A 121,896-nucleotide genomic window follows, 5' to 3' on the forward strand; every position below is an offset into this window, starting at 1 on the left:
GTTAGGAGATTGAATTGGAATAATAGGGTGGTTTTCCAACTATGTCCTGTAAAGCCTCAAATCAGACAACCTAGTGTTTTCAAAACTTCATTCATATCCCATGTTCCCAGCCTTCAGACACCTGTACACCATCTCTACTATTTGCTTAATCTTGTCCTTTAAAAATATCAACTTTTAAAATGGAAAAACATGTATTCAAGAAGGAAACTTTATATCACTACCATAAACAGGAAGTACCTATCACTTACCCTAGAATGGTAAAAAATAAATACAACAAAATCAAAACGATGGTATTCAATTCTCGCTTGCGATGGTTATAGGCCAAAGCTCTGAGCTCAAGGCCTGGACTTTGTTTAAAAAAGAGATTATCTCAGTCATAAAAGGCCACTTATGGCTGTATATGAAATGTCCAGAATAGGCAAGTCTACAGAGACAGAAAGTAGATTAGTGATAGTCTAGGGCTGGAGGAGAATGGGGATGACTGCTAATGGGTATGGTTTGAGGGTGATGAAAATGTTCTAAAGTTGACTGTGGTGATAGCTGCACAACTCTTTGAATATACTTAAAGAACCACTAGATTGTACACTTTGAATGGGTGAATTGTATGGTATATGAATGATCTCTCAATAAAAGTTGTTAGTAAAAAGAGAAAACGGTTAAATCTTATTTTTTTTCTCCTTGAGGTAAATGAAAGGATGCAAAGATACCTGAACCAGGACCACTATTATTTAACTTAACCAGGTCGGTGAGCATCCCTCACTCCCCATCATCTCCCTGTGGCAAGCTTTTGCCCCCTTATGAAAGGATTCAGTCATAAGCACTCAATGTTAGCTAATATTCCCCCAAACAGATCTGCCAGTCAAGTCGCACAAACCTGGTTTATAACCCTCGCTACTCACCCACTGTCCTGCATCATGACTGTGGAGAAAATCGCCCTGAACCTCACTTTTCTTACTTGCAAAATGTGGACATCTCCCGAGGTATGTATGCACCGCTCCTGACACAGAGTAAGCTCTCAATAGTGGCTCTCATCATAAACGTCCTTAAACTCTTGGAGCAGCAGTGCTAGGAATCAAGGGATGTGGTTTTGAACTATGCCTCTGCCCGGACTAGATACACTGGTGGGAAAGCTTGTCTTTGCCATTCCAAAGTCACATTCTCTTACTGGGCCTCGGTTTCCTGGACTGTATAATGGGGAGACAGTGGATTCCCAGGGGCAAGTAAATAAAAGAAACCGACTGTGATCGGCTAGTCCCGGGATCCTCACGCCGGCATTACAGCCGGGGAGACAAAGGCCCAGAGGGTCCAGATGCTGCCCACGGTCAAAAATGCTGGTCAGGAACTCGGGGGAAGGGGCACGTCCGCAGGTCCCGGCCTAGGTGACCCTGATCTGCTGCTGTAGAGCAGACACAACCTCGGCGGCACAGTCCCCCGCCCGCGCCCCGCAGCCCTGGGAAAAATCGTGTCCGGAGCGCCCGCACCGGAAGTCCGCCGCGGCCTCTCTAGGACCCGAGCTGGGCGCTCGGTGCCCTTAACACTTGATTCGCCGCGGGGCGCCCTCCCCGCGCTCGGCCGTTTCCGAGGCATACTGCCCTCCTTTGTTTCCAGGAACCTTCACCAAAGGCAGGAAGGGGAGCCGGATCTGTGGGTCCAATTTTACAGACAAGGTGACTGAAGTCACACGGCAGCTGTACCAGAGCCCTGGCGCCCCATTTAGGGCTGTTTTCATTGATCCCAATCGACTCTCTCTGGCTCCTTCACAATATCTTACAATAGATACAGTAAAACCTCAGCTGGGGTTATAATCGATTACAACAGACTTTTACTTTCGTTTCTTTAGCACTGCATTTCCCAGAGTGCCTGTAGTCCTACCGGTGATTTTAAAAATTAAAGATTGGAAATATTATTCGCTTCACAAAAATTTGGTTTACATACAGCTTCTCCGTGCGTGGTCTGCACTTGGTTCACTCTGCTCCCGACACGGGTCAAAGATAGATGAGGAAAAGATTAAAAATATATATATATATTATATAAGTCCCCTAAATACAAACCAGTTCCATTCCGAGAGCATGTTCCTAAGTCCAATTTGTTCCCATGTCCAACAAAGCTAGCCTAGGTACCCCAACTAACACAATTGGCTATATAGTACTGTACTGTAATAGGTTAATAATACTTTTCACACAAATAATACATAACAAACAAACACAAAAAATAAAACAATTTTACAGTACAGTACCTTGAAAAGTACAGCAGTGCACTACAACAGCTGGCATACGGGGGCTGGTATCAAGTGAACAGGCAAGAAGAGTTACTGACTGGAAGAGGGAGAAGAGGTGGGAGATGGTAGAGCTGAAGGATCGTCAGCAATAGGAGACGGAGGGCAAGCTTCAATTTCACTCAGGCCTAACGTTGATGGCACAGGTTCTGGTTCCTTGCTGGATTCAATTATATCAACCCTCCTGAAAAAACGATCCAGTGATGTCTGGGTAGTAGTTCTTTTTTCCTTGTTGTAGATGACATGGTAGCACTGGATTGCATGCTGAACGGCTGCTGCAACCTTCGTGTACTGTTCTACGTTCAGGTCCTGTGCCTCAAAAACTAACAGTGCCTCCTCAAATAAAGAAAATCCCCTTGCCATTTCCTGCATCGTGAATCTCTTCGGTTCTTCAGTTATCTCTTCTTCCTCTTGTCTCTCTTTGTCCTTCCTCTGGGCCTCCAATTCCATCAGGTCTTCATTAGTACAGTACGTGCCTTCATCAATGATTGCTTGAAGTGTTTCAGGAAACTCCCGGGCAGCTACCGTATCTGCACTCGCTGCCTCACCACTTCCTTTTACGTTTTGAAGGTTGGCTCTAGCCTGGAACCGATGAAACCAGCCGGCATTAAACAATGCACCCTCTGATTCTTCGCTGTGTTTCTTCTTTGAGTCTTCATAAAGGGTTTTAGCTTTCTCTTGAATCAGCATTAAGCTGAGCGGGACTCGACGCTGATGCTGATTCTGCACCCACACTCTGAGAAGTTTCTCCATCTCCTCCATCACTTTTCCACGCTTCTTCGATACTATTGTCAACATCTTCGGCACAGCAGACTTCACATGTTCCATGATCTTGTCCTTGTTCTTTAGAATTGTGCTGATGGTTGAACGATTCATGCTATAAGAACGAGTGACATCTACCATCTTTTCACCTCGCTCCACTCTCTCAATTATTATTATTTTTTTTATTTTTATTTTTTTGCAGTACGCGGGCCTCTCACTGCTGTGGCCTCTCCCGTTGCGGAGCACAGGCTCCGGACGAGCAGGCTCAGCGGCCATGGCTCACGGGCCTGGCCGCTCCGCGGCATGTGGGATCTTCCCAGACCAGGGCACGAACCCATGTCCCCTGCATCGGCAGGCGGACTCTCAACCACTGCGCCACCAGGGAAGCCCTATTTTCACTTTTGTTTCCATCATTATAGCTTGGCGCTTCTTAGCAGTACCAGCTACAACACCACTGCTTTTACACTTGCTTCCAGACATCCTGGGCTTGAAATAAAGATACTGTACTACTGTACCCTATACAATACTGTAAAGTACACAAAAACACAACCACTTGTAGAGGATGCACACAGGTGACAATGTACGCCAGACACGTGAACTAATTTACGTGACTGGACGTGCGAACGCAATTCGCATCTTTGAAAGTTCACAACTTGAAGGTTCGTATGTAGGAGACTTACTGTATATGGAAAAGATAATATTGGTTTCATGTTTCAGATGAGGCAACTAAGGTCTAGACAGGGAAATGACTTTCCCAAGATCACACAGTTAGTACAAATCAATTGAATCTGGAATACCTCCATTCCTATTCTGCATCCTGACCCTTCACTACACCACAGTTGCATCCCAGAGCTGACTGGAGGAACAAAGGAGGGGACAGGCAGAAGAGCCATTGCCAACAGACGAATATAAGGGAATGGAAAGTAAGTTATTGTGCTCTGCCCTTCCACTTGCCCTGTGTGGGGACCTGGGGGTCACCAACCAGTCACAGCCCTGCCTTCAACGGATGTGGGGAGTCTACCCGTTGCTGAGTATGCCTATTCCAGATACACCTTCTGAAACTGGGCAAACACCACAGGATGGGTTTGGGGACCCACTCAGCCCACTGTGAGAAGGACCTGAGCTAAAACTCAGTGGATCACCTGACCTCAGTGAGGTTTTGGGTCTCCAGGAGAACAGAGAGCTGAATGCTATAGTAGAAATGTAACAGGAAAAGGAGTAGGATTTGCCAGTGGAGAAAGGGAGGTGGTCTTTCATTCATTTATCACTAACAAACACCTACTACTTACCAGTCACTACAGGAGGCCCTGCAACAGAGATGAACAACGTGGCCTTACTCTAGCAGGGGAAAGTGACACGTCAAGTGAAAGAGGAAGTACGGTGACTAACCCAGAACGTGACCTAGTTTGAGGATCATGGGACCTTGCTGAAGGAGGTGAGATCCAAGCCAAGGCCTGAAAGATGAGTAGGCATCAGCCAGGAAGAAAGAGGAAGGGAGGAAGGGAAGGGTTTCCCAGGCAGACAGAGCAGCAAGGGCTAAGATGGGAACTAGCTTTGGCCAGCTTTGGTGTGTTTGAAGTTCCGTGGGTTAGATGGTAGAGAGCTCAGGGGGGAGGAGGGAGAGAGGAGGGCAGAGGCCAAACTGAGCAACTGAGCAGGGCCTGGTCTGCCATGATAAGGAGTTTGGCGCAAGAACTGCATGGGCAAAGGCAGGTGGGAAAGGGCACCATGAGGCCCATGTGGCAGGAAGGCAGGAAGCGAGGTGAGCATCCTGGAAGAAGAGGCTGAGGAGGTGAGCGGGGACCAGGCTGGAGAGCTCAGACATTAGCCTGCAGGCCATGCAAATGAACATGAACGAGAAGAGCAAGACGTGGAGGGGTGGTGGGGACTCTAGGGACTGGAGAGCACATGCTCCATCGCCAAGGGCAGCCAGCGCCCACACCCCTAGGTAATGACCATGCTTCGAAGCAGACTCAATGTCTCAGAGCTTCTGCTTTGTCAAACGTAGCCGGGAGGCCAGATTTTTGTATGAAATCACTTAATTTTAAGTATTGGCAACACATTCAACACCAGGTAAGCCAATCAAATCATACCCATAGGCCAGTGAGTCCCAAACTTTGCAGGATATGAGCGTCACCTGTGGAGCCAATGCCCCAGTCGCATCCTATACCAATGAAAATGTCTGGGGGTAGAAGCCAGACATCAAAATTTCCCAGGTGGTTCCAATATGCAGCAAAGTTTGAGAACCACTGACATAGGCTGAGTATATCCTTTGGGTTGCCAGGCAAAGCCATGGGGAGCCATGGGAAGTTTTAGAGCAAGGGAGCAGCAGACCAGTTTGGAGTTTAAGGAAAATCAATTCTTAGAAGGAAGGAAGTGTAGTCTGGAGTGAGAAAGGGCCTGGGAGCCTAGGGGCAGTGGTGGGATCCCAGTTTGCCGAGAACTGAGGGATTCCCGGGAATGGAACTTGAAGGGCTAACATGGGGAAAGTCCTGGGCAAACCAGAATGCTTGGTCACCCTAGATCCTACCTCTGATATCGTTCTGTCTCCCCAGATTTCTGGGGGACTGATGCGAGGAGAGGAGAGAAGACCACAACAGGAAGCTGAGGTTTGAAAGGTCCCTGAGAAAAGGCTATCCATCTCCCTGGGATGTACTCATCCAGGGCTCTGAGCCCTAGGCCTGACAGGCTTGTGTGGGGAAACAGAAACAGGCAGAGAACTTGGACCCATCTGCTCTCCACCCAGCAGAGCAATCCTAGTCAAAGACAAGTCTATGGCATCTAACCCAGCGATAGAAAGGAACAAACTACTGATCCAAGCAACAGAGTGGGTAACTCTCAGAAACATTATGCTGAGTGAAAGGACATGGATGCAAAGGAGCACATGCATTCCATGCATGCGAAGTTCAGCAACAGGTTGACCTAATCAAAACCAAAATCAGAACAGCGCTGTCTCTAGGGAGCTGGGGACAGGGAAGGGGCAACAGGAGACTTTCCGGGGGGGGGGGGGTGGGGATAGTGATATAGTTGATAAGGGCTTGCATCATGCAAATTATATATTTGTTGAAACTCACTGGATCACAGTTAACACCTGTGCATTTTGCTATATGAATAGTTTTGCTATATGAATACTGTATGAAGTTTTTCTTTTTACAGGAAAAGAAAAACCTATAAATAAATACTGGACTCTAGTGAAAAATGTGCATGCCGAAGTGTAGGGAGGGAAGTATACCACCGTTTGCAACTTATTTTGAAGTGTATCAAGAAAATAAGAAAGGTTGTTCGATGGATGGATAGGGCTATGTGGTAAAGCAAACAGTAAAATGTTATATAGAATATAGGTGGTAGGTACATCAGTGTTACCTGTACAATTCTTCCAATTTTGCTGTAAACTTTAAAACTATAATAAAATATTAAGGGAAAAAGCCCTCTAAGTCTGATCATGTTACTCCTCTGCTCAGACCCCTTCAATAGCTCTTCATCTCACCCAGAACAAAAGCCAAAGTCCTGACAATGGCCTCCAAGCAGGATAACCTTACATCCTGGTTATCCCGTTTCACCTGTTATCTGGGGATAATTACTAATACATCCTTTTTTATCCTCAAGGTTTGAATGACAGGTTATGTGCCTGTCCTGCCGCTGAGGCCCTTGCTGACCTGACCTCACTTCCCACCACTCTCTCCCTCCTCCCTCTGCTCCAGAGGCACTGATCTCATTTCCAGGCATGTGCCCCCTCAGGGCCTTTGCACTGGCTGTTCCCTCTTCCTGGAATGCATTTCCCCCAGATATGTGCAAGGCTTTCTCCCTCACTTCCTTCAACCTTTTCCTCAAATGTCTCCTCAGTCAGGCCTCCCCTGACCTCCCTATGTAAAATTGCAATCTGCTTTTTTCCCACTTCCCTTACTCTATTTTTTCCACAGTACTTATAACTTTCTACATATAATCTGATTTACTGAAGCTAAGTTCCGTGAAGGCAAGGATATTTTTCCATCTTGTCTATGCTGTATCCCCAGGGCCTAGAACAGTACCCAGCAAACAGTAAGTGCACAATAAATACACGTTGCTATGAATAAAGGAATTCCCCTGCCTTCGTGGAGCTTGCAGTCTGGTGCTGGAGACCGAAGGCAACATCGACCATCACAAGAGAATTCCTGATGCTCTGGAAACGGCAGAAGAGGGGACAGGGGGCACGAGGAGAGGAGAGAAGACCACACCAGGAAGCTGAGGTTTGAAACACAAGAAGCCATCTCCCAGATGAAGAGGGACGAGAAGGGCACTCCTGGCCGAGCAAACAGCATGAGCAAGGCCGCAGAGGTGAGTAAAAAAGCAAAGTGTCTGGGGGTGATTATAGGCAGTTCCAAGGGTAGCTGTGCAGGGATGGGAGGAAGAGGCGGAGTGTGGTACCATCCTGCAGGTAATGAGGGGACTGGAGGGTTCTAATCCCGGGCAGCATCATGGGCAGATTCGGGCTTCCGAGACCGCCCAGCTGCTGGGTGGACAATGAATTGCTGATGGGCCAGAGCGAAGCAGGGAAACTCACTGGTGCCTACCAGCAAAACAGTGGGGCCCTAAAGAAAGGGGCAAGTGGGAGGGTTATTTAGGACAAGGACTTAACGGGACAGGGTGACTCATGGGATGTTGACTCTGACTTCTGGGTGCTCCCATCTTAGCCAACTCCTGGGATTGTGGGCCATTTCTGGGGAATCCCAGAGGCGATGCTGGGAACAGGTGGGGAGAAGGGCTAGGCTGAGGATATGTGGGACGTCTCGGTGGAGATGTCGTGAGGCATTTGGCTCTCTGAGCCTGGAGGTAGGGGGCAGAACTGGGAAGCAAAGACTTGGGAACCATTAATTCAAGGAGTAGGTGGGACCTAGCAGGGAAAGTGTTCATGAAAAGAGCTAGGCCAGAGCGAGAGATATTTAAGGGATCGGGAAAAGGAGAGAGTGACATAGGGGAAGAGAGCACTGGAGGCTAGGGCCTGAGAGCCAAGGGTGAAGAATTTCCAAAAAGAGAGTGTGGATGTGGGGAGCAGAAGGGGATGGCATGGCAAGGTGATGGTCAGGGATATGGCTATGGAAGAGGTGGCTTTTAAACCAGGTTACAGAGTAGGCTACAGAAAAGGTGAGGGCAGGCTTGGGCTAAGGGACGGCTGCCTGGCGACTGGGGCCTTGGGCTAGGAGAGGGATAGGAATGGGGAAGACTCATACTTCAGCCTTTCAAGCCTACTCAGAAATGACTCTTCCTCCCCAGTCTCACTGGCAGGTGAGTCTCTGGCCTCTACCCCTACCCCCTAATATCCTCATCTGTAAAATGGGGTAATAGGAAAAACGGCTGCCATTTGTTGAGCACTTACTATGTACCAAGCCAAGGACTCTCTCTCCATGTATTGCCTCATTTAATCCTCACAATAATCTCACCAGGCTGATGTTACTATTATCCCCATTGTACAGATGAGAAAACTGAGGCACAGAGAGGTTAAGTCACTTGCTCAAGGTCACACAGTGAATGAATGGTGACGCTGAGATTCTAACCCAGAGCCTGAATTCTGGGCCTTAACACTGTACTACTAATCCGTACAAAGCACTTTACATTTTACAGAGCACTCTCATCACCACATGAGGTGATTCAGGGGAATAACGAGATGACCCACACACCCTAGAAATGGCTGAGATTTTTACCACATGTGCTGAGGCTGAATAATGGCCCTCCAAAGATGTCCAGGCCTTATCCCCAGAACCTGTGAATATGTTACTTTACATGGCAAAGAAGATTCTGCCGATGTGATGAAATTAACAATCTTGAGCTGGGAAGATTAGCCTAGATTATGCAGGTGGGTCCAATGTAATCACAAGAGTCTTTAATAGAGGGAGGCAGGAGAGTCAGAGAAGCAGATGTGACAATGGAAGCAGAGACAGAAAGGGAGTTTGGACGATGCTATGCTGCTGGATCTGAAGATGGAGGGAGGGGCCATAAGGGATGCAGGTGGTCTGCAGAAGCCGGAAAAAGCAGGCAAACAGATGCTTCCCTACAGTCTCTGGAAGGAACCAGCCCTGTCGACATTTTTACTTTAACCGACTGAGAGTAATTTTGGACTTCTAACCCCCAGAATGCTAAGATAATACATTTGCATTGTTTTAAGCCACTAAAATTGTGGTAATTTGTTAGGCAGCAACAAGAAATGAATGTACCACATCACTGCACACCTGGCTCCCCTGGCCAGCCTGGCTCAAATATTACTACTGAAGCTGCTGGAAACACCCTGAATATTTTAAAAAGTTCTTTAAAGCTTCAATTTGGTCTTCTCTGAACCTCAGTCTCTTCCTTTGTTAAAAATAAAAATAGGAAAAAAAAATAAAAATAAAAATAGGGCTAATACACCTGACTCTGACTCTCTTGCAGGCACAGAGTGAAGGTACCCTTATATTATTTGAAGTTTCCCACAACCCACTGCAGCAGATCAGGCCTAGTTATTGTCCCCATTGCTCAGATGAACAAACTAAGGCTCAGAGAGTGGAAACAGCCAGCATAGAGCCACACAGCTAGTGAGTAACAGAGCCAGGACTTTAACCAGGACTTCTGACTTCAGATATACCACACTGAGGTACATGTCTCAGAGTCATGCTTGTGTGCCACCTACTCAGAGAAGCCTTCCTGGACAGCCTCAGCCCATTCATTAATTCATTCATTCACCCAACAATTGCTATGACTGCTCTATGCCTAGTGTGCTGCTAGGCAAGGCTGGGACCAAGCTCTGCTCTCAGGAGCCTACAGCCTAGTGGATGAGATAGACACACAAACCAACCATCCCCAAACAGCCTGATAAATGCTGAGACAAAGGGAAAGGAGCACACGGGGTTGTAGGAGCCCGAAGGGGAGAAACTCACTGAGCCTGGGGAAGGCTTCCTGGAGAAGGTAGTGACTGAGCCGAAGACAAGCAAGATTCAACCAGAAGTGTGGGCAGGGGCTCCAGTGGAGGAATGGCTAAGCAGAGGCAGGGAGGAACGATGCTGTAGCTTCCTGAGGGCAGGGAATGGGTTGGGTCTTCCCAGGCCCCAAAGTCCCTCTGGGCTTCTGTGTTCCTGTGTGTGAATGGGAATCACGGGCCTAGTTGCCCAGAGCTTTGGTAATTGCTGGGCCCAGGGGAGGGCTGAGCAGGAAGAAAAGGGGTCCTGGGATTCCCAGAGCAGGAGGGCTGAAGGAAGGGTCAAAGGTAAGGGGGACAGGACAGGGTGGAGGGAGTGCTGGGGAGGCAGGGTCCTGGCTCAAACCCCTCTTCCATGTCTGACTCAGGGTGTGACTACAGGTAGGTCCTCTCAGAGCCTCAGTGACCCCATCTGAGAAATGGAGCGTGAGACAAAACTGTCTCCAAAGACCCTCCCCAGCCCTGACGGGGAAATGACATGACACGAAATTACAAAAGGGTCTTTATTTGTAAAAAGCCAAAGGGACCCCTGGGGCGACAGGACAGGCAGGCCGGCTTCTCAGGGGTCAGGGGCATTTGGGCAGATGCGCTTGAGTGGGGGGGCGCCCTCCGAGTCCTCTGTATCACCCTGGGCTGCCTCGGGGACAGGTGGCACTGGCTCAAAGACGGGGTAAGCTTCAGGGGCCTGGAGAGGAAGGGTGGACAGGCATGAGCTCCACCCAAACCCAGGAGTGCAGCCTCCTAGCCTATGCCTTCTCGCAAGCCTCCACTCCACTCCCCTCCCGGACCCGGGAGTCTAGCCCAGGGCCAGGGCCCCAGGACGCAGATTAAGTAGGGCGCCGGAAACAACAACAACACCATTTAGGGGAAAGAAGTTGATATTTGATATTTCTCGAAAACGTATCACGGTAGTCCTTGTGGGAAAAGTCAGAAGTTTGTGGGGGACTTTCTTAAGCTAATTACATTCTTAGGATTAAAAAAAAAAAAAATACTTGGAGGTGCACCATGATCTTTTCAGGCTTTTAATGGTCTCAAATCAGCCCCAATCCAGCCCGCAGGATTTTGTTTCTAAAACACCCTTTTCTTTTCAGTCCCAAGAACCCAGCCTTATAGCCTTTAGCTGTGTCCAAGGTCTACATTTCCCACCTGGACCTCAAGAGTGCAGCCCCCAAGGCTTTGGCTACCCCAGAGCCCCCATTCCCTCCAAGACCTGGGAGTCCAGCCTCCTGGACACTCTCACCTCAGCCTCCAGCAATTCCGGAACAGGCTCCTCCTTGGTCAGCATTGGAGGTTCATCGGTGCCTCCCGCAGTTATGCCCCCAGGATCTGGAACATGAAATTAACAGGTGTTCCCTGAACAGCTGCTCTGTACCACAGCACAGACCAAGAGGGAAACACACCAATCACATAAGCCCGCGGGCTGTGGGAGCACTGAGTGGGGAGCCAGTCACCTGGCTGCAACCCAGGAAGAAAACACAGGAAGGACATTTAGGTGGGATCTTGACGGGTGAGTAGATTTGATCAGATAGACAAATGGGGAGCTGGAGTACATTTCAGGCAGAGGGAACAGAAGCTTGGCAAGCCCAGATTCTGGGGTTGGACTGCCTGGGTTCGAATCCTGACCCTGGGCAAGTGACTTAATTGCTCTAAGCCTGTTTTCCCCACCTGTAAAATGGAGATGATTACAGTAATTACCACATGAGACTGTTTTAAGAATTAAATGAGATAACACAGGAAAAGTACAGTGCCCTGCACACAGGAAGTGTTCGATAAATGCCAATTATTGTTTTTATATTAGTAAAGGTACACAAGCGTGTGGTATGATCTAGACAACACGGAACACAGGCCCAAGCCATGGTGTTCTTGGAAGGGAACAATGAGGTCAGCAGGGGACAGTTTACGAAGGGCCCGGAGTGCCAGGCTGAGAAGTCAAAGGTCACAGGCAGCCATTGAAGGCTTCGAAGCAGGAAAATGACCTCGTCAACCTTGTGCTCTGGTAGCTGTGTGGGTCCAACTGGAAGACAGGAGACCCAGGAGGCTGGAGCTGGGTGCGGGTGAGAGAGATGACGGAGCCTGGGAAGGCAGACACATTGGGGAGGTGAATCTGACCAGATAGGGGATTGACTCTATGGGAAGAAAGAGGAGCTGAGGAGGACTCATACCCCAGATCCTGGCTCACTGGCTGTGTGAGCTTGGGCAACTTACTGAACCTCTCTGGGTTTCGGTTTCTCATCTATAAATGGAGATCATAACCCTCACAGAGTTGTTGTAAGGATTAAATGAGATAAAACATGGAAAGTGCTTAGAAGGGTGCCCGGCACACAGTAAGAGCTCAATAAGTATTAGCTGTTATTATCTCTTATTATTAATCACTCTTACGATTATCACGATTACTTATTCCTTAGCAAATATTTATTAAGCACCTACTATGTGTTCCATGGTGTTCTGAGGATACAGCAGTGAACAAGATTGATATGGGCCCAACATTCAGGAAGTGACATGAGGTGGGAGTGGCAGAGAAAGATACTTAACTAGTAAAATGCTAAATTTACATGAAAACCTCAGACAGTGCTAAGTTATCCACAGATGCCAAGAAGCCAGGGGAAGGAGACAGATAGTCGCTAGAGGAAGGGCGGTGACTTTCCACAGGACTCAGGGAAGGCCTGCCAAGGAGGCAACACAGGAGGGGGAGCAGGTCGAGGGGTAAGCTGGTGGCTTCGACCTTGGAGAGAACAAGATTCAGAAGAGAGAGCTCCTGGGAGGCACCTGGTCCTACCTCTCTCCTGGCCCAGCTGTGGGGGCTGAGCATCCTCCGGGACCCCTTCTGGTGGTCCAGCAGGTGACACAGGGCGGCTGGGCTGGGGGGTGCCCCCAGGGCTGGGATCGGTGCCCTTTTGCAGGGAGCCTTCCGAATGGAAACTCTGGTTACTGTTCTCATCTGTGGGAGCAAAAGCCAAAAGGGTTGGGCCTGAGGCCTCCAGCCCCCTCCCTCAATCCCCACAGCCCCCCACATCTCAGCATCCCTACATACCATTGAGATCGAGCAGGATGAGAGGGCCACCCGCTCGGGGACTGGCGCCCCTGCCCCTCCGCTCCCGGCCTCGGGATCTCTCTGCCCCGCCACCTGCCCTCCGTCGCTCCTGGGGGTTAGAGGGCTAAGGGTCAGAGTCAGCTTTCTAGTTAGCACTTGCAAAGCCCCCACCGTACAAATAAGCAAACTGAGGCACAGAGAAGCAGAAGGCCCTGCATGAGGGGACAGGTTGTGCACACTGGGTTAGGTTTTGAACTGGGGTGGGGTGAGCGGGGTCTGGTGTGGGGGGAGGGGGAAGAGGCGGAGTTGCTACTAATTGTTAACATCTGTCCGGGCTCCTGCATTTGAGGTCTGAGTGGGGACTGGAGGTGGAGGCCAGGGTGGGGAGGGGCTTGCCTGAGGCTGCACAGAGGAAGGGCCTGGTGTGGGAGAACTTGCTCACCTCCTCCTGGGGGTCCACCACTGGCACCCACTTGAAGATACGAAGGGAAGTGTCGCCCACAGTCACCCAGCGCTTCTCCCTGTGGGACGGTGGGGGGACTGGGTCAGAGAGGCCTGAGGAGAGAGCCACCCCAGGAGCTGGACACATCTGGGGATACCTGTAGAGGTGGTGGTGGTGCCGGAGGGAAGGGGCAGTTTTGCTAATGGGACATAGTTAGAGGGAGAAACCCTGCAGACCCGAGAGTATAGATGGGGGGGTGCCTCTAGAGAGAGAGTGTGACTTGGGGTCATGGCTCTGCAGACCCCTGGGGTATATACGTGGAGAGCGCGACTATGGGCCGGGCTGGGGACCAAAGCAATGAAGATCACTCTGCATACTTGCGAAAGGAGTGTCAAAGCTTCAGGGGGCGGGGCATAAATGGGAGCTCCAGCCTCGGGAGGGCAGGGCTGGGGAACACGCTTTGTAGACCCCAGGGTGTAGCCAGGAGAAGGAAGATAGAGCCCTGCAGATCCAGGGCGCAGCTGGGAGGCACACCTAACACCTGGGGGCCACAGCTGGCGAAGGGGGGTAGACGTATTTGGGGGAGGAGTGGTCCATCGTGTCCCGTCCCTGGCCCCGGGGCAGCGCTCACCATCTCCGGACCTTCTCGATGGTCGCCATCACCTTCTTGATGTCATCCTTGGCCCGGCTCCGGGTCTCGGCCCGCACGGTCCGGCCGGCCATGCTGGCGGGGCTGGGGCCGAGGCCGAGCCCGCGGTTGGGCCGCCTCCCGTCCGGCTGGCTCAGGCTCGGCGCCAGGCCGGGGCGCCGCTCTCTCGGCCTGTCTTCTCTCCGGGAGTTGGCCGCGCCCTCCCTCGCTCCCCAAGGCTTCCGCGAGTCCCCGCCCCGCTTCCTGCCGCCGCGCCCCGCCCCGGCCCGTCCCCGGAGCGGCCGGGCGGCGCGGGAGGCCAGAGCCCAGGCCTGGAAGCCGGCCGACCCCGCCCCGACCGGGCCCGCCCCCTCGGGGCACCCGGACGAGCAGCGCCTCCTGCCCGCCGCCGAGAGGCAGGTTGGGGGCCGCTGGGCGACTGGACGCGCGCGGTGGGGCTGCGGCCTTGCATTCAGACCACGTGGGCGCCAGGGGGCGCGAGAGGGTGTGTGTCCTGTGTGCTACCGCTGCGCGTGGGGGCGTCCCTGGAACGGGGTGTGTGTGTGTGCGCGTGTGCGTGTGCGTGGGTGTGTGTCCCCCTCGCCAGGCTCTCTGGTTCTACAGTGTTCAACTACCCATTCATTCAACAGTCTACTGACTGAGTGCCAGTTACGTGCCAGACACTGCAAATATGACTGACTCTCCACCCACCAGAATGGCTAAAGTGAGAATGACGGACCTTACCAAGTGGAGGCGAAGAAGTAGAGCAACTGGATTCCTCATATTTCTGGGGGAGTGTAAATTGGTAGAGGCACTTTGGAAAGCTGGCGGTTTTCGAGTGAAACTCTATGATCCAGCAGTTCCACTCCTAGGTCGTTAACACCCAACAGAAATGCGTGGGTATCAGAACCAAGGGGCCTGTACTGGAATGTTCATAGCTCTATTCATAATAGCCTCAGACTGGAAACAACCCATCGACAGGGGAGTGCAAAATGATTGTAGTCTGTTCAAACCATGGAGGACACAGCAAGGAGAGTGATGTCCTGCTACCCCCAACAACTGGGACAAGTCTCATGAAAGAAATCAGATACAGCACTACACACTGTATGATTCCATTTATATAAAGTTCAAAGCAGGAGAAACTGGGCTTCCCTGGTGGCGCAGTGGTTAAGAATCCGCCTGTCAATTCAGGGGACACGGGTTCGAGCCCTGGTCGGGGAAGGTCCCACATGCTGCGGAGCAACTGAGCCTGTGTGCCACAACTGCTGAGCCTGCGCTATAGAGCCCAAGAGACACAACTACTCAAGCCTGTGCCCCTGGAGCCGGTGCTTCGAAACGGGAGAGGCCACAGCAATGAGAAGCCTGCACACCGCAACAAAGAGTAGCCCCTGCTCATCGCAACTAAAGAAAGCCCGCGGCGCAGCAATGAAGACCAAACGCAGCCAAAAATAAAAAAATAAATTAAAAAATTTAAAAAAAACAGACAAAACCGATTAATGTTGTGAGAAATCAGAATAGTGGTCAGCCTTGGGACTGGGAGGGGCTAAGAGGGGGCTCTGGGAACTGGTCATGTTCTGTTTCTTAATCTGGTGCTGGTTCCCAGGGCATATTTACTCTTGGAAAATTCGTCAGGCTGTACCCTTATGATGTGTGTACTTTTCCCTGTGTATATTTTACTTCAATGGAAAGTTTACTTAAAATGAGTGTGTCTTGGTTGATTTTGTTTGAGGCTGTGTTTGTCAGCAGATGCCACCTTCTAAATTTCTGTTGTTACGTGTGCATGTGTTTCAAGGGTGTGGCTATTGTGTCTGTGTGTTTTGGTGTTACTATGTTCAGAGGGGTTAAGGTATAGGAAGGTGGTTATGACAGCATTTCTGGATCCAAACTGCTGAGGTAAAATCCCAGCTGTTCTTGTCCAGTGACCTTAGACAAGTCACTTATTTCTAATTCCTCAGCTATAACATGGGAGTGAGTTAATACCTGTATAACTTAGAACAGTGCCTTGCACATAGTAAATACCCAACAACAGTTTCTGTTAAAAAAATGTGTGATGGTGACTTCCCTGGTGGCGGAGTGGTTAAGAATCTGCCTGCCAATGCAGGGGACACGGGTTCGAGCCCTGGTCTGGGAAGCTCCCACATGCAGCAGAGCAACTAATACCATGCGCCACAACTATTGAGCCTACGTTCTAGAGCCCACGTGCTGCAACTACTGAAGCCCGTGCGCCTAGAGCCTGTGCTCCGCAGCAAGAGACGCCACCGCAATGAGAAGCCCGCGCACCGCAACGAAGAGTAGCCCCTGCTCACTGCAACTAGAGAAAGCCCGCGCACAGTGTGTGATGCCCCACCTGCTGTGCCCTCTGCCAGTTCATCTCTTTCTTCCTTTATTCTGACAGTTGTCTGCACATGGCAATGTACTCACAGACACACAGGTCTCCTTCCCAGTTTCTTCATTCACAAACCCCATAACAAGCTGTTGTCTATGGTTTCCCCATCAGACTGTGAGCTCCTCAGGGGGCTAGAGACCAAGAATGGATCATCTCTGGGTCCCAGAGCTCAGGAGAGTGTGGGTGCCTGGGAACCATTTGTGGGGATAAGTAAGTGTGTACAGACCGTTCAGCATTTGTCTGCATCAGGTTAGTGGTTTGACGTGTGGGTATGACTCCCTGTACCTGTCTCTTAAGTTTGTTCCTGTGTGAAAACCCTTCAGTAGATGCGGGTGTGTCAGAAGAATTCTCTTACTGGGTCTGGTAAGGTGAGGTGAGGTGGCCGCCTAGTAGGAGTGACTGTGAAAGCAAGGGCAGGAGACATCTGAGATAGGCCGGGAGGTGTATGTCCGGGCAGGTGTGGCCTAAGCCTGAGGGCCCCCACCTTGGCCTCTCACGCACCCCGCTCTCCCCTCCCCCAGCCAAGAGGAAGGGCAGCACATTCCTGTCCTGCCAGCTGCTCCCTCTCCACCTCCCACCCCTCCCCAGCTTTCTCCGAAAAGCAGCCCGGGCGCCAAGCCTTCCCTCAGGTCGGAGCCTGAGCCTTCTCCTCCCATCTGACTCAGGGCTGTCTCCCAGGCCCCGGCAACCCAAGCCTGCAGGTCCCGAGTCCACTCTGCAGACAACCTGCCGCCCCCTTCCCGACTAGGCCGTGCATGCAGGGAGCTGAGCTCAGGGCCAAGGAATCCTGCCTGGGGCGGCGGAGGTGGGGTGGGAGGGGGTGTAGATTGTTGGGGTCTGAGCCCTGATTGGCTACGGCCGGGCCACGCCCCCACCCTTTTCCCCCTTCTCCCCTCCTCGGTAGGGGGGCGTGGAGGCAACCGGGATCAGCCTGGGGCCAGCATGAGCCGGAGGGAGGGAAATCTGGGTAAGGGGCTGAAGGGCCGGATCTCGAGCGCCGAGGGGAGCAGGGGTCAGAAGGGCTGGAAGCTGGGGTCTGGGTCCCCGCCACCCCTAGGTCCGGGAAGGGAGCGGCCTGGGCGGGGGAGAGCAGGGCCCCGGTGTCAGGTAACGAGCGGGTGAGTTGTGCGTCAGCTGTGGGAAGGGGCAAGCGCCAGAGTTTAGAGGAGGCCTGGGGCTGTGACTTCAGGGACTTGGGCTCAGGAGGTAGATTACCGGTTCGAGTACACCCTGGGGGAGAATTGGGGTCGTGGCTGGGGCAGGACGCCGGGACCCTATCTGAGTACCGGGAAAGAAGCAGAGCTGGGAGCCAGAAGGAGGGGTAAAGTTAGGGGCGGAAGTCTTTGGGCCACAGGGGTGGTAAGTGACAACAGGAGACGAAAGTCGAGGCTGTTAAGGATAGGGACCCGCGGGGCAAACTCTAGCGAGGGGCGGGTCGGGAGTTGCCGGGCTAGGACTACAGTCCCCAGCATGCCCTGGGCACGCGCGCTAGGCGTCTCGGGAAATGTACTCTTCTTCCCGGGGCGCCACCCTCTAACTTGTGCTGGTTAAGGCCGGTTGCTGATTCATTGAAACTGTACGGTGCCCAGCCCACGGTTTTGCATAGAAGGACCATCAGGGAAGAAATGGCACTTCAGTATCCCAATCTGTAAAATGGGCTTAAAGGCTTGTTTCAGTTTTAAGTTCTGTGCTTCGATGATGCTGAATTCCACCAACAATCACTGAGGTACAGAGATACGTGAGCCCTGCCCTCAAAGGGCTCCCATGCTGAGGCAGATTCTCACAGATAAAAGAAATATTAAAAGAACCGCCTTGGAAGTATGAACAAATGGCCTTAAGTAGAAGGAAGAAGTTAATTTAAAGGAGGAGTGAATCTGGAGGCTGCACTGAGGAGGCAGTATTTGAATTTGGCTTTAATAGGATTTTAACCATGATTTTGGGACAGGGAACACATTTCAGGAGAACAACCGTTTGGCAAATGTCTGGTGCCCTATTTTCCCTCAGTTGGAATGGGACAGAACCTGCCTGGCTTAAAAGGTGGAGAATTCAGAGTGGAGCTTCCGGGTTCAGGAAGAGCCAGCCTGGAAGAAGTGGTCAAGAAGCAAGGGGTTGGGGTGCCCTCATTCCTCCCCCCCTTTTCCCACCAGAGGACCCCCAGGCTGACTCCTCAATCTCACCCCTTCCCCACTTGGAGTCCAAGATCCAACAGACACACAGCCTTGCCCGCCTCCTCACCAAATATGCTGAGCAGCTGCTCCAGGAATATGTGAGTGGGGTTCGGGTGTGGGTACCAGGGGCCTGGGGAATGGGGAAGTACATACAGATCAAGGGGTCCTTGACCACCCATTTTCTCAATCTCACTTCACAGCTGCAGAAATTGGGGCTCCCAAGAGGGGTTAGTAACTGGCCCCTGGCCACACAGCAAATTGGAGGAGGACCCTGTCTGTGCCCCAAATGCCCCTCCACTAGCCTCAGCATGGAGGCTCCCTCCTTGGTACTTTAAGACAGAAGGAACCTGAGAGAGTGAAGAGAACTCTGGTCTGGGAGTCAGGAAACCTATGTTCTTAGGCTCTGTGTGATCTTGTCATCTCACCTCCATGAGCTTGGGACTCCCCAGTTGTAAAAGGAGGCAGTTAAGGGAATTCCCTGGAGGTCCAGTGATTAGGATTTGGGCGCTTTCACTGCCAGAGCCTGCGTTCAATCCCTGGTCGGGGAACTAAGATCCCGGCAGGACCAAAAAAAATAAAAAAGGAGGCAGTTGAATAAGATGAGCTGTGAACTCTTCTACCTGTGTTATGCAGAGAAGCTAAGAAAGGGTTTCAATCTAGGGGTAAAAATGCCATCCCAAGAGGACACTTTTACAGAGGAGAAGGATCTGCCAAAATCTTTGGTTGGCCAGAGGACACTGACAAAGGAAACTAGATAGTTCCCCAAAATACTCTGATGTAGTGGAGGGAGGGTATAGTTTTGAATCAGATAGACTGTAGCCCTGCCAACTTGTTGTGACCATGGGCAGTACTAATAACATTAAACATAATAATTTAATAATTATGACAGCAATAGTAAGATAATAAAGCTAGCTTTGTAGTCCTACCAACTTTGGTTCAAATTCCAGCTTCTGCCCCTTCCTAGATGGATGACCTAGGATAAGTCAGTCCCAATATCCTCATTTACAAGACCATGATCATCATCATCACACCTATTATTGGGAAGATTAGGAATAGTGTGTTTAAAGCAGCACAGTGCCTGAACCAGAAGCAAAATGTTAGGAAAGGATAAATGGTATTGTTATAGCATCTTTACAAATTACAAATCACCTTTATCTTTTCATTTGTTCATTCAATTCACATGACAGTTATTCATTGAGCCCCTGGCTGTGTGTCAAGCAGGTGCAGAAGTGGGGAAGAATGGGGGGAGGGAGTGAAACAAACTCGGTCCCTGCACTATCTTCTGTGATTCTCAAGAGGTCCGTGGTAGGCAGGCAGGACAGGGAACTGTTCCCCCATCTTACAGAGGAGACCACTGAGGCTCAGAGAAGGAAACGGTTTTGCACTGAATGGCACAGCTAGTAAGTGGTGGAGACAGGATTTGAAGCTGGGTCTGTCGGATAGCATTAATAAAAGAGCTAACGTTTTTTGTGCCCTTCCAATGAGTCAGGACCTGCCTTAAGCATTTTAACAGACTCATAACTACCTTATGAAGTTGATATGGTTATTATCTCCATTGAGGAGATGAGGAAACAAAGCAGTGGTGTAAAGCGCACGGTGGTTTTTGTTGTTTTGTATTATCTCAAACACAGCCTCTCTGTTGGCCGGAGTGTGTCATTTACGAGATGGGGACACTGAGGACCCAGGAGAGGGGTGGAGGGCTGAGTTCCGGGCGGAGGAGCCGCCCTGACTGCCGCGTCTCCGCAGGTGCAGCACCAGGGAGACCCCTTCGGGCTGCCTGGCTTCTCGCCCCCGCGGCTGCCGGTGGCCGATCTGAGCGCCCCGGCCCCGGGCCACGCGGGCCTGCCGGTGCCCGAGCGCCTGCGGCTGGACGAGGCGGCGCTAGCCGCGCTGCCACCGCTGCTGGACGTCGTGCGCCGCCGCCAGGCCGAGCTGAACCCGCGCGCGCTGCGCCTGCTGCGGCGCCTGGAGGACGCGGCGCGCCAGGCGCGGGCCCTGGGCGCCGCCGTGGAGGCCGTGCTGGCCGCTCTGGGCGCCGAGACCCGCGGGCCCCGACCGGAGCCCGCCGCCGCCGCCATTGCCGCGGCCACTGTCACTGCGGGCGTCTTCCCGGCCAAGGTGCTGGGGCTCCGCGTGTGCGGCCTCTACCGCGAGTGGGTGAGCCGCACCGAGGCCGACCTAGGCCAGCTGGCGCCCGGGGGCCCGGCCTAAGAGCGGGGCACGCGCCGCAGCTCGCGGTCCCCTCCTGGGCCGTCTCCCCCTCTCCATCCCTCTCCATCTCCAGCAGCGTCTCTGTGTTCTCCGACTGTCTCCATCTCTCTATTTGCTTTGTACACTCTCGATCTCTTTTTCTCCCTGGGGCCTCCTTGTCTCCGTCTGTGACTTCCCATGTCTATCACTTCCTTGCTTTCCCCCTCTTCTTCTCCATCGCTTGGGCCTGCCTCGCTGAGGATCTCTGTCTCCCCTTCTCCCCATCTCTTGCCTCCTCTTGGCCCCATGTGAGCATGTGTACATCTGCGCCTCATCTCAAGGGGACACCTGGCACTCTGTTTCCCTCTGTCCTTCTCTCCGTCCTTTCCTGGCCAGGGACATGTCTGCTGACCCTGTGGTGGGTGGGCTCCTCCAGACAAATTTCAGCCACCTTCCCCCAGGGTCACTCCACCTGCTGCTCTCCCCCTCCCACATCCCACCCTTTGCGGCCCTGCCTCCTCTGCCTTTGATGTCCTTTCCCTTCTTCCCCTCCCTCTGCCCTATCCCTCCCTGTACCTTCCCTTCCCCCCAAGTTAGGTCTACTGGAGAGAAAAAAAAAATCACCCCTTAAAAAGAGTTTTATTTACGAGAATAAGTTAATTTTTTGTAAATAAAATGTTTAAAAATAAAAAGAACACTAAAGTTACCAGTATATATAGTTGTTGAAAATGGGGAGACACCTTTAAGGAGAATAAGGTCCTTGGGTTACAAACTGGTTCCCCCAGACATCCCCAAAAGCCACAGTATAAATAGGAGATTCATGAGAGCCCCAGGCCAGGGATGCCATCTCTCAGCCCAGAACAGGAAGTGGATGTGTCCTGAGCAGGAAACAGATGTGACACAAACCCTTAGTTTTTCAAGAATCAGACGTCCATTGAATAAGAAGTGAAGCCCCTTAAGATGGGAAGTTGGAACAGTGGCCGTAGTCGGAGAGGTAGACTAGGGGAGGAAATGAGCGCCAGCAAGAAGGGAGGCCTAGTTGCTCAGAAAGTCCATATCTTCATACAGGAAGTGAGGTAGACAGAGACAAGAAGGCAGCCCCTGGACCTCCCCGAAATTACAGGAGGGAGAAGGTCTCAGGGAGAGCCCAGGAAGGAGACCAACTGTACTGCCCCGTGGAGTGGGAAGTGAAGCCACTTCAAAGAGATACTTTTTTCCACCCAGGAGGTGAGCAACCAGTACCACTGGACTGGTAATCCATAAAATGATATCCATAGAGTCCCACCCAGATCTGGAAGGGAGGCCATAGGACCTAGGCAGGAAGGCCCAGGCAGTGGCGACTTGAGGCCTGGTTACCAGGAAATTTTCCCAAATACATGGTACACAAGCCCTGTCTCCTAGACAAGATGTGTCTCCTTTCTAGCCAAGAAGCAAGGCAGAAAATAGTCCGTTGTGAAAGGGGAAGTGTTGCAGCCTCTGACGGGAAGTTCCACCTCCTCTACCCAGGGTATTTGGCCTTGAGCAGAGCCAAGTCCCTCACAGCTCGGTCAGTCCAATGGCCATATTCCTGGGTTACTACATAACCTCGACATTTCCTCTCGAAGGCCCAGGCCCCTAAGGGGACAAGCCCGAGAGTGTCCTCTTCTGGGGGGATAGGCAGGCCCAGGGCAGTCATGATGGCAGCCATGTTGCCCAGTAGGCCTTGGGCCCTGAGTGTTGCAGCCCCTAGCTGAGCCAGAAGGATGGGACTGCCAGGGTTCAGGTCACTCTGGTCATCCCCCACGAGCTGGAGGTGCTGGGTCAAGGCCAGGAAGGCCCCCTGGGCACAGCTCAGACGCTCCCTATCATTCAGCACATGCCAGGTCTTGAAGGAGACGGCGGCAGGAGGCAGGCTGCTGAGCTGGAGCTCTGGCGCTGAGAAGCCAGGATCACTAAAGGGGCTGCCTTGGCACTGGAGCTGCATGAGGGACAGAGACGGGAGTGAGGAGGCCAAAAGGCTGCCCTGGGTCTCCCCTGACTTCACATCTGCCTTCCATGAGACTGGCATCTTCCCAGGGGGAGTTGACATTCCCTGCCTCTCAGGGAGTTGGTGAAATGTTCTAGCACAGAGCCCAGGCTCTGTTAGGTTCCAGTTTGGCCTCCTTCACGTACAAGTTGTGCAACTTTGAATCACAGCTTCAGTAATTCCCATGTGTCACTATTATGGTGAAGATAAGTAATATATTGGGCTGGCCAGAAAGTTAGTTCGGTTAATGAATACATTGTTCAATAAAGTTCTTGGTGAAAATGAAAGATGTGTCTTTTCTTTTTTTTTCTTTTTTTTTTTTTTGCGGTACGCGGGCCTCTCACTGTTGTGGCCCAAAAGATGTGTCTTTTATTTTTACTCAAAACTGAACAAACTATGGGGCTTCCCTGGTGGCGCAGTGGTTGAGAGTCCGCCTGCTGATGCAGGGAACATGGGTTCGTGCCCCAGTCCAGGAAGATCCCACATGCCGCGGAGCGGCTGGGCCTGTGAGCCATGGCCGTTGAGCCTGTGCGTCCGGAGCCTGTGCTCCGCAACGGGAGAGGCCACAACAGTGAGAGGCCCACGTACCGCAAAAAAAAAAAAAAAAAAAAAACCTGAACGAACTAGTTGGCCAATGCAACGTATAAAGCACTTAGCACAGCATCTGGCATACAATAAGGGCATTAATATTGTTCACGAACTACATATTAGAATCATGAACACTATGACTATGCTACTTATTGCAATATTTTCAATATAAATATATTATTGACAACGTATAATAGTTACAGCCCTATTTCCTTTTTATTCACAGCATTTAGTGGTTTATGTTTGTTCATTTTATTATAATCATTAATAAATAATTATTAATATTATTAAATTTAGCTGAGTGACTTCTCCATTAAAGTTCTCGCCTCCACAAACCTAGGCCCACAGAATTTTAATGCACACTGATAAATCCCCTAATTGAGAGATCATCTGGTCCTACATCCCCATCTTACACGTGGGGAAACTGAGGCTCAGGGTACCCAAAGCTACCCAGGGTTTGGTGGATATGAGACTAGAAACTAGATTAAGTAACTTCATGTGGACCTAGATTATAACACAGCAGAAGAGTCACAAACCCCAGGGCCTCCAGGGACCAGGCAGATCATGTCACTTGGGGAAGAGGGCAGGACTAAGAGGGGGGTGGGGGTGGCAGGAGGCCAATAGGATCCCTGTGCCTGTTTTTGACAGGTACTCATACACAGAATCTGAACAAGCATTGCATGGCCTAAACAAAACATCTGTGGGTCAGACCCAATCAGGAGGCTGCCAGTTTGAACTTCTAGACCTGAGGTTTTGTGACCTCAGGCAAATTATTCCCCTTCTCTAAAACTCAGTATTCCTTATCTGTAAAATGGGTTATAAATCCACCTCTCAGAACTATTTGAGGAGTCAATAAGATAATGAAGCTAAGGACTTCCCCAGTGGTGCAGTGGTTGAGAATCCGCCTGCCAGTGCTGGGAACATGGGTTCAAGCCCTGGTCCGGGAAGACCCCACATGCCGTGGAGCAACTAAGCCCATGTGCCACAACTACTGAAGCCCATGCGTCTAGAGCCCATGCTCTGCAGCAAGAGGAGCCACCACGATGAGAAGCCTATGCACTGCAACGAAGAGTAGCCCCCGCTCGCTGCAACTAGAGAAAGCCTGCGTGCAGCAACGAAGACCCAACGCAGCCAAAAATAAATAAATAAATAAATATTTTAAAAAGATAATAAGGCTAGACTTCCCAGCATGGCTTAGGCTCAAGCAAGCACGGGGCAGGCTTCCCTGGTGATGTAGTGGTTAAGAATCCACCTGCCAATGCAGGGGACACGGGCTCGAGCCCTGGTCCAGGAAGATCTCACATGCTGTGGAGCAACTAAGCCCGTGAGCCACAACTACTGAACCTGAGCTCTAGAGCCTGTGCTCTGCAACAAGAGAAGCCACCGCAATGAGAAGCCCGCGCACCGCAACAAAGAGCAGCCCCCAATTGCCACAACTAGAGAAAGCCCGTGCACAGCAACGAAGACCCAATGCAGCCAAAAATAAATAAATAAATTTATCAAAAAAAAAGAAAAAGAGAAAGCACGGGGCATGAGGTAGTTGTGGAAAGAATCATGATTCCCCCTAAAGCCTTTCCCTCTATGTGCTTCCTTTGAATCTTCTAACAGTCCTGAGAGGTCAGCCAAGGCAGGATCACCAGCCCATTTGGTGGATGAGGAAGCTAAGACTGGGAGAGAAGGAATGACTTGCCCAAGGTCAGCCAGCCATCAGTGACAACGTTCCTGGGAGTATGTCTCTAGATGGCAGAGTCCCTATACCCTTGGACCCGCGGAGGAGCCTTCCTCTGCCCTTGCTCTGCTTCCCCTACCCAGAGCTGGGCCGGGAGGGTGGCGCCCTTCTCCCCTCATTCCCTGCTCGTGCCGTATCACTCACATAAGTCTGCAGCAGTGTTGAAGTATTCTTCTGCATGTAGAGTGCCAGGCTGTAGGCTTGACTGATGGGCTCAGCTGGGGAGATGGGGGCTCCCAGACTGAGGGGTGGCAGCAGCAGGGTCAGCAGGCAGAGGGCGGCTGGCAGGAGAAATCAGAGGTCAGCACCTCGCCTGCCAATTCATTCATTCATCATAACAGTTCCTTAAGTGGGTACAGCCCTTGTGGCCTACAATGATCTTGTGTATCCAAGTCAGGGCAGAACCATCCTTTAAGCCCATTATTTCCAGCCCAGAATATCCCCCTGAACTCCAGACTCATGTATTCAACTTCCCACTTGACATTTTCCCTTGGATATTAATAAGCTTCTCAAAGTCAAAATATCCAATGCTCAAAAGAAAAAAAAAAATCCAATGCTCAGCTCAAGATGCCCTCTTCCCCTTCCTCTCCCAGCCTTCCCCACTCAGGGAAGAGCACGTCCATTCTCCCAGGTGCTCAGGTCAAAACCATGGGGTCCTTTTAGACGCCTCATTCTCTCCTCTTATGTTCAACCCACAGTAAATCCTGTTGGCTCTGTCCTTAAAAGGTGGCCAAGAGGTCTGTTGTTTTTTTTTTCCGTCCACACTGTGCAGCCTGCGGGATCTCAGTTTCCCAACCAGGGATTGAACCTGGGCTCCGGAGTGAAAGCCTGAAATCCTAACCACTAGGCCACCAGGGAACTCCCTCGGTCTGTCTGTGTTTCTTGATCTGAGCACTTATGACAAGGATACCTTGACTTTGTGAAAATTCATTGAGCTGTATACTTAGGACTTGTGCACACTTCCCTGCACGTATTCGTTATTTTCAATAAAAAATTTTAAAAGATGAAAAGAAGTATCTAGAAGCGAACTACCTCTCTCTCTGCTAGTGTCTCTGTCTCCACCCTTGCCTCCCTCCGCCACCCCGCAACTCTCCAACTCCAGCTAGATCCCTCCTCTGCCCAAACCTTCCTGTGGCTCCCACCTAACACAGTGAAAGCCAGAGTCCTCCGTGTGGGCTACAGGCCTGGCCCCTCTTTTCTGCAGCGCCCCATGCAGGCTTTGCCTTGCTGGGTCCTGCCGTGAGCACCCCACAACCCTACCCAAGGCTGCTCCTTCTCGTCCTTCAGGCCTCAACTCAAAAGCCCCTCCGTCTCCCTGATGTGTAGTCTTCAGAGACTTCTGCTGTTTACAGATCCCTCATTGATTTATTTGTCTACTTGCTTGTTGCTGTCTCTCCCCCTGGAATGTTGGCTCCAGGAAAGAAGAAACCTCACCTGCTTCATTCACTGCTGGTTCCCCAGCACCTAGTGCAGAGCTTGATAAATATATAGTTTTTTAAATAAATTTATTCATTTTATTTATTTATCTTTGGCTGTGTTGGATCTTCATTGCTACGCGTGGGCTTTTTCTCTAGTTGCGGCGAGTGGGGGGCTACTCTTCTTTGCAGTGTGCAGGTTTCTCATCGAGGTGGCTTCTCTTGTTGGGCAGCATGGGCTCTAGGCATGTGGGCTTCAGTAGTTGTGGCACGCGGACTCAGTAGTTGTGGCTCGCGGGCTCTAGAGTGCAGGCTCAGTAGTTGTGGCACACGGGCTCAGTTGCTCCGCGGCATGTGGGATCTTCCCGGACCAGGGCTCGAACCCGTGTCCCCTGCATTGGCAGGCGGACTCTCAACCACTGCACCACCAAGGAAGCCCCCATAAATATTTTTTGAATGAATGGATGCTGCCGTGAACATCCTTATCCCAGCCTCTTGGGGAACTGCTGAAAGTGGAAATATCTGGATTGGAGGGTGTATTTATTTTAAATTTGAGTAAATCCTGCCAAATTGGCTTCTCAAGGGTTGGGCCCAGTTGTCCCCACCAACAGTGTGAGGATCAGAGAGGAGGGCAATTCCCTAAGGTCACCAGCTATGATGGAGACGAGAGACAAACCAGGGTGGCCTCCTTGGCTTCCCTGTCTACATTCCTGAATTCCCAGAAATTCAGAACTTAAGGGAAGGCCTGAAGGTGAAGGCCCATTCATTCATTCAACAAACTTTTTGCCTGTTTCTTTACTGCCATGTCCCCAAATGCTTAGAATACTACCTAGCGCCTAACAGGCACTTGGTAAATATTTCTTGAATGAATGAATGACGAATGAAGTCCTCTGTGTTTAAGGATTTGGAGGTTCGCAACAGATGTAAAATAGCCAGGCACCTGAGTCAGACGGGCCAGAGGGCCGGGTGGTACCCGCTCCCGTCCTGGCCTCGGGACCTTGGCGCCCTCCCTCACTCACGCGGCAGGTGATAGCTCATGTTCTCTCCTTGGCTCCTTCGTCTCTGCAGTCTCCGGGTGGTTCTGGGGCATCTTTCCTCCCACCCTTCGGGTGGCTTTATACCTGGGGTTGAGCCCTAGGGCCGCCCATGAGGGAGGGAAGGAGTCAGAAGCCCTGGGCACAGGGAATATGTAGGGAAGGGAACACTGAGGTGACACCCTCGTCCCCTACAGCCCCCAAACTCGACCTTAAACCCCGGTTGCTGGGAGAAAGGGGGCCAGGCGGGGAAGGGATTATCGGGGGACAAAGGGGCTGCCCTGCTCCCTGCTGCTTTGCACGTCCAGGGATCCAGTTTCCTGTGAGGAGGAGGCCCCTGTTCCGCCCCACGGGGACCCAGGCATTGGGCCCTGGCTGCTGAGGAGTTTGGAAAAGGGACAGGAGGTTGACATGTCAGCAACATCACCCACACCCAGGTGTACCTTTAGACACAGGAGCATGTGCACGTCTACACACGGGTTAGCAAGTGGGCACACACCAGACATGTGCACACACCTTCATACGTTTATTCAGTCAAGGATGTATTGACCGCAACTGTGTGCTTGTCCCTGTTCCAGATGCTGGGATAGAGCAGGGAGCAAGCCAGACACAAATCCCTTCCCTCTGGAGCTGACACTCTAGAGGACATGCCTACACCCGTGTTAGACCACATACCCCGCCAGGGAGAGCCAGACACAGGACTGCGCACGCGTCCACACAGACGCCTATGAACACACAACCGTACCCAGACACCCCACCAGAGGCGCATGCTCGGAGCAGACACATATACATATGGCGTGTACACACACCATGGCCACGCGTATGCACACACACACACGTGTGCAGCTGGAGGTCAGGAGTCCTGAGATTTAGCCGTGTCTCAGCCTCTGCTATCCTGGGAGATCTTGGGTCAGTGGCTGCCCTCTGCCCAGGTAAAGCACACAGGGACACACAGACATATACCTGAGGCCCTCCCCTCCCCCACCCCACCCCCGCCCGGGGAAGCCTTGTGGCAGAGAGGGAGGGCAGAGAGACAGGTCCGGGGTCCTGGTCCTTCTCCAGAGCTTTCCCAGTCTCTCCATAAAGGAGATTCACTTCTCAGCCTCTGTCTACCCGCCGAGTCAGAAAATGGTGGGTCAGACGCCCACCCTGCTTCCACCCAGTTTCAGGGCTGAAATACTGCTCTACCTTTCTCCCCCATTGGGGCTGGTGTGGAGGGAGAAGGTCCATATGCTTCCTGCTAAGGCAGGAGCTACATCTGTTCATTCATTCACCCATGTACACATTCAGTCAGCAGTTATCGATGGAGCCCCTGCTGTGTGCGGGCACCGGGGTGAATAATAAGGGGCACACAGTCCAGTGGTCCCCTGACAACAAACATGTGAACTCATAAACAAACAAAATTTCCTAAAGCTACAAGGTGCTGAGAGGAAGCCAAAACAGGTTGACGTGATTAGCTGGGGGTAGAGGAGACTTAGATAAGGAGACTGAGGCCCAGAGAGGGGCAGCTACTTACCTGGAGTCACACAGCAAGGCCAGGACAGATTCTAGACACCTGCCCCCCAGCTTGGGACTGGATCTGGGGTATCCCCAATCGGAACTGTGAGCTGAAGGAGGGAAGAGGTTGAGGGAAAGATGGGTTCTGAGGTGGGGGATCCTAAATTGTGTCTCTGAGCCTGGGGGCTGCCAAGGCCGCCAGGCAGGGCCTGTGCTGGGCAGGTGGTGATGTCAAGGGATTAGACTAGGCCCATTGAGTGGGTGCAGTGAGGCATGGGCCAGGCCAGGTAGTGGAGGAGGGAGGAGGGGAAGAGGGAGGCAGACACCCGATCTGATGCTATGCACAGGTGGGCAGTGTACGTGGGGCCGAATCTCACCCCAGAGGGCAGGCTCACCCTCACCCCCCCCTCCTATTCCTCTTGGGGACTTCACTTTCTCTCTCTCTGGACACCCAGGGCACCCAGGTGCCCTTCACAGCTGGAGGAATGGGCCCCCATCCCAGGCCCAGCTCCATTTGTCCAAGGCGTTTGATCAGATGTCATTAGCTCTGCCACCTGTCCTGCCCCACCTCCCAGCCCACGTGTCTCCATCTCTGTTTTGGTCTCACCAGAAGCTGATGCCTGGGAAATACTAGCAAATTAAGAGTCAGCAGACTTGGGTGCAAATCCTCCCTTTGTCCATCACTAGCTTGGGCGAGTTACTTAAACTCACTGAGCTTCAGTTTGTTTCCTCATCTGGAAACTGGAAAAATCATTCCCACCTCCCAGGCTCTCACTGACTCAAGTGCCTTGACCCCTGCTATGAGGCCCCTCCCAGTCCCCTCAAGGGTTGCCCCAATGGTACATAATGCCTCCAACCAATGACAAAAGCCTCCATGCCCCACCATCCCATGCTTAGAGCCCAGTCCCCACCAGCCACACTAATGCTCCCAAGAGATCTGTCCCTTCCATCTGCCGGGACACTCAAGCATGACCCCAAAGTCATCCAGCAGGTCCCATAGTGAGGTCCATTCAGAACACACGAACATGAACTCCAAGCCAGATCCTCACCCAGACCCCAATATTAGGCCCAACCCCATTCCCACCCCTAACTGCAAATCTTCACCCCCTACATCTCCAGGCAAAGAGGGAAGCAAGTGCAAAGGCCCTGAGGTTGGGAATATGCTTGGCAGGTTTCAGAAACAAACATGGCTAGTAGACAGAGCGAAGAGATTGGTTGTTGTTGAGACATGAAACAATGGGGAAGAGCAAGGGTCGCCTTGTCCCGCCTTGCCACCCCCATACCTTTCCTTGACTCTCCAGTGCTCTCAGGATATAGTCCCAGCTCTGTAGCCTGGCCTTCAAGGCCGTTAATCCCCCAGTCCCTGTGCAGCCTTGCACCTCACTTCCTGCTTTTTCCCACTTTCTATGCCAGCCGCGTACCCTGCTTCTCACACCTGCTCAGCAGCAGCCCCTCCTGTCATTCTCCCTGTGTAGCAAGTACTCCTCCTTCACCTGACACAATCCTTCTCATATTTCAACCTTCAACTTGGGTTTCACCTCCTCTGGCAAGCTTTTGCTGTCTCCTCTGCCCCTTCAGAGCTCCCACTGCCCCCAAGCTCCACCCCCTGTCCACTTACTGACCACCCTGCATTGTCATTCTCAGTCTCCTCGTTTCTCTATCTACATGACAGGAGGCGGGGTCATCTCCACAGCCCCAGCACCAGGCCACCCACAAGGAAGACACCTCCGTGAGTGATGGGTGAAGGAAGGCAGGAGCATACTGGTTCCAGCTGGGGGCTCTGCAAAGCCAGGCCAAGGAGTCTGATCTGCACCTGATCTCTGGGAATGCCATGTCAGTGCCTTGTCTTGATGGGGTGGCGGGCCAACTGGGCAGTGAGGGCACATGGTCCCAACGCAGGGACCATCAGGACGAGCAGCACAGCCTACTCCATTCATTGATTCCATGAGCCTTTGCGGTACTATTCCAGAGACTGGGATGGGAGTGAACAGGACCGAGGGGCATCCTGCCCTACTGGAAGGTACAACCTTGCAGCTCAGTTGTCTTCATCATCATCCCTAACATTTCTTGAGCACTGACTAAGGGCCTGGTGATGTTGTAAGCTCTTTCTGTATAATAATTCTTTCCTTTACAAAACCCCATGGAATGGATAGTACTGTTTCCCCATTTCACAGATGAGGAAATTAAGGCACAGCAAGGTTAAGTGATTAGTTCAGGGTCACACAGCTAGTAGGAGGCATGGCTAGAGTTTGAACACAGGCTCCAGAGCCCAGTCTATGAACCCTTTCTACAACCTTTGTCCCCCTGGGTTCCCTTCAGGAAACTGACAAGGTGCTGTCATCCCCATTTTGCAGATGAAATTCAGGGAAAAGACAAGAATCATATTTTTTAGCCTCTATTATGTTACCAGTCACTTTATACATAGATATTATCTCATTTAATCCTTGTAATGACCCTGGGAAGTAAGTTTTATGGTTATTATTCCCACTTTTACAGATGAGGTTCTTGTCAAGATCACACAGAACGGGGACTTCCCTGGTGGTCCAGTGGTTAAGAATCTGCCTTCCAATGCAGGGGACTCAGGTTCGATCCCTGGTCAGGGAACTAAGATCCCACATGCCGGGGCAACTAAGCCCGTGCGTTGCAACTACTGAGCACTCGCGCTTTCGAGCCCGTGTACCACAGCTAAGACCTGAGGAGACTGGCCCCAATGTCTGGGCTGGTTCCTGTTATCCCATAGCCCAGTATCTGTACCACCATCTGTCTGCATTCAGAGGACACATGGTTGGACACCATGGTGACCAAATGGGAGGCACAGAGTCAGCAGTGCTTTGTGTCTATGTCTTAACCTAGTCTCATCTTGGTCCTTGGCACCTTCTGGAATTCACCCAAGCTTTGCCTCTGCTTCCTGAGCATCCCTGGGTTTGATGAGGAGGCCCAGAGGAAGAGGAAGAGCACAGATGGGAGATTGAGGTGTTGGCTTTAAAATTGGGAGAAAGTGGGAGTCCCCTGGTGGCCTAGCGGTTGGGATTCTGGGCTTTCATTACTGTGACCTGGTTCAATCCCTGTCCCTGGTCAGGGAACTGAGATCCCTCAAGCTCTTCGGCACAGCATGAAATGAAAGTGAAAAAGAGCCAGCACGGCTGCCCTCCATTCACAGTTACATACTGAATTCCCACTGTGTAACCCAAGCTTCCCAAAGAAGTGACATATGAACAGACTCTAATCAGATGAGTAGACCCTACCAAATAGCAAAAACGACCCTAACACTGTACTAAACACTGCATGCCAGAGATGCAGGACTGGGCAAGTAGGTCAGTGGAAAAGAATAGAAAGACAAGGAGTAGACCAGTGTATACACAGGAATTAAGGATGTGATAAAAAGGACGCTTCATATGAGGGAGGATAAGGATAAACTATTAAGATAAAAGAGGGAATTCCCTGGTGGTCCAGTGGTTAGGACTCGGTGCTTTCACTGCTGTGCCCAGGTTCCATCCCTGGTCGGGGAACTAAGATCCGGCAAGTTATGTGGCACAGCCAATAATAATAATAATAATAATAATAAAAGATATTGGAAAACTATATGGAAAAGTTTAAATTAGATCATGTAGTGAACGCAGCTGGTGTTCCACCCAAATCCCCTCTACTGGCAGCGTACCCGTCTCAGGCTGGTGTGAGTGTTGGCTGCCAATGGCTCACAGCTGCATCCTTCTCCCTGGGATAGAGGTCCGCATAACAACAATGGAAGCACAGTGGTGGACACACTGCCATTTGCTGCACTACCCAGAAGCTGATGGCCCCCTAGGATGATGGAACCACTTCTGGAAGGCCCAGCTGAGATGCCAGGGTGGAGAGGATACAGTACCATCCTTCGGAATAAGGTGTACACCTTAAAACAATGGCTATTTTATGGTGCTGTGACCCAGAAGATAGGTACATGAGCCTGGGAATTAAGGGGCAGAAGCAAGCGTGGCCCCGCTTAGTGTTGCTCCCAGTGACCTCCTTGGGGAATTTGTGCTTGCAACCCCCTAACTTTAGGCCCTGTGAGTCTAGAGATCCTAATTTCCAGATTGGGGATGGACATTTCTACCAGGGGACATGGCAAGAGTCCCATTAAACTCTGAGCTACACCCAACCCATGGTCACTTTGGTCTCCTTCTGCCAATAGACCAGCAGGCAAAGAAAGAACATGCCATATGGGCAGGGGTAAGAGACCAAGGTCATCACCAGGAAGTAGGACCACCTCTGTGTAATGGGGGTGACAGGAATACGCTTAGCATTCAGGTGATCCATTGAGACATCTCCAGATCCCCATGCTGAGTTTTATTTGTAAGTGGGCAAGTACCATCACCATGGGCTCACAGGGCATGCTAACTAGGGACTCAGACCCTTCAGGGGTGAGGGCCAGGGTCAACCCACCAGACAAACTGTCGAGACCAGCAGAGATACTAGCTGAAGCCAGAAGCAGAAGGGAAGGGGAGGGCTAGAATGAGTGGATGGCAGAGGAAAGAGGCGATAAGTATCAGTTAAGTCTCAGGAGCTAATCCTCCTTTTCTACGTTTACCCAGAAATTATGATCAGTCAGAATCCTGGGGAAGCTGCACCTGGATGGAGAGAACTTAATGGGAGAAGCAAGCAGATTTGAACAGTGCAAAGGTGAACTGTAGTGCACACTGTTGGTGCCCCAGCCAGGTCCCTTTACCAACTGTACACCCATCCCCCACCTGCCCCACCTCCAGAGAATTGCCCAGCACCTCTCCTCCTGGAAAAACTTGGCCAGTGACAGACTAGCACCAGACTGATAAAAAGGTAGATCCCTTGCCTCCAGGTGAAACTAACTTGGTGATACAATTTGGGCTCCAGAACTTTCTCTAGCCAAAGCTAGTCACCAGGTGAGACCACATTCTTGTTCAGCTTTTTGTCACTGCCCTATTCTGATGACCCCATTCTCCTGAGAATACTTCCCCAGTCATTTGGTCAAGAATTTCCATCTTGGACTATATTAAACTCAAAAGCTTCTACACAGCAAAAAAAAAAAACCAATTAACAAAATTAAAAGACAACCTATAGAATGGGAGAAAAATTTTGCAAACCATATATCAGTAAGTGTTGGTGGGTTTTTTTCGGTTGCACAAGGTCTAGTTGTGGCACATGGGATCTTTAGTTGTGGCATGTGGACTTCTTAGTTGTGGCATGCATGCGGGATCTAGTATCCCAACCAGGGATCAAACCTGGGCCCCCTGCATTGGGAGTGCAGAGTCTTACCCACTAAACCACCAGGGAAGTCCCTCAATAAGGGGTTAATATCCAAAATATGTAAAGAGCTGTCAGCTTAATAACAAACAAACTAAAAGACAAGAACCAAACAAACAGCCACGAAAATAAAGAAAAAAGGTAACAAAAAGGGAAAAAAACCCAAAAATTCCAATTAAAAAATGGGCAGAAGAACTGAACAGACATTATTCCAAAGAGGACATCAGACATCAAAATGGCCAACAGGCACATGAAAAGATGCTTAACGTCACTAATCATCAGGGAAATGCAAATCAAAACCACAATGAGCTACCATCTCACACCTGTTAGAAAGTCTATCCTGAAGAAGACAAGAGACAACAGGTTCTGGCAAGAATGTGGTGAAAAGTAAACCCTTATACATTGTTCGTGGGAGTGTAAATAAGTCCAACTACTATGGAAAACAATAAAGAGGTTCCTCAAAAAATTAAAAGTAGATCTACCTTACCATCCAGCAATTCCACTTCTGGGTGTGTACCCAAAGGAAATAAATATAGGATTTCAGCGAGATATATGTGTTTCCATGTTTATCACAACATTATTCACAATAGCCAAGATATGGAAACAACCCAAGAGCCCATCAATAGATGTAGCACATATACAGAATGAAATATTATTCAGTTGTGAGAAAGGAGGATATAAATGAACCTTGAGCACATTATGCTAAGTGAGATAAGTCAGACAGAGAAAGACAAGTACTGTATGATGTCTCTTATATGTGTAATTTAAGAAAGTTAAACCTGTAAAAAACCAGAGAATAAAATGGTCTTTACCAGAGGATGGGGTGGAGGGGATAAGAGTGACAGTGTTTAAAGGTACAAACTTGTAATGAGTAGTAAATAAGTCACAGAGATCTAATGCACAGTATAATGAATATAGACAATAATATTTTACTATAATTCTATAATGTGATAGATATCGCTACATTGACAATCATATTACAATATACAAACGCGTCAAAGTAAGTATACATTAAACTTATACAATGTTACACATCAAATTTATTGAGTTAAAAAAAAAAAAAAGAATCTCCATCTTGGGCTCTGTTTCTCAGGAAACTGACCCAAGGCAGATCCCTTTCTAACACCATTAAAAAAAATAAATTATAACTATATAGCACAGGGAACTATATTCAATATCTTATAATAACTATAATGGAAAAGAATCTGAAAAAAATATATGTATAACGGAATCACTTTGCCCTGCAACTGAAACTAACACAATATTGTAAATCAACTATATTTCAATAAAAAATAAATAAATTATAGATTAAAGACAAATGTGAAAGAGATCTCTAAACTTACTAATGTGAAAGAGATCGCTAAGCTTACTAAGCAAAAATATCTTTCTTTCTTCTAAAGAAAGTCACAAAACAAAACATACATTAAGTGAAAAGTAAAATGTTGATAAATATAAGTACAGCTCTAGTTTTGTTTTTTTTACCGTAAGTGTACCCAAATATTGCTCTTGATTACTCACGTGCACTCTCTCACAATACAGACCACGAATATGTCATGCTTTCCCTGATATTTTCATTAGCATCATGATGATTTTAAAATATGTGCCCACATTTTTTGACGTGCCTCCCTTCAAAGGGAGCAGGCTGATTCCCCTTCCCTTGAATGCAGGCTGGTTCTAGTGACTTGCTAGTAACAACTAGAATGTGACAGAAGTGATCTTGTGTGACTTCTGAGGCTAGGGCATAAGAAGTGTCGCTCTGGACACTTGCCCTTGGAACCTAGGTGCCATGTTGTGAGGAAGCCCAGGCGACATAAGAGGCCGTGTGGTAGGTGTTCTGGCTGTGAGCCCCAAGCTCCGCCCTCATCCATAGTCACACATATGAGTGAACGAGCCTTCAGAGGATTCCAAGTCCCCCCAACCCCGGCCCCAGCTTTCAAGTCTTATAGTTGACACCCCCAAACATGGTAGAGCAGAGACAAGCCATCCCTACTGATGCCTGACTGAATTCCTGATACACAGAAACCATGAGAGATCATAAATGACTGTTATTGTTTTAAGCCACTAAATTTAGGAAGCAATAGATAAACTAACACAGGGGCCATGTGAAATATATGGCACAAAAATGAAGAGCAATTGAATTACATAGACTCAGTAACAATTTGCAGAAAGAATCCAGACAGTTCACAGCACGGAGTGAGATAAAAGTGCGTTTAACATTTCAGACTCCTTAGAATTTCTTAAATCTTCAACATTTCATACGCAGTTGAGCTGACTGTCCCATAAACATAGTTTGTTGTCTTAGATATATGAAAATTGTCATGCAGAAGAAACTTCTGTTTGGCAAACTGAAAAACCAAGTTGGTGCTCCCATGCAAGGACTTGAGGTGTACGTGCTTCCCAGTAACATTGAATGTGGGTGAGGGTACATGTGGGTCCATCCCTAGGCCCAATTCCCCCTCACTCCACCTACAGCCTACTCATTCCCTTTCTCTCTCACAAAAGAGAGAGTGAATCCATGAATCAAGAGAGTGGGAGGGACTTCCCTGGTGGTCCAGTGGGTAAGACTCCACGCTCTCAGTGCAGGGGGCCCGGGTTTGATCCCTGGTTGGGGAACTAGATCCTGCATGCGTGCTGCAACTAAGAGTTCCAATGACACAACTAAGAAAAAAAAAAAAATCCCACAGGCCACAACGAAGATCCCACAGACTGCAACTAAGACCAGCGCAGGGCTTCCCTGGTGGAGCAGTTGTTAATAATCCGCCTGCCAATGCAGAGGACACGGGTTTGAGCCCTGGTCCGGGCAGATCCCACATGCCACGGAGCAACTAAGCCTCTGCGCCACAACTACTGAGCCTGCGCTCTAGAGCCCCTGAGCCACAACTACTGAGCCCGTGTGCCACAACTACTGAAGTCCAAGCTCATACTCCTCAACAAGAGAAACTGCTACAATAAGAAACCCGCGCACTGCAACAAAGAGTAACCCCTGCTCGCCGCAACTAGAGAAAGCCCGCATGCAGCAACGAAGACCCAACACGGCCAAAAGTAAATAAATAAAATAAAAAAAAATTTTAAAGAAGTTTATGTATTAAAAAAAAAGACCTGGGACAGCCAAAATAAATAAATAAATAAATATTAAACAAAAAAGAGAGTGAGAAAGGGAGCAGCTAGGCACAACATCCTACAAAGTAAATGCTATGAGAATCATACCTTACAGATGAGAAAACCGTGGTTCAGAGAGTTGAGGTCACACACTGCCCCACAGCTAGAGGTAAGGCCAGGTCTCCCAACTGAGTCTATGTGTTTCTAGACTTCAGTGGAAAAAAGAATCCCTGGGATACTCTTACAAATACAGATTCCTGGTCCCCACCCAGACATTCAATTGACCCCAAGGAGCCCGGGCATTTGCATTTTTAGTATGGGGGCCACTGCACCCCATCTCCAAGGGGACTCTGGGTCCTGCTTTGAGGGACACTGAATAACACACACACCTCTGTCTTCTATACAGAACCAACCCTGATGAGAGAGATACACAAGAGGTCAGGGGACCGTTGTGGATTAAGAGATCCTGGAGCCATAACAGCAGGATTCGTTATCATTGCTGTGTAACAACTTATCCCCGAAACTAGCAGTTTAAAATAACAACATTTATGATTTCAGTTTCTGTGGGTCAGGGGTCTGGGCTGAGAGGCTCTCACAGGCTGCAATCAAGGTCAGGGCTACGGTCACCTCAAGGGGCAGGAGAATCTGCTTCCAAGTTCACTCACGTGGCTTTGGCAGAATTCAGTTCCCTGAGGATTGTTGGTCTCAGGGCCTCATCCTTCCCTCCCCGGGCTGTTAGCTGGAGGCTGCCCTCAGTTCCTTGCCGTGGTTTTTTTTTTTTTTTTTTTTGGCCCCGTGGCTTGTGGGATCTTAGTTCCTCGGCCAGGGATGGAACCCAGGCCCCAGCAGGGAATTCCCAGTTCCTGACCATGTGGATCTCTCCATGGGGCAGTTCACAACGGGGCGTCTTGCTTTATTAACGAAGCCGAGACGATCCAGAGAGAGGGCTCAGAAGATGGAAGTGACAGTCTTTCATAGCCTATCTTGAAAATGACATCCCATCACTTTTACTGATTCTGTTCATTATAGAAGCAAGTCACTAGGTCCAGACTACACCAAGGGGAGGGGAATACTAGGAGGCAGGGATCATTTGAAGCCATGTCAGAAGCTGCCTACTTCAACAACCAAGTGTGATGTGTGGACCTGTGTTGGGTTCTGATTTCAATAAACCAACTGTAGAGACATTTATGAGATAATCCAGGAAATTTGAACATGGACTATGTATCGGATGATACTAAGGAATTACCATTATTTATTTAGATGTGACAAATACCTGTGGTTATGTTTTTTAAAAATTCCTTATATCTTAGATAAAGCCTAAAGAATATTACAAATGAAATGTTATGGACTTCTTTGGTGGCACAGTGGTTAAGAATCCGCCTGCCAAAAACAAATACTGTACGCTAACACATATGTATGGAATCTAAAAAAAAAAAAAATGGTTCTGTAGAACCTAGGGACAGGACAGGAATAAAGATGCAGACGTAGAGAATGGACTTGAGGACACGGGGAGGGGGAAGGGTAAGCTGGGACAAAGTGAGAGAGTGGCATGGACATACATAAACTACCAAATGTAAAATAGCTAGTGGGAAGCAGCCACATAGCACAGGGAGATCAGCTCGGTGCTTTGTGTCCACCTAGAGGGGTGGGATAGAGAGGATGGTAGGGAGGGAGTTGCAAGAGGGAAGAGATATGGGGATATATGTTTATGTATAGCTGATTCACTGTGTTATAAAGCAGAAACTAACACACCATTGTAAAGCAATTATACGCCAATAAAGATGTTAAAAAAAAAAAGAATCTGCCTGCCCTGGTCCAGGAAGATCCCACGTGCCGCGGAGCAACTAAGCCCGAATGCCACAACTACTGAGCCTGCGCTCTAGAGCCCACGAGCCACAACTACTGAGCCCACGTGCCACAACTACTGAAGCCCGCGCGCCTAGAGCTTGTGCTCCACAACAAGAGAAGCCACCGCAATGAGAAGCCTGCGCACCGCAACAAAGAGTAGCTCCCGCTCGTCGCAACTAGAGAAAGCCGGCGCGCAGCAACGAAGACCCAAACGGCCAAAAATAAATAAATAAAAAATTAATTAATTTAAAAAAATGAAATGTTATGATGCCTGGGATTTGCTTTAAAATAATATAATGGGGGAGGGGAAGATGGGAGGAATGGAGGTATAGGTGAAACTAGATTTGTCACATGTAACAAATGTGGGAAGTGTGTTATGTTTAGAAGGATGCGAGGGTTCATTATACTTTTCTACTTTTATATGTGTTTGAAATTTTCCATAATAGTTAAAAGAGCAAATTGAAGCTAAAAAATCGTACATTGATAGTTGAGGGACTTCCTTGGTGGTCCAGTGGGTAAGACTCCATTCTCCCAACGCAGGGGACCTGGGTTCGATCCCGGGTGGGGGAACTAGATTCCACGTGCATGCCGCACCTAAGGAGTCCGCGTGCTGCAACTAAGACCTGGTTCAGCCTAAATAAATAAATAAATATTTTAAAAAGGAAAGCTAAAAGAATATACAAATTCTAAAGTTGTTGCAGATTGACTGTATTTTAATGGTTAGAAAAGACAATAACAAGAGGGAAAAAAAACATTTCAGATGGGGAAAGAGAACCATAAATATGAAAAAGAAAGAAAAGGAAGGAAGGGAGGGAGGGAGGGAGGAAGGGAAGAAGGAAGGAGGGGAAGGGAAGGAGGGAGGAAGGATAGAATCAAGCATGGGAGGCAGCTGACCCCTGACCCTTGCTTAACCAAAGCAAGTGGAATTCAGGTCAATCTAGTGGAAGAGAGAGCTTTGGGCAGCCGAAATCTAAGCCCTCAGGGTTTCCTAATATCTGTGTAGGACTGGCTGGAATTTAGGGCTTGGCCTGCGCCTAGAGGGGTGGTGAAGCTGGGCCCATTTCAGAAAGGGAATGAAGGCAGGAGGCCTAGTAGCAGCTGATGGAAGTATTACACGAGGATTCAGGTCTCTCCACGGAGTTTTGGAAGAATGCAGTATTGTGCAGGAGGCCACAGACTTACAGATCCTAGATTATGAGGAGACTAAATCTCAAACCCTCATCTCTAAATGAACAAAGGCCTGAGGCTCCCTCCTCATTCTGGATTAGGTCAGGAATTTTGCATCATAGCTGCCTAGCATGGGGCATGGCACACCAGAGGTGCTTAATACCCATTTATTCCATTTAGTGGTAGTGGTCCTCAACCAAGCAGATGTGCATATCAGAATTTTCCAGAAAGCTTTTAACATCATTTTTTAATAATTGTGTGCAATTTTTTGCCAAGGTAGTGCAGTCATTTGTCTGGTTCGATATTCAAAAGGGCCAAAAAGGCATCTGTTCAGTGAAAGGCTTTCCTCCCACCTCTCTTCCCCAGCCTCCCAGTTCCCCTCCCTGGAGGGAAGCATGGATACTTGCTTCTTCTGAATACTTTCAGGACATTTTATGTATATGTCATGAAATATGTATGTTTGGCATTTGCCTTTTTAAAACAAACAGTAGCAAACCACACACACTGTTCTGCATCTTGCTTTTCAAATTTCACAGTGTTGCTCATAATCATTCCATACCAGTTGTTTGTTTTTAAACCACAATTATATCTATATAGTCTATCTTTATAAGAAAGTGGAGGTCTTCCTTTGTGGAGCAGTGGTTAAGAATCCGCCTGCTAATGCAGGAGACACGCCAGAGCCCTGGTCGGGGAAGATGCCACATGCCCCCCAGCAACTAAGTGGGGGAGCCATAGCTACCGAGCCTGCGCTCTAGAGCCCGTGAGCTATTACTGAAGCCCGAGTGCCTACAGCCCGTGCTCTGCGAGAAGAGAAACCACCACGATGAGAAGCCTGCGCATCGCAACGAAGAGTAGACCCCGCTCGCCACAACTAGAGAAAGCCCGTGCGCGGCAACGAAGACCCAACACAGCCAAAATAAGCAAATAAATTTAATTTAAAAAAAGAGAGAAATTACTGACTGAGACATTGAAATACTAGCCGGTTTCAGTTCTCAGATGTGGGCGTTAATGCACAAGGGCTCCCTTCTTCAACTTTGCTTTAAAAAAATTAAAAAAAGAAAGTGGAAAGTTACTGGAATATAAATTTTAAAAATTTCTAGGTAATATTTTGAGTTCATTGCATAAATAAAACCCATATCTTCTATATCCATTCTAAACTAGAAAACCTGTTGCCGTTACATTCTTCTCCCCGCCCCTTACAGTATAGTGGTTTGTTGTGGTAAATATACCTAACACAAAATTTACCATTTGAACAATTTTTAAGTGCACAGTTAAGTGGCATTAAGTACATTCACAATGTTATGCAATCATCACCACTATCAATCTCCAGAACTTTTTCAACTTCCCAAATTGAAACTCTGTACCGATTAAACACTAAGTCCCCATTCCCCCTCCCCTGGGCCCTGGTAAACATCATTCCACTTTCTGTCTCTATGAATTTGGCTATTCTAGGGACCTCATATCAGTGGAATCACACAGTATTTGTCCTTTAGTGTCTGGTTTGCTTCACTTAGCATACTGTTTTCAAGATTCATCCATGTTGTAGCATGTATTAGAATTTATTCCTTATTAAGGTTGAATGATATCCCCTTGTGATACTCATGTATGTCACATTTTATTTATCCATTCATTCATCAATGGACACTTAAGCTTGCTTCTACCTTTTAGCTATCGTGAATATGCTGCTATGAACCTGGGTGTACAAATATCTGTTTAAGTCTCTGCTTTCAATTCCCAGAATTGGAATTGCTAGACCATATAGTAATTCTATTTTTTTTTTTTTTTTTTTGGCTGTGCCATTTTTTTTGGCATGTGGGATCTTAGTTCCCCAACCAGGGAATCAAACCCATGCCCCCTGTATTGGGAACCCAGAGTCTTAACCACTAGACCACCGGGGAAGTCCCTAGTAATTCTACGTTTGATTAATTAATTAATTAAACATTAACTACACATTAAATTAATGTTTAATTTTTTGAGGGCCCACCATACTGTCATCCACAGTGGCTGGACTATTTTACATTTCCATCAGCAATGCACAGGATTCTAATTTCTCCCCATCTTTGTCAACACTTATTTTCTCTTTGTTTTTATTTTTATTATTATTTTTTTCGGCTATGCTGCGTGGCATGAGGGATCTTAGTTCCCTGACCAGGGATCGAACTGTGCCCCAGTCTTAACCACTGGACCGTCAGGGAAGTCCCTGTTTGTTTTTAAGTAATAGCCATCCTAAAGGGTGTGAAGTGGTATCTCATTGTGGTTTTGATCTGCATTTCCCAAATGACTAATGATGTTGAACACCTTGCCGTGTGCTACTGGCCATTTGTATATCTTTTTGGAGAAATGTCAAGTCTGCCACTTACCTTCTTTAAAGTATATATTTAGGGCTTCCCTGGTGGTGCAGTGGTTAAGCATCCGCCTGCCAGTGCAGGGGACACAGGTTCGAGCCCTGGTCTGGGAAGATCCCACATGCCACAGAGCAACTAAGCCCATGTGCCACAACTACTGAGCCTGCACTCTAGAGCCCGTGGGCCACAACCACTGAGCCCACGCACCTAGAGACTGTGCTCCACAACAAAAGAAGCCACCACAATAAGAAACCCGCGCACAGCAACGAAGACCCAACACAGCCAAAAATAAATTAATCAATTAAAAATATATACATTTAAAAGACTAATGACTTTATCATTTTTGTTAAAATGATACCTGTTCATTATAAAAATTGAAGCAAACCAGAAAAAAACAAAGAAGGAACCAACAAACTACCCTAGTTCACCATCCAGAAATAGTCATTACTGCATTAACATTTGGAGAACATGACTCTAGATATTTCATAAGTAAATAAAGAAAAAATTTATAACAATTCATACAATATGTCCTATTTCAAAACAAAAACATTGTATTTAACTTTATTTGAATTTAACAGAAAAAAAGGAAATGGAAACGGAACTGAAAGGATGATGGAACTTCAGAGAAATGTTTCCTCACTACAAATGACATTTATTTTTAAACATTTAAAATTTTTTTATTAGAAAGTTTAAAGTGAAGTATAGTTGGTTTACAATACCGTGTTAGATTCTGGTGTGCAGCACAAATGACATTTTTTTCATATAATATTTCTCTAAGGTTAAGAAAAAATGATTCTGAAAAACATGAAAGATGGACTCATCTATTAATCACATATTTTAAAAGTAGATGCTGGGACTTCCCTGGTGGCGCAGTGGTTAAGAATCTGCCTGACAATGCAGGGGACACGGGTTCGATCCCTGGTCCAGGAAGATCCTACATGCCGCGGAGCAACTAAGCCCGTACACCACAAATACTGAGCCTGCGCTCTAGAGCCCGTGAGCCACAACTACTGAGCCCGCGTGCCACAACTACTGAAGCCCAGAAGCCTGGAGCCAGTGCTCCACAACAAGAGAAGCCACCAGTTCAATGAAATGAAGAGTAGCTCCCACTTGCCGCAACTAGAGAAAGCCCACACGCAGCAACGAAGACCCAAAACAGCCAAAAATAGATAAATAAATAAATTAATTTAAAAAAAAAGAAGACAAACCTTATTTTTGTACAAATGAAAAGGGGCTCTTGGGTGCTAATACCTTGAGTTTGTTTATGTCTGAGAGGGTCTGAAGTCATTATATTTTAATGTCAACATGGCTGGATTAGAGTATTTTCAACTCATGTTTTAAGTATGTATAAATAATATCTGCTCATGGTAAAAATGTCAAACTGCAGAGTAAATTATAAAGTGAAAAGTAAAAGTTTTCCTCTATCTCTGTATGCAGTCTCACTCAGCCATCTCCCTACCCAGCCAGCTGGGGGTGTAGGCCCAGGGCCCGGCACTGAGGTGCTCTACACAGTGTAAAAAATGGTCTTGACCTTCAGTACGCTTATGTTCGTCTCTCAGTTAAGGAAGTGGGGCCAATAGTGCTTACGTTAGGACGGAAGCAAGCTGGATGGGGACTGTGTTGATCTTGTGAGTACAGGTCTTATCCAAAATGGGCAGCCAACTGTTCAGCTCCAGCTGATTCTTCATTTTTAAAATACATTAATTAATTAATTTATTTTTGGCTGCACTGGGTCTTCGTTGCTGTGTGCGGGCTTTCTCTACTTGCGGCGAGCTGGAGCTACTCTTCATTTCATTGAAGCGGTGGCTTCTTTTGTTGCAGAGCATGGGCTCTAGGTACGCGGGCTTCAGTAGTTGTGGCTCGCGGGCTCTAGAGTGCAGGCTCAGTAGTTGTGGCTCATGGGCTTAGTTGCTCTGCGGCATGTGGGATCTTCCTGGACCAGGGCTCGAACCCGTGTGCCCTACATTGGCAGGTGGATTCTTAACCACTGTGCCACCAGGGAAGCCCCTCCAGCTGATTCTTGTTCAAGGAATGCAGACTCAGTGCTGCTGGATTTCAAGTGAAAGGAGAAATTTGTGGCTGCTCTGCCAAACTTAACACACAAAGGGGCTGCATTTGATCAGCTGGCGGATGCTGCAGTTGCTCTGACGATGGGCTCTGGAGTCTTGGGTTTGAATCCTAGCTCTATCTATCACACATCCATTCCCAGTTTCCTCATCTATAAAATGGGATTCTACCTCATAGGATTCTTATGAGGATCAAATGAGATGCTGAAAGCACATATGAGATGGGCTCTTCATAAAGCTTATAATCTAGGGGAAGAGTCAAATGAACCTCATCTGGGAATTCCACACATGAAGGTTTCACTGGGACAGAGACCAGAAGGATGAACAGTTAACTGGGTGCAGCAGTGGGAAGGGTGGAGGGGAAGGGCCTAACAGGCAGAGGGACCACCTCCAGAGAAAGCCCTGAGGCAATCATGCAAACCCAAACTAGAGCAGTGAGGACGCAGAGGAGATAATCTTCTAGGAGCCAAGGACTTCCTAACTGATAAAGTGTGAGCTAGAAGGAGTCTCAGTTCAGCGTGAGGCCAGTCCCTGAAAATTTAGGATTTCACTCACACTGGCCTGTGTTAACTTTCCTGACAGAAAAACCACACCCACCAAGTCTTCCGCAGGGCCCTCTAACCCTCTTCTCTGAAACACAGAAGAGAGGGGGAAGCACAGGGATCAAAAGTGAATTGTTTTCCAGGCAGAGGAGGAATATCAAGAAGGCAGGTAAGAAGGCACAGAGGTAGGAAGCAGTTCCATTTGCTTTGTCAGCTGAGGTGTTTGGGTGAGGGCAGGTGCCTCCAAGACTGGCTGGGCGATTTGCAGCGCCTACAACTTCAGGTTGCGGAATCTGGTCAGTTTGTAAGACCTCAGTCAAATGGAGAATGGGCGCCCCCTGGGAGCAGTACTCGGTACTGGGCACAGGAGGACCCAGATGAGCGGTGGGGTAGGAGGGGGTGCGGCTCAAGATGGGGTAGACTGCCTGCCACAGTTTTCTTCTCACAGGAGCTAACTCCTTCCGGCATGAGGGATTCCTGGGATCCCAGAACAGGTGGGCTGGAAGGGACCTCGAAAAAGGAACTACCAACATGTGCCCCGTGTCAGGCCCTGAGCTGGGCATTTTCGTGAACATTATCTTAACACTCCTAGCTCTGCTTCGAGGTAGGTACCGTTATCCCCATTTTTCAGATGAGAAAAATCGAGGTTTGGTGACTTCCCAAGAAGGGGCGGGGATTTTGTATGACTCCAGAGCCTTTCCCCTGGAGCTCTCACGACTTGGAAGCTACCGACTCTCTGAGGTTTGGGGGAACAAGCAACGGGTGTGAGGCGCCGAAGCTTTCCAAGGGACAACAGCGTAATGGTACTTTCGGCCAGAACCACGCCCCCCTTGTCCCGACAACACTGATTTCTGTTGCTTTCCTTTAAGAGCCTTCCCCCGAGAGATGAAGTCCTCGCCACACGGGGAGGCGGATATTACATATTCCTGGATCGCCCGGACGTCTTTCTCCCTCACCCGCATTGATCCCCACTGGTGACATAAATTCTCCCCCGCTACTAGCGAGTGAAGGCATGAGACTACATTTCCCGGCAGGTCGTTCAGAAGGGGGTGGCGGGGATAGAAGGAAAGAGACCCTCTGTTTCCGTCCGCTCTCAATTTAGCGTATCGGCCGTGATGCATATTTCAACAGCCCACGTCCTTTCTCTGTAGCGCTAAGGAAAGGACTACGTCCCCCAGCAGGCACTGGCGCAGAGGCCGCCATCTTATTGTAGTCCTTTCCCCCGTTTCCGTAGGGAGTAGTCTTAGCGCATGGACTACAAATCCCAGGTCGCCGTCTCCCCTTTCCTTCGGCCGCCATCTTCGCTGGTAGCCCCCGCCCCTTTCCCCTTCCATTGTCTCGACCGAAGATAATAGAGGGGAGCAGGGAAGACTGCAACTCCCGTCAGGCTCTGCGCCAACGGGATGGGGATTTCGGTATTACAGGCGGGCGAGATGGCCAAGGTGGTAGAATGAGGCGATGGGGAGAGGCTAGGTAGCCTGCCATCTTTATGGTAGTCTCCTTATCCTCCTGGATCCGCCATTCTTAAGGAACGCTAGAAGGCCAAGAAACTACTATTCCCATCGCACCTCATAAGATCGACTACTAGTCAGGTGTCCGCCCCTCTTCCGCCATCTTGCTTGTAGTCCTCGTTCCTTTTCACCTTTCCATTGTTCCTGACGAGTAGAAATGGCAACGGGAAGGCAGCAGATGGACTGCGACTCCCGTCAGGTACCACAGACGCGGAGGGTTGTGGACAGGAGGGCGTGTGAGTGCCTGGGAAGGAGGTCGGGCCGGGGAAGAAGGCCATGTTGTTTGTAGTCATCGTTCCCGCTGCCCTATGCTCTGCAACGGGGAGCCTCGGGGCAACCGGACTATAACTCCCGGCACCCTCGGCTCCCGGTTTGGCACGTCCTCCACCATCTTGTTTGTAGTCCCCGCTGGCTCCAACATCCCATTGTTCCCACGGTGGCACCAGCGTCCGCAGGACCACGAGTCCCGTCGTGCCCTGCGCGTGTTAGTCCTGGAAAGTGGAGGTGGTGGGGGAAGGAGGGGGCAGGGGGCGGGGTTCTTCTGGGAGAAGGAGGGAGTAAAGAGGAGGAGGAGGAGGGAAGGAGGAGAGAGGGGAGGGGGAAGAGAGGAGGAAGGAGGAAGGAGCTCAGGAGGGATGAGAGAGGCGGCCAGGGCCCCGGGCCGAAGCAGCGCGGGGCCGGGGGACCAGGGGGGCTGAGACACCCCAATTGCCCCCTCCCCCTTTTCCTGCCCCCTTCCATCCTTTCCTTCCAGCCTCCTGCTTGAGGAAGGGGATTTATTCAAATTTTATTTAAATCCCTATCTCCGGAGGGTCGGGCGCTGGGGGGAAGGGGAGAGGGCGGGGGCGCGCGCAGGCTGGGGGGGCGGGGCCGAGCAGCTTCCTTCACCCCCCTCTGCTCGCCCCGTAGCAGTTGGGCAGGGGGCCGCAGGCCAGGGGCGGGCCCAGGGGAGGGGGGCAGGTTACAGGGACCCCCCCCTCCCCGGGAACCGGCGGTGGGCGGGGCTTGAACCCCGGAAACGGTGCGGGGGCCCAGGCCTGGCCCAGGACCCCTGGGCCGTGGGGGCCGGGAAGGGGCCAGTTAAAGGGCCAGGGGCGCCGGGGAGAGGCGGGGCGGGGTGGGGGGAGGGGATCTGGGACTCGGACCCCCGGACTGAGTGGGGCCCGGGCAGAAGCTGTGCACCCTGCGCCCGAGGAGCCCCCGTTGGCCTGGGGGGGCTGAGGGACTAAGCCCCCCAGAGCAGGACCTCCCCCTGGAAGGGCCGCGCCGCAGCCCGTGGGAGGGCCTCGCCCCCGGCGCCCCCCATCTCCACTCGCCGCCGTCCCGGCCTCCGCCGGAGGGAGGGGCCGAGCGCCCTCGGGGGGCCGTGGACCCCGGCGTTCTGAGCGTTTCGCGCCCCGTGCCGCCCGGCCCCCCCGCCGCCGATGGCCGCCGACCCGCCGGGAGCTGCCGAGAAGGGAGAGATGGCTCCCGGGACACGTGTGAGGTGGGTTCATGCGGCTCCTCCTCACCCCCAGACCTGGGCAGCTCCCAGTCCCATTCATCCTCCGCCCGGCCTCTCTCTACCTTACCCGCCCCCAGCCTCACCCTCTCTTTGCTCCAAACTCCTCATCTCTAATCCTCCTTCCTGTTACCTCTCAACCTTGGGGAACTGGCCTTCCTTCCTAGACCCTGCTTCCCCTTGCAGACCCCCATCCCCGCCTGCAGTCGCCGCCCTCCAAGGCCCCTCCCCTGGAGCGCTGGAGGGCCCCTTCCCCCCATGGATGGGTCTGGAAGTCCCTGGAAAGGGGGAAGCTGGGGTAAGACTCTGGCCATAAAGAGACTCTCCAGGCCTGCTGAGTCTGTATGGGATCTTGGAGGATCTGGTTTCCCTGGGAAGGGGAGCCCAAGGGATTCTAGACAATTAGGGGTGGAAAGCAGCTTGGGAAGCTGGGGGGGGGGGGTGCACATGTAGGACTGAGCCCATCGTGAGTTCTGTGGAGATGTCAGGCTGGATTCGAGAATCCCAGGGAATCTGGGAGATTGCCCAGGTTGACCTGAGAGACCCATGAAGAGGCTGTCTTAGAGCAGACGGAGCTCTGTGGGGAGCAGAGGAGTTGAGATTTTTGGCTGAGGAGGGGCTCTGAAGCAGCATCTCAGGGAGGGTTTCCGAGCACTGGGAAGTTGGGCAACAGTGGCTCTTTAGGGACTGGGTTAGGGAAGAAGGATACCATTGAATCCGCTGAGGAAATCTAGATTTTAGGGGAAGAGAGATTGGGTGTTAGTAGCTTATGAAAGAGAAGAGAGGGAGTAGGAAAGGTCTGGAGCTTCCACCCTGGAATCTGTGGGTATTTGGGAGCTAAATCTGGGGCATTTTAGATTGGGGAGCGCATGGGCTGGAGCACATTTGGGTAACGGGAAGAGTTGGGACCTGTCTAAGGTAACTCCACAGACAAGGAGCCCCTGGCTTTCCAAGGAGCTTTGCTGTGGGGATGTCAGTGGAGAGGGCCCATGTCCCTCTCAGTGTCCTTTCGTCCTCCCTGGCCTAGGCAGGGGGGCACGATGAAGTGTCAGAGCAGGAGTGAGCTCAGGAAGCCAGTTCTCGGGGCTCCCAGAGGGCCCGGGTGAGCTGCTTCAGGGAGAGAGCAGCCTTGCCTAGACGGAGTGGTTCCCCTCACCCCCTGCAGGAGGGACACCTTGTTCCTTGTCTCCCTGGGTAGGAAGCCAAGCTCTGCCTGCCTAGGAGTGGGGGAAGCTGCCAGGAGTCTCCCCGGCCAGGGCCCCAGTGGGCCCCTGACCTTGCCACCCTCCACCCACAGCCCTCGGCGTTGCTGACGCCCCCAATGTCGTCGAGCAGCCGGGGGCCGGGGGCCGGAGCGCGCCGACGCCGAACCCGCTGCCGCCGCTGCCGGGCCTGTGTGCGAACTGAGTGCGGGGACTGCCACTTCTGCCGAGACATGAAGAAGTTTGGGGGGCCCGGGCGCATGAAGCAGTCGTGCCTGCTCCGGCAGTGCACTGCCGTGAGTTCTGCCCCCGCCGTATCGGGCACGCCTGGGGCTCCGGGCACCTTTCCCCAGCCAGCCCCAGCACCTTTCTGGGTGGCTGGTGGTGACTCCTTAGAGTGTAAAGTAAAGTTGCTGTTTGTTCACTCATTCATTCACTGGCTTGTTCAAATATTCGCCAGGCCTGTTTTTGTCCTCAGCTTCAAGCTGGGGCCAGTGTTAGGGTGTACAGAAGAATCCATCCCACGCTGTACCTTCACCTTTTTCCCAACTTTCAGAGGTACAGGCCCATAGAAAGCTCAGGCCCTCTCGTACCCCTTCCCAGAGCTGGCCCTGTGAATAGGTCTTTGCTTTCTTTAGCGTCCTTTCACCTGTTAGAGTGGTCTTGGATTTGAGGCCAGTCTTACCCGCTGTGTGACCTTGAGCAAATCACTTTGAACCTCAAGGTACCTTCTCTGTGAAATGTTTCCTTTGCTGAGTTGTAAAGGTTAAACAGCATGGATATGAATGTAGCTGCTACAAGGCCCAGCACACAGTAGGTATCCAAGAAACATGGGTTTCCTCCCAGCTTCCTCATCCTTTGAGCTTCCCAGGGCTCCAGAGAGTGGTCCTTCCCCAGCAGCCATGAGGAGCCAGCTGCATCCTGTGTCCCCCTCATGCCGCCACCTCCCTTTTTTCCTGCAGCCACTCTTTCCTTGTTGGTCTCTTTACCCCACAGCCCCTCCCTTTTCCTCCTTTCTCCCCCAACCCTTGCCTCACTTTCCTTCCTTCTTCCCCACCTGCTGCTTCCTTGAACCTGCCTCACAACCTTCTCGATATGATTCAATATTACCACTGATTTTCCCAAACTCATGTTGTCTGAAGGCCACTCTCCTTTTTCTAGGACCAGCCAGCTGCCTTTAGTGGTCCCAGGGGTCTTGCCAAAACCGGGTTTATTGTGGGGTCCAGGGCAATCCTTGTGCTGCTCACTGAGCAAACTCAGAATCACCCCGAGCTGCTGCTGTGTTCCCTCCAGCCCTCTCTGGGTATTATTGTCACGTTTGCCTACAGTCTTCTTCCTTTCCCAAAGCCAGCTACAATTTCAGGGTCACAAAGGCCCTGGATCCAGATGCAACGATCACAGCAGTAATAACAACTATGTATCAACTACATTTCTTGCATTATCTCATTTTCATGACAGTCTTGCAAGAAAAAAATTCCTAGCCCCATTTTACAGATGGAGAGACAGAGATGTAAGGAGGTTAAATCAGTTGCTCAAGGTCATGCTGCCAAAAAGGAGCAAATTCAGGATTTGACCCAATGTGGCCCACAGGTTCTGAACCTCATCCAGCAGCTGGCCAGGATCCCCAGAAAGAAGGGTCTTTCTCCTGCTGCTTGCTTTTGGGGTCCCTGACGTCCTCTCTCCCCCGACAGCCTGTGCTCCCACACACAGCTGTATGCCTCTTGTGTGGGGAGGCTGGGAAGGAGGACACAGTGGAGGGAGAGGAAGAGAAATTTGGTTTGAGTCTCATGGAGTGTACAATCTGCAATGAGATCGTCCACCCTGGCTGCCTGAAGGTGATGGCCCTGGGGACCCTGGAGGCTGGGGTAGGGCAGATGGTCGGGGAGCAAGGAGGTGGGCTAGGCTGCCTCTGAGTTTGCTGGCACCTGACATCCACTCCCTGCCCTCTGCCTGCAGATGGGGAAGGCTGAGGGTGTCATCAATGCAGAGATCCCCAACTGCTGGGAGTGCCCTCGCTGCACCCAGGAAGGCCGGACTAGCAAGGTAGGGGCTGGGGCTTGTCTGGGTGCTAGGCTCTGGGTAGGCGGGAGGCTGGGGATCTGTGCAGAACCTCACCCCCAGCTTCCATCTCCCCAGGATTCAGGTGAGGGACCAGGCCGTCGCAGGGCTGACAACGGCGAGGAGGGCGCCAGCCTGGGGAGTGGATGGAAGCTGACGGAGGAGCCGCCACTTCCACCACCCCCACCCAGGCGCAAGGGTCCCCTACCTGCTGGGCCCCCCCCAGAGGACGTGCCTGGGCCCCCCAAAAGAAAGGAGAGGGAGGCAGGGAATGAGCCCCCTACCCCAAGGAAAAAGGTGAGCCAGGGAGCATGCTCACTAGGTCCAGCCTAAGGGATTCTGGGAGCTGTAGTCCTGTTCCTTTTAGAGGGGAGTGGGCCCTGGGAGATAGTGCTTCATGGGTTTCCCCCAGGGATTGTAGGGAGATGTAGTTCAGGAGTTGTTGGTGGGAGGATGGTGCGTGCTCAGTATGGTGGAGAGATACAGGTGAGAGGCAAATGGCACTGGACAGGAAAGCTTTGGGTGCTTTAGGGAAGAGGCAGAGAGCATGCTCAAATTAGCTGCTGCAGAGGAGGAAGGAGGGGCTGGAAAGGGCCTGAGGGGGAAGAAAGAGGAGATGAGAGCATGCTCAGTGAGCCAAGATACTGGTTACAAGGTGAGCATGCTCAGAGTTCTCCCTGAGATGGGGGCTTCTGGGATTTGTAGTCTAAGAGGAGAGCATAGATCTTAGTTTTGTGGACAGTGTGGGGCTAATGGCATCTGTCCCTTTCCCCCTATCTCCTTCTTGCCTTGGTAGGTGAAAGGAGGCCGAGAGAGGCACCTGAAGAAGGTGGGTGGAGATGCCTGCCTCCTCCGAGGATCGGACCCAGGCGGCCCCGGCCTTCTGCCCCCCAGGGTTCTGAATCCAAGCCAGGCTTTCTCGTCCTGCCACCCTGGGCTCCCTCCCGAGAACTGGGAGGTGTGCCGGGGACCTCCTCCCTCCCCTTCCCACCTTTCCTTGCCCCACCCTCCACCCTGAAGACAGAAATCTGTCCCTTCCTGCCTACGTTGTCCTGCCCCAGCCCCACTTGGCCATGATGGGCATTTGGGCCTCTGGGAAGAGTGGAGGGGGAGAGTGGGTTGGGGCCAGGCCACAAGAGCCCCGGATTTCCCAAGAACCCTTGGGGTATCATCTGACCCATTTGCCTTGTCTTTCCAGACCTTAAAGGGGAAAGAACTGAGTTCAAATCCCTGTTCAGCCACTGACTCCCTGATTGGTCTTGGCAACTTGTCAGCTGCTCTGAGCCTCAGTTTCCTCATCTGTGAAATGGAGATGATACTACCTCCCTTACCCCATCTATGCCACCGAGCTGTTTAATGACATTAAAGTAAACGAGCTTTGTAAACTGAAAATGTACTAGATTCTAGGGAAATAAGGCCCAGAGAGGTTTAAAGACTTGTCCAACGTCACACAGCAAAGCTAGAATTCAGATGCCACTTTGCACTGACACATTGAATGCCAGGGTCTGCCTGATTGTGTTCAAATTCTGCCTCTGCCATTTATCAGTTTGTAACCTTGGGCAAGTCCCATAGTCTCTGAGCCTAAGTTTCCTCATGTCTAAAAAGAGTGGCCCAAGTTGCCCACTCCATCCCAGCACTGTGAGGATGTCATGTGTCAGGTTGGGAGGCTCCATCCAGGGCCAGACAGTCATTGTTGCTCTTACATCATTGAAGAGACACTTGAAATTGTCTGGTCCAGCGTTCCATGTTGTAGATGATGAGAAAGGGGCTTCCCAATGTCACACAGAATGGATAGCCCAGCCAGTACTCAAAACTAGACCTCTATGTGTTCTCCACACCTCACTGCTTTTGGAAACTCATAAGCTAGTGAGACCCATAAGACTTAATTCTTTGGATCAGCGCCTTCATGTGACAGATAAGGAAAGTGAAAAGTCCAGAGAGGGCCATGGCTTGACTGAGGCCTCATGTCACTCAGGAGCAGAGCCAGGGCTGGAACTCAGGACTGTCCCTCGGGCCGTTCATCCCTTGGTGACTCCTCAGGGATAGGGGGTGGGGAGGTATGTGTCAGGCCCTAGAACAGCCTTCCTCTCTCCCCGCAGAAACCAAAGCCGCCTTTGGCCTCTGCGGAGGGCCCGGCGGTGCCGTCCCCATCACCCCAGAGGGAGAAGCTAGAGCGTTTCAAGCGGATGTGCCAGCTGCTGGAACGGGTGCCTGACACCTCCTCGTCCTCGTCAGACTCCGACTCGGACTCCGACTCGTCAGGCACATCCCTGAGTGAGGATGAGGCTCCTGGGGAGGCCCGGAATGGGCGACGGCCAGCCCGGGGCAGCTCAGGCGAGAAGGAGAACCGCGGGGGGCGGCGGGCTGTGCGCCCTGGCAGTGGGGGACCCCTCCTCAGCTGGCCCCTGGGCCCCGCCCCCCCGCCCCGGCCCCCACAGCTGGAGCGGCACGTGGTGCGGCCCCCACCTCGAAGCCCCGAGCCCGACACGCTGCCTCTGGCTGCCGGATCCGACCACCCCCTGCCCCGAGCCGCCTGGCTTCGAGTCTTCCAGCACCTCGGGCCCCGAGAGCTATGCATTTGCATGCGAGTCTGCCGGACTTGGAGCCGCTGGTGAGTGGCCTGGACAGGCCTAGATTCCATTGCCCACACGCTCCTCGCTTGCTGTGTGACCTGTAGCAGATCCCAGAGCCTCCCTGGGCCTTGTTTTTGTAATGATAATGTTTCTGCAGGATGTACATACTGCGGTGTGGTACTTCCGTGTTGACTATGTACAGGTTGCTTTTTATATATGAGGTCACTGAACCCTCACAACTTTGTGAGGTGGGTACTGTTATCCCATTCTTCAGATGAAGCTGAGGTCAAGGTCATGTGGAGAGGAAGCAGTAGAACCAGGAATTTGAGCCCAGTCCTTCTGGCTCCAGAACCCTTCCTCTTAATAACTGTCATTTATGAGTGCTTAGTACGTGCCAAGCATAGTGCTGACTGCTGTGCCTGCATCATCTCGCTTGCTTTTCACCTCCCTCTGCTGAGGACAGTCTTATTATTGGTCCCACTTACCCATAAGAAAGCCCTTTGCCGAGTGGCCTCTGTCCTCCCAGAGGCAGCCATATTTGGGCCTCCTGATACTGCTTGGAACTTCTCTGTGGCCTGGAGCCACCACCAGCACCCTCTGCCTACCCTCCTCCCATCTCCCCACTGCTTTCTTTTCTTTTTTTTTTTTTTTGTGGTACACGGGCCTCTCACTGCTGCAGCCTCTCCCGTAGCGGAGCACAGGCTCCGGACGCTCAGGCTCAGATGCCATGGCTCACGGGCCCAGCCGCTCCACGGCATGTGGGATCTTCCTGGACCGGGGCACGAACCCGTGTCCCCTTCATCGGCAGGCGCACTCTCAACCACCGCGCCACCAGGGAAGCCCCTCACTGCTTTCTGAGTCTTGTTTCTACAGAAATGGTGGTCATCTTCCCAAACCCCTGGTCTTCCTCTTTGGTCCTGCCCTTGGCAACCCCCCCACCTCTCCATCAAACTCCTACAACACTCTTCCCTCCATACCCCCCCCCCAAAAAAAAAGAGCACATAGAGGCTTGCTGCATGTTGACAAACCTTCATTCACTTTCATGTTTCCATGAAACTGTTTAGGGCAGATACTGTATCTGTTTCAGCTTCATATTCTCAGCACAGGACAAAGGGTAGTGTAGGTGCTCAAAAAACATTTTATTAAATGAGTAAATCCAGACTCTTTCCCAGGCCCTTACTGTGGGCCAGGCATCCTGTTGGGCACTTTGTAAACATTAGCTGATGTGTTCCTCATAATAACAGCCCTGCGAGGTGGGGGAATGAGGGACACCTGAAAGCACAGTGCAGTTAGTGGCTGACCTCAAACCCCAGTCCTTTTCCTAAGGATTTTGGGGTGCTTGTTCATACTTTCTGGTCTCTGTGGAAGCTATATAGCTAAGAAGAGAGGAAGGTAGGCTCTGGAGGTAAATTACCTGTAGGTGAATTACTCTTTCTCTGATGAGCTGTATGCTATCGGGCTAGTTCCCTTAACTTCTCTATGCCTCAATTTCATCATCTGTTAAAACAGGGGAACCAAGGCATTTACTTCCTAGTGTTTTTGTAAGCTAATATACATAAAAAAATTGAGGACAGTACTTAGGAAAGAGAAACTTCTCAGTGCCTTAACAGCAATCATTATTACTCACTCAGCTACAAATATTTACTGAAAGCATAGACTTTTACATCCTCAGAACACAGATCTGTGCCCTTGAAGAGCTCCCAGTCAAACTGCAACATAGAAGCAAATAGTTACAGCAGTTGCTGGGGATCTCCACCCTTGCCTCAAGTAATAATTGCGGAAATGTTTGCTGAGGCCTCTTCTTCAGGGCCAGCCCTGTGTTTGGCACGTGGGATCCAGAGCTTTAAGAGGACCTGATTTCTGCCTCAAGGGGAGACTTGTGACTGGAGGCGGACGAAGCAGAGAAGCTGGACTGGACGGTGGTTTCCAGCTTGGGCCCTGGAGTCTGGCACCCATGGGTATCATCAGCTGTGATTCCTGCACTTCCTGGATGAAATGGCCATGGCTGGATAACTATACCTGTCAAGGACTCCCTTTTCCTGTCTGTAGTCCGGGTTCATATCAATACCTTGTAGGGATAAAATGAGGTGGTTCTTGCAAAACACTCAGCACAGTACCTGAAGGGTGCTAAACACTCAATAAAGTAGTGGCTTTTGATGAGAAGGATGAGGGGAAGGCGGAGCAAGGGCCTCTGTGGGGCACAGTGGGACCAGTCAGGAGGCTCTGCCAGCGTAGGCACAGAAGCAGGGGCAGTGAGGATGGAGAGGAGGGACTGGAGTTGGGAACTTTTTAAGAAGCAGAATGGCTTGGATTTGGTGACTAAATGGCTATGGGGGCAGCAGGGTGACTCTCAACTGAGTTTCTGGTCCATGAGCCTGGGTGGGCAGCAATGCCATGGCCCAGGCTTGGGAGTACTGAGGAGGGGCAGGTTCCGGGATAAAGCCAAGAGCTCAGATTTGCCGTGTTTGGTCTGAAAGGCCTTTGAGCCCGTCAGGAACAAACAGGAGAGAGAGCAGCTGGATGTACAGGTCTGATGCTTAAAAGAAATATCCAAGTTCGGGAGTTTGTAACCTATAGGTAGCGACTTCAAGGAAGAGGGCAGAAATCAGAATGTCAGCATTTGTGAGTTAGAGAAAGAACAGGCAGAGAGAGATCGAGGGCACGAGTGTGTCCTGAAGGAGAGAGGTTGAGGAAGGAGTGAGTGACGAGCAGGGTCGGGTGTTGACGAGAGGTCATGAGAGGCCAAGGACTAGAAGTGGCAGTTGGATTTCGCTACAAGGAGGCGTTGATATCTTTGGCTGTGCTACGTGGGGGTGAGGGCACTGGAGCCAATTCGCCTGGAGTTGAGGTTGGACTTGATCTGTTTGTTCTCTGCTGTGTCCCTAGTTTCTAAGATACGTGGCATACAGTAGGTACTGAAAAAACACTTGTTGAATGAGTGAATGAATGAAAGTGAGGAAATCAGGATAGAATGTGGAAAGAGGTAGTGAAGGTGGAGTGGGACAGAAATTTGTAGGTGGGAGAGCAGGAGGTTGCAGGCTTTCCTGTCTGGTGCCTTTCATCTTCTCTTGGAAACGGGCGGCAGAGTGATCTGCCCAGGCGAGCGGAGGGAGGGCGGGTGGACAAGGCCTGGGGGAGCTGCTGAGTCGCAGGGAAGACGGTTGGGACTTTGGAGGAAATGAGCAAGGAAGGAACTAGACCCCAGGTTCAAGGCAGTTAGGGTTAGGAGTAAAGACTTAGAGGTGGACAGATTGGAGGACAGCGGTGGCAGCAGGGAGTCCAGAGAGCTGAGAAGGAAGAACTGTCTTCGGTTGGAGCCAGGAGGCTGTGCATTCCTTACAGGTGGCAGTTTGGGCTGGTCTGGCTCTGTGGCCCCAGAGGGCCTCTGCAAGAGGGAGGTTTTGTACTCGAATTTGGGGATTTGGAGGTGGGCTTAGTAGGGTGCTGACTTGGTCAGGGGTGATGAGTCAAGGGGGAAAGGGAATGGGGTAAGGCATTTGAACATAAAGTTCTACCTCCCCTGGCTTGATGTATGCTTTGGCCTCAGACTTCTTCTGACCTCTTGCCTAAGTGTCATTCTCTAGTCTAGAAGGAACTTGGCCATGGCTCCCTATCACTTTCACAACGAACTTCCACCGTCCCGTTGGACATCTGGACACGCACAGTGACTACACTAAACACTTTTTCTTTTTAGAGAAGCCCTTCAGAAGGGTCCTGCACTATCTCCCTTCTTCTTTTTTTTAACGTCTTTCATTTAATTTTTTTCAATCATTGTTTTAAAAAAATGGAAGTATAGTTAATTTCCTCTCCCTTCATTTATGCAGCAAACCTTTGAAATAAGTGCTGCCTTTACCCCATTTTATGGTATGGAAAGCGGAGGCCCAGAGAGAGCAAGTGACTTGCCTAAGGTCACTCAAAGCACAGAGGTGGCAGAGCTGGGATTTAGATCCCCATGGCTCACACTCCTCACCTCTGAGCTCTATGGCCACAGCCGTCCAGCCTGGCATTCCAGCCCTCCTTGCCACGGCACCCCTACCCTGGGCCTCCTCTAGCCTCACCCCTGCCTCTTCTCCACTTCAGAATTCAGGCTCTCGACCCAGACTAGCCTGGTTTACAACCTGGCTCTGTTACCACTAATAGCTGTGGGACGTTGAATAAGTCTCTTAACCTCCCTGGACCTCATTTTCCTTACCTCTAAAAAGGAGACTAGTATTTACCTCCTAGGGCTGTTGTGAGGTTAAATGCTTAGTGCACAGAATGCAGTAAACCCTCAGTGAACACCAGATGTTAGTGCTAGAGTGACTGTCATCGTCATCCTCATCGTTAAGGGGAGATGATGAATTGCCCTTTGTTCCTGCTGCCTCAGGTTCTCAGAGCTCTCCGTTTTCTCTCTGTGCACTGGGCCTGGATACTGGTTCTTCCTCATCTGGAACTCACATCATCTTCCTCCCCTCACCGGAATAACTACTGCCTTCCTTTTTTTTTTTTTTTTTTGCCGTGCTGCATGGCAGGCAGGATCTTAGTTCCCCGACCAGGATCAAACCCGTGCCCCCTGCAGTGGAAGCTCAGAGTCCTAACCACTGAACCGCCAGGGAAGTCCTAACTACTGCCTTCCTTAAAGTCTCAGATCAGGCATTGTCTCCCTGGGAAGCTCCCCCTCCCAGTTTCTCATTGACTCTTATCATGTTCCTTGTTGGCTTACTTACTGTGGACTTAGCTGATACTCCCCTGTTTTCTCACTGTTCCATGCCTGGACACTTAGTATCAGTAGGGCCCTCAGTGACTGTTGGCTGCCACTCTGAGGTTTAAACCCAGTGTTCTGGTCATCTAAGGGCAAAGGGACAAATTAGCTACAGCCAGGAAAAGTCAGGAGAGACTTCCTGGAAGAGGAAGCACTGGAGCTGAGCCCTGAGTGATCTGGGGTGGATGGCATTTCTGTCAGTCACACATGTGCCAAAATGCGTTGGCACCAAACAGTGTGTGTCTATAGGCGGGCAGGTGGTTTGGCCTGGCTCTTGTGGAGTACGATGTAGAAACAGTTGGTGGCCTATGTGTGCCCCCAGGGGGAAGGGTTCCCTTCTAGCCGTGGAAGATACAGGAGGGCTTCAAGGTGGTGGCGGCAGTTGAGCTGGAACTCAGGACTGGGTTCGGAGTAAGCAGAGAGATTTTGGATGGAGTAGGATGGAGAAAAGGACCTAGGGGCAGAAGCTGGGTTGAAGGTGGGTTACTTTGGGGTTTGTTTTTTTCCTTTTCCTTTTTAGAATTGGAGAGATTTGCAAATGTTTATTGGTTGAGTGGACAGAACCAGGAGAGGGAGAGGCTAGAATGCTAGAAGAGGGGGGAAATGGTAGGAGGTGACAGGTGGGACAGAGGGGTGGAGTTGTTCAGACTGAAGGCTTAGTGTCTGTGCTTCCAACTTTCCCAGAAATGTCACCCGGGACTCTGGAGTGTGCCTGGCAGTTGTAAGTGGCACAAAAACATGGCTTAATCCTTCCATTATTGATAGTTTTGAAAAGGAAATCTCTCCATTGGGTGCTATTACATCTTTAACACCTTTCTAATACTTATCTCCCTGCTTAATAAAAATAGTCTTTAGATAGTAGCCAAGAGCCACAGAAACACCTAGCTAGAATTTAGTAACCCTAGCCTGTTATTATGGTGTTTATTTCTAAGGGTAACATATTTATGTGAAACAATACTGGTTTTAAGTTCAAAGAGGGGAATCAATTTAAACATAAATTCATGTTCTGCAGATGAGTGGATAGCGAATGACTAGAGTTTGAGCATCACTGCCCCAGCCCAGGGCTTCTTGAAGGGAAGGCCTCCAGAATGGGGGCTGGGAGAGAGATAAGAGACAGCTTCCCGCATCCCTGCTCACCCCTGCTGCTTCTGACACAGTTCATCTAGCCCAGTGGGAATTTCCTGACATGGCTTTGAACTACTGTACTAGAAGAAACTTTTCAAACTGAGTCTTGAGGAACTTCAGTGTACTACAAAGTATTAGTAGATGACCTTGGGAGAGATGGGGAAGGGTTCCCTGGTAAAATAAGTTTGGGAAGCCCTTTTCCAGGTCTCTGCATGTTGGCCTAGTCAAGGCTCTCAGAAATGCTGGGGTCAGGATGAAACAAACCTGTTTCACTTTGTTGAGGCCTCATTCGTCTTTGTAGTTTCAATACCTGGGACCTACTAGGCCTTCCATAAACACTGACTGAGTGTATAAATGGGAAGCCATAAATGAGGTGTGTTGTAGGGGGTGCTCTGTGGGAGCTTTGAGTGGTTCACAGTGGCTTGGCATCATCCATTCATGCAACAGATGTGCAACAGGTAATGTCCTATGCACCTGGCCCAGTGCTGGGCACTGGGGCTGCTGAGGGGAAGAAGCCAGGGCTGCCCTCGTGGAGCCTCCATTCTAGTTGGAGGGATACAGTAATCAAAGAGAGACTAGGGCTGTAAGTCAAGCCTTGGGCAGCTGGTCCTCAGGATGGGCAGACGCGAATCAAGGGCAGAAATTAATAGAGGATGAGAAGTGCCCACAGCCACCATAAGAAGCCCAGGGTAGGGATGGGGCGCTGCTGAAAGATCTCTTTGGGGCTCCATCAAATACGGTGTGTGTGGGGGGGTGTCTTTGGCAGAACGGCAGAACGCTTTAGCAGCTGTTAAGTCCCACTAACTATAGTAACCCCATTTGAGCTTACAACAACCTTGTGGGCAGGCTGAGTCTGGACTGTCATCTCTACAAGGCCTCTGAGGCTGAGAGAGAGGAGTGAACTTGCCCGAGGTCTCACATCCAGTTAGTGATGGAATTGACCCCTGAGCCCAATGCTCTTGGCCTGGGTCCTGGGGCTTCCTGTCCTCCCCGCTATCTTATATGGACCAGGAGAGAGCTGGGGTGAACCGGTTAGCATGGGGGTGGGGAATTGTGGGCTCCCTGAGAGCTGAGGACTGAGGTCTCTGTCTTCCCCTTGTGGCCGACAGGTGCTACGACAAGCGTCTGTGGCCTCGAATGGACCTGAGCCGGCGGAAGTCACTGACCCCGCCCATGCTTAGTGGTGTGGTTCGTCGCCAGCCTCGAGCTCTGGACCTCAGCTGGACAGGTGTCTCCAAGAAGCAGCTCATGTGGCTTCTGAACCGACTGCAAGGTAGTGCCAGGTGGTGAGGTGGGACTGGGGGGAGGAGGGGGACAGGCCTAGGACGGAGTCCTCCTAGCACCAGTTTCCCGTCGCCCCCAGGCCTGCAGGAGCTGGTGCTCTCTGGCTGCTCCTGGCTCTCCGTCTCTGCCCTGGGTTCAGCTCCACTGCCGGCCCTGCGGCTCCTGGACCTCCGCTGGATCGAGGATGTTAAAGACTCCCAGCTCCGAGAGCTGCTGCTGCCTCCGCCAGACACCAAACCAGGTGCAGCCTCTGTTCACTCCTTTGTAGAAGGGGGTCAGACAAGGTGGGGGTATGAGGCTTCCAAGGTCTCTTCTGACTCCTGCTAGGTATTAAAGGATTTGAAGAAAGGACAGGATACATGAGTTTGAGTAGACAGGCCCTGCTTGACCATTGTTCATTCATTCACTCTCCTGCTGTGTGCTGGGCCCTGTGGTCAGAGCTGAGGGAACAGGATGAGGAGGATGTAGCCCCTGTCTTCTAGGGGGAAGATGATTATGGGATGAAACACATACAGGACAGGAGGATGACACAATTCTGGGAGAAGCCAGGGGATTGTGAGTGAAGTCTCCGGGTGTGGCGGGCACTACTGGAGAGCCTTCGCCAGAGGGAGCAGCGGTGACCGCTGTGGAAGAATGCAGGCCCGATGTGGCTGGTCAGTTCCATCTGTCAAGAGGAGCCAGAAATAAGGATTTTCTGTGAAATATCCTGGTTTTTAAATGATGGCAATTAATTCAGATTCTTTTAAAATTCATGTGTGGACCCAGCAAAAACATGACTGAGCAACAGATTGGGCCCCTAGATCCTCTTGTCCTACAGTGAAAGGGTAAGGATTTTGCTGAGGGAACAGAGCAGAAAGAGAGAGCCAGTTGACTTGGGAGGTTGTGTGGCGGTGGTAGTTTCATTTCCCAAGTCAGACCAGCCACCTCTTCACCTGGTCAGGCCCAAGTCACCTGGTCAGGCCCAGACCTCTTCACCTGGTCAGGCCCAAGTCCCCCGCCAGGTAAAGTCAGCTTTATGGCACACATAGTTCTGGGTCCGGCCCTATGTAGGGCCCTGGAGACCTCAAACTGAGTCAGACCCATTCCCCGCCCGGGTGGAACCCCAGTCATGCGGAAGAGAGAGACTCAGAAGTAGAAGGTTATGGCGTGACATGGTGGGAGCTGTGGTCGGGGGGCGGGGGGCAAGTGGTGGGCAGGAAGGCAGTGAGAGAAGCCCTCCCTGAGGGGGTGCTATTTGAACTGAGTCCTGAAAGGGACAGCGTTTTCCCAGGGAGTGTGAGGCAGGAATAAACAGTTTTACGGGATGTGAGAACCATATTGGCAAAGGGGGATGTTGGGAACTGAGGCTGGTCAGGTGAGCACAGGCCTGGTCACTTTGGGGGTCATATGGAGGCGTGAGGTGGGGATGCTGAGGCCTGGGGCTCTTTGTCTAGCTCTAGCCAGGAGATGGGATACTCACGGCATCTTCTCTGGCCCCCACCAGTCTGTTCTCCATAATGAAGCCGGTGAACTATCCAGAAGGTCAGATCTGTCCACGTCATCCCATGTTCTACACTCGTTCTCATTGCTCCCTGGTGGTCTTTGGATGAAGATCAGTATTTTACCACAGTCGATAAAGCCTGGTCTGGCTCCCACTGACCTATGGTGTCCTTACACTTCAGCCTCCTTGCCAAGTGTCCTCCAGCCCCAGGGCCTTTGCCCACTCCTCTTTGCTTAGAATGCTCTATCCTCCTTCACCTGATGAACACCTAATTGTCTTTCAGGTCTCAGCGTAAATGTCACTTCCTCCTAGAAGCCCTCCATGATCTTATCCCCCATTGAGATTACAGTCCCTCTTTTAGAGAACAGTCCCCTCCCAGCATATCACTGTACAGTTGTGAAATGATTTGGTTAAAATTAGTTTCCTCCCACAAGATTCTTAAGCTCTGTGAGGGTGAGGACCATCCGCTCACCCCAGCACCTTGCTTTCACAGCTCTCTTTCATGGCTCCCTTCTTCCCACCCCATACTCCTCCACAGCAGTCTTGGAAGGGGAGTAGAGGAAGAACTAGGATTTTTCCCATTTTCTGGATGAGGCCCCAGGGGCCCAGAGGGGTTGAGAGCCAGACCTGAGCACCCACCCACTGCCCACTCTTACTGGAGTTGGACCGAGCATTGGGAACAGTGCGTTCCAGGAGGTGAGAAAGTGCCGGTTATCTGGCAGACTGACTCCATCTCCTCCTGCTTCAATTCACTTCAGTCTAAGCCCCTTTCTCAGGAGCTTGCAAAGGTGAGCTGTCCAGGCCTCCAAGGCCTAAATTCTCGTTGGGACTTTACACCCACCTTTATCATCTTGGCTCCCTGGCTTCGTGCAGCATTCCTGGAGCAAAACAAAGTTTTCCTACTTCCTTGCTTTTGCCCCTGCTGTTCTCTGCCTAGCTACGCTTCCCTCCCATGTTCCCTCTCCACATGTTCAAATGCTTAAAGGCCCACCTCAGTGAAATCCTCCCTGACGCCCACTTCTCCCGCCTCAGCCACATGTGACCTCTCTTTCCTCTGCTTCCCTCTATTGGCTCTTAGCTGTGGCCCGAGGTTGAGGGCATCTGCAGATATATCCCCTTTCCAGGCTCTCAGCCCCGCAAAGAAAAAAAAAAAGACGTAGAATTCAGAGATTGCCAAGTCAGGTGCCCACAGACTTGGTGGCCTGGCAGGTTGCAGAAGTGGTGGGCTTGGTGCAGGATGTTAGGGAGTACACCATGCAGCTTTCATCATCAGGTGAAAGGGGTAGCCCAGTGATGACAGAGCTGACAATTTTTCAAGGAAAAGCTCCACATCAAAAATTTCTTTATAAAAATGTCATTTTGGGAATTCCATGGCAGACCAGTGGTTAAGACTCCAAGCTTTCACTGCTGAGGGCCCAGGTTCAATCCTTGGTCAGTGAACTAAGATCCTGCAAGCCACGTGGAGTGGCAAAAAAAAAAAAAAAAGAAAAAAAAGTCCTTTTATGTAGCATCAGTCCCAGAGAAAATTTTTAGCACTATGCAGACACCATAGAACACTTGTGTAGGCTAGCTTCCTGACTTTGTGACATCTGATCTAGTTTATTTAGGGGCTAGGCTGGTGTCTGGGAAGCAGAGAGCACTGTGGGAAGAGTTTGGACTTAAGAGTCACAAGGCCTCGTGTCCTGGCTCTGTTAATTCAAATCTTGGATAGATTGTTTAGTGATTTGAAGCCTCAATTTTCTCATCTGTAAACAGGAATGATGATCAGAGAACTTGTTTCCCAAGGCTGTGGTTCTTAAAGTGTGGTCTCTGGACCAGCAGCTCAACATTGCTGGAGAACTTGTTTTTTTTTGTTTGGTTGTTTTTTTTTGGCCACACCAGGCGGCATGCGGGATCTTAGTTCCCCAATCAGGGATCGAACCCTGCAGTGGAAGCGCACAGTTGTAAACACTGGACCGCCAGGGAATTCCCTGGAGAACGTATTAGGAAAATAAACTCTGAGGCCCCACCTTAGACTACCTGAGCTCTGGGGGCGGGGCCCGCTGCCAGGGAGATGCAGAAGCCTCTCCAGCTGGAGAGCCACTGGCCTAGGAGCAGGCAGCCACTTAGTTGGTGCCTGGCCCACGGTGCATGCTCAAGCAATGGCTGCTGGTGCACCAAGGGAGTTAAGTTACAAAAACCAAAAACGGAAATGCAGGATTGTGGTAGATACAATAAATGGAAAGCTGTGGGTGCAGAGATAAGGGGTGGGTGCTCTTCTACCCTGGAGATAGAGGAAGAGGAGACCTCTGAGCTCAGACCAGAAAGCCAGGGACCCTGGGCAGGCAGGGGATTGAGCACAGGTGGCCCCAGGCAGAATCTCTTGGGGTAGGGTCCCCTGTGGAGTTTGGCCCAAGTATTTGGCGGGGAGAGAGAGGACTTTGGAGCTGAGACGGGTGAGATCTTGTAGGAACTGGAATGTTCTACCAAGGAGATTGGACTTCTCTGAGGTGCCCTTGGAAAGTTTTTAGCAGAGGAGGGATGTGGTCTCATTTGCATTTGAGAACGGCTCTCTTTGGATGAGTGAGTGAGGAGGCTGGGGCAGGAGTTCAGGCAGGAGTGGTGTCGCCCCAGTGGTGAAGGGATCCAGATGGGGACTCCACTGATCGTGGAAGGAGAGAGATGTGCCAGAGGAGCCTTCTGGGATGGCAGTTCCATCGGGGATGTCATTTGTTGCATGAGTGGCTACATATTGAGCACCTATGCCCCAATTCCTGGGCACAGAGCAAGAACAAGACAGACAGAAATTCTTGCCTTCATGGAAGTGACATTCTAGTGGGACAAGAGGAAAAATATATAATACGTCAGACGGTGAGAAAAAGAGGGAAAAGTGCAGGGAAGGGGTTTGAGTATGTGGAATGTTGCAGTTTCAGGTGGAGTAATCATGGAAGGCCTCCTTGAGGAGGCAGTGTGAGCACTGGACAGATGAAATGATGTCGAGTTGTGTGTGTTTGGGGGAGAAGAGCAAGCCACATAGAGAATGCAAGTCGAGGTTCTCTTATAGTGGGAGCAGGTTTAGGGGGTGGTGAGGGATGAGTGTGGAGACACAGCTGGTGCAGGGATGGCAGCAGCCAGGAGGCTGACCTCTTCTCTGCCTGCCCAGGGCAAACGGAGAGCCGTGGGCGGCTGCAGGGGGTAGCTGAGCTGCGCCTGGCCGGCCTGGAGCTGACCGATGCCTCCTTGCGGCTTCTGCTGCGCCACGCACCCCAGCTGAGCGCCCTGGACCTGAGCCACTGCGCCCACGTTGGGGATCCCAGCGTCCACCTCCTCACGGCCCCCACCTCCCCGCTCCGAGAGACCCTGGTGCACCTCAACCTCGCCGGTAAGCGTGGTCCCTTGTCTGTCCATCCTGCTAACCTCTTGGTCCCTGTGGTCCATGCCCACCCGCTACTCACCTTCCTGGTCTCAGCTGCCATTGCCCCATCCCCAGGTTGCCACCGCCTCACGGACCACTGCCTCCCGCTGTTCCGCCGCTGCCCGCGCCTACGCCGCCTAGACCTGCGCTCCTGCCGCCAGCTCTCCCCTGAAGCTTGTGCCCGGCTGGCAGCCGCCGGGCCCCCTGGCCCCTTCCGCTGCCCAGAGGAGAAGCTGCTTCTCAAGGACAGCTAGTTGGGTGCCCCCCACCCTCCCCCAGGACTCATCAGGAGCCTGGACCTCAGGCCTTCATTTCACCCCTGCCAGGAGGCCAGGTTCCCCACCTCATGACTAGGGATTCCTGCCCAGGGACTTGAGCCAGCCTCCCCCCCTCTACCCCCTGCACTGATATCTCTGGGGGTCTCTCCTTCCCATCCCCTCCCCCTTCCACCTGCTTCATTGTCCATTCCCTGGGGGGAGTGGGTCAGAGGTACTGGGGGGTGCTGAGCCAAAGGGATGGTGGGAGGGGGGCAGAGGTGCAAGTCTGAGGGAGGGAGAATGGGGAAAGGGTATCTGCACACAGGATCCTGGGAGCCAGGGGGCTGGGGGAGGTGGAGGATGGGTGGGGGGGTGGGGGGCGGGCAGAAAGCAGACCACCAAGGGTTCAGGGAACAAAGACCAGATACTTGGAGTTGGGGGGTGGGGGGGGTCCGAAAAGGGAAGCCAGAGGAGCAATTGGGGATCCAGACATCGGAGATGAGGGGATTCGGGGAGCCAGGGGAAAGGCAGGGCTGAGTGAGGGGTGGGGGCAGGAGCACCCCCTCGGGGTCACCCCTCTCCTTCCTCCCTCCCCAGATTTCAGTTCCTTCCCCCCAGCCCTGACTCCTTGAACGTCACTGACAATGGCAGCTATTGTGAGGAGTGGGGGCTGCGGGCCTACCCGCTGTTCGGCGCGGCCCTGGGGAGCGGTGAGGGGTACCCCAGCCCCCTACCTGCCTCCCCGCACTATACTTGAACATTCATCTGTACTGAAGTGTTACTTGAACCGGGGGAACCTCGGACCTGGGGGAGCCGGAGCTTGAGGGGACAGGACCAGCTTGGACTGAGACTGGACTGGTGGGCACCCAGTTTGGACTGGACTACCCCCAGGCTCTCTCTTGCTTTACTGTATTGAGCAGCTCCACCCCTCCTGACCTGGGGTGGGGGTGGGGGTGGGGGTGGGGTGCCAGCCCAGTGATGGGGAAGATGGGACTCCTCCAGCTTGGCTCTTCCCACTCTTTCATCGTCATGGAAACTTGTATCCCATTTGCCCAGGGAACTGCCACTCCTGGTTGCCATGGAATTAGCAGCCAATGGACACCTCCCAAAGCCAGTGCTAAGGCTGGAAAGGGCCCCTCTTAGTTGCCGTGGGAACTTAGTAACAGACTCTCGGCCCTCCCCTGCCCCTTCCTTCACTGCGGGGGCGGGGTTTGGGGAGCCAGGGGGAGGGGTCGGGGCCAGGTCCCCCCCCCCCCCAGCCCAGGCCTCCCTGGGGAGCCAGGTTGTACCATGTAGGGGAGGGGGGAATCTATCCACATACCTCAGGTAACAGGGAGGTGCGCGGGTGGGGGGAGGGACTGGGCGGACCAAAGGCCGGAGGGGAGGGGGTCCTGGGAATCGCAAAAGGCTTGAGGATGGGGCCGCTTGGGGGAGGGGGAGGAGGCAGCCCGGCCGGGGGCAAGTGGGGAACCCAGCCGGGCTGGGCCCCTGGGCCCCGGGTCTGTACAATATGGTTTGCTATAAAAGTCAAAATCTTCCAGCCGGGGCCGCCGAGTTCGTGTGTGTGTCTGCGGCGTTGGGGATGTGGGGCTAGGGCGGGGATGACCCGAGTGTTCTTTGAGGCCCTGGGAGGAGGGGGCTGTTTGGATGGATCTGGGGAACCTAGGTCCTACTGGGCTTCCGGAAATTGAGGATTCAGGGTCTCCTGCCGTCCCTACAGTTAGATGAGCTCACTTTCCCGGAGTTCACTGTTTAGGTAGGGTTTTGGAGTCTGGACGTTGGAGGTGTCCAGGTGTACCTGCAGTGGTCCAGAGCCCGGAACTCCCAGTCACTGGCTGGGGCTGGGCGTTCAACTCAGCGGGGCTCAGGCACCTAGAGGATATTCTAAGTGGACTGGGGTCTCGGGATCTCTGCGGACGGTCCCCCGGCTCCACCCCATCATGTGGCCGCCCCGACTCCGCCTCCGCCCCAGTTCCTGTTTCGGCCTCGGCAGTCCTGCTTCAGCCCCTAGGGCTCCACGCAGACGCCTGCTCTTCCTTCTCCGCCCGGGCCACGTCTTCCTGGGCGCGCACAGTCCGCATCCCCGCTCGTCCCGCCGGGGGATGGGGCCTTCCCCCGGCCTGGGCCGGCCCTGCTGGGGTCCCCGAGGCGACTCGGCCCCGCCTTGATGGACTGACCCGCCTGGTGCTGCGGCCCCAGGATGAAGGGCGGCGAGGGGGACCCGGGCGAACAGGCCCCGCTGAACCCGGAGGCCGAGAGCCCCGCGGGCTCGGCCACCTACCGGGAGTTCGTGCACCGCGGCTACTTGGACCTGATGGGGGCCAGTCAGCACTCGCTGCGGGCACTCAGCTGGCGCCGCCTCTACCTCAGTCGGGCCAAGCTGAAAGCTTCCAGCCGCACGTCTGCCCTGCTCTCGGGCTTCGCCATGGTGAGGGAAGGGAAGGGTCGTACAGGGTGGGGGTGAAGCGCAGGGGGGGCACCGGGTTGGGGGCGAAGTGAACGGGTACCCAAGGGAGACAGGGTAGAGGAAAGGGAAGGACCGGTTTTTAAGAGGTACAAGAGGGGTAGCAAACAAGGTACCAAGGGACTCCGCAAGTCCATTTTTATGGGTGTGTGTGTGTGTGTGTGTGCGTGCGTGCGTATGTATGTATGTGTATAAACAGGTCCCTAGCATAAACTGGGCCGTGGGGAGGATAAGCAAGTCCTAAAGGTGTCACAGGGAACACGTCATGTCATGGGGGTAGACAATCACCAAGGGGGATACATATGCAAGGATAGAGCGAAGTGCTCCAAAAGGAGCATGGTCCAGCATTAGTGGTTACTAGATCCCCACCGGAGGTTCAGCAGCAAATCAGAGCTGGGTGGGGGCTGGGAGGTGGGGTGGTTGAGAGAACAAACTGGATGGAGTGGTCACACCCAAAAGGAGGGCGGCCAGGCCCCAGCAGGCACAGAGCGTGCTTAGTGTAGCCCAGGAAAGCTCTGAGAAGAGAGGATGCCTGTGAGGGAGCCCCTAGCGAAAAAAGCTGCTTAGGAAGCTGATGCATGATTCTGGAGATGATAAACTCCAAGTGCAGGTGATATCCGCTGACGGTCCCGGGCAGAGGCCTCACAGGAAGTGGGACTGAGGGAGGTCCCAGGGTGAGGAGCAGTTAGCAGACACAAGTCCTGGTTCTTTCCTGCTTGTGGCCAGCTATGTAACCCTGGACAGGCCTCCGCCTCCTCGCAGGCCAGTGGGAAATTGTGAGATCATGGAGGGTGCACCCTCTGTAGCTTGCCAAGTAGCTGCCCCAAGGTGAGCTCATTCTTGTCATCAAACCCTAGATCCAAGCATGTCAGAGCAAGACACACATCAGAATGCCTCAGACTACCTGTTAACGGAAACCACGGCCCAGAATGGGGCAGTGGCTTTGCCTGCCAAGAGCACTCAGCAGCTGAAGGATATAGGATGAACTAGGACCCAGGGTCGCTAGACTGTTAGTCCAGGGTTTCCCACCATCATGACAGGAAGAAGGAGAAAATGGGCTGGAGGGGGGTCGTCATAGGAACATGAGGGGGATATCAACATGAGGATAAAAAGGGGTCATAGCTCTAGGTGATTGCGTTAGTCTCTGCTCCTCTCTGTGCCACCACCTCTGTATTAGAATGATGAGAGGGAAAGTTTCTACCCCTAAGGGTCATCCTAGGTCTATGGTTTTCTACGTGAGGGTCCGGATCTGCAGGTCAGCTCACCCTTCCTGATGTGGGGTCATCTCAGGACAGGGAGCTGGCTCCCCTTCACCTGTACAGACCGCAGAGGGAAGGGAGCAGCCGCGTGGACCTAGCTGAGGGAGTTGCCCCACCCCCATATCCCCCATGGTCCAGCCTGTTCCCAAGGGGACAATCCGGCCAGCTGCTGGACTTGCACGTTGCTGGGGTGACAGCTTAAGGGCCAGGACCTTCTCTGCAGGATCAAGAGGCCAGATGAGTAGGTTCTGGGGGCCAGACTGGCCCCAGTCCTGCCAGGGGAGGTCAAGGCTGAGTCAGGCTGTGGGAGAAACCAGGACCAGGCCTGGCCCAGATCTCTGTCTGTGGAAAACACCTGCTAACACCTGCCATGGCCCAATTTCCCAAAATATTCAGCCTTGCCTTCCTACCACCACCCTCCTGGCTCTGCACCTTCCTCCTTCCCCCAGCCCCAGAGCAACCTAATGGATCTTGCAAGAACCAGGCATGGGGAAAGATCCCGATTCTGGAATTCAGATGGCCTGGGTTAGAATAACATTATATAAATTGTGTTGAACCATCACTAAGTACCAGACACTATGCTTAAGGCTTTTATGTGCATCATCCTTCTATTATCCTATGAAGTAGGTACCACTACTGTGACCAATTTACAGATGAGAAAACTGAGGATCAGAGATGTTAAGACACCTGCCCAGGGTTCCACAGCAAGTAAGTGGCAGGATTGAATTTAGGCAGTCCAGCTCTAGAGTCCAGATGTATACAAGCCTAGAACAGAATCATCAACTCAAATGTTTGCAAAGGCCTTTGGCAATATGGATGCCAAGTTGGCTGGGTGGGGACTGTGGCTATCAAGAGACACTCCTCACCCATCCAAAGGGAGCAGCCATGACTCAGCCCTAGCTGATCAGTGCCGTGCAGGAATGTGGGCCTGGTGTAACCAGACCTTCCAAGTTTCCAAGAGGATCTGGAAATAGGAATATTTACATGACATCTCTTGAGTTTTAGAAGTTGGCAACGTAATTCTTTAAAAAAACACACTGTCTGAGCCAAGCAAAATATGTTTGCAAGCTGGCCTGGGTTTATGGTGTGCCAATTTGCAAACTCTGGCCTTGGACTTCAGCGTTAACTCTAATAATAACAGCAAACACTTACCTGAGCATACTGTGTACCTCACACTATTCTTATCACTTGATATATATTATCTCATTAAATTTTTAAAACAACCGTATAAGACAGGTGGGTGCTGTTATCAATCCCTATTTTCCAGGTGAGGAGACTGAGGCACAGAGAGAACCAAACCACTTGCTCAAGGTTGCACAGCTTATGGAGCTGAAAATGAACCCAGGCCGCCCCACTCCAGAATCTGTGCTTTTTAACCCCTATGTTATAACAAGATAAGATTGTCAGAAACATGCCATCCAGCCCTCTAGATAGCCAGGAGGGGAAACTGAGGTCTGGAACAGGACAGAGCCTTGCCAAGGCTGCCCATTCATTCACTCAACAAAGACTGGGTGCCGTCTCTCTGCCAAGCACTGTTCTAGGTCTTAGGGATACATCAGTGATGTACACCAAGAGGCAGAAAACCCCTCTACTGTTGAGGTTATGGGCACTCAACCCATCCCTTCTTGTCCCCACAGGTGGCCATGGTAGAGGTACAGCTGGAGAGCAACCACGAATACCCGCCGGGCCTGCTGGTGGCCTTCAGTGCCTGCACCACCGTGCTGGTGGCTGTGCACCTCTTTGCACTCATGGTCTCCACCTGTCTGCTGCCTCACATTGAAGCCGTCAGCAACATCCACAACCTCAACTCTGTCCACCAGTCTCCACACCAGCGACTCCACCGCTACGTGGAGCTGGCCTGGGGCTTCTCCACTGCCTTGGGCACCTTCCTCTTCCTCGCTGAAGTTGTCCTGGTTGGCTGGGTCAAGTTTGTGCCCATCGGGGCCCCCTTGGGCACACCAGGCTCTGTGGTACCTGCCTCCCAGGTGCCTGAGACTCTGCCACCAGTGGCCGCCTCCCTTAGTCCAGCTTCCAAGCCATCCTCTGCTTCTGTAGCCCCGTCACAGGCTGAGCCACCTGAGGCCTGCCCACCTCGGCAAGCATGTGGCGGTGGTGGGGCCCATGGACCAGGCTGGCAAGCAGCCATGGCCTCCACGGCAATCATGGTACCTGTTGGGCTTGTGTTCATGGCCTTTGCCCTGCATTTCTACCGCTCCTTGGTGGCTCACAAGACCGACCGCCACAAGCAAGAGCTAGAGGAGCTGAGTCGCCTGCAGGGGGAGCTGCAGGCTGTGTGAGGCCGGTGTTAGCCACAGCTGCGAGCACCGCCTCCCTCAGGGGTCAGCCAGAGGCCCCAGGTCTACGGACCCCATTCCCCGCCCTGCCTGGAGTCACTTCCTGTGGCCACTCTCAGGTAGAGAACAGATTCCTGCCCTCAGGGTCCTTTGGGCTGGGCCTTGGGCAGCTCCCACATTCCCAGGGATTCTCCCTGTCAGTCTGTCCTATGGGTTTTGGAAAGTCTACTCTACACCTGGGCTGGGAGGAGCAAGGGAGGAAGCGGAAGGTCCTCAGTCCAAGGCTCATGCAGTAGGTAGAGGGGAGGCAGGGAGACCCTGTCAGACCTTTGGTGCTGACTCTTAGCCACTTGCCCCCTTATAGAATGTGGAGGCCAGAAGCTTACACACCCACCCAGCTGCCCCAGAAGGCAGCCAATCCTTGCTATACTTTTGTAGAATCTATTTTATGGTTGGCTTTTTTTTTCTTCCTCATCCTCAGATTTTGATGGCTTCCACCCTCTTGCTTTGGTGTTTGGGTAGAGGGATTTGGGTGTTTCTACCCTAGGCATATGTCCAGCCTTTCCAAGGAGGAGCCACCCTATTTGGAGGAAGTTCAAATGCCTGCCCCACTGCCCTAGACCCACATTTATGCTTCTGTATCTGGTTCCTACTCCTGGTTCAGAGCTGGGGTCGGTGTGCCCAGCCTGATCCCTAGCAAGGGTTGGGGTGAGGTTTTAAGGGAGGAGGTCCAGTCCATAGCCCTTGGAATACAGAGCTATTCTGACACTGAATTTTTGATGCACCTAGTTTTGTATAATAAACTGTTTCACACATGTCCCTGTGGCTGTGAATGGGGTGAAGGGGAGGCCTTGTCGGGAACAGCTGACTTGTTCTTAAGAATCAAGTGGAGGCAAGTGTCCCTGGGGGCAGGGCAGGGGTGGAGGAGAGGAGGTTCCAGGTATGACCCCCTTGTGGTGCTGACAGGGGCCAGTAGCTTCTGAATGTGGAGACTGAGTTATTCTAAGGCTAAAGGCTTTTGCACTCTTGTTACTGAGCCCAGGGTCTCTACCTCATCCATTGAGGATTTAGTATAAGTTTCTTTTAGTGTAAGTTTCTTTCTTGAGTGACTACTACATACTAGGGGCTTCTCATAGGTAATCTTATTTAGCCTACTTAACTTATTTAAAAATCACCTCAAGAGGCAAGACTTTATCATTAGCGTTTTCAGAGATAAGGGAACTTCAGCCTAAGAAGGCTGAGGATCTTGCCCAAAGCCACCCAGCTAGTCAGTGAAAACTTAGACTACTTTTACCATCACATGGGGAATGGTTTTATTTGAGAAAAGGAACCAACATCTTTCAACTGGGACCAGAGAAAGGAATCTGATCTCATCACCCATGTTTCCATTATAAATTTATTTTTTCAGCCTCATTTTCCTCAAATTTGTAAAGGGTCCTAATCCTCTCCCAGAAGGATTGATTCTTTTGATGTGAGACTTTGGACAAATCTTTCTCTGTTCCTTAAAATTGTGAATTTGCATGAACGAGGTCTCAAGGGCCTTTCCTACATTGTTTCAATGCCTACAGTAGTTCCGCATGACAGTATTTAACATCCATTTTCAGAGAAAGAATCTGACGCTTTAAGAGGTGGTTAATGACTCGCCCAAGGTCATATACATCGAGGGGGCTGACAGTACTGAGAGAAGTCTGGAACCTAGGGCATCCTCAGCACAGGCAGTGCCTGGGAGTGCCATTACCCTGAGACCTAGATGCCTGCAAACAAGCCTAAGAAAAACGGTGCCCAGAATCAGGGCGACCTCAGCCCCAGGGTCCGAAGTTTACGCCCGGGCTGGTGCTGCCCTCGAGCGGCGGGACTGCGTAAGCGAAGGGGGGCGGGGGGCGGGGGGCAGGGGGTTGCACAGCTGAAAACAGCGGGCACTGGGACCATGACGCCCGGGGAATCGACCAACCCACCCAAGTTCAAGTGCGACCTAGTTTATCGTTTCTTACAGGACCGGTTCAAGGTCCTTTAGGGCCCACCGGCCTTATTACATAACTTTGAGACAGACTAAGATGTAATCACTAATGGCGGGCCAGTACGGGCAAAATGCGGCACCTTCTGAAGGCCTCAGTATCCCCATCTGTCAAATGGGCATCTTAAACAGCTAGAGGCCCAAGGAGGATAACGGGAGTTAAACGCTCCCTGCATTACGTGCGGCGCCAAACAGCCTGAGTCACCGTTGTTGGTAGTATTTTTCCACCTCCCGGGCGCCGCTCCCAGCCCACCCCGGTTTCGGAGGGTCCTACAGGAAGCGCCCCCGCGACGCCCGGCTCCACACGCTGACCACGCCCTCTGCGCGCGGCGCCTTGGCCCCGCCCACGAAGGAATTCGCAGATTCGCTAGGCCGGCTCCTCCTCAGAATTATTCGGGCCTCTCTATACTCGGCTGAAAATCCTCATCGGACTCTGTAGCCATTTCTCCCAGGTCAGAACTGAGCAGTCCTCTGAGTTGTGTTAGTAAGGAAGATCCAGGAAAAGTGGCCCACTCTGCCAACAGGGCTTGGCTAACCCGGCATTATTTTCTTGACTCCACCAAGGCGGTTAAAGGGAGGCAACAGCTGAGGCCAGGACTTGTGGCAAATCTGCAGCCTCTCAGACCTTTGGCCGCGTGAGGAAGCGGCGGGTTAGAGGAGCAAAGGAGCGCGCATCCTGTCTACTGATTCGCCCCGCCCGCCTGACGAATCTGCGCCTGTTCAACTCGCCACTCAAATCTCCCCAGCTCTGGCTGGCCTCCTCCCCTCCGCCCCGCCCCCTTATCCTCAGGGATTAGTCGCTGCTTTCGTCGCCGCCGATTCGTCAAGGACCCCAGGCCAGAGCAGCTGGATAGCCGTGGTGAAGCCCACTCTCCGGGGGATGCGGCCAATCTCCAGGCTCCCTGGGCCGCAACTCTTGAGCCTTACAGCGCGCCGGCCGAGGCGAAGCCGCTATCTTCGGCCCCGTGGGTCTCCCGGCGGCGCCCGTGGCGAAAGTGCGAATACAGAAGCTGTGCCCGCTGGGCCTCGCGCAGGTGGCGGTGGTGTTTGGTGCGCGCGCCGGGGAGGTGGTGGTGGGGGGGCGCCGCCACCGCCACCGCTGCGGGGCCGGGTCTCGCGCTGTCGCCGCCGCCGCCACCGCCTCGCGCCGCTGAGGTGCCGCGCGGGGTGGGGGGAGGGGGAGCCGCTCGCCACGAGCGGGTGAGTGGGGCCGCGCCGCGCGTGCGCGGAGGTGGGGGGGCAGAACGCGCCGGGGCGGGAGGAGAGAGCAGCGGCGCGCGTTCCCCCCACCCCCCGCCCAGATTCGGGGCCGAAGCCGGGTCTCGAGCTCGGTCTCGCGGTGTTTCCAACGCCCCGAAAAGGTGCCACCTCTTGGCCAGAGGATCGGGGCGCGGGGACGCGAGCCGGTGTGTGGGAGCCGGAGCCGGGCTTGGCCTGGGCCGCTGGCCGGTGAGGAGGCGGGAGGGGGCGGGGCCTGCCAGGGGGCGGGGGAGGGGTCTTGTGCCGAGGCCAAGTGGGGCGCGCGCTAGGGAGAGCGGGAAGGTAAGGGGGCGCGAGATGGGCCTGGGGCCTTGAGGAGAGAGTTGGGAGGTGGAGAGAGAATGGGGTGTTGTGGTGAAAGAAGGTACTTGGGAGAAAATCTAGGGGAGCCTCGGGTCATGGTGAGGTGTGGAAACTGGGGTGATGGGGATACCTGGAGTCGGGGCTAGTCTGTGAGGGGCAGCAAGGGAGGCAGGCCTAAGTCCTGAGCCCCCTTGCGTATTCCTCTTTCCTGACAGTGTAAATGAGCAAAGATGGATCAGGAAGGTGGGGGAGATGGGCAGAAGGCCCCGAGCTTCCAGTGGAGGAACTACAAGCTCATCGTCGATCCTGCCTTGGACCCTGCCCTGCGCAGGCCTTCTCAAAAGGTGTACCGATACGATGGAATCCACTTCAGTGTCAACGTGAGTGCCCCAGGCTTTTCCTTACCATCTAGGGAACTCAAGCCCCATTCTCTGTTACCTCTGTTCAGCACCTAGAACTCCCATACCCATAGCTTGCCTTCTTTAAAGCGGGCAGCCAACACCCAGCTCTTTTGCATATGGGTCTCCAAATGGGCTCTAGAGCTCAACACTGATTTCACCTTGAGTTGTCTTTCTGTTTCTGCTTTTCTTCCTAGGACTCAAAGTATATACCAGTGGAAGACCTCCAAGACCCCCGTTGCCACGTCAGGTCCAAAAACAGAGACTTTTCCCTCCCAGTCCCTAAGTTTAAGGTACGTGTCTGCTAGTCCCCTGGTGTGGTGGCCCTTGGAGGTGTGGAGGATCCATTCTGGTAGTCCAGTCTTAGTGTAGTGTAATAAAAGGGGGTTTTCCAATGAAAGGATCACAGCCAGATCTAATAATCTCTGAGACTGTGAGATTGAGTTGTTCTGGACAGGAAGTGTGTTTATTTTCTAGAAAGATATAGGTGAGGTGTCTCAAGCAGGGGTGTTAACTTTTTGAAGGATGAAGACAGGTCTAGCTGCTGCACCTATCACTGTGTACTTCTAGACAGCACATAGCAAAACAGTGCCCTGTGTGTCGCCCCAGTTTCTCAGTTAAGCGGAGTGACAACACCAGGGACTCCACCCCTGGAGTCCTCTGTTCCTCGCCCCTCCTCCGTCTCGTTTCCTCAGAGGATTCCCACGTCCCTGTCCAGGCAGGAGACTCATCAGGACTTGGAGCACTGGTCCTAGGAAACTGGTGGTTCTTATTCTCCTTCGCTAATTCTTTCTTCTTCTTTTTTAAATAAGTCACTTGTGGGATTCTCTCATCCTTCTTTTTTCACTTTGTACACTTGTCCTGGACAATCTCTTTTCCACCCACAACTTTGACTATTACTGAAATGTTGATGACTTCCAAACCTCTGATCTGAGCCAAGATCAGTCTCTTGAACCCCAGACTTATACGCTTGCTGGAGGGACAGCTCCATCTGGAGGCCCCATAGAAACCTCAAGCTCAAGAGATGTAAAACAATTATCTTCACCCCTTTAGTCCTACTCTTCTTTATATTTTCCTTTTATTGATGAATGGCAACACTATCTACTCAGCTGCGCAAGCTAGAAACCTGGGAGTCGTCCTATGATTCTTCTGTCCTTAATGTGTCACCAAGTTGTGCTGACTCTTTTTTCTAAACACGTCTCTTTTTACCTTAATTTTTCTATCTCTGTTGCCACTCCTTTAATACAGACTTGTATTTATTTCCCCTGGCTTCCTCGCCTCCGTTCTCCTCTCCATTTTATTGCTGTCATTTGTCTCTGGTTTTACTGTTCTTTTATTTTTATTTATTTATTTATGTATTTTGCGGTATGCGGGCCTCTCACTGTTGTGGCCTCTCCCGTTGTGGAGCACAGGCTCCAGACGCGCAGGCTCAGCGGCCACGGCTCACGGGCCCAGCCGCTGTGCGGCATGTGGGGTCTTCCCAGACCGGGGCACGAACCCGTGTCCCCTGCATCGGCAGGCGGACTCTCAACCACTGCGCCACCAGGGAAGACCTGTTCTTTTATTTTACTTTTGCTGCCAAGTCCACGTTTTTTGTGCATTGGTGTGTATGATCATTCATCTGACCAAGCCTCATCTCCTGCATGCCTGTGTTCTGTCCTGCCATGCACTTTGCGGTTTCTAGGCAATGCCATGTTATTTTATAGTTTTCTGCCCTATAGGTCCTGTCGTTTTGGTGAACTCTGGTTTATCTGAAAAGCCCAGTTTGAATGACACCATCTTTATGAATTCTTTCCTGCCTCCAATCTGAACAAAGGTTTCCTTCTCTGGGCTCCCAAACACCCTGTCTCCACCTTTGCTGACACTTGTTTTGTCATGTTGCGATTGTGTGTGTCTGTCTTGTCTACTCTTCTGAATAGGAATCTCTTTTTTTCACATTTTTGTATTCCTAGTGACCAGTCCTTGGTAATGACTTAGTAAGAGCTGAACTGGTGAATTATTTCCATATAACTAGTTCTTTCCATGGAGGTTTAGTTTTCAGTTTGTGCGTTTCTTTTCCTGGTTCTTGTCATCCTGTGGTGAGAAGAATTCAGGGAAGAGAGGGGTCAAGACTGATGTATCCCTTGTTGGGACCCCCTTCCGCATTCCCTTGCCTCGTAGTTTCCCAGTTTTATCTCTCTTGGCCTCATGGATCTCGCTAAAATTTCCCAAAGGGCAAAGGAGCAGTGGTCAGTATTGAGACCCTGGACGTAACTACTGTCCTTTCCACAGCTGGATGAATTCTACATCGGACAGATCCCACTGAAAGAAGTGACTTTTGCAAGACTGAATGACAACGTGCGGGAGACCTTCCTGAAGGACATGTGCCGAAAGTATGGTGAGGTGGAAGAGGTAGAGATCCTTCTTCACCCCCGTACTCGCAAGCACCTGGGCCTAGCCCGTGTGCTCTTCACCAGCACTCGGGGAGCCAAGGAAACAGTCAAAAACCTCCACCTTACCTCCGTCATGGGCAACATCATCCATGCCCAGCTCGACATCAAAGGTGAGTTCTCCATCGCCTGCTGCCCACGGTTGGGCTCTGGCAGAGATGGTACACGCAAATGCCTATTGGGGCCAGGCAGGTGATCAGGTTCATGATTTCTCATCTGAAACCTTTGGGCCAGGTGTGTTTCTGATATCAGAATTTTACAGAGAGTTTATGGTACAGATACGGGTTTTGTTCTGTTTTGTTCTTTTAACATTTATTTACTTATTTACTTATTTATTTTGGCTGCTGCCGGGTCTTAGTTACAGCACGTGGGATCTTCCTTGCAGCATGCGGGATCTTTAGTTGCGGCATGGCGGGCTCTTAGTTGCAGCATGCGGGATCTAGTTCCCTGACCACGGATCGAACCCGGGCCCCCTGCACTGGGAGCGTGGAGTCTTAACCACTGGACCACCAAAGAAGTCCCCAGATACGGTTTTTTGTGTATTGTCTTTGGCAGGGTTGGGGCAGCACCCTTTAGTCTAGTGTATGACTGTATTTACAAGAAAACTTATGAAGAGTCACACTAGGTAGGATGAATAAGAACTATAGTAAATAGCCTGATACCAGGTTTTGACGCCAAATTCTAAAAACACGAGGTATTGAAATTTTGGATTGAGAATTAGGGACCTGTATAGGTGAGTGAAGCAGCCTTGGCTTCTGTGCTAAGGAGCAGTAGGGAGGGGTGGGGACTGTGGCATACTGTCTAGTGGCATCGGAAGGAGGCAGCTGTTAGTTGGCATTAGCCAGTTTGTAAGTGGGAATGAGGACTAACATAGATAGTTTTTCTTAAAGCCAGAAATCTAGGTTCTTGTGTGAAATCTCCTGGGTTTTAAACGTTGCATTCCTCCCTTGCCCTTGCCAATAGTTTCAGTGATTGTGTGGGGCAAATAAAACACAACGGTGGGCTGCCTTCAGGCTGCCATTTTGCACCTTCAGTTTATAAGATGAAGAGGATGGTGGGATGTAGCATCAGACGACTGGGTTTGAATTCTAGTTTTACCACTTTGTGCAGGTTAGTTTTCTTTAAGCCTATAAATTAAAATAGGGGTTCGGATGCCTCTCTCTCCTGGTGATCATCCAACATAGTAACGCACGTTAGAAGTATTTTTGTAAACTGTGAAATGTCACCCAATACGTTGTCTGTAGTAGTTATTAGGTAGAGATGAGGTAGAAGAACTGAAAGCCCCAAACCCAAGACTCCAAGAAATCTTAGGAAGCTTGAGGCCCGAGAAAGAAGTGTGGGGACGTGAAATCAGAAAGGAGTTGTTTCCTCCATCTGACTCTGTTGGTTCCCATTTTCCTCCCTCCAGGACAACAACGAATGAAGTACTATGAACTGATAGTCAATGGCTCCTACACCCCTCAGACGGTGCCTACTGGGGGCAAGGCCCTCAGTGAGAAGTTCCAAGGCTCTGGTGCAGCCACTGAGACGGTGAGAAGCTTGTGGTTGCTTTAGCCCTAGCCACATGGGCCCGGTGCTTAGATGCCAGAAGCAGCCTTTGGGAGGTTCTGGACTTCACTGTTAAGTACAGGAAGAGCCAAGGAAAAGAGGCCTAGCTTTTTTCAAAAAGCAGGGAATTGGGGTTCTTGGTTTGGTGAAGGGCATATGGTCAAATGGTGCTTGATCTCTTTTCCTTTCTCCCTGCTCCACTCTCTCCCTCCAGACTGAATCCCGCCGCCGCTCCTCCTCCGACACAGCTGCCTTCCCAGCAGGCACTGCTGTGGTGGGCACTCCTGGCAATGGCACCCCCTGCTCCCAGGACACGAGCTTCTCCAGCAGCCGACAAGACACCCCATCTTCCTTCGGCCAGTTCACCCCACAGTCCTCCCAAGGAACCCCCTACACGTCTCGGGGCAGCACCCCCTATTCTCAGGATTCTGCCTACTCCAGCAGGTACAGCGGAAACACCCTCTGGGACCCCCAGATTCTGGGAGCTGCCACTGGGAAGAAGAAACCTAGAGTCTCTAAGAGGGGGTTGGGAGTAATTTGTCTTAGTTTCTCTGGATCCAGCCAACAAATCCCTGTCCTCAGGGAATTTACTCTCTAGCTAGGAACTTAGTAGCGTGTAGATCTTCCTTTGGGGGCAGCGTAGAGGGGTTTTGGGTACTGACAGCGGGGCAGCGGGGTTGGCGCATGCGGAGCTGAACCCAGCTAACCCCTCTGCACGCTTTCTCCAGCACCACTTCAGCCTCTTTCAAGCCCCGGCGGTCAGAGAACAGCTACCAAGATTCCTTCTCCCGCCGCCATTTCTCTGCGTCTTCAGCCCCCACGACCACCTCTGCAGCCGTCTCCGCCACCACTGCGGCCACCGCCGCATCCTCCTCCTCTTCCTCCTCGTTGGCCTCGTCCTCTTCATCATCTTCTTCTTCCTCATCCTCTCATTTTCGTGGTTCTGACTCAAACTACCCAGCATATTATGAAAGCTGGAATCGCTACCAACGCCATGCTTCCTACCCACCCCGCCGGGCAACTCGGGAGGAGCCCCCTGGGGCACCTTTTGCTGAAAACACAGCTGAGCGCTTCCCACCTTCCTACACCTCCTACCTGCCCCCTGAGCCCAACCGGCCTGCTGACCAGGACTACCGGCCCCCTGCCTCAGAAGCTCCACCCCCAGAGCCTCCAGAACCTGGTGGAGGCGGGGGTGGTGGGGGGCCCAGCCCTGAGAGGGAAGAAGCTCGGACCTCCCCCCGCCCAGCCTCACCTGCCCGTTCCGGCTCTCCGGCCCCAGAGACCACCAATGAGAGTGTGCCCTTCGCTCAGCACAGCAGCCTGGATTCCCGCATTGAGATGTTGTTGAAGGAGCAGCGTTCCAAGTTTTCTTTCCTGGCTTCTGACACCGAGGAAGAGGAAGAGAACAGCACCACGGGCCCTGGGGCTAGGGACACAGGGAGCGAGGTTCCTTCTGGGTCAGGTCACGGGCCCTGCACGCCCCCTCCAGCCCCGGCGAATTTTGAGGATGTGGCACCTACAGGGAGTGGGGAACCAGGAGCTACCCGGGAGTCACCCAAAGCCAACGGACAGAACCAGGTGAGGTTGGGTTGGGGTCAGCCAGGGGAAGTCCCTGGGATCCAGGAGGCAGAGTTGGGAGAAGGAAGGGAACTAGGCAAGAGAACAGAGATTTGAGGAAAAGCCCAAGGAACAGGCAGTAGCTTTCTGTGACCGTCCTCTGCACCCCTACAGGCTTCTCCATGCTCTTCTGGAGAGGACATGGAAATCTCCGACGATGACAGGGGCGGCTCACCCCCTCCGGCCCCAACACCCCCCCAGCAACCTCCCCCTCCTCCCCCTCCTCCTCCCCCTCCGTACATGGCTTCTCTTCCGCTTGCTTACCCTCCCCACCAGCCTGCCTATCTCCTCCCACCCCGACCTGATGGGCCACCGCCCCCCGAGTACCCCCCGCCTCCTCCGCCACCCCCCCACATCTATGACTTTGTGAACTCCTTAGAGCTCATGGATCGACTTGGGGCTCAGTGGGGAGGGATGCCCATGTCCTTCCAGATGCAGACCCAGATGTTAACTCGGCTCCACCAACTGCGGCAGGGCAAAGGATTGACCACTGCCTCAGCTGGTCCCCCTGGTGGGGCTTTTGGGGAGGCCTTCCTCCCATTCCCGCCCCCACAAGAGGCAGCCTATGGCCTACCATATGCTCTGTACACACAAGGGCAAGAAGGCCGAGGGGCATACTCCCGGGAGGCCTACCAGCTGCCTTTGCCCATGGCAGCCGAGCCCCTGCCCTCCTCCTCAGTCTCAGGAGAAGAGGCCCGGCTGCCTCCCAGGGAGGACGCAGAGCTGGCAGAGGGCAAGGCCCTGCCATCGGCAGGCACCGTGGGCCGTGTGCTGGCCACCCTAGTCCAAGAGATGAAGAGCATCATGCAGCGAGACCTCAACCGCAAGATGGTGGAGAATGTGGCCTTTGGAGCCTTTGACCAGTGGTGGGAGAGCAAGGAAGAGAAGGCCAAGGTGAGGGCCAGTGCCTGGGACTGGGGAGACCTGGGGCTCCACTGGAGGGAATAGACCTCCGGCTTCTTCAGGCTACACAGCTCAGAATAGGGAAGAGAGGTGATTGGGGCAAGTGGAGAGAGAGACTGTGGGCACTCGGTGGCATGCACAGCTGGGCCCAGGGGAGTTGGGGGGCACACAGAACAGTAGAAGAAGCAGGAGTCTGAGAGTCAGAAGAGCTTTCTCTTGGATCCACTGCTTCCTTGTGGTGGACGAAGCTCTTAAATCTCTCTGGGCATCAATCTGCAGGGTCTCCATTTGTAGCGTGGGAATAATAGTAGCAGCTTCATAAGATTGATGGACTGAATGAGCGGACTTTCGAGAAAATGCCTGTACAGGGGCTGGTGCGAGGGAGGTGTGGCATAGATGTGTGTCAGATGGAGAAGTGAGTAGATGCATTTCTGTATTCCCGGGGCCTGGGAGTAGTTCTGAGGCAGGAGGGAGCGCCTGGGTTCTAGAGCTTGGTCCGCCTACTGCCTGCAGCCATTCCAGAATGCAGCTAAACAGCAAGCCAAGGAGGAGGATAAAGAGAAGACAAAGCTCAAAGAGCCAGGCCTGCTGTCCCTGGTAGACTGGGCCAAGAGTGGGGGTACCACCGGCATCGAAGCCTTCGCCTTTGGGTCAGGACTGCGAGGAGCCCTGCGGCTGCCTTCTTTCAAGGTACCCAGGATTGTGATCTTGCCTAGTTGCGTGGGGAGAGGGGGTTAAGGGGGGCTTCCTTTCCTTGGAGTAAGGGTGCTTGGGAACCGTGAGTGTTTGGGTTTTAAAGGGCACCATCTCTTTTCATCTCCCAGGTAAAGCGAAAAGAGCCTTCGGAAATTTCAGAGGCCAGTGAGGAAAAGAGGCCCCGGCCTTCTACTCCAGCCGAGGAAGATGAAGATGGTGAGTGGGAGGTCAGGTGAAGCAGAAAGGAGGAAAAAGGCTGCTTCGATTCTGATAGGAAAGGAGGAGGCAGGGATGAAGGGGTGAAGGTGTCTTGAGGGCAAGGAGCCAAGTGAAGATTTGGAACAGGTTAGAGTAAAGCAGTTCTTTGAGATGTGAGAAGCTTCAGGTAGGGTTATCCCTGGATTTTAGCTGTGGTTTTTATTTCTGGTATGCTGACGTAAGTTTTCTGTGTTTCACTTTTTCCCCATAAGAGAGGAATAATCATGAGGTTAAAACAGGTTTTCTACCCAAGGTTACTACCTAATGCTTAAGCACTCTTACACCCTTCCTACCAGTTTGTCTAAGTCTGAGCTATAGGTTGACAGCTTCTGTGGCGGAAAACTTCCTTATTGAGTGTGATCTGCTTCCCTGGAGACCCGTTGGCCTTAGTACTATTTTCTTGGACCAGACATAACAAAATCACCTCCCTCTTCCACCCATCGCAGAACAAGATGAAAGATAAAATGGGTGCAATGTGTTTAAAACTGTATAAAATGTGAAGTAAAATGTGCAGTTTTTATGTTTCTCTGCTGAGCTTCAACTTCTTGTCTGTAAAATGAGGTCTGTGTTGTGGGACTGTGAGAAAGGTCAGTGATGGTGTGTGCAGAGCTCCTTTCACAGGATAGGGCAACTCTTGCTGATGGTAAACTGCACTACTCATTTGGGCCTAGACGCTGAGCGAGAGAAGGAGGTTGGAGAGCCAGGACGTCCGGGGACCAAGCCCCCAAAACGAGATGAAGAGCGAAGCAAGACCCAGGGCAAGCACCGCAAGTCCTTTGCTCTGGACAGCGAGGGGGAGGAGGCATCCCAGGAGTCCTCCTCAGAGAAGGTGAGGAGCTGAGGCACCCGGTCCCTGCCAGGAGCCTACGTCCTGAGTTCCTGCCGCCATAGCCAGCTTCTCTCTGGGCTGGAGCCCTGGTAGCTGTGCTTCCTGGAGGACCAGTTGTCCTTCTTCTGTTAATTCCCCTTTGTCCCTTTCCTTAAGGATGAGGAGGACGAGGAGGAAGATGAGGATGATGAAGAGCGTGAAGAAGCCATGGATGCTGCAAAGAAGGAGACAGAGGCATCAGACGGTAAGCACGCACAGAGTACAGTCAAATTTTGGGGAAGGAGGGACTCAGCCACCTGTCCAGCCCTTTCCGAGCCCATGTAACCTGCCTGCTGGATTGATTGGCCATCTTTGCCTTCCCCCAAAACAACTGCCTTTTAGCCCCATCCTTTGGAACCTTTGGCCCACTGTAAACAATACCCAGAACACTCCCTCCTGCTTACCTCTGAAACATGCTGTCCCCTGAAGACAACCCAGTACAGCCCATTTATTTTCTCAAGATAAGGGGGCTGCATTCTCCTGCTGCCCCACTGTACCTTTCCCCCTTTGGGCACTGCTCTTCCGTTAAGGCCCGGCCACCGACCTGTGCCTCCTTCTTCCCCTTGCTGCAGCTGCTGGCACCAGACACAGCTCTGTTCTTCAGTTGAACACCTGTCTGTTCCTCCAGATTTATTGAGGCTTGAGTACATGGTTCAGTCTCTCTTTTATTCCTTTGCTCGGAAATAGATATCGAGCCCCTCCTGTGTGCCAGGCACCGTTCTAGGTTTTAGGGAAATATCAACGACCAAGACACATGTGGTCCCTGCCTTATTGGAGCTTGTGATTGGTTAAGGGGGGGAGGCGGGGACTTGACATACAAGTGGACAAATAGTAGCACCTCAAGTAGAGATACTTGCTTGAAGAAGATGAACTAGCGTAACGCGGTAGGGAGTGACAGGGTCAGGGAACAGGGGAAAGGTGGACTGTTTTACATCTGATGGTGAAGGGATGCCTCCGAGAGGTGCCATTTCAGCAGAGGCCAGAATTATGAGAACGGTGATCTGAGAGCCTCTTGCTCAGGAAAGCAGAGGGCGAGGTCATCTGCTGAGAGTGAGGGGTGCAGACCCTACACATCCACTTGGTCACCAATTCCTGTCCGTTTTACCGCTTCAGTGTTTCTTGAATTTGTCACCTCCCTTGTTCCTGCTCTCTTGCCTTTCTCACTCAGAGTCTGCAGCAGTTTTTTTTGTTTGTTTGTTTAATTAATTTATTTATTTATTTTTGTTTGTGTTGGGTCTTTGTTGCTGCGTGCGGGCTTTCTCTGGTTGTGGTGAGCGGGCTTCTCATGTGGTGGCTTCTCTTGTTGCAGAGCATGGGCTCTAGGCGTGCGGGCTTTAGTAGTTGTGGCACGTGGGCTCCAGTAGTTGTGGCACGTGGGCTCCAGTAGTTGTGGCTTGTGGGCTCTAGAACACAGGCTTAGTAGTTGTGGCGCACGGGCTTAGTTGCTCCATGGCATGTGGGATCTTCCTGGACCAGGGCTCGAACCGGTGCCCCCTGCATTGGCAGGCGGATTCTCAACCACTGTACCACCTGGGAAGCCTCTGCAGCAGTTTTGACTGTTTTCCCCATTTCTGTTTCCATCCCTCTCATTTCAGTCCATTTTCTAGCCTGCTGATGGAATCTTTCCTAAAATGCACACCTGACCCTTTACTCTCCCCCATTAAGTCTCTTCCTGGCTCCGTGTCTTCCACAGGTGACTTCTCAGCCTGATGCTTTAGGCCATTTGTGATCTAGCTCCTGTTTATCTGTTCAGCTTCATCCTGCCATTCTCCAGACCCCTATTCGATTATGTTCCTCCAAGACTCTGAAATTCTTAATTTCTTAGAGCCCTTCCAATGTATTACCACTCCCAGAGGCATAGACCATATAACGTTTTCTAAGCTTATTTTACCCTGGAATCCTTTTTCAGAGTCTGTTGTCCAGGCAGTGTCTATAAGACCCACTTTGGGAAAAGCTTTGGTGGTTAGGGCAGGCTGCTTGCCAGTCTCCAAGGGCACCATCTTCTCTTACCTTTGACATCCCCACTCAGCCCCCGCGTCTGCTGGGGGGACTCCTTGTCCTTCTTGACTTCAGCATCTCCTTCACAGGGATGCCTTCCCTGACTTGATCAACCAGGCAGAATCCAGGGCTTCCCTTTGCCTGTTCCACTAGCCCTTCATACTGAAGTTTATCACACTGTGGACAGATTGGGTGCTTCTCCAACTCCTTGAGAGTAGGAATCCCCAGCACCTAGCACAGAGCCTAACACATCCCTAGTAGTGAGTCAGTGAATGAACCCACGGCTTGACCAAGTGAGGGGTCTTCTCACCTCGCCTGATTCCCCCTTCTGGATTTCCAGGCGAGGACGACGAAAGCGATTCGTCCTCCAAATGTTCTCTGTATGCTGACTCAGATGGTGAGAATGATAGCACATCGGACTCTGAGAGCAGCAGCTCATCCAGCTCCTCATCTTCTTCATCTTCATCTTCTTCCTCATCGTCCTCCTCATCATCTGAGTCCTCCTCTGAAGAAGAAGAGGAAGAGGAGCAGCCAGCAGTCATACCCTCAGCATCATCACCCCCCAGAGATGTCCCCGTGCCCCTGCCAGCACCTGCGGAGGAGCCTGAGCCAGAAAGAGTTGCAGACTCCCCAGTCACACCTCTCCCCGAACAGAAGTCTCCAGCAAGACCTGCAGGTAGGTGGTATGGAACTGTTGTTGTAGTCTTTGTGTATGTGTGTGTCTGTCTTCATGGGAACAGTGTGGTTGACGTTTATTAATTGTATGCAAGTGTGTGACTTTGTTGGAAAACATACAAAATTGGATGGAAGTCACTATCTCCTGTCACTCCTCCCTTGGAGACATTTATGTCCTAACACACTCAAACTGCACTGCCATAAACAGTTCTCAGAGTTAGACCAGGGTGTTTGGCTACTAAAGTAAAACAGAATGATCTTTTCCCAAATAAGTTAAAGAGAGAATTCCCAACTTAGTAAGTTTCTCCTACCAGTTTTTCTTAAGCCTCTTCCTTAATGTGTAGTATATACCTGATTAAATGGTCAAATTGGATAGATAATAACTATTCACATAAACTCAGAACTTAATTCTGTCTTTGCTTTCCTTTGTGGATTTGTACATTCAATTGTTATTTTATATCACACGCGTAATGTATCTTGCTGAGTGAACTGTTCCTTCAGGCAATAGATACTTATTTATTGAATCCTTACAGTGGGTGCAAGGGATGTGATGGTATGCACAATAGGCACTGTTTTCACTGTCATGATGCTTACGGTCTATAGGGAGAGACAGTTTAATCTTTACTTAAGAAAACCTGTGACTACAAACTGTAAGAGCCATGAAAGAAAAGTACAGGGTACTCTGAGAACCTGAGCATGTCTGTGAGGAAGTCTTCTCCACGGAAGCACCATTGGGCTGAAATCAAGCCAAAGCAGGCGGGAGGGTGTGATTAGCATGTGCAAAGGCCCCAAGGCAGAGTAAGTGGCATGTTGGGAGACAAAAAAGAAAGCTCATCTTCTGGAGAGCTGAGAGTGAGGGGGAGCTGGGGTGGCCTAAACTGGAGAGATTAGCAAGGGCTGGATCATGCAAAATGAGCAGGCCACACTAGGAATTTGGGCTTTATCTTGAGGGCAGTGGAATGCCATCAGAGGACTGACGTGGTTGTATTTGTGTTTTGAAAAGATGCAGTGCAGAGAAAACTTGGAGAGGGGCCAGAGTTTGTGCAGGGAGATTAAGAGGCTCTTGCAGGAAGTAAGGCAAGCAATGGTGGTAACTTGGAGTAGGTTGCTCTTATGGTGGAATTAACTCAGTTTTCAAGTTATCCTTCAAAGATGCATGTGGCCTTCCAGAGATCTCTCTCGAACATTATTGAGAATCCATGGTCTGAGATAGGCAGTGAGCACAGGAGGACCTCCTAGCACTGAGGCGTTCTCTTCTGGCCCAGAACCCATGAGAGAAGGAGTCGAGGTTCTGATTAATCCTAAGACGCCTCTCAGTCTCTTCGAAGTCAATCGGTGGCAGAAGAGGGGACAGCAATCTCAGTACTCTTTCATTTTCAGGGTAGGAAGAAAAAGTGGGATGTGATCAGATTTGCATTTCAGAAAGATCATTCTCACAGGAGGGGGAGGGATGTGGAAGAGGTAAGGAGGGAGGTGGGGCAGCTAATGAGAGGGTTTGAAAGGATGCAGGTAAGCGAAGGGCCTGAACCAAAGCCAGGGTGGTTACAGTGAGGTGCGGGGAGTGGAAGTGGGGATGAGGGTTTCAGAGAAATTTAGGACATAGAACCACTTGGTTAAACTACTTCGAGAACCAGAATTTGGAAGAAGGCTGATGCATTTAATTGGGGTTGAGTTTCGTGTCCCTCTGGGACCTCCAAGTAGAAACAGTCAGTGGGCTGTTGGATCAATAGATCTGAAGCTCTACACCTGAAACTACCACAACACTGTTAATCAACTATATTGCAATATAAAAAGTTAAAAAAAAAAGATTGAAGCTCTAGAAAACAGTAGGCTGGAAATGCGATAGGTATTTGAAAGTATGGGTGTGAGTACACTTGTGTATACCTTGGAAGGATGTATGGAATGAGAGAAGGGGGCCAGAGCCTTAATTGTCTTACAAGAGATAGGGGGGCGGAGTGGAGCCAGAGGAGGCTGGAAAGGAGTGATCAGAGAGGTGGAAGGAAACCAGGGAGCTCGGGTTTTCAAAAGGAGGGAGTGGCCTGTATTGGAAGGCCACAAAAGGGAAAGCATCTGTTGGATTTGTCAGTTAAGAGGTCACTGGTGACCTTATCAATTTCAGTAGCATGGCTCAAGTTAGGGGGTGTTAAGGAGTGAGGGCAGGTGATAGATAACCAGTCTTTTGGAAGGGTAAGCTACTCTTGCGAAAGAAGACAGTTGAGGGGTGGTACTTAATGATATTAGTTAACGTTAATTGAGTAGATCCCATGTGCGGGATCCCATGTGCCAGCCCTAGCATGTTGCAAAGTTGCAAATTTCACTTTCTCATTTACTCCTCACAACATCTCTGCTACTCCCATTTTACAGATGAGGAATTTGAGGCTTAGTGAGTTGTTCAAGGTTACCCAACTGGAATTGGAGAGACAGCAAGAAAATGCAGGGTTGGTGGAGGGTTACCTTTTCAAAGTACGTGAGACTGGAGTGTGTTCATACACTGAAGGGACGAGGGAGCTGGTGGATGGGTCAGGAGAGAGAGGAATCCTTGCTGGAGCAGCGCACCTGGGGGGGATGGACCCTCTAGGTCAGATGCAGATCTCTCCGTAAATGGGGAAGCAGGGAGTTGTGGGGTTTCAGCCGAAGGCCTCCTTTTCCTCTCTTCAGTAGGAAGGCAGGACATTTCTGAGCATGAGGGGGCATGAGTGGAGTAGAAGCCTGGAGTATGAGGAGGGTGGGGAGTGAGGATGAAAGCTGACTAGGATTGCCAGCAACTCAGAAGCCCTGCTGAGGCTGGGGGTTGGGGTGAAGGAGGAGAGAAGGCAGGTGGTTGGGTGGATTCCGGGTTAGGGGTCTACAGGGTGGAAGTGGTGGAAGGCTGCAGAAAGTAGCTTGAAAGGAGAGGACGAAGCAAGGGCCGCTGTGGTCTGGGCACGACCTAGAATGAAGTTAATTTAGGGGGAGGGTGGTGGGCTAGAGGGCGGGGCGATAGAGGATGGGAAATTGAACAGGTACAGTGGGGTGAACTGAAAGGACCTGGGGAACTGTGGTCAGAGTGTCACCGTCCAACGTGGAGGGGGTGACAAGGTCGGGTGTGTGACTGGTGGAGGGTAGCTGAGGATGAGTGAATGTAAGAATCTGGCAAACAGGTGGGCTATCAGAGTCCCTTAGGTAGATGGCAGAGGTGGGAGAGGAGAGGAAAATTAAGGCCGGTCCCTTGGCTTTTAGAGAATGGTAGGGAAAACCGAGCTACCAAGGACACAACTGGATAGAGGCCTGTGTGGCCCAATGGCAGGAGCCTAGGAGAGGGCTTGTCTGGTAGATCCCAGGGACAGGGGCCTGGACACCTTTAGGACTTGCTCTTCTGTCTTCCCCTCTGATTCATCCCTCTCTCCTGCAAATGGTCTTCCTTCTCCATTCCATCAGAGGATATCTGCCCCCACAGACAGACTCCCTCCTGTCTTTTTTTTTTTAAGATTTATTTCTATTTATTTATTTATTTTGGCTGCACCGGGTCTTAGTTGTGGCACTTGGGATCTTCACTGCAGCATGCGGGATCTTTTACTTGTGGTATGCGGTCTTAGTTGTGGCAGGAGGGCTTCTTAGTTGCAGCATGTGGACTCTTAGTTGCAGCATGCGTGTGGGATCTAGTTCCCCGACCAGGGTTCGAACCCGGGCCCCCTGCATTGGGAGTGTGGAGTCTTACCCACTGGACCACCAGGAAGTCCCACCCCCTTCTATCTTAGAACCTTATCCTTAGGGAAGTTTCTGGTTGGGCTGGCTTGGGTCATTTAGCCATCAGTTAATGATGGCCGGGGCACAGGGAGGGAGTGGGGTAGGTCATGCCGTAGAAACAGTGGCTTCTGGGAGTTGTGTAGACTGGGCAGGTAACCTGAAAGTTGCCTCCCTAAATGATGAAAGGCCCTGCCAGCTTTCCTTCAGGACGGGGAGCAAAAGGGAAGTCTGTGGGAAGAAGCTGAGTCGGGGGTGGCGGGTGGAATTTGTTCTCAAGGCCCAGGCTTCCAGAGGGCCCAGTGCGCTAGGTTGGGAGGATGGATCAGAGGAGAGGTCCGCCCCAAAGCGCTGGAGAGGAGAGGATGTGAGAGGACTCCTAGGACCTGGGGGACCGGGGACCAGCACCTGGGACCTCACTAGCTTCAGAGCGTGGGTTTCTCCTGGCTGAGAGCCCAGGGGTGTCCAGACCCTCGGGAGACAGGAGGCTGAGGGTGTGTCGGTTGAGGCAGTGGACACATGTTGATCACTGCCTACTCAGGCCAGGCCTGGTGCTGGCTGCCCTTAGCTCTGTGGGTGGTAGGGCCAGACCTGTAGCCGCTGAGTCCCAGGCTAGGAGGTCCAAAGCAGCGAGGGGCAGTGGGTAAGACCCCGAACTCAACCCAGGCTGCCCTGGGATGCAGGTCTTGTTCTGTCACTTGCTAGCTGGGTGACTTTGGGCAGGTTATCAGCCTCTCTCTGTCTTGACTTCCGTATCTGTAAGAAGGCATTAATAATAGTACTTACCTCATAGCATCGTTATGAGAATTAAGTGAGTACTTACTGTATGTGAAAGGCTTGGGTTGGTGCTTGGCACAAAATTCTAGCTGTTAATCTGCTGCAGCCAATTTGAAGATGGCAGTTGAGAACCACCAGCCTTCTGGTTCTGAGAGGAAGATGTTACCAATGTCTGAGGAAACTGGGGAAGGCTTTACAAAGGTGGTGTCATTGAGCTGGGTCCAAAATCTGCGTGTGGACTTTCTGGATGGGCGAAAGGAGAGAGGCATTCCGAACAAAGGGAACCATGTGGGCAAAGGGCCGGGGGCCTGAAAGGCCATGCCTGCTTGACTGGCTAAAACCTAGGATGAGAGGGCAAGGCTGTGGACCGGTCATGGGGATGGGTCAGGTCTGCAGGACAGGGCTGGGCCCTGGGGAAAGGGCTATGCATGCCTTGAGCAATGTTCAGACCCCAGCACTCAGCAGCAGGCCTGGGGGTGTCCACAGAGGGAGGATTTGCTCCCCGTCCCTGTTAGCTGGGGAGAGACAGCACTGCCTGCTCCTCATCCTTGGGACCTCAGCTTCACCCTCAGCTTCTTTTTATTTATTTATTTGTCTATGGCTGTGTTGGGTCTTCGTTGCTGCTCGCAGGCTTTCTCTAGTTGCGCTGAGCAGAGGCTACTCTTCGTTGTGGTGCGAGGGCTTCTCATTGCGGTGGCTTCTCTTATTGCAGAGCACGGGCTCTAGGTGCGCAGGCTTCACTACTTGCGTCACGCGGGCTCAGTAGTTGTGGCTCGCAGGCTCAGTAGTTGTGGCTCATGAGCTCTAGAGTGCAGTCTCAGTCTTTGTGGCACACGGGCTTAGTTGCTCCGCAGCATGTGAGATCTTGCTGGACCAGGGATTGAACCCATGACCCCTGCATTGGCAGGCGGATTCTTATCCACTGCGTCACCAGGGAAGTCCCACCCTCAGCTTCTTGAGGGGAGACTTCCTGACCCCTTTCTCACTTGGGCAGGTCCACAGTGCAATTTTATAAAATAGTTTAATGAAAAGATTCAGTTTCTTACGTTGTATTTTTTTCACCTCACTGAACAAAGAATATTGTTTGTAGTCAAAATAATGGATGCTTTAATTCAGATCTGGACAACTGCATCCTGGTTGTAAAATGCAGCTGACAAAAGGTTGTCTGATCTCTGTGTCTAGTTGTTGGATGTGGTTCTGTCACCGCCAGGCTTGGTAAAAAGACTAGAGTCCAAGCGTGTGTTTCCTTTGAGCCCCTACCCCCGCCCTTCAGAGATCGGCTGCACATGTGTTTCATGTGATTGTCTCCATCGGACTAGAAGTTCTGTGAGGGCAGGAGTGTCTGTAGGGAGCTGAGGAGTGAGGGCAGCTGGGGTGTGGACTCCCCAGGGAGGCTGGCCAGGTTCTTGCCGGTAGCGAATCTGTGATGACGTTCGGCCGAGAAGCTGACCCTCTCCTTTTCCCCGTGTGCTTCCCTCCCCAGGTTTCACGGAGGAACCGCCCCCCAGTGCGCCCCAGCCAACCCCAGAGCCACCGGCTGGACCCCCGGCCCCTGCCCCCCGCCCCGACGAGCGCCCCTCCTCTCCCATCCCCCTCCTGCCCCCACCTAAGAAACGCCGGAAAACCGTCTCCTTCTCTGCGGTGGAGGAGGTGCCGGCCCCAGAGCCTCCCCCCGCTGCCCCACCGCAGGTCAAGTCTCCCGGCCCCGCCTCCCGCAAAGTCCCCCGGGCCGTGGAGCGGACCATTCGCAACCTGCCCCTGGACCACGCGTCTCTGGTCAAGAGCTGGCCCGAGGAGGTGTCCCGAGGAGGCCGGAGCCGGGCTGGAGGCCGATGCCGCTCCACCGAGGAAGAGGAGGCTGAGCCAGGGACAGAAGTGGACCTGGCCGTGCTGGCCGACCTGGCTCTGACCCCAGCCCGACGCGGGCTGCCCGCCCTGCCCACTGGCGACGACTCAGAGGCCACAGAGACATTGGACGAGGTGGACCGCCCGGGCCCCCTGCTCAGCCACATCCTCCTGGAGCACAACTACGCCCTGGCTGTCAAGCCGCCACCCTCCACGCCGGCCCCTCGGCCCCTGGAGCCAGTTCCTGCCCCTGCAGCCCTCTTCAGCTCCCCGGCAGACGAGGTCCTGGAGGCCCCTGAGGTGGTGGTGGCTGAGGCAGAGGAGCCAAAGCAGCAGCAGCAGCAGCAAGAGGATGGGGAGGAGGAGGAGGAAGAGGAGTCGGAGTCATCGGAGAGCAGCAGCAGCAGCAGCAGCGACGGCGAGGGGGCCACCCGGCGGCGCAGCCTCCGCTCCCACACCCGGCGCCGGCGGCCGCCCCCGCCGCCCCCGCCCCCGCCCCCCCCCACCTACGAGCCCCGCAGCGAGTTTGAGCAGATGACCATCCTGTATGACATTTGGAACTCGGGCCTGGACTTGGAGGACATGGGCTACCTGCGGCTCACATACGAGCGGCTGCTGCAGCAGACTAGTGGGGCTGATTGGCTTAACGACACCCACTGGGTCCATCACACCAATATCCTGAGCCCCGGAGGCTGGCCTTCTCAGGACAGGGAGGCAGGCCCGGGGGGGCGGGAGGGCTTCCCTGCGGTCGCTCAGCCAGGCACTGTCCTGCTGAGATCGTTCCTAGGGTCTGCATTGGCCTCCTTCCCTGGCCAGTTCTCTGCCATGTTCAGCTTGGGTATTTATTTCTCCCCCGGCTACCAAGCCACCATTGCTCTCTGTTTCGTGCCTCTTTTCTGCCTCCCAGAGATTTTGTGGCAGGAAAGGTGGGGTCTAAGACTTATTTCTCTCCATCTCTCTGTCCTCACACTGAGTATGCTCAGGACCTCCAGCTAAGGTCAGTCGCCCTTTCCTTGGGCTGGGACTGCGGGGGAGAGAGGAGCGGAGCCCCAGGGATCTGGCTGGTGAGGACCCCGTTCTCTTCCTTAACACCCTGCACTCACCAACCTGAGCACTCCGAAACGCAAGCGGCGGCCCCAGGACGGGCCCCGCGAGCACCAGACAGGCTCGGCCCGCAGCGAGGGCTACTACCCCATCAGCAAGAAGGAGAAGGACAGGTACCTGGACGTGTGCCCCGTCTCGGCCCGGCAACTGGAAGGAGCGGACACTCAGGTGAGGCTCTGCCCTGGTACCTGCCCACTGGCGGCATCTTCTTCCCATTAGTTCTCCTGTCACTTACCTCCTCCCTGCCCTGCACCTCACAGGGGACTAACCGTGTGCTTTCGGAGCGCCGTTCTGAGCAGCGGCGGCTCCTGAGCGCCATCGGCACCTCTGCCATCATGGACAGTGACCTGCTGAAGTTAAACCAGCTCAAGGTGAGGAGTGGGGACTGAGGAGGGAAGGGGCGCCACTGGAAGACAGCGTTGTGGAGCCCCCTAGGGGTGGGCCGGCGGCGAGTGGCCAGAACACCCTCCTGCCCCGGAGGTCTGAGGAGAGGCAAGCAGCAGCTAGGTTGAGGGGGACGTCCAGCAGCAGTCTGCCTTCCGCCCTCTAGTTCCGGAAGAAGAAGCTCCGATTCGGCCGGAGCCGGATCCATGAGTGGGGGCTCTTTGCCATGGAACCCATCGCAGCTGACGAGATGGTCATCGAATACGTGGGTCAGAACATCCGCCAGGTGAGGCCCCACACCCAGCCCCTGCCTGACCTGACGGCAGCCTGGGATGCCAACATGAGAACCACCCGGCCCTCGGGGTCCCTCCTGGCTCTGAGACTTAGCCAGTGAAACCTGCTTTTCTTTTTTTCCCTTCCTTCCTTCAACAACTAGTAATGGGTACTAGTAAACTAGATGTAAATGATCCAGCAAGAAACATAAGGATGGTGTTGGGTTGATACGAAAGGCGGTGTTCAGGGAGGCAGGGGAGGTGGGAGCACAGTGATGTTTAAACCAGGGGCTGAAGGATGCTGAGCAACTCCCAGGCCCGGGTGAGGGGGAGGGTGCTCTCCACTGTAGGACGGCACATGCAAAGGCCTGGATGCAGGATGGTCTTAGGGCAAGGAGGTCAGTATGGCCACTTGGAAAAACTAGGGCCAGTGGCAGCAACGTGAGGCTGGAGGGGGCCGGTGGAGGCCGGATGCCGCAGAGTTTGGGAGCCACGTTAATGAGTTTGGACCAATGGTGAGAGGAGAAAAGTTGCTGTGAAGTGTTAAGCAGGAGAGGACTTTGGAAGTTAGTAAGTTCCATCTGACTGCAGCGTGCAGAGAGAACTGGAGGCTGAGACGGCGGGGTGGGGCTGTTGCAGAGATCCCAGCCGAAGGCGGGGGTGGCTTGGACTAGGCAGTGGGTCCAAGGTAGCAGGAGTCTGTGGGTCCAAGGTAGCTGGCAGGACCAGGCAACGAGTTGGTTCTGGGGAATGAGGGCGAGGGCCAAGGCGAGATGGTTTCTCGGTGCTGCCTTTAGCAGCTGGGAGTAGGTAGGGCTGCCAGTGAGATAGGGAGCAAGGAGGAGCGGATGTGTGGTCAAGATGAGCTCTTGTCAGGACATGTGAAGTTGCAGTGACCGGGGGACATCTACCGGGTGTCGCCCAGCAGTTCCACTGAGGTGGATTTGGCTGGAGATGGAAGTTTGGGAGGAGTTCCCGCCACTTAGCTGGCAGTTGAAGCCCTGGAAGAGAGTGAGTTCACCCAAGGGGAGTGTGCAGAGGGTTTATCATCCTGTTTTCTGGGAAACGAGGTCCTCCCTCTACCCAAGAATGTGGGCCCTGGCGTGGACAGCAGCAGCCGTGGGCGCCTGTTTTGGAGAGAGGGTCCTGGGAGAAGGGATGAGTAGGATTCAGTCCGTGAAACGGCCACTGTCATCTCAGGAACCGACCCAGTCCCCACGGGCTGTCCCGTGGGCCAGGCAGACACTCCAGGAGGAGACAGTGACCGCTTCTCCTGCCCAATGGCCAGTGCAGACTTCCCTGGGGTCCTGTGGGTGACTTTGTCATAACGGCAGACAAAGGTATTGGGAGGTGGGGGTCCTGGAAGCAAAGTCAGGAGTCAGCACCTTGGGGTAGCAGGTACCAGAGGGAGAGCTGTGGATCCAGGACAGGCCAGTGAGGCTCCCACGGTGGCAGCTGGGAGACTGTCCAGACCCCCCATCACAGGGTCTGGTGGGGTCAGGCCTAGCCCGGCAGGAAGCTGAGGGGAAGCCCCCTGACCATCGCACCCTGTCCTCTATTAGATGGTGGCCGACATGCGGGAGAAGCGCTACGTGCAAGAGGGCATTGGCAGCAGCTACCTGTTCCGGGTGGACCACGACACCATCATCGACGCCACCAAGTGTGGCAACCTGGCGAGGTTCATCAACCACTGCTGCACGGTGCGCAGGGGGCCGGACTGGGGGGAGCGGACGGGGCAGGGGCCGAGGGGGCGGCGTGACTCACGCTGACCTCTTCCTGTAGCCCAACTGCTATGCCAAGGTGATCACCATCGAGTCCCAGAAGAAGATCGTGATCTACTCCAAGCAGCCCATCGGCGTGGATGAGGAGATCACCTATGACTACAAGTTCCCGCTGGAGGACAACAAGATCCCTTGTCTGTGTGGCACCGAGAGCTGCCGCGGCTCCCTCAACTGAGGTGGGGCAGGACTGGTGCCCTCACCCCTATTTATTCCCCTTGGTGCCCTGAGCTCCCAGCCCACCCAGCCTTAGTGGGCTCAGCAGGGCCCACATGCCCCATCTCCAGATGTGGGGTTGGGGGGCCCCGAGCCTAGCGAGGGAGCCTCAGTCCCTTGAGGCAACTTCCGCTTCCCTTCTTGCCCCTGCCCACCCACCCCGATTTTTTTTCTTTGCGGAGAAGAAGCTGTAAATGTTTTGTAGCTGCCAGCAGCTGTTTCCTGTGGAAACCTGGGGTGCCGGCCTGTACAGATCCTGTTCTTGGGGGGGCTGCATAGCCCCCTTGCTCTGTGTTAATGGGGACTTCCCCTCTGTGCCCTGCGTGCACCCCTCCCCAGTTTAGGGGTCTCTAGGGGCAGTGGCCATGTTCTCCCCCTGGAGGGGGGCCCTGCGCCCCCAGTCCTGGGGACTCTGTGCCTGGAACCCTGCCTCGTCTTTTGTTCCTGCCAGACCCTGTGGGTCACCCTCCCACCCTGGTGTCTGGAAGCTCCGGCTTCGCCAGGCCCGGATGGTGGGGGGCGGGCCCTTCCTGTTGGGCTGGACTGTACATATGTTAATAGCGCGAACCCAACGCCACATTTTTATAATTGTGATTAAACTTTATTGTTACAAAAGGGCTTTGTCAGTATCTTTGGGGAACAGCAGGGTGGGATGGGGGTTGAGGACAGAGGGTGGGGCAGGTGAAGACAGGGAAATAGGTGGCCTGACGTTTGGGGTGGGTAGAGGGGCTTTTGGGCAAGATCCCAGACCTGCAGACTCAGCCACCATCACTCTGGGCCAGCAGACAGGCTGCAAGAGCCATCCAGAAATCCCCCGCCAAGGCCAGCCAGAGTGGGGCCAAGGTCAGGCCTCCCTTCCCTTCCCAGAACCACAGCTGCTGCTGGGCTTCTGGCCTCCTGGGAAATCCAGCAAGAGGGAAAGGCTGATATCATGCACCGGGAGTGAGGTCACCCTGCCCGCTCCATTCTGTGGCTGAAAACCCTACTCGGCACCCACCCGGCAGGCTCTGGCTCCCCCACCCCTCTTGCCCAAGTTTTGCTGGAACCAGATGCCAGTGCAGCCCGGAGCGGCCACCAGAGGGTGCCCTGTGGCAAGAGTGTCGGGGCGGAGAGGTGGAGGCTGGGCTAGTCTCTGTTGCTGGAATGGGCCGGGAGGGAGGAGGAGCAAGCGGAAGGGGACGGTGTGTCGCTGGCCCAGGAGCCTGTAGAAGACGGCCTCCGGTGGCCGGTTTGGGCGGCCTGGGACTGTGGCTGCAGGTAGGCAGTGGTGATGCCAGGGCCCGGGGTCCCTTCCCCCAATCCCAGCTCTCTTCGCCTTCCTCTACTCTGCCTCCCCAGCTCCCTGCCAACCACCCTTTGTTTTCTGTCCCAGAACCTCTCCCTCCACCTCAAACCCTGACCCCTTCCTGCAGGCCAAGCCCTCCCCCTTATCTCAGTAACTGCAGCCGGCAGGGTCAGAGGGCAGGTAGCCTGGCCACTGCACCGACAGCTACAGCCTCCAGAAACAGCTCTGGCCTCTGGGTCACTGCTCCAGGCCACTCAGCCAGGGGCCCCTCCTAGGAGTCGCGGGGCTGCTGGTGCTGGGGCAGTGTCTCAACCCAGGCGCGCCAGTGTCTCTTTCCCCAGCCAGGCATGGCAGACTCTGCACAAGCCCAGAAGCTGGTGTACCTGGTCACAGGTGGCTGTGGCTTCTTGGGGGAACATGTGGTCCGCATGCTGCTGCAGCAGGAACCCCAGCTCCGTGAGCTGCGCATCTTTGACCTACACCTGGGTCCCTGGCTGGAGGAGCTGAAGACAGGTGACTGGTGGGGACGGGGTGGGGGTGGGGGCGGTGGCGGGGGAGGGTGTGGACGCCCTTCCTTGTGGAAAAGATGATGCCTGTTATGTTCTCCAGTGTGAATGGATAGGATGAATGAGTCACACTGGGAAAGTGTGGCACCCAAGGGTGTGGGCCGAACCCAGCAGCTGGCTGACGGCCTCAGCTCTGACATTGCCTCTGGCTGCCCCTACCCACTCTCAGGGCCCGTGCAGGTGACTGCCATCCAGGGGGACGTGACCCAGGCCCACGAGGTGGCAGCAGCTGTGGCCGGAGCCCACGTGGTCATCCACACAGCTGGGCTGGTGGACGTGTTTGGGAAAACCAGTCCTGAGACCATCCATGAGGTCAACGTGCAGGGTGAGATGCTCCCTACCTGTTCTGACAATGTCCTCAATACCCCCTGGCACATGGCCTGATCTTGGTTGCTTGTTTCCTGCCCCCCTCTTTGACCTTGACCTCTGTGATTCTCCTGTGACAATCTGTCCTGTGGACACTTCTGCCCCTGTCATGGCAGGCCGGCCCTCACTGGCCTGCGGCGGTTCTCCCTGGGCCTGGGGAAAGAAGGCACGTGTCCTCATCCAGCTTTGGGATGGGGAGGGGAAAGACGCAGAGGGGGAGGAAGCTTCAGCTTGGATACACTCCCGCCTTCCCCCAGGCACGCGGAATGTGATTGAGGCGTGTGTGCAGACTGGAACACGCTTCCTGGTCTACACAAGCAGCATGGAAGTTGTGGGTCCCAACATCAAAGGCCAGCCCTTTTACAGGTGAGCTGAGCTTCCCCCAATACTTCAAGGGCCCCATCTCCCCTCAGCATTAAGAATCTTCCCTCTCTCCCGACTAGGGGCAATGAGAATACCCCATACGAAGCAGTACACAGACACCCCTATCCTTGCAGCAAGGCCCTAGCTGAGCAGCTCGTCCTGGAAGCCAATGGGAGGAAGGTGAGACTGGAGAAGATGAGATGTAGGAGACGGGGGCGGAAAGGGCTGCCAGGCAGAGGCAGAGCCAGGGCCTGTGGGCTCCTCTTTTTTTTTTCCTCTTTTGGCCGCACTGCATGGCATGCGGGATCTTAGTTCCCCCACCAGGGAATCGAACCCCAGCCCCCTGCGGTGGAAGGGCAGAGTCTTAACCACTGGACCACCAGGGCAGCCCCTGGTTTTTTGTTTGTTCATTTCTTACTGTGGGCTCCTTTGCATCCTGCCCTGGATTCCTTCCATCTCCAGCTTGAGGAGATCAGGGCAGAGGGCAAACCACCGGGTCCTAGGTCTTAGCAGTGCCTGCCTTTTGCCCCCAGGTCCTCGGGGGGTTGCCCCTCGTGACATGTGCCCTGCGTCCCACCGGTATCTACGGCGAAGGCCACCAGATCATGAGGGACTTCTACCACCAGGGCCTGCGCCTGGGGGGTCGGCTCTTCCGGGCCATTCCAGCCTCTGTGGAGCATGGCCGGGTCTACGTGGGTGAGGCCCGGGCTAGGTGTTGGGGGAGGCTAAAAAAACAGGGCAGGACCCACATGGTACTGGGGCAAGGGAGTGTTCTATACTCTGGCTAAAAAAGGATGGTCTATACATGGGCCAGAGCAGACTATGATATGTGGGCATCGTCTGCAGGGGCCACAGACAAAACAGTGTCCATGCCAGTTGGGAAGGCTGACATCAATACCGTGTCATAGGCTGAGGAAAGGGTTGCAGTTTTGTGAGCAGCGTCTTCCCGGGAGAGGAGGGGGGAGCATCTACCCAGGACTAACAGAAGAAGGAGTAGCAACCATATAGGCTGGCCTGGGAGAGTAAATTGCTACAGGGGCCTGGAAGAAGCAGCCTTCAGCAGGGCCGTAGTTATGTGGGCAGCATCTACGTGGGCCCAAGGATGGGGTGGCTTGTCCATGCCCTGGCCCAGAATAGAGCAGTATCTACATGGTTGCAAGGGCATTCAAGGACATATCCACCCCCGGTTCTCTCCTCGGCACCCCCTCTCCCCCGCTACCCACAGGTAACGTGGCCTGGATGCACGTGCTGGTGGCCCGGGAGCTCCAGCACCGAGCTGCACTCATGGGTGGCCAGGTGTACTTCTGCTATGACAACTCACCCTACAAGAGCTATGAGGACTTCAACATGGAGTTCCTGGGCCCCTGTGGACTCCGGCTGGTGGGCACCCGCCCACTGTTGCCCTACTGGCTGCTGCTGTTTCTGGCTGCCCTCAATGTCCTGCTGCAGTGGCTGCTGCGGCCGCTGCTGCTCTATGCGCCCCTGCTCAACCCCTACACGCTGGCTATGGCCAACACCACCTTCACCGTCAGCACCGACAAGGCTCGGCGCCATTTTGGCTATGAGCCCCTGTTCTCCTGGGAGGAGAGCAGGACCCGCACCATCCGCTGGGTGCAGGCCGTGGAGGGCTCAGCCCAGTGATGGTGGAGCTGGGCCTGGAGGCCAGCATGGCACAGCCATCCAGGTCCAGAGCCCTCAGACCCTGGTGGGGAGGGAGGGCTACATTCTAGAGCCGGAGGAGGAGGGGTCTGGTGCCAGACTGGCTGTCCTAGAGCTCTCCACATTGTAATTCATGAGCCTTGAGCCTGTGTCCTAATACCCCTCAGTTCTAGGGCAGGGTTTTGGAGCAAGTGTGTCTTCACTCTCAACCCAGGCCTGACGGCTGGTTGGCGAGGGTCTGACTCCCCTGACGTTCTCCACGGTCCCATCCCATTTCTGGCTTTTCAAGCAGGAAGTGGGTAGAAGTTCCACAGGGCCTCGTGCTGGACCTCGGATATCCAGGTGTGATCCTCAGACCCGGGTTCAGAGTGAAGATGCTTTCTGGCTCCTCCCACCACCTTTGTCCCTCCTTGGGGTTCATAGTCCCATTATTTTAAAACATTTATTACCCTTGGACATTTATCTTTTTTTATTCTCTTCAACGAAGGCTGAGGAAATCTGTGTATTTTCACCTCTTGCCACCCCTCTACCCAAATCAGTTCCTGCAGCACTGTTTGATCTCTGCCTGAGGATGCCCCAGTAATGCTGTACCAGTCCAAGCCCTGGATTAAAGCTCCTTCTCCGAGCCTGTGTCCATCCACCTGTCCAGCTCCCACACCCGCCTCCCACCATGTCTCCCACTCCCCACGGCGCCCGTCCCGTGTGGGGACAGAAGGAAGTGAGCACACAGCACGCCCGCTGTTGGATTGGTTGCTATTTCTCCCGTCCCACGGGGCCCGACCCGGCCCGGGGTGGGGGTGAGGGGCTCTGGGGACAGGACATGCAGGGCTGGGAGGGGGGCAGAATTTTCCTGTGTTTTATCCATTTGCAACTTGGTCACCAATAGAGAGAAATGGGACTCTGAGGGCTAACAGGAGAGGGTGGCCTGGCTCTGGGCCCCCAGCCAGGCCCCAGGAGTCCTGTTCCCTCTGGGGAGGAGAGGGAAAGAGCTCTAGAAACCAACGGAGAAACAGAAGGGGCAGGGGCTCATGTCAGCAAACACGGCTATATCACGTGACACGCCAGCGACACAGAAACGCCAACGCACACGGCTGCACGGCAGGCGGGGTGGGGGAGGAGGGAGCCGGGGGCCACCCATCTTGTCCTCTGCGGGGCAGGCTGGGAATGGGGCAGGGTGAATGCATAGAACACATCATGTACGCACGCTCGAGGCGTGGCAAGAGCGCACATCAACCCACAGGCACATGGGACGGACACGCAGTGTGCTTCGTGAGAGGCAGGGGGAGGGAGAAAGGGGGAGGGGAAGCAGCGAGCCCTGGCCAGGTCCGGGACCACCCACGGGGCACACAGGGGCTTGATGGTTGTAGGTGCTTGGCGGGCGGGCAGCACACACTTGTCTGAGAACATGCAAAAGACACCAGCCCCCAGACAACATTCCACGACACATACAGACACAGCAGCCAACAAGCAAACACATCATGTGATGTGTGGGACTTAGAGAAGCTGGGGCAGAACAGACCCTCAGGGATGCTCTGGTCCATCTGAGGCCCAGAGATGGGCAGCTACGGGCCTAATACCAGTCAATGAGGCGGTTGCATCACTCCAGCCATGGCTCCACCCTTCTCCTTGTGGCCCCAAGGCTGTGGGAATTCCAGAAACGCCTGGTATGAAAGGGTATCCTGGCTGGACCACAGGAAGGAAAAAGGCTGGGGTGGGGGGTGCTGGGGCCTGCTCTTTTGTCCCCAAAGAAGCCTGAGTGGGAGCAGGAGGGCTGCAGTCAGATACGGGGGCAAACTTCCCATCCTGACAAAGGGCACTGTGGGAACGGGCAGCCCACCTTGGGGTTTACATACATATATATATATATATATATATATGTATATATATGTATATATATATATTGGCCACACACAGGCAGGGCCCAGCCAGGTAGGGAAGAGGTTGGCTATCTGAGCTGAGGTGGGAGTGGGGTACTATGTTCCAGAAGGTCACATCTGCACTGTCTCTCTCTCACACATACACGCTTCACATGAAGAGGGACTCCAGGAAACGATCTGCACACACACCAAAGTCCACCCTGTGCACACGGATGTCGGACCCCAAGGCAGGGCGCATTCCTGTACTTGTGTGTTCAATCCTGTATATGTGGGTCTGTGTTCCTGGGCCAGTGGAGTGGGAGGCTTCTAACACTGTCCTTTGCCCACATACCTCCCACCTGCCACCCATCGCACAAACCCACTGATGCATATGTTGTCTACGCAGCAAGGGAGGAGCTGGCCTCTTCCTCACCGTCAGAAACTCAGGCCCGTGTCCCACCCTCAGTCTCAGCCTGCAGGGGAACAGATATTGGTGACATTTCAGCAGGACATGTGTCCAGGGCATGGGCCCCAGGACTTAGACCACTCCAGTACGTCGGAAATAAACAGTTCCCTAAATCCAAGGTTCCTGAGGCAAAGGCCAGAGCATCAGATGGGGCGGTGGGGACCATCGCTGGCCTCTCAGTTCTGAGGTTAGTGCTCAAGAAGGTTATTTCTGAGAGCCTGGGGCAGCCCTTGACATTCCCGTGATCAGTAATGTTTCCCATCAATAGCCCTTCCCATCAATAGGGAGGCATTCATGTGCAAACGAGTGCCCGCCTGAACAGGCACCGTGCCAGCGCCAGCGTCAGCATACGCCGGCTCCTGTGTGCATGTGTGTGCCTGGGTGTGGCCTCATCTGCCGGGGCGGGTGGGAGCACGCTGAGGTGTCCCAGCTTCCACATGTACAGGCCTATCTGACCGAGAAAGATAAGCACGTGGGCATGTATGCACAGGGGATCCAACCACGCAGGGCAGGAAGCTGCAGTTGCACAATGTTGATGTAGCAGTGTGTGGCCACACCAGATAGCGGCCAGCAGCTCTGGGGAGAAAGGGAGGGGGCAAATAATCTGGATAGAAAACCTGGATGGGGCACAGGTCCTTGAAGGTAAACGTGTGTGTACAATACACAGGGGGATAGAAACACACTACGTAGAAATCCTCTACACACACACACACACACACACACACTCGCACAGGCGTACTCTAGATAGCGTAGAAATATAGATTTCTGTGCCCACCCAAAACAGATGTCCAGTGCAAAATGTGGAGGGCTCTGTCTCAGGAGAAGACCTACTGACACTTCAGGCACATCCTAGACACACACACACACACACACACACACACACACACACACACACGTCCCTCACATCACCTATTGGGGGAAATGCACATGGATATACAGGCCAAGCTAGGTTATTGACACGTGTATTCTTCCACTCGCCTCGACTGAACTACACACACACACACATGTTCCCCAGGACATGTCAGTCCCGGGGTGACTAAGCCAGGAGGGTTTGCTCAACATCACGCTGGGGTGTCTGCCATGGCCTGTGTGTGTATTGTGCCTGGATCCTCTGGGAATGTTAGTGTGAGCCTCTGCACACTCACAACCTGCCCCATCTGTAGCAGACATGGGGGAGGGGCGGTGTCAGTGGAGGAGGTGCTGTTACATTGGATTTAAACACTCAAACACAAAATTCCATGTAGGCAAACTGTGTGTCCACGGATCTGTGGCGCCACACACACACAGACACACACACACAGACACACACACACACCCCTATTCACAGAAGACAGAAGAGTGGGGCTTGATGGCTGCTGTGTCACACCCAGCCACAGTCTACACAACAACCCGGGGGAAGGGGGAAAGCTAGGACGACACACAGACTTGAGGTGGGGGCAGAGAGGGCGATTCGGTGCTTCTACACACGTCTACACACGTACACACACACACGCTGGGGAGTCCACACGTCTCGAGCATGTGCCGGCGGCATGCATGTTGGTGTGCACGTGTAATCACGCCTGCTGCTATCTACGTGCGGGGGCGGGGGGTGGTCCATGGCGGGGGGGAGGTCCAGGGACTCCAGGGTCTGACAGGCGGTAAAGGTTGCGGGTGCTGCCCGGGTCTGTCTTGAGGGTGAGCCTGGAGCAGGGGATGGAGTGAAGGGGTGGTGGGGGTATTGCTCCCGATGTGGTGGGGAAGGGTCTGGGAGGGACAGGGGTGGGGGGCCTACAAGCCCAGCGTCCCCCCAATGGATGACGCCAAGACCACCCCCAGCACCACACAGCAAATGATGATCATGATTTTCTTCTGCAGGCAGGAAGGGCGAGAGGGAGGGAGGAGACGGAGAGACAGAGAGGTAAAGAGACACACAAACCGACAGACAGATGGGGAGGAGGGTGTGAGGAAAAAGAAGAGGGGAGAGAAAACAGAAAAAGGAAGAGGTCAGAACCAGAAATAAGGCCTCTCGCGGGATTTCATCACTCACCTCAGCCCTGGCCTGAGCCCAGCCCCGCCCGCTCGGCTCCAGCCCACCTGCTCCACAGGCCCGCCTGCCCCGGCTCACCCTCCGGGCCTTGCTCTGATATTTCACAGCTTTCTTGGTGTCAGACACGGCTCGCTCCACGTAGTCCACGGAATGTTCCACGTTGTACTCAATGCGGTCAATCATTTCGCCCTGCAGAGGATACATGCATAGGATGGGGTGGGAGCTGGGCTGGAAGAGGGGATCCCGGGGACCCGGGTGAGGTTCCCCGAGGCCTGTGGCAGAGGCAGTACCTGGCTCTCCACAAGCATGGCCATGTCCACAAACATGTCGTGCAGCTCACGGATGCTGGTTTCCAGTTTGATGATCTCGTTGTGCCTTGTCTCGATTTCATTCAGTGCCTGCTTTGTCATCTGTGAGTCCATTTTGATCTAGGGTGAAAGGGGAGGGGCAGGGGGGAAGAGGGAGGAGAGCTGCAGACCACCCTTCACTCCCGGAAGAGCTTGGATTCTGCAGCCAGAGCGTCTGGGTTCGAACCTGGCTGGCGTTTACTAGCTGTAACCATGGGCAAATTGTTTAACCTCTTCAGGCCTCAGTTTCCCCACCTAGAAAATGCAGATACTTCGCACCTCACAAGGTTGTGCGAAGATTAAGTGAATGACTATGTGTGTATCAATTAGAATAGTACCTGGCACACAGGAAGCACTAAAGAGACATCTGTTAAATTACAAGAAGGAAAACCTGCCCTGAGCCCGCCACCTCAGCCCATGGCTGTCTCTATCACACACACCAGGGAGGCCCTGGGAAGGGAGACAGGGGTCCTGGACCCCTGTCAGGATTGGGGGCCACCATCTGGTCAAAGGCAGACAGGATAATGGAAGGGGACACAGCAGAGAGTGGAAGCAGAAAAGGAGGCCCAGATGAGAAGTCAGTGTGCCCTGGAGCCCCCATGATATGGGCCGGGGTAGAAATAATAAGGAAATGCTCTGCAGCCCTCAAGAGTCAGTGGGAGAGACTCTAACCCACAGTCAGATATATCTCCTCCCCACGGAAGCCAGACCACTCACCTTCCAAACCACTCACTGTTTAGACCACACCCAGACACTCTTCTGCTCTAAAGCCCTCCGAGGCTCCCCACCATCCACAGGCTCCACACCTTCACCTTAGCAGTCGAGGCCCCGTCTCCCTTTCCGTCCTCATCTCCTTAGCAGTCGAGGCCCCATCATCTCCCTTTCCGTCCTCACCTCCTTAGCAGTCGAGGCCCCATCTCCGTTTCCGTCCTCATCTCCCCAAATCCTAAGAGCCCCAATCATCCAATGGCTCTTTGGCAAGTGGTCCACTCTCTCTGTGTTTGTTCAGTCTGTCCCCTTTTTCTGGAATGTCCTTTGCCCATCTCCCCGTGTCCAAATGCTCCCTGTCTCTTAAGGCACACAACTCAATGCCACCTCCCCCAGGAAGCCTTTCCCGACCCTAGACGTTAACTACTACCTTAGGGCCTGTCTGCATCTTGTTCAGCCCCCAGGCAAGGTACCGACCACCCTGCATCGTAATGATGGTGGGTTAACCAGCAGGGATCAGCTCTATCCCCTTAGAACCCCTCACCAGGTTTCCCTCCACTCTCAGACAGACTGACAGCCTGGGCAGAGCTGTTTGGGAGGGCTCCGGGCTAACTGGCCCATTATCAATTTGCTCAAAGCTAATTTAACAAAGATCAATTCTCTAAATAGCAATTTGCTGAAAACTGCTAGACGGTCATTGAATGTACTTTAACGCTGGTCTAGAAACCTAAACCAGAGTCATTCTGCCACCAGAAGCTGAAAGGGAGATAAAACCTGTCAGCCAGGGCGAGAGTCAAGAAAGAGAAAGAAGAACTACAGTTGGGGAAAGCCCATCTCTTTCACATATAAGATGACAAGCGCAGGGCAGTGTGCCAAACTTCAGCAAAACTGAAACTGATGTTTTAGAAAACCTTCAAAATGTAGGCAAATTAGTCACTTGGTGAAATGACCCGCATCACTAGGGAGAAGTGTATCTTAGCACTGAAGAGTCCTGACTGCGGATTCAGATCCTTGCTCTGCCTGTAGCTGTGTGACCTCGGCAAGTCATTTAACCTTTCTGGATCAGATTACCTCATCTGTGAAACACGACTCCCTCAGAGGCTTGTGGTGAGGATTAAATGAATTTAGTAGGTAAATGTAAATACATTCAATGCTTAGAACGGTGCCTGGCACCTTACTGATTGCCATTTTTATGAGGGTACTTCCTGCTCTGCCCCCATGGAATTCCCCAGTTCCAGGTTCAGACTTCCCGATGCTTGTTATTTCACGGCGGACTTAGGACCTTGAGTTCAGCCTACGCTTGGAAAGGAAAGGCGAATGCTTTCCAAAAACAGACCCCAACCCCACGCGGGGCTCACATCGTCAGTGAAGATGGCCAACTTCCCACTCTCCAGCATGTCTTCCAGTTCTTCGTTGGTCGTGGTCCTTCCAGCTGTGGGGAGAAACGACTCGCTGCTCAGCGACTGGGCCAGCCTGGACACCTGAGGTGGTGGGATGTGGTAGGGACCCGGGAGCCCACCCTCCCATCCGGCCTCAGGCCACGAGTCCCCTCCACGGAGGGGAAGGGCCTGGAAGGAGTATGGGACAGGTCTGGGGAGTTTGCGGGGGGGAGATGTCACACGCACTGATCTCCAGCTGCCTCTGGATCCGGTCCTTGCAGCGGTCGCGGTACTTGGACTGGGTCGCGTTATATTCAGTCATTACCTCCACGAACTTCCGGGAGAGTGTGGAGTGCTGTGGTGGGGGGTACAGACACATCAGGAGGCAGGGAGCAGAGACCGTGGAGGGATGGAGTGGGCAGGAGGGGCTGAGTTAGCCTACGGCCCCTTCTTCAGCTCATGCCACGACCCCAAGCCCTCGCAAGTGTGCAGTCCCATACCCCAGCACCCCCATCCTACGCCCAAGCCAGCCAAGGCCGGGCTAGGGCACTGAGATGTAGCCGGGTTCCGACCTCGGCTGTAGTCCCGCCCCAAGCCCCGCCCCTGCCCAGGCTCCCCCTTGGCCACGCCCCACGCTAGTGCCTGCTCTGGCCCGCCCACGCCCAACAGGCAGGGCTCCAGCCTGGGCCCCTCCCCTGTCCGGTCCTGTGCGGTTTGGTCCCGGCCCCGACCCTGACCGTGCCTGGCCGCTGCCTCCTACCTGGGTCTTGCGGATGCGCAGGTCCGCAGAGGAACGATTCAGCCCCTCCTCCTGTTCAATGCTTTGCTCGATCGCTGCGGGAGAGAGGACGCAGTCACGGGAGGGCGAGAGACCCGGCGCATGTGGGGCGGGGGTCTGGGACATATGAAGGGTGGACACCCCGAGGCAGGCCCCCCAGGCCCGTGAACGGATGTCATACCCAGGCGAGGGCAGACAGTAAAGAGTCTAGGGTGGGGAGGCAGGCGGCCAGCGGATAAAGGGACCAATGTTTGAGGGGGCCTGGAAACCAGGTAGGAGGGGATATCGAGGGTCAGTCGGTCACCAGACAGAAGGGGGCTATTTGTTCTGGTGGAAGGATTGCGTCTTGGAAAGTCCCACAGCTGGAACTCCTGCCCAGCCCCCCAGTCCACATCCCCTGTATGGGGGGCGGGAGAACTCTCTGCTTTTTGCAGCCTCAGAAAAGGGTCAGGAACCCACCCTGGGATTTATCTGGTGGAGGGCAAGCACTTTCAAGTGGGTCAGGTTCCAGTGGCTGCCCTTTCCTTGGAAAATTCTAGGGTAAGTGGATGGATGTTCCAACAGAGAAAATAGCTCCCCCCGCCTTACAAAGTGCTCCCTGTCCCAGGAATCCCCACTTCTAAAGGATGTTCTGGAAAAGCACACAGATTAACTGGGATTACTGCTTCTAGATCATGCACTCCCCACACTTATTTAGAGTTTCTAAAAAAGAGCTTGAGGGTAAGATCTACTGTGCTCGGAAAATGCAGCAGGGATGAATCACCAGGCCCTCTCAGACCTGGAAGAGCCTCCGGGCCATTCCCGAGAACATTGCTTCTCCGTTCCTGGCAGCGGTGGAGGTACGGTGCTGGGTGGCACCCCAACGCTCCCCCACCAGCGATGGCGGGACAGGGACTGAGTGACAGCTCTGGCCCAGCTGTTATGGGAAAAGTCCAGAAACACACACCCAGGAATGTTGGAATCTCTGGCTCAGACTGGGACCCTGTTGTCAGACTTGGGGCTGGGGCCAAGCCCAGGAGGAAGGGATCCTTTACAGGGTCTTATTGACTTCTTACAGTAATCCTGGGAGTTCAGTCCAGGTTTCAGACTAGAAACTGAGGTTGAAATAGAGAAAACAACTCATTCAAGGTCACACGCAATGCCGGAGCTCATGCCACCACAGAGCTGGAGAAAGATGGAGAAGATGATCTCTCTTTTTCTGGAGCTCTGGAGGGTCAGCTCCTCTGAGCCACTGCCACTTTTCCTAGCTTCTTTCTTGGTCTATTCCTGAACTCCTAAACCATACAGCCCTCCTCATGGTCTTATAAAGAGTGTTAATGTCAGAGCTCAATGGGCTCAAAGAAATTGCTGAGCCCAGGGATTTTTAAACTTGTGTCCCACGGAACCCTGCTTCTGAGAAGGAACCTCAGAGGGGTCTGTTCCTGGGAGTGATGAGGAGGCTAGGCAGGTAGGGCTCTGGGTCTCCCAACCCCAGGTCAGCCAGAACAGCTTGACTTTTATGTGTTGTATGTATTGGAATTTGGGGTAAGATTTCACTTGGGAAAAAAAGATTTTGCTACCAAAAAACAAAAACAAACAACAACAACAAAAACATCTAACTTTGAAATTGCTTTAGTAGTTCTTACTGTACTGATGAGGAACTGAGGGTAGGGTACTTGTCCAGAATGAGCTGGTGATGGAAGTGGGCTCCCTCTGTCTGGATTTGCAATCAGTGTGCTCCCAGTTTGGATCATTTTGCTTTCTAGCACGCTCTCCTGAGTGCAACGGGCTTACAGATCAGCACTGGACGCTCACATATGGCCTCCTGTTGAGTCCAGGAGGGCACGGAGTCCCTGTCCTCATCTCTCTGGACCAAGGTCATTGTGCTCAGGGCCAGGCATCTGACATGACTCCTTTCCCCCAAAGCCCAGCAATGTGCCTCAAGGTGCTCGGCAAATGTTTTCTGATGCTGAATTACCATGAGCATACAAATTAGCATCATGGTAACACTGCTATTCCCCTGGCACCAGCAGACAAGGAGGTTCCCAACCCACAGTGATTTGGGGGAAGGTGGTTATTACCAGCACCCAAGTCCTTAAATTAGAGTGAATACATGAGCATTTGGCAAGTCCCTCCTGAAAGTTTGCCAGCCCCTGATGTCAGCCACACAGTCCAATCTGTCCTGCGCTAAGGATACCAATTCAGAAGCATTTGCTGAGCCCACCTACTGGGTGCTTAGCGCTATGTCCGGCAACTGTTCTGGAGAAATGAGGCCTTCGTGAAATTAAACCCACCTGGAAGACTGTATTTTCCTGGTGGACCTTCCTGCTGATGGAACCAGCAGAGGTCAGATGCAATTTGGACAGAAAGCCTCCTCTCTGTCATTTCCCTGTCATGTCTATTTCTCCAAGGCATCTGGAGCAAGCTGGGAAATCTCGGGTTTTATGCTTTCTCAGTGTTTAAGAATCTGGCTCCTGGAAGTCTGTAGACACTCCTCACAGAGAGGCCTGTTTAGTCCAATGGAGGGCAGAGTTATTTTCCTCCTTAGGCAGGGGATGGCATTCCTCACCTTTCAACTTGGATCGAACCTTGTTGGCCGTCTTCTTGATGTCTGCAGTGAGGTCCTCCAGCTCCTGTTTGGTCTCTGAGGGGAGGGGAGGGGCAGGTGAGATGTCTGGGTGGGACCCCAGACTCCTGCCCGCAGCCCCCAGCCACCCGGCAGCAGCACTTACTCTCATCCGGGTTGGGGGCGGCCAGGATGGCACTATGCTGTTTTTTCACTTGTTCCACATCCTCTGACAGCTTCTCAATGCAGCCCCGGATCTCTTCCACCTGGGGCAGCAAATCGGCTATACCCAGCCAAGTCGTCGGGCCAGACAAAGGGATTCAGGGGGCTCAGTCAGGGTTCAGGGAAACGGGCCAGACCCAGAGGGGTTGGTAAAAGGCCAAGGGGATGGAGGAGTAGAGAGCAGGGTGGGGGCCGGGGGCCGGGGAGAAGGAAGCTGTTGGCTGGGGGCCAGGTTCTGTTACCTGTTCAAAGAACTCATCCATGAAGTGGTCCCGGTCCACATGGACCACCTCCTCCTCATCATCGCTGTCTTTCGCCTGGGAGGCAAAGAAAGGCAGTCTGTGCGCAATCCCGATGCTCCCAGCTCTGGGCTCAGAGCGGGGGTCCTGGGAAGGGTCACATGCAGGGGGCCGGGGCACCAAGCAGTCACAACGAATCCTGGGTGTCTTGTGGCACAGAGTCCCGGAGGCCGGGTACCTGACAGCCCAAAGGACACCCTGGAGGGAATTATCCAAAGGCACCGTTTCGAGGGTAGACGTGGTCCTGTGAGCGCAGTCACCCTGGAGGCGGGTGGCGCCCTGGACAGATGCTTTAACCAACCAGTATGGAAGTATTTCGATATTGTAACAACCAGCTAAATGTCAGCCTTGCGGTAATTGGCTCTGGGCTGCGAGAAGGGGTCTGGAATAGCGTCCCAGGAGCCTGACCCCCCCCTCCACCATCCCCCCAGCCGCTCCTGCCAGGCTTCAATTTGCTCCCTTCTCTTCCCCTCCAGCCTCCAACGCGACCAGCCACGTCCCCTAGTCCCCTATGCAAGGTCACTTCACTGCCAGCGGCAGGCGCCGAGTTAAGCAAGCAGTCGGCCAGGGGAGGGCTGGATGAGAGACACAGTCAGCACCCCGACCTCCCTCCTCCCACCCACTCTCTTCCCCTCCCCCCACTCTCCTCCGTGTATTCACTTGCTTTCATCCAGCCTCTTCCAACTTCACACCCACCTACTCTCACTTGCTTGGATTTCCCAGTTGCAACCTGCAGCTGCTCAGCCCTCCACCCCCAGGGCTCAGAGACACAAGGGATTTACCCACCCACACTGCCACTGCCGCCACCAGACAGGCCAGTGACATAGACAGAAGGGCTGACACACAAGGCACACAGAAATAGGCCCACTGACACCCACACAGACCCACAGCAAAGCTGCCTGCCGACACATGTGGACACACAGACGTGCAGCCGTCCCTCTGCCCCCAAGGACATTCGGGAGGGCCCTCTGGGGCTCTTCTCCCAGCCTCTCTGAGCATCCGGTCTGCACACTCACTCAGAGCTGGGAAGGAGGAAAGGGGGTTAGGAAGGGCTCCCCAGTGCTCCAAACTCCAGTCTCAAGACTCTGCTCGGGACAGAAGTCTGAGGGCAAAAGCTGAGCCCATCAAGCTTAATTACATCTGGGGCCCTAATCAGCCTCCACGGAAACTTAAAACAGTTCACCCTGGGCTTCCCTGGTGGCGCAGTGGTTGAGAGTCCGCCTGCCAATGCAGGGGACACGGGTTCGTGCCCCGGTCCGGGAGGATCCCGCATGCCGCGGAGCGGCTGTGCCCGTGAGCCATGGCCGCTGAGCCTGCGCGTCCGGAGCCTGTGCTCCGCAACGGGAGAGGCCACAACAGTGAGAGGTCAGCAAACAAACAAACAAAACAGTTCACCCTGATTTCCAGAAAAAACCGAGCCAAAACTCAGATAGAATCTCATGACCAGAACCTGAATGAAATCAAGATGGGATCCACACAGCGTCTAGCGGGGGGTATTGCCATTTGGGATCTAAAGAGAAGAGCTTGCACGGGGCCTCGACAGGGTCTGAGCAGATCGCAGACAGGACCTGACAGAAACCAGACAGCTCAGACCGAACCAGACTCCGCGCAGACTGATGGCAGACAGCTCAGATCGAACCTAGACTGGGCCAGATGGGACCTAGATGTGATCTAGACAGCCAAGTGAACTTGGAATCAGAGAGGCCCGACAGCACCCCGAGGAAGCGTGAGCACAGAGACGTCCAGCTGGACCCTCTCGAAGGTACCCCAGCTTCCCACCCAAGCCCGGCTCAGATGGTCCCCAGGGATCCTCCCCTCGCCATGTTGGGGAATACCTTCAGCACTTCCATTTAAGCTCCAAATATCTCCCAGGAAAGGGAGGCTCTTCTTTCTCTGCCCACCAGTAAGACATGCCAGGCTGCAAGGAAGAGCCCAGACAGGAAGCCAGCTGTTCTAGCCTCCATTTGAGCTGCCCCCAGAAGGAGGGGTGGTACCAGGTGGGGCTTGGCGACCCTGATGGGACTTCTGGCTTCTCAAGCTTCCACCTGACCCGGAACCACACCAATAGACCTTGGCTCCATGAGGCTCTGGGATGCTCGGCTCATCTCTGAGGACCCACCGGCCTCCCATGATGTTCTATCCTCAAAAAGCCAGTTGCCTCACGAGATTCCCCTTCCCCTAGAGCCAAGCTGCAGCTGCTCAGCCCTCCACATCCCAGGGCTCAGAGACACGCAAGGGATTTACCCACCCACACCGCCACCGCCGCCTCTGTCCCTTCTCTGCCTTCAAGCACTTGGCCCTCAGCTTGGCTGCCCACAGGTCATGAGGCCTCTCGCTGGCCCAGGTATCTGGGAACTTTCCTGTTCTCTCTTTCCCCTCCCCAGGCTGACTTTAGACTTCCTCAAGTCTCATTTCTCTCCCTCTCTCCTTTGGTTCCCAGGGCCAGATCCCTGATTCTGCCCTGGGGTGTCCCTGGCTGCCTGTTTACTTGCCCTTGAGAGAGGAGGAAAGGTAGAGTGCCCAAGGATGACTTAGTTGGTGTAATAATTACAGACAGCTGACAGCTAAAGTCCTCTCCAGTTGACAGACACTTTTACATCTATAATCTCTTCTGATCCTCACTACCATAGCCCTCGAGAAAAGCTGTCCCCATTTCAAGATGAGGGGAACAGGAGGTCTGAGGGGGAAGAGGAAATGGACTTGCTCAAGGGCACCCAGGCTGAAAGGGGCCAGGAAACCAGAGACATCTAAGACATGCCTCCTCCCATAGCCCCTCCTTTCTTTCTTTCTTTTTTTTTTTTTTCCCTCTTTGGCCTCACTGTGCAGCATGCGGGATCTTAGTTCCCTGACCAGGGACAAACCTGTGTCCCCTGCATTGGGAGCGTGGAGTCTTAACCACTGGACCACCAGGGAAGTCCCTCCCATAGTCCCTTCTGAGGCTTGAGACCAGGCTGCCTCCTACTGGCCACTCTGCCACCAGAGATTTCCCTTCTCAGGTCCCCTCCTGACAAGGCACAATCTGGGTGAGGCTCTGTGCCCCGAAAACCTAGCAAAATACTAGCGTGTGATAGCACCTTTGGCCTAGGTCTTGCATTCTTGTTATCTCATTTAATCTTCATTAAAACTCTGTAAGGACCATTGGTCAACATAACTATAATTGTGGAAAACATTTACACAGCATTTGATAACATGCTGGGCACCGTTCTAAAGCATACTGCGTTTATTTATCCATTTCATTCTTACAATAGCTGCCTTTTATAGATAGGGAAACTGAGTCACAGAGCGGCTAACGAGCTTGCCCAGGTCAGCAGCTGGAAGGCCACATGCCTTCTTCCCTCTGAGTTTCAGTCTCTGCATTTGCTGAATGGCGAGAAAGTCCTCCCTAAATGGTGGGCAGAAGGAGCCAGTGAGACGAGGCAGTAAAAATGCCTGATGCTGCCTGAGAGAATAAGTGCTCAGGGAGGCTTGGCTGTTACCCACTGCCTCCCCCATGTTACAGATGAGGAAACCGCCTCAGAGAGGTTGTCTGACCCTGCCTAAGGCTTCACAGGAAATAAGGCCAGAGGTGGGACTTGAATTGTCCTGGTGCTAGAGCTCAGGCTCTTTCCCTTCTGTCTCTCTATTCCTTCCTGGCCCCTGAAGAGTCTGCTCTGCTGTGTCCTCAGTACCACTGAACTCCTGTGGCTGGGACAGAAAACCAGTAAGACGTGCCAGGCTGCAAGGAAGAGCCCAGACAGGAAGCCAGCTGTTGTAGCCTCCATTTGACTTGCTGTGTGACTCTCAGACCCTCTCTGGGCCCCGGCTTATCTGTGAAATGCGTGGGCCCTCCCTGCTCTGAGGTGTGTGTTTCATAATGAGCACGGCCTCCATTTCTGGAAGAAGCTGGCCAGACTAAAAGAGAACAGGCTGAGGGCAAATGAGACTACCTCAGAAAAGATGACCAAATGTGCTCCCATCCACTATATGGACAATTCAAGCCTCAGTTTCCTCCTGTGCGAAATGAAGAAAGTAAGAATCATATATACCCAACAAGTAGGTAGCAATTACCACGCGTCGGGCTCTGTTACAAGTGCTTTGCATTTCTCGTTTAATCCTTACAGCCACTCACTCCATAAAGTAGACACTCTTCTTATTCCCATCTGATGGATGAGGCAGAGAGAGATTAAGTAATTTGCCTCTGATCATACAGCTGATGGGGTGCTGACACAATGGCGCTGGATTGGAACCCAGGTACGCTGCTCTTTACGGATTGCCAGCTCCTCAAGCGCTCAGGAGGATGAAATGGGAGACCGTGGAGGCCCTGGGCACCTTCTGGAACCACCTTGAGGACAGGGGGCATCAGATCCAAGCCTCTAGCTTCAGTCCTTCCCCATCAGAGACACCGGAGGTCTTCATAGGAGTGTCAGTGGCGGGGAGACAACATAGACAGATGCGTGGATGGAGGGAGTGGGACAACGTGGGCCAGGAAGTCAACAGAGACAAACGAGAGGGTGACTAAAACAGAGGTGGAAAGAGACTGGAATTGGGTGATAGAAAAGTCAGAGTGGGGACTTCCCTGGCAGTCCAGTGGTTGGGAATCCATGCTTCCAATGCAGGGTCTGCGGGTTTGATCCCTGGTAGGGGAACTAAGATCCCAGCATGCCGCGTGGTGCGGCCAAAAAAAAAAAAAAGTCACAGAGTGTGTGTGTGTGTGTGTGTGTGTGTGTGTAAATACATATGCATGCCCACGCATACAACACACACGTGCTGACACCTCCTTCTCAGGGGCATGAGCATCCTTTGATCTAGAGGCAGCAGCCTCTCTCCACCGCACCCCCTGCTTCTGTCCATCTGTCTCCCTGACCCAGGCCTCTGCGCACTCCCAGCATCCAGCCCAGTCCTCCCATCCCAACCTCTCTCCTCCGCCCTCCCTGCCATCCCCGACCAACTCCCTTCCTCACCCTCCCTCTGCCCCACTGAGCCCTTCAGTCATCTGACAAATATCTCTGATCAGTGTCCAGTTCTCTTCTGGGTGCTGCGGAGAATACAATGGTGAACAAGACAGGAAGGGGTCCTGCCTCCAAGGAGCTGACATTCCAGCGGAGGGAGACAGACAATGGAAAATGAACAAGACAATTTCAGATGGTGCTACTTAGCAAGAGGGAGATAAAGCAGGAGGTGTGATAGAGAGAAATGGGCATCAGGGAGGGCCTTTCGGGAGGTCCTTGACATCTGAGCTAAGGCCTGAGGAGTTAACTGCACCACAGTCTGGAGCACACAGAATTCAAGGCAGAGGGAACAGGGTCCAGGCAGAGAGAACAGCATTCAGAGGCACCAGCAAGTGCAAAGGCCCTCAAGCAGGGGGAACGTGATGTGTCTGAATGGCAGAAACAAGCCCCACGCAGCTGGGGGATACCAACCCATCACCCAGGGTTCTCCTGGTCCCTGCCGCTCTCCTCAAACATGAGGCCGCCCTTTCCTTCTGCTTCAGGTCTGCATTTCTAAAGCGCCTATTGTGCCTATCCCATACCTGAGGGCTACACCTGGGACCCAGTCCCTGCCCTCAGGGTGCATGACTTGTCGTAGAACAGCTGCCCTCAAATTCCAGCCTCCCTCACCTCAGGTTTCCCCCCACTTCCCAGTCTCCCATCCACCCCCACCCCCGCCTTCCCACTCCACAGCTGCCTCTCAGGCTCCGGCCCACAACGCGTCCCCTTGTGGCTTCTCTCTCCCTGCAACCTTCCTCTCCACTTCACTTGCTCCCTTGCTCTCCTCTTCAGCCCCATCCCTGGACCCATTTCTTGGACCCTGGGACACCCATCCAGCCAACTGACTCCCCGTCGCAGCCTCCACTCCAGCCCAGTGCCTCCCAGTTGCTGACCAAAGGTGCCTGGTGAACTGGAAACAGAAAACCCTGGTTCAACGCTGGCTCCACCATTAACAGCTGTATGACCTTGGGCAAGTCAGGTTACCGTTGTGGCCCTCAATTTACTCCAATAAATTAGGGGTCCCATCTTGCCCATCTCAGGGGGCTGATGTGAGACTCAAGAGAAATAAATGAGTCAGCTGTGGAATAACAAACACTCATGGAGCAATGCTGAGCATGAGGCCTCCTTCTAGGCGCTTCCAGCATAATTTCAATCCTCAGGACAGCCGTCTGAAGCAGGTCCCGTTATTACTCCCAATTCACACATGAAGAAAGTGAGGGCCAGAGAGGTTAAGCAACTTACCCAAGGTCACACAGGAAGTAGCAAAGCTAGGATTTGAACCCAGACAGTCTGACTCCCAAATCTGTGCCCTTGACAGCTATGTGATGAACAGATGTGAGAACCCCTCGGGAACTCAAAGTACTGTTGAAAAAAGACAATCAGGCCCTCTGGGCTGACATCCCCGCCCATCACTGCCTTTCCATCCCTCTCAGCTTCTCAGAGACCCCTTTCCCAGGCCTCCCACACCCTGCCTAGTCTCTCCTGCCTCCCAGCCTCCTCATTCTCAACTCTGGCAGGGAGACCCCCGTACTCCCTGTATCTGGAAGCTTTTTTTCCGCCCCACACATGCCCTCCCAAATCTCCAGTTTCCCTAAGGCATGACTAACACCAGAGCCATCAGCATTCACTCAGCCCCCTCTGCCCCTCCACCCCACCTCCCACCTCCCCCATCTGCTGCCCCCAGCAGCCCCAGCAGACAGGATTCCTCCTCTCTGGGCAGGGGGTCCCTGATCCACTCAGATGAGAACTCCCATCCCCTGCCTTCCCTGCACCCCTGTCTTCGCCTTTTCCCTCCCCCTCTCTCTAATCACACCACAATTCCACCACCACCTCACCCTGACCCACTTTCCATTTCTTGGGATTTTGGAGTCATGGCATAGTCTTGGCTGCAGTGGATCTGGGTTCAAATCCAGACTACTCACTTGCTAGCTGTGTGACCTTGGGCAAGTTTCAACTACTGGGCCTCAGTTTCCTTCACTATAAAATGAAGTAGTCTCCCAGTCTCCCTACCTTACCAGGTGAGGGTCTAATGAGATTATGGATGGCAACCTGCTTTGGATGAAAACGGGGACAGAAAGGGAGTTAAGAGCACCAACACTGGAATCAGCCTGCCTGCTTGCCTTTAATTAGCTGTGTGACTTTGGTCAAGTTACTTAACCTCTCTGGGCCTCGGTTTTCTTATCTATAAAATGGGATAATACTAGTACCAGTCTCCTATGGTTGCTGTGAGGATCGAAATGAGTATGTATAAAACACTTAGAACTGTCTGGCACATGAGTGTTGGTTATTTTTATCACCGTCATTTTCCTGATGCCTAAGCGTATATTCACTCAAAGTTTAATTTAAAAAAATAAACCTTCAAAATTCCCTCCCCCAACCACCAGTTCCTCCTTCCTTCCCACCTGCCAACCCACCTCTCCCAGAGACAACAGTCACTTGCCTCTAAGCCCCTTCCTCTTGTCTTTCTGTGAGCAGGTTCCCCACCCCCAAATCCAGGGGGCTCTCCAAAGACAGAGCTTTTTACCCCCAGTATTGAGACTTCTCTTTCAAGGGCTAAAAAAGCAGAGACGCATATCAACTTTGCAGACGGGAAACCCAGATTCCTGTCTGATGTTCCCAGCCACTTGCTTGGTGACCTTGGGCAAGTTCCTGCCCATTGCTGAACCTCAATCTCCTCATCTGTCAAATGGGATAACAACCCCAGGGTAATAACCAATAGGCTCCTGGTGAAGTGTGTCAGGCTACATCAGTTGGGTCTAGTACTTTATTAACATAACCCCACAGCAGGCTGTCAGCTCTGCCTCCTCGGGGCCCCAGGTCATTTCTACAACCCTCCACCCCACCGCATCCCCCCAGGCCCAGAAGCCACTCTTAACAAGCCCCCACTCCCCAGCCCCTCCAAATGGCAGCCTTCACTGCAGACACCAGTGCCACCCTCCTCCCCCGTCACCCAAACACAGCTAACTGCCTGGCCCGACTCCTGGAGCTGGGCCTCTTCAGGCCTGCAGACCAGAGGCCCACGCCAGCCCGCCCCTGTCAGCTTAGGATGCCCCAGTTCTCCCCAGTGGAGCCTGATCCCCGTCATACAGCCCAATTCCATGGCCCCGTGCATGGAACCTCCTCCCGGTCTCCCCTGCAACCCCCTCTCCCACCTCTGGGGTCACCCTATCTCAGGCCCCGGCCCTCTGGCTATCTCCTGAGGCCACCCCTTCCCTCCTTGTCTCTGAGAGGTGCCCCCTCCCCACGGAGAGCAACACACACACACACACACACACACACACACACACACACGCTTCATTCACTGCCAGGTGCTGGCATCTCAAGTCAGTCCCAACGTGTGTCCTTCCCCACAGCAGCCCCCAAATCTGGGTCTCGCTGGGCTCAGCCTGGCCCAGGAACTGCCCACATCCTTCTAATTCAGCAAATCTGCCCAGCGGATGACAGCACCCTCCAATTCTCTCCCACACTCACTCTTTTCCATCCCCAGATTAGACCCCAGGGTCCTCCTGGGAATGTAGGGTGTCCAGGGCCCCTGAGACCTCTCCTGCCCCCTTGTGTCTTAATGGTCTCCAACCCCTTCTAGCCACTGTCCCTAAAATGCAGGTTCATTGGAGACATCAGGTGCCTTCACATATTGGGGTGCCCCTGCCACCAACCTCCAGTCTCATCATCTGCCCCCACGTCCCAGCACCTCCCCCATTCCACCCCCACGCGCTCCCCAAATACTGGGGTCCCGCCCCCCCATTTTCCCCACCCCCAAGCTCACACTCCGCAGCTCCTGAGTCCGATCCTTCATCCTGCGACGGCTCCTCCTCCTCCTCCTCCTCCTCGTTCTCCTGCCTCTGCTTCTGCTCCCTGCCTCCTGCCTCGGTGCTGGAGTCCTGAGTCTGGGGGCGCCGGCGGGGGGGCGCCGAGGCCGCTGTAGGGGGGCCCGCGGGCGGGGGCGGGCTGAGGGGCGGCGGGCTGAGGGCCGGGCAGGGGCAGGGGCCTGGGCCTGGCTCGGCTCTGCCGGGTATGCGGTGGTGATGCGGCTGCGGCACAGGCTTGGATGGAGGGATGCGGGAGCTGAAGCGCGGGGGAGGGGGGAGGAGGGAGGTAAGGAGGAAGGGAGGGAGGGGGGAACCGGGAGGGGGCGGGGAGCAGGGGGCATGCGCAGCGCCCGGGGCTGGGGGCGCCTGGGGGTTGTAGTCCGGGGAGGGGGACCCAGGAGGGAGGGAGACTGGAGAGGCCTAGAGGGGGGTGGGGAAGGGCAGAGCCACAGAAGGAGGGAGAGATGCGGAGAGACGGAGGAGATGTGGCAGGAGGCACAGGGATGCTGCTGTGGGACGGGGGTGACGGTGGAATGGCAGAAAGAAGGGGTAAGGGAATGAATTAAGGGAATAGCCTGGGGAGAGGAGCTGTGGATCCCTTTACACCAGGAGATATAGATAGATTTTATAGTTTGTGTTTGGGAGCATATGTGT

The 121,896-nt window shown here is 53.0% G+C and overlaps 8 protein-coding genes across 14 annotated transcripts; 5 read left to right on the plus strand and 3 right to left on the minus strand.

Moving 5' to 3' along the window:
• Positions 1 to 10,454: 10,454 nt before the first annotated feature.
• On the minus strand, positions 10,455 to 14,420 carry BCL7C (BAF chromatin remodeling complex subunit BCL7C). The gene is made up of 6 exons (XM_060032107.1): positions 14,064 to 14,420; positions 13,433 to 13,511; positions 12,991 to 13,099; positions 12,736 to 12,897; positions 11,200 to 11,285; positions 10,455 to 10,644 (listed from the first exon to the last, which is right to left on the minus strand). Exons 1-6 carry the CDS (start codon positions 14,153 to 14,155, stop codon positions 10,519 to 10,521), a joined length of 654 nt encoding a protein of 217 aa, XP_059888090.1. The 5' UTR covers positions 14,156 to 14,420; the 3' UTR covers positions 10,455 to 10,518.
• Positions 14,421 to 17,357: 2,937 nt separating this feature from the next.
• CTF1 (cardiotrophin 1) lies at positions 17,358 to 21,507 on the plus strand. 2 transcript variants are annotated; one of them, XM_060032106.1, is made up of 3 exons: positions 17,358 to 17,413; positions 18,594 to 18,712; positions 20,361 to 21,507. In XM_060032106.1, exons 1-3 carry the CDS (start codon positions 17,389 to 17,391, stop codon positions 20,823 to 20,825), a joined length of 609 nt encoding a protein of 202 aa, XP_059888089.1. In that variant the 5' UTR covers positions 17,358 to 17,388; the 3' UTR covers positions 20,826 to 21,507. The 2 variants fall into 2 exon arrangements, with proteins under 2 accessions (XP_059888089.1, XP_059888088.1); XM_060032105.1 differs by lacking the exon at positions 17,358 to 17,413 and having other exon boundaries at positions 18,377 to 18,712.
• Positions 21,508 to 22,302: 795 nt separating this feature from the next.
• LOC132437689 (cardiotrophin-2-like) lies at positions 22,303 to 25,420 on the minus strand (the record flags this gene model as incomplete). Its single annotated transcript, XM_060031016.1, has 2 exons — positions 22,303 to 22,761; positions 25,271 to 25,420. Coding segments are annotated over 2 exons (609 nt in total), but the record flags the coding sequence as incomplete, so codon positions are not given.
• A 22,644-nt stretch (positions 25,421 to 48,064) lies between these two features.
• On the plus strand, positions 48,065 to 66,845 carry FBXL19 (F-box and leucine rich repeat protein 19). 2 transcript variants are annotated; one of them, XM_060032093.2, is made up of 11 exons: positions 48,065 to 48,389; positions 49,702 to 49,902; positions 51,298 to 51,441; positions 51,563 to 51,649; positions 51,743 to 51,961; positions 52,461 to 52,622; positions 53,764 to 54,275; positions 61,213 to 61,376; positions 61,467 to 61,628; positions 66,010 to 66,228; positions 66,337 to 66,845. In XM_060032093.2, the coding sequence occupies exons 2-11, from the start codon at positions 49,726 to 49,728 to the stop codon at positions 66,513 to 66,515; spliced, it is 2,025 nt and encodes a 674-aa protein (XP_059888076.1). In that variant the 5' UTR covers positions 48,065 to 48,389; positions 49,702 to 49,725; the 3' UTR covers positions 66,516 to 66,845. The 2 variants fall into 2 exon arrangements, with proteins under 2 accessions (XP_059888076.1, XP_059888077.1); XM_060032094.2 differs by having other exon boundaries at positions 52,461 to 52,493.
• Positions 66,846 to 68,532: 1,687 nt separating this feature from the next.
• Positions 68,533 to 73,363, plus strand: ORAI3 (ORAI calcium release-activated calcium modulator 3). The gene is made up of 2 exons (XM_060032108.1): positions 68,533 to 68,946; positions 71,879 to 73,363. The coding sequence occupies exons 1-2, from the start codon at positions 68,719 to 68,721 to the stop codon at positions 72,536 to 72,538; spliced, it is 888 nt and encodes a 295-aa protein (XP_059888091.1). The 5' UTR covers positions 68,533 to 68,718; the 3' UTR covers positions 72,539 to 73,363.
• An 88-nt stretch (positions 73,364 to 73,451) lies between these two features.
• On the plus strand, positions 73,452 to 98,189 carry SETD1A (SET domain containing 1A, histone lysine methyltransferase). Of its 2 annotated transcripts, none has more exons than XM_060032087.1 (19): positions 73,452 to 75,749; positions 76,328 to 76,492; positions 76,708 to 76,803; positions 78,782 to 79,052; positions 80,348 to 80,469; positions 80,702 to 80,931; positions 81,216 to 82,065; positions 82,219 to 82,998; positions 83,521 to 83,697; positions 83,832 to 83,919; positions 84,633 to 84,790; positions 84,947 to 85,034; positions 87,168 to 87,503; positions 93,486 to 94,520; positions 94,947 to 95,119; positions 95,212 to 95,322; positions 95,502 to 95,621; positions 97,170 to 97,307; positions 97,390 to 98,189. In XM_060032087.1, the coding sequence occupies exons 2-19, from the start codon at positions 76,343 to 76,345 to the stop codon at positions 97,561 to 97,563; spliced, it is 5,097 nt and encodes a 1,698-aa protein (XP_059888070.1). In that variant the 5' UTR covers positions 73,452 to 75,749; positions 76,328 to 76,342; the 3' UTR covers positions 97,564 to 98,189. The 2 variants fall into 2 exon arrangements, with proteins under 2 accessions (XP_059888070.1, XP_059888071.1); XM_060032088.1 differs by having other exon boundaries at positions 73,452 to 75,583.
• Positions 98,190 to 98,769: 580 nt separating this feature from the next.
• On the plus strand, positions 98,770 to 102,465 carry HSD3B7 (hydroxy-delta-5-steroid dehydrogenase, 3 beta- and steroid delta-isomerase 7). 4 transcript variants are annotated; one of them, XM_060032111.1, is made up of 7 exons: positions 98,770 to 98,858; positions 99,232 to 99,399; positions 99,622 to 99,777; positions 100,076 to 100,184; positions 100,262 to 100,361; positions 100,715 to 100,877; positions 101,407 to 102,465. In XM_060032111.1, exons 2-7 carry the CDS (start codon positions 99,234 to 99,236, stop codon positions 101,820 to 101,822), a joined length of 1,110 nt encoding a protein of 369 aa, XP_059888094.1. In that variant the 5' UTR covers positions 98,770 to 98,858; positions 99,232 to 99,233; the 3' UTR covers positions 101,823 to 102,465. The 4 variants fall into 4 exon arrangements, with proteins under 4 accessions (XP_059888094.1, XP_059888093.1, XP_059888095.1 ...); XM_060032110.1 differs by having other exon boundaries at positions 98,783 to 98,858; positions 99,213 to 99,399; XM_060032112.1 differs by having other exon boundaries at positions 98,821 to 98,858; positions 99,228 to 99,399.
• Positions 102,466 to 102,609: 144 nt separating this feature from the next.
• STX1B (syntaxin 1B) lies at positions 102,610 to 121,503 on the minus strand. Its single transcript, XM_060032115.1, has 10 exons — positions 121,200 to 121,503; positions 112,410 to 112,484; positions 112,112 to 112,211; positions 111,949 to 112,023; positions 109,383 to 109,456; positions 108,869 to 108,977; positions 108,602 to 108,675; positions 106,479 to 106,616; positions 106,267 to 106,377; positions 102,610 to 106,010 (listed from the first exon to the last, which is right to left on the minus strand). The coding sequence occupies exons 1-10, from the start codon at positions 121,227 to 121,229 to the stop codon at positions 105,930 to 105,932; spliced, it is 867 nt and encodes a 288-aa protein (XP_059888098.1). The 5' UTR covers positions 121,230 to 121,503; the 3' UTR covers positions 102,610 to 105,929.
• Between the last annotated feature and the right edge of the window lie 393 nt (positions 121,504 to 121,896).

This window comes from Delphinus delphis, chromosome 15, assembly GCF_949987515.2.
Source record: "Delphinus delphis chromosome 15, mDelDel1.2, whole genome shotgun sequence".
Taxonomy (NCBI): domain Eukaryota; kingdom Metazoa; phylum Chordata; class Mammalia; order Artiodactyla; family Delphinidae; genus Delphinus; species Delphinus delphis.

Coding starts and splice junctions, on each gene's coding strand:
- CTF1 (XM_060032105.1), top strand. CDS start 18,377: ATGATTTTGGGACAGGGAACACATTTCAGGAGAACAACCGTTTGGCAA. Junction 18,713..20,360: donor AGCAGCTGCTCCAGGAATAT/GTGAGTGGGGTT, acceptor GCGTCTCCGCAG/GTGCAGCACCAGGGAGACCC.
- SETD1A (XM_060032087.1), top strand. CDS start 76,343: ATGGATCAGGAAGGTGGGGGAGATGGGCAGAAGGCCCCGAGCTTCCAG. Junction 76,493..76,707: donor GAATCCACTTCAGTGTCAAC/GTGAGTGCCCCA, acceptor TTTTCTTCCTAG/GACTCAAAGTATATACCAGT. Junction 85,035..87,167: donor GGAGACAGAGGCATCAGACG/GTAAGCACGCAC, acceptor CTGGATTTCCAG/GCGAGGACGACGAAAGCGAT.
- FBXL19 (XM_060032093.2), top strand. CDS start 49,726: ATGTCGTCGAGCAGCCGGGGGCCGGGGGCCGGAGCGCGCCGACGCCGA. Junction 52,623..53,763: donor TCCCTCCCGAGAACTGGGAG/GTGTGCCGGGGA, acceptor CTCTCCCCGCAG/AAACCAAAGCCGCCTTTGGC. Junction 54,276..61,212: donor TGCCGGACTTGGAGCCGCTG/GTGAGTGGCCTG, acceptor TGTGGCCGACAG/GTGCTACGACAAGCGTCTGT.
- HSD3B7 (XM_060032111.1), top strand. CDS start 99,234: ATGGCAGACTCTGCACAAGCCCAGAAGCTGGTGTACCTGGTCACAGGT. Junction 99,778..100,075: donor CCATGAGGTCAACGTGCAGG/GTGAGATGCTCC, acceptor GCCTTCCCCCAG/GCACGCGGAATGTGATTGAG. Junction 100,185..100,261: donor AAAGGCCAGCCCTTTTACAG/GTGAGCTGAGCT, acceptor TCTCCCGACTAG/GGGCAATGAGAATACCCCAT.
- ORAI3 (XM_060032108.1), top strand. CDS start 68,719: ATGAAGGGCGGCGAGGGGGACCCGGGCGAACAGGCCCCGCTGAACCCG. Junction 68,947..71,878: donor TGCTCTCGGGCTTCGCCATG/GTGAGGGAAGGG, acceptor TTGTCCCCACAG/GTGGCCATGGTAGAGGTACA.
- BCL7C (XM_060032107.1), bottom strand. CDS start 14,155: ATGGCCGGCCGGACCGTGCGGGCCGAGACCCGGAGCCGGGCCAAGGAT. Junction 11,286..12,735: donor ACAGCTGGGCCAGGAGAGAG/GTAGGACCAGGT, acceptor TTCATGTTCCAG/ATCCTGGGGGCATAACTGCG. Junction 10,645..11,199: donor CGGAATTGCTGGAGGCTGAG/GTGAGAGTGTCC, acceptor CTTCCTCTCCAG/GCCCCTGAAGCTTACCCCGT.
- STX1B (XM_060032115.1), bottom strand. CDS start 121,229: ATGAAGGATCGGACTCAGGAGCTGCGGAGT. Junction 112,212..112,409: donor TGGATGAGTTCTTTGAACAG/GTAACAGAACCT, acceptor TTGCTGCCCCAG/GTGGAAGAGATCCGGGGCTG. Junction 106,378..106,478: donor CCATGCTTGTGGAGAGCCAG/GTACTGCCTCTG, acceptor TATCCTCTGCAG/GGCGAAATGATTGACCGCAT.